Source organism: Cupressus sempervirens, chromosome 9 (assembly GCF_028749045.1).
Source record: "Cupressus sempervirens isolate cs-2001-9-10 chromosome 9, ASM2874904v1, whole genome shotgun sequence".
NCBI classification, from domain to species: domain Eukaryota; kingdom Viridiplantae; phylum Streptophyta; class Pinopsida; order Cupressales; family Cupressaceae; genus Cupressus; species Cupressus sempervirens.
In genome coordinates this window covers 599,675,862-599,820,040 of record NC_143126.1, presented here as the reverse complement: position 1 = coordinate 599,820,040, position 144,179 = coordinate 599,675,862, and the positions used below count along the sequence as shown (strand labels likewise).

At 35.5% G+C, this 144,179-nt stretch overlaps 2 protein-coding genes across 2 annotated transcripts; one reads left to right on the top strand and one right to left on the bottom strand.

Moving 5' to 3' along the window:
- Positions 1 to 44,063: 44,063 nt before the first annotated feature.
- Positions 44,064 to 106,885, bottom strand: LOC149540109 (protein translocase subunit). Its single transcript, XM_089801304.1, has 3 exons — positions 106,417 to 106,885; positions 99,867 to 99,988; positions 44,064 to 44,737 (listed from the first exon to the last, which is right to left on the bottom strand). Exons 1-3 carry the CDS (start codon positions 106,751 to 106,753, stop codon positions 44,570 to 44,572), a joined length of 627 nt encoding a protein of 208 aa, XP_089657430.1. The 5' UTR covers positions 106,754 to 106,885; the 3' UTR covers positions 44,064 to 44,569.
- Positions 85,370 to 97,180, top strand: LOC149540110 (uncharacterized). Its single transcript, XM_089800284.1, has 5 exons — positions 85,370 to 85,650; positions 94,845 to 94,989; positions 95,087 to 95,310; positions 95,421 to 95,608; positions 97,032 to 97,180. The coding sequence occupies exons 1-5, from the start codon at positions 85,370 to 85,372 to the stop codon at positions 97,178 to 97,180; spliced, it is 987 nt and encodes a 328-aa protein (XP_089656410.1).
- Positions 106,886 to 144,179: the final 37,294 nt, after the last annotated feature.

Below are 144,179 nucleotides of genomic sequence, written 5' to 3'. Positions count from 1 at the left end.
CTAAATCAAGGAGATCGACTCAAGGTCAAAACATCATAAAGAAATTCAATAAGCACATGAAATTTTTCCTTTCTCAAGGTTGGTCATGTTCTTATGATGATGAGAGTGAAGGTGACTTTTATGTTCCCTTTAGGTAGAAACATCTACAAAAATAATGGGTCCCCAATGAACTTCCTCCAATAAACATTGATTTTTGTGTTAGAGGGAGGATATATTGCATAGCACCATCCTCATTGCATGTTTTGGACCTATTTTCTATGGATGGAATAAAGGTCTCTTACAACAAGGTTGTCGAATAGATCAAGTATGTCGAACCTTGCTATGATTATAGTAGTTGGATATAGATTGTTAGATATAAAAAAAGTATGTGTAGGTATGCACTCACGAAAAATTATATACAACAAAAAGTTACTGAACAAAGTAAAACAGTAGCTTTATACATTGAAGGAAGGCCAAAAGCATCAAGGAATATTGTAGGTTTTATAAATAGTACACAACCTGTGTCAACTAAGAAGCGACCCAATTGCATATTTGAGGCACATTAGGTAAATTGTGTATTTGTATGTGCAATAAAATCAATACGTGGAGGTGAAGAGCTTCTTATTTATTTCAATTTGAATGACATAGATGAAAACAAAGCCACTATCATGGGCAAGGTGGTACATACTATACACATTCAAAATCAACTCCAATCAATAAATCCAATACACCATTAAATTTTTATTTTATTTTTGCTAACTTAGAATAATAACACATGTGTCTTAACATGTCTCAATGATTTTTTCTTAAGTATAGGGCTATAGTATGGATCAACAGCCATAGGATAGGCATGGCGATGATGCTTCTCATGAGAGTTCTTCTTCTCAAAAGGTAGAACTCATTGTTGTTGTACAAATTGGATACAAGAAATATGTTAATGACTATTTTTTATTATGCTTTATTCATCACTACTATTTTGTATTGATTTTAAATATACTGCTAGTAATATTTCTCTCACCGATGAGTGTTGATCAGGATAAGGGAATAGAAAAAGTAGTCCACAAGAAGTCGCATGATGAGCAGGATGAATTTATTATTAATTTTGTGTTAGCCATTGATCTAGTTCTTGTAGTGCAAAAGCTACTCTATTCTTTAGGAATAAATATTTCACAATTGGCATCAACTCAATCTTAGACTCTTGAAATACAATAGATGGAGGATAATTTGATGCACCTAGTTTGTACATATACAATAAGTATTAATGTAGTTTGTAATTATAACAAAAGTTCAATAATGGTTTTTATAGTATACTCTTTTATTTATGTGATTAAATAAAATACATATGCGTTATTTTTACAAAGGATTTTAAGGATGTACAAGGGAGATGCCCTAGAGGATGATACTTCAGGTGGTTCAAGTACATCACATGTTCTATCCTACACTTGTGTTTTGCTCGAACAATTGTTTTTTAATAGCTCTAACAATCTTGTTTCATTGTGCTCTAAAAATCTCATTTTTCAGCTCCTACCATTGATCCTATATTCACTACGCCACCTACTACAAGGAATAGAATTGAAGAGGCAATGTCAACTACAAATTTGGCAACACATAGTATGGTAACAGATGTGGTAGCAGCCTATTGGTAAGTAGATTCCTCTTTTTCTCTTTCATTTTTTATGTGTTTATTTCACTTGAACTATTATTTCTTAGGGGGAATTTTGTAATATTGGATTCATTTTTTGCAGAAGGTGATAAGGACATTCCTGAGTGTACCCATGTTAGATGTAAGGGGAAAATAAAGAATTGTGATCAATTGCTCATTAATAATGAAGATGGTCTTCTTTTGAGAGTAGCCCAACTTCTAGGTACTTTAAAGATAAATCCTTTCTTTTACTATACAATCTTATACTCATAATCAAATGCACAAACCTCCCTTGCAATCCCTTGCAATAACTACTAATCCTATTATTATTTTTCAAGGAGTAATCTTTTTTATGAAAAACTTAATGATGAATGTTTACAAATATTTGGGTCGACCATACACACAGGGTATCATATTTTGATTTCATTGCTTGATCATGTTTCATTTTATCAATATCTTCAAGTAAATTAAAAGGTAACTTCAATTCATTTATGAATCTAACACATTTTTTCTTTTCTTAAACTGTGAAATTTGCAAATGAAAGAGTTATAGGATAAACTGATTGATGCCATGACAACTCTTTTTGGACCCAGTGTCTTTCAAAGACTTAGGCTCCTTAAGAAAGTGGGCTAAGCTTTGAAGTATATTAGATACAACTATATGACCCAAATGAAAAATAATCCTTGTTTTGAGCAACCCCCCTATATTCCTATTATTGAGTGGGAGAATCTTAAAAAGGATGCCACTAAGAAAAAAGTGATAGATGATGGAGAAATGGTATCACCCGATGAAAGAAGGTATGGCATAATATTAAGAATGAAATTATATAATAATTACTCTTAATACTTATTTGATCTAACATATTTCAAACTTCACATAAGTTGCTTGACACATCAAAGGCAATCGAAGCTACAAAAGAGAAGCACAGGTAGCACAAGGTCAGCTCAGGTGGATATGCAAAACTTGTTGCATGAATTGTCAGTATAAATAAATGAAAATTTATATGCAAATATTTATAAATTTTAAAATATTTGGTCTTGATGAAATTTTTAACAAAAAATTCATGATACCAAGAAAAAATGTAGGCAATGGAGATTTAAAAAACAACTTTTGAAGAGGACAATAAATTAGCTTTCAGAGAATGCTATACAACCATGGTTGAATGACTTTGAGCAATGAGTATGAAAGGCTCTTCTGTTGGATCTATCGATGAGGTAAATAAGTCAATTGATTTTTATTTTAAACTGAATACTTTAGCAATTATTGTATTTGATATTAAGTTCCAAAAAATGTAAGTCCTTATATTTGTTTTAAGTAAGGAAACAATGATTATATATTTGTTTAAAACTTTAAAGTGAATATATTTATGTCTTAAAATTAATGATTAACATTTATCATAATTTTTCTTGTATTTATATGTATATATTATTGATAAATGCACTAATTATTTACATTGGATTGTAGCCTACCAATCCTGATACATCAACCAAGCACCGTGGAGGCGTCGATTCGAATGTGGATCCTAGTACTCAAGGTATATATTTTCTATTTGATTTTTTAGTTCTGAATTATTAATATAAGTAAACATTTCATATTGAATTTGGTGTAGTAATAAAACTTCAACTATAATATGTATTGGGATTAAAAAAATGTCTTGTATTGCAGCTGCATGGGATGTAGAGGTTGTTCCTAATGAGCATGTTGAGGTTCAAGCCGGTGGGCAAGATGATGTGGTTGGATAAGGTAAAGAGCACTACAATGTTCTTAAAAATCTTTTTAGTATCAATTTTTTAAAATTTAACCATTTATTTGTTATTGTAGAGGACCCATCTTTGCAAAGGAAAACAAGTGCACATCCATGGATAAGAAGAAATATCGACAATGACATGGATATGCCTCTACAACAATATAGGGAAGGACATAAAAAGAAAAAGAAAAGAAAAGAAATAAAGAAATGATTCATGTGAGCTTATGTAACTTATTTGATAATGATTGATGTTCATCTCTAGATTTTTTATTTATGTTTATTGAATGTTCTAATGAATCTTATTTTTTAATGTGAATGTGAATGTTGCATTGAAACATATGTGTTAATGAATGTTATTATGTGATAATTCATGAATGTTACATTTTATTAATAGAATGAATGAATATTAGATTTTCATTGTCAATGGGGAATTTAGATGTTAGGGTGGTGGGGGGGAGGGGCAAATGAGCTCCCACCTTCACGTGGTTGGCCCTAATTAGTAGAGAATATTAAACTATTCTTGAAACTAATTGAAGCTTAACAATAAGCTATAATTGTATGACAACTAACTGTGTGAATCTCTTGGTTTCAATAAGTGCAGAAGGACGCCATAATTCAATATGCTATCTCAATTCATATGCATATGACATTAGGTGGAGCTAGAAAAATCCAACAAGTTTGTATTTTCTTTAAAGGTCTTTAGTTAGTTATTTTAAGGTAAAATGTTCTCTAAGTTTGCTCTAAGTTAACTATACACAAAACTATACTATTCAATCCCTAGTCATTCACGATTGTTTATATTCTAACCCACCTTGGAAAAATACCAAGTATTTCTTATCAAATATCACCTACCTTTGTAAATCAAAACCCCACAAACCAAAGTTTTAAAAAAAACATAATCAGGGTATGAAATGAAATGACATAACTTTTAGATGATCATATGAAATGAAATTGGAATGTGAGTAGAAAGAAACTAAGAATACATTGTGTATAGATTAAGGTATGAAGTTAATAATTAACTAACCTCTAAATTTTTATATACTTCTAAAATGTCCCACTATCTTGAAGTCATTTTTTAAGCACTCAAAGTCTCATGGTTCGTTATTGTGAGTAAATTACAAGCATTATAATCCCACTTTCTTTCTATGTATTTTCTATTGGATTTTTTCTATTGGATTCATATAATAAATTATTTGCTTTAGAAACACTAAAGTATTCTCAGTCCATTACCTATATGTTTTTTAAATTGATATTAATATCCACATGTTTGGTCAATTATAAGGATTTTTTGAACACTTTGGTCAATTAAAAGGATTTTGAGAGTGCTTTGGAATAAGAATTACATTGAGTATTGAAAACACACCAATCCCATGAATGGACACAAATTGGACAACATGGAAAAGCTGATACCTAGGAAACATGGATTGCAACATAAACATTTTTAAAATCTCAATTTAACAGTTATTGAAAGCACCACATTATGAGGGTGAATGAAAATAATAATAATAATATGCCTTTCACTAGATATAAAAAAAATGTATGGGTGCCAACTAGAAACAATGGTGGAGGGGTCATATGAGATCATATTAATAAACAGTTCTCTCAAGCCTATGAACTATCAACTATCAAATGCGAATGTAAACTAATATGTCTCTCTGCCTTATAATAATATTGTGTGAATGGAGTTTCCATCACATTGTTACATTTCATGTTGGTACATGAATTTATTCTTTTAAGCTATAGAAGTTTGATAGCCCACATGGTCATACTTTTTTTAGACTACACAATTAGATAGCCCACATGCCATACATAATATCAAACATGGACATTTCTCTAACATCTAGTGATACACTGAAAACAATCCAAAATTTCTTCTTCCAAATGAAGGGAATGTGAGTTAAATTAAATAATAATGAGTGTATTACTAAAGTCCATGAACTATGCAATGACAGGCTCCACATACTACTGAATGTATTAGCAAATAAGATGCTTATATGAACTTGTCCTTGTCTTGTTTGGTCCAATGCTTGTTAGATGATGAGCTCAATCTTAGGTTGATAAATCAGCTCCATTTGCATGGTATGGTTGTGAAGTAGCTAATTGAATCGCATATTATTGAATAGCATTGGGTGGCAATGAAAGGGTCACTCCTATTTTATTGCCATACCCACTATCACACACTCATTTGAATCCTTTTATTCTTTTCATCTATGAAAAATTATAGTACAACTAATGGTTTTGGGTGGCAATGAAAGGGTCACTCCTATTTTATTGCCATACCCATTGTCACACACTCAGTTGAATCCTTTTATTCTTTTCATCTATGAAAAATAATAGTACAACTAATGGTTAATTATTATCCCACACTCTTAAATATCTTATCTTTACTATTAGTTAATCAACTTTGGCTATTTAATACTTTTAGCTTAAAGAGTGATATTTAAGCCATTGCATCACTATCTGAAACTAATGGGAAATTAGTATGAAGCTATATAATGGGTATAGATTAGGTGAATGATTGGATGAATTCATTCACCTGTGGTTGTAGGAGGAGTGGAAATAATCCCACCATATTGTTGTGGGAAACTTGAAATTGCATTGTGTGTTGTTGGATAATGTAGAATTGGTTGTGCATGTGGGTATCCTCTTGCATTGGCTTGATTGTATGTATATAATGGATAGATAGAAGGAATGGATATCATTCCTTTCCCTAGATACATTTGTGGGTACTAAGTTGCTCCATATGGATTGCAATAGTTTTGCATGTACATAGATCATGTGTTGTAAGCCAAAAATAATATATACATTGTGCTTAGTTTCTCATAATTGTTGTTTAAGTTTATTTTGATGATATTTTGAACAAAAACTTCATGATAAATTATGTAGTTTTGTAGAGGAAAATAAACTTGCACAACTATTATCAGAAGCTAAACACAATAATATTATGAAATGTAGAAATCATGTCTACAAGCATAAATATATGGACCAGTTTTATCATCGCTCAATTTCAACAACTCTCACAACTCCTCTATGTAGGGTTTGAGTCCCACAGTGTGTTAGGTCACATCTTGCATTCCCAAATCCAAAGAGTGTACAACATCCTCCACCACTAAATTCACAAGCTTCCCTTCATACCTATCACATCCCACAACACATGAATTCCATATTTCTTACATAGCTATGATTCATAAAAACAACAGTAATAGGAAATACAAGAAATACCCAGAGAATGTTTCTAGAGACCATCTAGATAAACAAGATACTTTATACAGCACATTTTTCTAGTCTTGAATTACTTTATTGCCAAATTATTTTTTAGAAATGGAGAGTTGAAGCTCAGGCAGGCAAAGGAAGCCTTAGTCAAATTTTTTGAAGAGTCTGACATGAGATAAAGGTATGGATTAATCATGGCTTACTAAGGGGAGTTGATTATTCATTGTTGATGTTATTATTTGGAGTAGTGTTTAGCTTAGTATCATGTGTAGGTGGTTGTTTATGTTATAACTATCATGTGTGGGTGTTAATGTTATATTTAAGTATCATGGTGGACAATGTTATAAAATTGATGATCTAATGAAAAATATTGATTTTACTCTTGATTATTTCTCTAGACATAGTTTTGCATGGGATCAGTATTGGTGGCACAATGATTAATTACCCGGCTTCCATGAATCTTCCAAGGTGCGCATATTAAAGCTTCCATGAATTGCCTTTCATTTTGCAAGAAAAACAATGTTCAATGTAACTTGTTTAACTTTGTGGATGATGATCATGGATGTCACTTTCTATGCTTGGCATATTTAAGTTAGGTAAAACATCTATATTTGGAAATACTCAGCAGCACAATTACTATATGGTTTATGATTTGGGCAAGAATAAAATCTCCTTTGCTCCTGCTGTCTATGGCAATCTGTAATGTAAAACTTTACATGTTGCCCTTTAAAATTGTAGTATGTACACTTCTAATCCAATGGATATGTAGATATGCAATAAGTTTATTTATTTATCTATGTAGAAGCTAAAAAGGACATAAAATCACTTATTTACGCAATCTTAAAATTCACAATGCTTAGCCTGATAAATTTTGAGCAATGGTCGCCCAATGTTTTTTTTAATAATTCAACAAGTCGTCACAATTGTGATGACTTATTCTGATGGACAGTGGCTTGTTTCAATAGATAGTCACCGCTCCCACCATATAGTTGTCACATACTTATTGGACTTGTGATGGACCTCTCTAACGGATAGTCATCGCTCCCGCAGTACTATTGATGCATACCTGTTGCAATTGCAATGACCCAATCTGACAAATAGTCATCAGCCCTATAACATAGCCATCCCAATTGCAATAGTAGACTAAAATCTTTATTCATCACACTTGTGATGGTTTACTATCGTAATTGGGGTAACGTGAAGATGGACTCTTATCCTTTCCTTATTCCAAGTTATGATAGCATCATTCTTCACAATTATGATGGACACCCTTGTCACCACAATTTGTGACAGCAAAAGTCTGAAGCCTATCCAATGAGAGCCAATTAGTGGTATTGTCACTTGGGCAATGGGTGGCCATTGCAATTGTGATGGCCTGCCATCATAATTAGTGCCCAAATGTACAAGTGAAAGTTCTAGGATTTCAACAACATAACAACTCCAAAATTCATCAAATTTTTTATCTTTCTAAAGGACACGAGAAACACCAAGATCATTGTAAATCCTATAGAACATGAAATTCATCTATCTTTAGCAATATCCTCCCAATTCTTAGTGTGGCATTTTCTCTCATTCTTCCAACCCTATTTATCTTTCGTAATTAACTTATCCATGCCATTTTCATCATGTTCCTACTTCTGAGTATTATACTCAAGTCTTTTATCACCTTTAGTGTAATTCTCTCTATAATCCTGCACAAGTGAAAATCGTATTGAACTCATCAATAGAAATCATTTAAAGAGTAACATTTTATAGATAATTTGCTCCACTATAAATGGCACATAGATATAAATCAAGATAACCTTGTCATTGGCAGTATCCTTCTTTAGGGCACAAGAATCACTCTTCTTATTGTCTTCATCATAAATAGAGGTGTTGCAGTCATGTTCACCATCTCTTCCACTTTGTCCAAGTTAATAGTGGCCTTAATGCACTTTCCTCCTCAGTTTCCTCTTTTTAGCTCATCTCTATAAAATTTACACAAGAATAAATTTTGAAAATATAACTTTTATTGCAGCACTATAGAAAAAGATTACAAAGGTTTGAGTATAAAGACTTCACAACTAGAGGAAAAAATAGAAAAAAATCTAGATACACATGTATCTAGACATGTTTTATTTGCTAAGGAATAAAAATAAAAATAAATAAAACTAAATCCTAAATATAAATATGCATATTTCAGAAAATTCTTTATTTGTATAAAGACTAAAAAACTAACTCAAAGTAGTACCCAAAAAAAAATTCCCAGTAGCATAAATTTTCAACATACTTCCCCTTGATGTTGAGTGGGATCACAATCTAATCATGAAGAATAAAAAAATTGATTGTTTTCAACTACCTTGGTGAATATATCTGCTAGTTGATTGTGGGTGTTTATGTGTTTCAATTCAACTTCATTTTTCTATACCAAGTCATGGATAAAATGATACTTCAAATCAAAAAAAAAAAATTCCTACTATGATGAACTAGATTTTTTGCCTATCTTAATAGCACTTACATTGTCACAATAAATTACTATAGGTTGAAGTTGCTTCTCCCCAATTTCTGCTATAACCTTTCTTAGCCAAAGAGCTTGTATTCTTGCTGAAGCAATTGCAACATACTTTGCTTCTATAGATGAGAGGGAAACAATGCTTTGTTTCTTTGAACTACATGTAATCAAACTAGACCCAAAAGAGAAACAATTTCCATATGTAGACTTACGGTCACCCACACTACCTCCCCAATTTGAATCACTAAATCCAACAAGATTGAAAGTTTTAGAAGAGTAGTAATGAATACCAAAATTTATAGTTCCTTTCACATACCTCAAAATCCTTTTGGTTTCTTTCATATGTATCTTTAATGAATTTTTTGTGTACCTTGAAATAAGAGAAACTAAATAAGCAATATCAGGTCTTATGTGGGTTAGAAAGATTAAACTCCCAAAAATACTTATGTAATCTATCTCATCAACTAATTCAATACCATCTTCTCTACACAAGACAACTCCATGAGAAAATGGAGTGGAAAGAGGTTTACAATGAGCCATGTCAAATTTGTTCAACATAGCCTTTGCATACTTTGTTTGACAAATAAATATTTCATCTTTACCTTGGTAAATCTTCATTCCAAGAAAATATTTCATGAGACCAAGATCTTTCATCTCAAATTCATCCACCATGGAAGCTTTGAATTCATCTTTCATTTTAGAACAACAACCCATATATAATAAAGCATCAACATACAAACTTATAATGATAATATCATTACCTTCTTGTTTGTAGTAAAAGGTATGTTCACTCTTACTTCTTTGGAAGTCATTCTACTGAAAAATACCCATCAATTAGAGCATTCCATGATCATGGTGCTTTCTTGAGACCATACAAAGCCTTGTTCAACTTGTCGACAATATCTTCTTTTCCTTAAACTTCAAGACCTTGTGGCTGCCCCTCATATACTTCCTCTTCCAAGTACCCATTCAAGAAGGCACTTTTCACATCCATGTGATGAATACTCCATTTCTTTCGAGCTACAAGAGATATTATCATCCTACTAGTCTCTTGTCTTGCTACTGGTGCAAAATTATCTTCATAATCAATGACATACCTTTGAATAAAACCTTTAGCAACTAATCTTTCCTTATATCTTTCAACACTCCCATCTCTATTATACTTAATCTTGTAGAACCATTTGGTGTCAATATTCTTCTTCTCATGTGGAATCTCTACAAGCTCCCAAGTCTCTCCTATGAATTGAATCCATATCTTCTTTCATTGCTTGCATCCAGACCTTATTAGAACATGCATCTTCAAAATATGATGGTTCAAAGTCATCTTGAGCAAGTAATCTTCTCACCTATTGAATCTTCTTCATGCACTTGATTTTGACTCCTTTGATAAATATCATTCATTCTTCTCATCTTCTTTGTAGGCTTTGGATTTGAGTTTGGACTTGTGCTTGGACTTGAATTTGTCCTAGTGCTTGGACTTGATAAGGGGCTACTCAGTGGACTTGAAGACCTTGAAATAGAACCATTAGTTAACTTCTCATGATCATTATTATCAATAATATCACCATTTTAAATAGATTTTGGCTTTTCAACATGGTCTTTTTTATAACCATAAACTCCCCTTCATCAAAAATCACATCTCTTGAGACAAGAATCTTATTAGTAACAAGATCATACAATCTATAAGCTTTTCTCTCCTCACTATAACCCACAAAAAGGCATGATTCACTTTTATCAGCTAGCTTTTTCCTATTTTGATCAAGTACATGAACATAAGCCAAACAACCAAATACTTTAAAATGATTTGTACATTAGGCCTTCTCTCATACCATGCTTCATATGGAGTCATCTTTTGTAGGGCACTAGTAGGACTCCTGTTGAGAATATAGAAAATTGTAGCAATTGTATCATCTGAACAAGAATTGCTCAAACCCCTGCTTTGTAACATTCTTCTTGTCATTTCTACCACAATACGATTCTTCCTATCAACCACTCTATTTTGTTGAGGTGTGTAGGCAGTTGTGTGTTATCTCTTGATCTTATTCATCTCACAAAAATTTTAAAAATCTTTGGAGAAAAACTCTCCTCCATGATCTTTTCTCAAACATCTGATTGTGTTCTTTTTTTCATTCTCTAAATGTGCTTTAAACCTCTTGAAAGTATCAAGGGCTTCATCTTTAGTATTCAAAAAATACACCCAACAGATGTGTGAGAAATCATCAATAAACTTGATAAAATATGATGACTTTCCCAAACTTTGTGTTTGCATAGGGCCACATATATGAGAATGAACAAGATGTAGTGGGTGATGGGCCCTCCATGCATTTCCTTTTGGAAATGATTCCTTTCCATGCTTTCCTTTTGCACATTCTTCAAAAATCCTAGCATTATCTTCAACCTTTAAAAACCCAATAACTAAGGCATTTGATGTTAGAAGCTTTAAACTATGGAAATTCAAATGGCCATACCTGAGATGCCACAACCAACTTTTATCCCCATAAGTCATATTGACAATTGATTGAGATTTTCACCAAACTTCAAAGGAAATGTCCTATTCTTTGTCATAGGAACTACTGTAATCACTTTACTTTCCTAATTCTTATCATAGATAGTATATTTCATATTCTCAAATACCATTCTATAATTATTTTCACATAGATGCCCAACACTTAATAAATTATGCTTCAATTTTGGAGTATAATAAATATCTTGAGCACTTTGTGTACCTTCCTTTGTTTGAACATTATGGCTCCTTTGGCTGCAACCTCCACTATATTTTTATTTCCAAGATTAATATTGGATCTAAAACATCATCAAGCTTTGAAAATATTTTCTTGTTACTAGACATGATTAGAACACCTAGAATCCAAATAGAAAACATCATTCACATAAATTTCAGCTTTATCCAGACAATCCAGACACAAAAATAAATTACTTGAGGAAGGATATTCATTTTTTTGAGCATAATTTACATTATTATTACCTAATTTTAATCTACACTCTCTTTCAAAATGGTCATACCTATTGCAATGATAGTATTAAATGTTATTTTTATCAAATCTATCTCTTCCTCTTCCTCCTTAAGCACCTCCTCTTCCTTTGGTTCCTCTTGAATAATTTTGATTTTGAACCCTTCCCAAGCCTTTTTTGATGTTATTATTTCTACTAGCACCATCATTTGAATTTTTTAATTGGGAAGAAAAAGCCTTCTCATTAATGTTGGTAGAAGTAACCCTCAATCAATCCTCATGTGACATGAGAGATCCAACAATTGATCATACTCCATGGTGGCTAAATCTTTTCTTTCTTCCATAATAATTGCTATAGTATTCCATGTTGGGGTTAGAGATCTCAATACCTTCTGTATCACAAGCTCTTGGGTCATAGGTTCACCTAAAGTTGTCATTTTATTAACCTCATCTTTGACTCTCACACAAAAGTATCCTACATTCTTTGTTTCCTTCATCTTCAAATTTTCATATTCTCATTTTAAGGTTTGTAGCTTTACAACCTTAATATGATCATTGTCATGGTAAGCATCTTTTAGAGTCTTACAAGCCTCCTTTATTAACTGGGCCTCAGTAATTCTAGGAAACAAGCTCTTTTAAAGAGCCTTTTGAATGTGAAACAAAGTCATTGCATTCTTGTTTTCAGCTTCCTTCTTTATTCTCGTATAATTTCCTTGAAGATCATTATAATCCTTAGGCTCCTCATATCCTAATTCAACAATGTCTCAAAAATCTTTTAGTATTATAAAATATGTCATCTGTATTGACCAATATTGATAATTAGCTCCATTAAATTCTCGAATTTGCAATGTGTTATTTTCCATACTGAAACCTTCTCAATCCTAGAGCTCTAATACCAAATGTAGAATTTACACATGAATAAATTTTAAAAATGTAACTTTTATTGCAGCATTACAGAAAAAGATTACAAAGGCTTGAATATAAAGAATTCATAGCCAGAGTAAAAAACAGTAAAAAACTAGATACACATGTATCTAGACATGTTTTATTTGCTAAAAAATAAAACTAAATCTTAAATATAAAATATGCATATTTTAGCACATTCTTTATTTGCATAAAAACTTTAAAACTAACTAAAAATAGTCTCCAAAAAACTTTTTTTTCAGAAGCATTAATTATCAACAGTCTCCTTTTCATAATCCTCATCATCTAAATTGTTAGTTTCTTCAATCTAATCTGGCCCAAATTCCTAATCTATATTTGACATCACTTCCTCTTCCAAATTATCCTATTCACTTTCTAATTTGTTCCTAATCCTTTAATATTTGCATTCTCTTGAGCTCAAAGAAATATTATTTTCATTGAAAGTGCTCTCTTTTCTTCCCTGATGAGAATTATTATCTTCCCATAAATCCTCATTATCCACAACAATGAAGAAGCTCTTCCTGGCCTGGTTAGTTTTTCAAAATTTAGAAGGAACAGGTTTCTTGGAGGGGGATTTTCTTTTGGGTGGAATGGTATCAAGCAAGGATTCCTCAAAAGATATCGAGGATAAGATTATCTCCTTAATTGTAGAGTAAAGGCTTTTTCTCAACTTTTTGGAAATGATTTTCTTAAGGATCTAAGGTAGGGGTTCACTATTAAGAAACTCAATATACCAAATTTGTCTTGCTTTTGGAATCCTAGGGGTAAGTAATAAACATACAAATGGAAGGGTAATTACTAAAAACATGTTGGTAAAGAACATAAAGCAATCATCAATGAAGAGAAGGGGAATCCCCTTTTCTAATGTTGTTATTAAGGGGAGAAAACCTAAAGGTGCATTTATTTTTTCACCATTGTGAATGTGACTCAAGATGGGGAAATGGTAGTGATAGTATGTAGATAACCAACCTTCTAAGGTTAAGTGTTTAACATATAAAAGGAAACAAGGTGTAAGGCAAATAAAGAGAAGACCTTTCATATAAACTCATTACCTAATGGAACCAGTGAGGGCTCCTTACCATTTTTAAATAATTTCTTCCAAAACTTCTTGTAATCTCCCTTTCTCTTCCTTTCAAGTTTCTCCTTGGTACACTCTAGGCTAGTAGCTTCAGCAATGATATATGGCATGACCAAGAAATTTACACTACTGATTGATTCATGCCCCTATTGCTAAGAATTAAAATAATTTATCAATGGCATGGTGTTTAATCCTTTCATGGCTTGAATATAATTAGTCAATACAATATTTTTGAATTCATCCCATAGCTCCCCATTTTGGGTAAGTTCTATGCAGTCATAAGATTTTTCCTTCTTTGAAAGATCCCCCATCTTTCTAGCATCCTAGAAGATACAGTGTATATCATTCTTTCTCATACTAGTAGGCCCTCCCTCTACTAAAATAGCTATCATCAATAAAGGAAAGAAATGGTTTTTATGTGGACAATCCATAAGTTTCTAAAGGGAAAACTAAAAGCCCTTTTAGAAAACTCACAATTATCTAAGCCAGAATAAATGGTGATTATGTCATGACATTTCAAAGGAGATCTTTTAGATATGAAATTACAAATACACATTTCAAACAATGCTACTTCATGTAATAATCTATTCCTTGGTCCAAATTAATAAAAAGTGGTGTAATCATTATTTTAGTGATAATCTAATTTAATAATATTATTATACCAAACTATTTCTAACATGTGTCACTTGAAGAAAAAAAAGTTATGAAGGTGATCCTATCTAAATGGGCACTAGCATACCAAGGAATTCCATAGTATCTAATTGTGGTGGAAAATATATATTTCTTTTTCCTAAAAAGCACAAAAATGAGAAAGACTTCTTCAACCTAACAATCCTACCAATTAAAGGGTAATTAGCAATTGGACCATTATTCTAGTCTCATTCAAAATTTTGAATCACTTTATGAGACATGATAACCATACTCTTATCCTATCCAAAATTAAAATTCCACATGCAAAAATAATGAAAAATAAGGCTTTATGTTGGAATAAAACTCATTATCAGCCTAAAGATCTCCTAGAAACTGGTCCTCTTCCTACGTTTTTCTTCAATCATCAAATAATGTTTCCTTCAATCCTTACAGGCTCAATTTAAAGGTCACATGCTTCCCATATTAATCATCCAAACCCCACTTAGCCATAAAATCAGCTACACAGTTCCCCTCATGTAAGGTACATTGAGGACTCTAAAAAGGAAAAGGTAAGTAACATCCTATTACAATATTCTATTAGCCTAGAGATATACCAAGAAAATATCCATTTGTTCTTAAGATGATCTCTATAATCAATTTGGAGTCTTCTTAAATGATGATGTTATCCACCTTGAGGTTTTGAGGCACTTAATACCATACCACACTGCAATAATTTTTTCATAATGTTAGTTTCTTTACCTAAGTTTTTACCAAATCCATATAAAAATTTTGTCATCCAATATTAGATGACACCCTCGTGAGAAAAGATACTCATATTACATTTTGAACAACCATCCATGTTGCATTTAATCCATCTCATAGGAGGATTCCATTTTTTAGACCTCTTTTTCCAAATACTTGTTCAGTGTATATTGATAAGATTCTAATTTATAATTTATATTCTATGTATGCTTTATTCTTATATCCTTGACAAAGGGGAACAATTTTCCTTTCTTAAAGATATCAACATTGATAGTCTCCTTAACTTGTATTATTATGACCTAAAATTAGTTAATGTCCTTCTCCTAATCCATAAAGATTTTATTATTTCTCTCCTTCCACATATCGTAGGCCAACATTGGGAGAACCCAATCCCTAAGGGTTTTAAGGATAGGATGGTTCAACGGGATAAAGCTCCAATAAATAATGAATTTCTTTTAAGCTATCGAAACTGACCCAAGTCACTTGCTGAGAAGAGTGGATAAGATGTCAAATGTCATTAATGAAAGAGCAATGCAGAAAAATGGTGTCTATAGTCTCAAAATCCCTTTTATAAAGAATACGTCTATTGACAAGGTAGAAGCCCCTTTTATTCAAGTTGTCCACTTTAAGGATTCTCCCATGAGATGCTACCTACATAAATAGTTTATTTTTGGGATTAGATTAGGAATCCAAATGTAATTCCAAATTTATTTTTTCTTATAAGCTAAATGAGTGGAGAAAGAGAGGAATCATGCCTCCAAATCCACCTATTCACCTCATCAAGTGAAAAAAGATTACATCTAGGAGAATTTAGATCGAAGACTTGATGTCATCCTTTAGTTTCAAATACCATTGGATGGGGACATTTTCCAAACTCAAGAGACTTTCAAAATCCTTCCACTTAGATTTTTCATAAATTCATTGAAGATACCTCTCCACTTTAGTTTTGAAAATATTAGAAATCCATCTCCTACTATGATAAAAGGAATTGATCTCCACCAAGGTATAATCCTTACATGAGATGTCTTCCCACATATTAGGTTTCTCCCCATTCTCAATCAACAATTTTATTCCTCTTATGAGGATGTTCTTTACATTAATAATACTCCTCCATATGTGATAACCACCACTAAGGAACTATTTGGTAATAAAGGAGTCTTCCATGCCATTTCCAAAATATTTTTCCTTCATAATATTGGTCCACTACTTTTTAGTTTCAATTAACTACCATCCAACTTTAGAAACCAAGGCTTTATTAATTTTTCAAATTATTCTTATACCTAGATAACTAATATTTTTAGGGGTGTAAACCATTTGATAAAATCCATACAAACATTTTCCTTTGTATATTTCCATAAGAATTTAGTTTGAGTACTATCAATAGAATCAACATAGAATTAGGGATTGTGAACACAAATAAGAAGAAAACAAGGTTGTTCTCCAAAAAAGATTTCAATAATTACACTTTTCCTCCAAGGCATAAAAGTTTACCTTTCCACCCCCCACCCACCCCACAAAAGTTTTATCCTATTTCAACAATCTATTCTATAAGTTTAGGATAGACGATCTAGTAGTAAGAGGGGGCCCTGAGTATGAATTAAGATAGATGGAATTTTGCACCCAATGATCCTAGAGATTATAACTAGGAGAGAGATATTAGTGTTGAATAAATGCATCTCTCTTATCATATTTGATATGTTGGCCCAAAATATTACCATAACCATCCATGATCTCCTTCCACTTCCTAGTTTTAGACACAAATGTATCCTTGAACATCGTAGTATAATCAAAAAATTCCTATGGGAAGAGGGAGGAATCTTGGAAATAACTTTTACACCCCTTAAGGCCAGAGTCTCTATTTTTTTTGATATTTCTACACAACACCTTCACCACGACAAATAGGAAATAGAGAGAGAGAGTGGATCACCTTGCCTCACCCTTTTTTATTAGAAAAGAACTAGTAGGATATCCATTCACCAAAACAAAGAGCTAGGTAGTAGAAACAAAGTTCATATTCATATTAGAAATATTATTGTTGAGGGTCATTGTTACACTATGACAATGATAGAAATTTTTTTGAATCTCTCTTCAAAAGTTGATGAATTACCAACTTGAAGGCTTTAGGAGGTTATTTTTCAATGACCTAGATAAGTTCACTGAAGATTAATGTTTTTTTAATTGTGACAATTGAATCTGTAATTCTACAAAACTTGAAAATATTTGTGGGAAAACCAATTTTTTTGTATTTTTTTGTTATTTTTATGAGTACAAATTTCTAACATGCAACTACTATGAATTCCTAATTAATCAGATTTGTAAATAAATTGAAAAAGGAGATAAGGTATAAGAATTATAAGTAAGTTGCACGAAAACAAAATCCTAATGAGACATAAGACATAGCGACAATGCATCTACAAATTAAACCTTCAAAGGGAATGGAAGAAAACTGACAAAATCTAGAGCAGCACAATCGTATCTTCACTAATGTGATTGTCAATGGAATTAATAAAGTTTGGTTTTCACAACTCAGCAAATTATGTAGCCACAAATGATGTATGCATACACGAGATGAGTTTCTATAAACGTAGAATTTTCCTTCTTTGATTCATCACTACAGAGGTGTTATGTGGTTGTTCGTGATAAACTCCAATAAATCTACTAATTGCATGAGTATTTGATGAAATAAAATAACTAGCTCCATTATTATTCATTAATTAAGCCATAAGAATGTCATTCAAGCAAGAATCGCCACATATAGAATGAGAGCACCAATTGCATATACTTTATTACATAAAATATCAGCCCATCTTACATATTACAATGTTGTATTTATAGGGAACCCTCCTCAAAGGTGTAATTTTTAAAGGTAGGGTTTTTTCCATGAAAATAGTATGAAAAAATATATAAATATGTTTAACTATATACAAAAATAAGCCCTAACATGGTGCTAAGTAGGTATGCACTTTTATATTTCATTATATTGATGTGCATGGATTTTACATGGCATGCAAACTCTAAAAGAAGAAGAAGAAGAAAAAGGAGAACCAACAAACTAGACTCAAAATGTGCTCTCCAAAGCCTCAAAAAATATAATCCTTCTTCATCTTTATGACATCATGTAGTTAACTAGAAGAAAACTCCAAAAAATGCAAAAGGCCTCACAGAAGGGCTCTATTTTAAGAACTAATAGCCAAACCATGCAAATTTGCAGTGGAGCTTTAGAATCGTAAGATGTTGATATAGAATTCAATGGATCTACATACCAATGGAGTCATAGAGATGCACAGAGAAAATTTGTAGACTTGTGCATTGTCTTCAAAATTGTGAAGCTGTGGAAATATGTGGGCTGAAATTTCAAAATTTCTTCTAAGTCAAAATTTGCAAAATTAGAGATGGGTTTTGTATCCTATTATTCTGGAATAACCCCCAAATACTAAAATGTGAAGAAACCATAAAGGGTCAAAAACTTCACATTTTGATGGTTGATTAACCTTGTACCTCAAAGGGAAGTTGAGGAGATTGATCCTTTGAAATCCAACTCTAAGGTAACTAGATCTAGGAAGATTAGTGCACACCAAATGATGAAGGAGCACTAATGAAAATGAAGATCTAATGGTGATAGGGTTGGAGAAATAATGCAAAATTCCTTAAAACCATAATATAGTAAGAAAAATGAAGTACAATTAAGTATATGTGCAATGTAAGAGGTAGATATAGGGAAATGGTGAAGGAAAGGAAACTCACTTTGCAAAATACAAACCTATAAATGGGGTGTCAAATGGTCTTCAGAACTGTTAATTCTCACATATCAGGCTACAAACTATGAGATTAAAAAAAATTAGAAATTGTTTTGTTTTCTAGAAAAGTCAATGTTTCCTTGACTAGGGTCAAATTTTCTTAGTAGAGTCAACTTGGAAGGGACATAGTGTGTCCCTTCTCTATGGTGTCTAAATGCACAATAGTTTTCCAAACTCTGAAGTTTGGCGACAAGGGTATCTGGATCTCCAACCTATTTTTGTCTTTTGAAATTTTCAACCTATAAGAAAAATGGTTTTTTTTATGGGGGCTTTGCCTTGGTCAAACTACAGTTTAGGAATTAACCTTAAATTGAAATAATTGAAATACTGGAAACGTAAAGTAAATGTATGATTTAACCTTACAATAGTATAATTTCTCAAATTGGATGTAATATTCCTACTTCACCATCTAAATATGTATAATAAGCATGAATGTAACATATCTCCTCTCCAATGGCTTGCAAAAGGATATCCCTGAGTGTAATTGAAGATGGCTTGAATTATTTTACACTTGAACGCTTGAAGACTTGAGTTCTTGAGTGCACACACTTGCTATGAATACTTGGTGGATGCTTTCTTGTGTGTGTGATATGTAAAATGAGGCAACTGAATGGGTTTATAAAGATCTCAAAATTACTCTCTCTTGCAGGTTGATTGTACTCCAAATTTTGTACCCAAAATTAACCCAGACTCAGGACCTGAAAAATAGACCAAAAATATGTCCCTAGTATGGATGCATTGTGTCATTGATTTGTTAAGTAGGGTTAAAACACCTCCCTAATTGAGTGAGGACGCACTATATCCCTACCAACCTGGCCTAGAAACCTTTGAGATTCTCAAAAAAAGTCCCAAAAAAAGTTCCAACTATCAAAAATTGAGTTTAATTTTTTAATAAAGTTAGTTTTAGTGCAAAAAGAAGATTCCAATAGATTGGATGAAGGCAAGGGAGGACCTAAATGGTTAGATCATACTTCGAGCTTTACACTATGAAAAAAAAATATAAAGGAGGATCTATTAACTCTTACCTAATTCTACCTAGGAGAAATGAGAAGAAAATGGGAGAAATGAAAATAAATGATGAATCGACATTAAATAGATGCTAAACCATCATTAAATTAAAGTTATTCCAATTTAAGATGGTACAATATCAAAGAAAGAGTTCCTGAGTGTGTAGACATGTCACTAACTATGAGGTAGTTTGCACTAGGGTTTTGGTGATAAGCATAAATATGCCTCCACGAAGGTTGGAGTTTTGTCACCTGACACTAGAGTCCTCCAAAAACAAATATAAGCATTGGAAGAATAGATTTATAGAGGGATGAATCTTGTCGTAAGAGAAGAAAGTGAAGATTAAAGAGAAAAAGAAGGAAATGTTGATTAGGAAGGAGAAGACAAAGTCCTCAACCCTAGGAAGAAAGGATTTTCAAGGGTATTTTTAGGATTGAAAAAAGACCTAAGATTAAGGTTCCAACATTTTTTTGAAATCTTAACCTTGAGGAGTTGACCAACTAGATCAATAAATTAGAAGAATATTTTGAGTATAAATATATTGAGGATCCTAATAGAGTCAAGTTTGTGAAAACCAAATTGAAGAGACATGTGAAGATTTGGTGGCAGGAAATTCAATTCGATTGAAATAGAATGGGAAAGGAGAAAATCACAATATAGGATCGCATTGTAGCTAATTTGAAGAAATAATTCATTCTTATTGATTATGAGCTTAATTTTTTGAAAAAAATGCAAGGTTGAAGGAGGGAAGATATATTCAATAATATACAAAAGAGTTATATAGTGTCCTTATCAAAATAGGCCCATGTAGAAGCTAACAAGGAGAAAGTTGATTATTATCTTATGGGTTGAGGCAAAGCATTCAAGAAGAATTGAGTCTGGTTTGAATGAATAGTATTAAAGAGATATGCCAATTTTCCCTTAGGGTAGATAAAAAGTTGAACAAGAAGTTTGAGAGTAGGGAAAGCAGAAGAGGTTGTAGTGGAATATTTGGTGGACAGTCTTATGGAGGTTGAAATGAAGATCAGAGGAAGAAGGATGAGGCTAGTAGTATCAATCAAAACCAAAGGGGAAATAATTTTAATCATTTCCATGATCAAAATAATAGAGATCGGAGACAAAGAGGAAGAGGACAAGGATCAAGAAGAGGAGGATTTCAAGGAATATGGTTTCACTGTGAAGAAGGCATAGATAATTTGAATGTCCTTAATGCAAAGGAAAGATAGGATTATTGAAGGTCAGGCAAGCATTTTACATGTGGATGAAGATATCAAATTACCATTTTCTAAAATTGTTGAAAGAGGAGAAGTCCTAGTTAATAGAAGAGTCCTTTTGAGTGGTGAAAATGAACCTTATCAAAGGAGGATCTTGTGTATCACCAAGTGAAAGTGTGGGATGAGTGTTGTGTTTTGATTATCGATGGTGGAAGCACTTACAATTTGGTGTCAGAGAAGATGGTCACAAAGTTAAAGTTCAAGAGGTAGAAACATCCACACCCATACCATATTGTATGGGTGAATATGACCACAAGGTCATGGTCAATGAACAATGCCTAGTGAAGTTCATGATTGGAAGATACCATGATGAGGTACTATGTTATCATACCCATGGATGCATGTCATATGTTGTTGGGTAGTTTGTAATAGTTTGGTAGGCATGATGTACATGATGGTCATGCAAATACCTATTCCATGAAAAAAGATGGAGTGTGACATAAGCTAAAATCATTGAAGGATATAGAAGAAAAGGTATGTAGTAATATTAGAATAAGTTTTGTTGATGGAAGAAAGTTCCTAGAGGGTATGAGGCATGAGCATATGTGTTTTTCTATAATTTCAAAAGAAGGTAAAGAAGAATTAGAAGAGGTACATGTGAAATTTTTAAATTTGTTGGATGAGTTTCTAGATATTGTATTATATAATGTGATTGATGGATTACCACTTCTGAGGAAGATCAGTCATCATATGGACTTGATTCGAATATATATTTTTTCAAGTAAATCAACACATAAAATGACACTAGCCAAAAGTGAAGAGTTGAACAGACAAGTACAGGAGTTGTTGTAGATAGGGTTAATTCAAGAGAGTCTAAGTCCATGTGTTATATCAATAGTATTATCACCAAAGAAGAATGGAGAATGGAGAATGTGTATAGATTCTTGAGCTATCAACAAAGTCACAATCAAGTATAAATTTCAATTACTAAGGATGGATGATATTATGGATTATTTGATTCAAGTTGTGTGTTTTACAAAGATGGATCAAAAGAGTGGATATCATCATATTTGGATTAGAGAAGGAGATGAATGGAAGACTATCTTCAAGATAAAGGAAGGATTACATGATTATTTAGTCATGCCTTTTGGGCTAACCAGTATATCGAGCACTTTCATCTATCTCATAAATGAGGTACTAAAAGAATTTATGGTTAAGTTTTTCATTGTTTACCTTGATGATATTTTGATCTTAAATAAGATATTGGAGGATTATATAATTCATATTGATAGGGTGTTTAAGAAGTTGAGGGAAGAGAAATTGCTAATTAATTTGAAGAAGTAAAATTTTGTGAAGGAGTTAATGTATTTGGAATTTGTAGTTTTAGAAGAAGGTCTAAAATTAGACGCTTAGAAAGTGAAGTATATCCTTGAATGGCCTACTCCAAGGAGTAATACTAAGGTAAGATACTTTCATGGTTTGGCTAGATTTTACAAAACAAATTATCAAAATTTTTAGCATACTTGTGGACCCTTGACTAAAACAATGAGAAGGGATATAAAAGATTTTAAGTGGACTATAGGAGCATATAAGAGTTTTAATTTGTTAAAATATAAAGTTACAGAACAACATATTTTAGCACTTTGTAATTTCAACAAGGTGTTTCTATTTTAAAACACGGGAATGGGAAATCTAACAAGGTTACAGATGATCCTAGCAAGAGATAATTTTTATTGATAGAGATGCAGATTGAGGTGGTTGCGTTCAAGGAACTCAAGAGTTTACATCTAAAGGATCCTAATTTTGGTGAAGTTTGGAAAGCTTGTACATAACCTGTTACACTTGATAAGACAAAGTGGTTGGGTTTCATCATCCAAGATGGAATATTTTTCAAAAGAATTCAATTGTGTAATCCAAGGAGCTTTATGAGGAAAAATATCATCAAGGAGAAGCATAGTGGAGGATTGGTTGGACATTTTGGTAGAGACAAAACCATTTCTTTGGTTATTAAAATTTATTACTAGGCATAAATGCAACAAGATGTCAAAAATTTTGTACAAAGTTGTAGAATATATTAGATGGTGAAAGAAGTGAAACAAAACATAGGGTTGTATCAATCATTACCTATACTAGTGAAGTTGTGGGAGGATGTCACCATGGACTTTGTTCTTGGTTTACTAAGGATTCAACAAGGGCATCATTCAATTTTTGTAGTGGTTGATAGGTTTTCAAAGATGGCAGATTTCATTCTTTGTAAGGAGACTCGTGATGTTGTTCATGTAGCAAAAAAAAATTTTAGAGAATTGGTGAGACTCGTGGTCTATGAAATAGCATAGTTTCAAATCAAGAGAATAAGTTTATTGGGTATTTCTGGTTCACATTGTGGAAAAATTTGTAGACAAATTTGGATTTTATCTCATCACATCATCCACGGACTTATGAACAAACAAAGGTTGTGAGTAGAAGTTTGGAAAAAAAATTGAGATGCTTGGTTGGAGATAAGATAATAGGATGGGATTTGATATTACCATGGGAGGAAATTACATATACTAATTCTATCAACAAGAGCACAACTATATCACCATTCTAGATTGTATATGAAAGTAGTCCTAGAAATGCTTCCAAATTGAGGAAGTTGGATAAAGGAGAGGTAAGTAGTGCTAAATTTGAGGATTTTGTGGAATGGTTAAAGAACATCCATGAGGTGAGAAAGAACATCACAAAGATGAATACACAGTACAAGGAAAAGGTGGATGAGGAAAAGGAGGTATAGAGAATCTTAGGTTGGGGATGAAGTCATGGTTCATTTGAGGAAAGATAGATTTCTAGTAGGTACATATAAAAAATTGAAAATAGAGAAGTTAGAACCATATAAAGTACTGAAAAAGCATGAATCAAGAAATGTTTATGAAGTAGAATTGCCCACTGAACAAAACATTTCACCAATATTTAACATTTGAAATTTGATAGAGTATCATGGAGGCATTGAAGATGAGGTCACGGAAGGGTAGTGGAGTATTTTGGAAACCACTTTAGCTACAAAGGAGATTGAGGATATACTAGACAGTCGTGTTGGAAGAAGCACAAGGAATGGAACATATAAAGAATATCTAGTCAAATGGAAAGGAAGACATCTAGATCAAGATTCATCATGGATGGCCAAGGGGAGATTAACCTTCTGGGTTTTCCTCTAAACACCTAAGAAGCCACAAGCTTACTTCTCAAATTACCTTAGGTGTCTAATGCAGGAGCATCCCAGGAGTAAGGGAAATCTTGCATCACCCCCAAAAATATTTTTTTTTTTCTTTTCAATAAGGCTTACTTTAATGGAGAGTTCAATGCAAAGTTTCTATTTGTGGAAGCTTACTATTTTTAGTAAGTTTTTGATTAAGTAAAACAAGTTTTATAGGGATCCTGAAACTCGAAATTTTTTACAACATATCTAAAATAGAAATATTAAGAAAAGTCCAACTACAGAGAAACTACTTAACAAAAGCTAACCCTAAACAACAGGCCCGCGGCTAGGAAACAAAAAACCAACAACACTAGAACAAGAAAAAAATAGCTACACAAGGAATATACGAGACAAAAAAGTAGCACTAACTATTAGTTCTCTCTATCAAGAACCTACAGGGTCTCTATAGCTTCATTGGTCTTCCTATTGTCTATATCCTCTTGGTCCTAGTTCTGAGCATTTACCTAGTCCCTGGTTTCTTTCAGATCATCCTCAACCTACCCAATGTCCAAGCTGGCCTTCTCCATCTTTTCCCTGCCAAATCTAGCACTAATCAATGATTCACCTAGATTGTTAATGTTCTCATTCAGGGCATTCAAAGTGGTGATCACCTGATTAGGCATATTTTGATGGGAGAACTCCATCTTTTGGACTCTTTGTTCAACCTTGGTGATTTTGTCCTCCTGGTCAGCCTTGTGTTCCTAGATGTTGAAGTTTCATTGGCTTTCATCCTGGCTTCTCTCCTCTTCATTGTGCCCCTAGTCACTACCAATTTTTTGGCTTCCTTCCTAGCTTCTTTTCCCCTTAAGGTATTCAATTTCATGGAATAACCATTTGATAGACCGAAAGTTGTCTATCATGTTGTTCTTAGCAATGTTCAAGAGGTTAAGCCCAATTTCCCTCACATTATCAGAGATAACGACCAAAGCAAGGTCAATGAGTTCATCATAGTGGGCTTTGCCATCAATGTCCTCCATCACTTGGATATTCAATGGCTCCCTGACAATCCCTAGTTTAGCTGTATTCGAATTAAAATTCCTCCAAGACCTCCTCCTATTTTTTGTTATCACCTCCCCACTCTCTTTTCCCTGAATATCTATAGACAAAGAGGTAGTGGAGCCAAGGCCTAAAATCTCAAGAATCTGGTCATTGGTTTCAAAAGCCTCATCTGGTTTCCTTTTCTTGGGATTCCTCGACATGTCAGCCGAATCCTCCTCCTCCAACTATTTTTAGTACGTTGGTCATGTGAGCTCAAAATGTTCTAATTTCATGCGTGGAGGTTTATCTTAGATATATCAATTTTCCTAACAAGTTTCATTGGCATGTCTTGTGTATTGATCAAGTTATTACAAAATGAACTTTTGGACATTTTGAGCTCAATTTTGAAGGCCTTAGAGGCTCAAAAAAGGGGTCAGACCTTGATTGATGGATGTGTGTGTAATTGTTCAATGTAGAATAGCAGTTTTTCATTTACAAAAAGGGGTCATAATAGCCAATCTAGTCAATGGTTTGTAAGTTATTGTCTAAGAAAGTTGGGCTGCCCGAAAATATAACTTGTAAATTTCTTGAGCCAATTCTATGTAATAAAATTATATAATTTTAGGTTGGTCAGCCTCAAGAGTTAGGGATAAGTATCTAGAACCTTCTCATGCAGTGGAAAATTCTTATATAAGGAAGGCCTACATGTTGTTTAGGAGAGCTCTTGGTGGTGGTTTGCAATGATAAATTGTTGAATATTGAAGGAAGGCATCCATGTGGCTTTGCATATTGTATTTTTTAAATTTGTAATTTCATACTTGTGGAAATAATAAGAATTTTGTATTATGTTCTTCCAAATTGTTGCTATTTTGCAATTTTTGTTATGTGTTTTTGGTATTAATGAGAGCACTCTTCATTAATAGCATCATGACAACACAATGATATAGGCAACCCTATGGTAAAATCAACAGACAATGTGTCCCACTTTCACTCTGAAATAGAATGTGGCTACAAAATTCCCATGGTAAATTGATGTTTTTTCCTCACTCTCTTGCACTCAAGACATTAAGAAGCAAGATTGGAAACATTGTGCCTCATCCCCACTCAAAAGTACAACTACCTAAGATCAAGATGCATCTTATTGATGCTGAGATGTGTAGAATATGGTGCACAATGTAGCTCTGAAAAGCTAATAAGCTAAGATTCCTTGACACTAGCACGTAAATGCATTCCAAGTTTTTCAATAGTCCATCATACTATATGGAATAACCTAAAAATTTCCCTTCAATGGTACATCTAGACTTAATCTCTGCTTTGACCTCCTCATACCAAGTATCACTAGGAAAGTTCTTCAAGATGTGCCTATGTGAATCTACTCTCATTTCCAACATTGATACCTCATGTATTCTCCTACTTAAGGCATCCACAACAACATTCTCTTTACCCTTGATGTAATGAACATCAAAATTTTACTTACACAAGAACACGATCAAATAATGATATCATGCAATTAGGTTTGGGTAGGTAAAGGAATACATTAAGCTACAGTAATCATTATGCAGCTCAAACTTGAGTCCCTAAAGAAAATGTCTAGCACACAAGTGCATGCACAACTATCACTAACTCCAAAGCATTGGTCGGGTAGTTCATTTTGTGGTCCTTGAGTTTTCTAGACTCATATGCAATTACTCAACCATTCTACATTAGCATCACCCCCATACCTTCTAATGACGTATTTGTGCACACTATGAACTCACCTTTAGGATTAGGCACTAAAAGGATAGGTGCACTATTCAATCACTCCTTAAGAGCCTTAAACATTAACTCACATTGCTCCACCCAATGATACCACTTCCCTTTACACTGAAGAGAAGTGATAATATGAGTCAACCAAGAGAAACCCTTCACGAACCAATGATAGTAAATTGCCAATCCCATGAAGCTAGGAACGTTGGGAACACCTATGGGTGTTGGCCAATCCATGATAGCTCAAATCTTAGTAGGATCCACTATAATACCATCACTTGTAATGATGTTCTCCAACTATTTCAAATCAAACAGAAAGAAGTCACACTTGCCCAAGTTTTCATACAACTTTTGGGCACTTAAGTACTATAAAACATAGCATAAATAGACCTCATGCTCCTCCATCATCGCAAAATAGATTAGTATTCATCCAAAAATACAAATACAAACTAATCAAAGTATGTGAGGAACACCTCTTTCATCAAACTCATGAACACCATTGGCACATTGGTCAACCCAAAGGGTGCAATCATGAACACTTAATGCCCATAGCATGTACGAAAAATTTTCCAATGACTATCAACCTCATGGATTTGAAGTTGATGGTATCCCAACTCAATATTAATCTTTGAGAACACTCTCTCTCTCTCTCTTTATTTGATCAAACAAGTCATCTCCTCTCAGCAAGGAATATCAGTTATTTACTATCACCTTATTCAATTGTTGGTAGTCAATAAATAAATACAATGATTCATCCTTCTTCTTTATGAATGTGATCAGTGCACCTTGCGGGGATATGAATATGGCCCTTGGCTAACAACTCGTCTAGGTGTAATCGAAACTCACTCAACTCCTAAGTAGTCAAATAGGCTATGCCCTTAGAATGAGTTCAATACAAAAATGAATGTCGTGTTGTGGTGGCATACCCAATATCTCATCAAGAAACACATCTACATACTCATGGAGGAGTGGGTGATCATCAAGTGATACATCTCGACTCTCAATCTCATAGTGGTCACTAAAAAAACTATAAACATCTAACATCCATATTGCACACTTTGCTTTAGCTACTTCATTGAGATCATCCAAAGTGAAACTGGTCTTCAAATGCCTACAAGATCAACTTTCCCACCTATGTCATTGACACATTGTACCAACTTATGTCAAAAAGTAATACTTGCTTGATGGGAAGCTAACCAATCCATTCCCAACACTTGTAAGATCCTAAGGGTAGGATACAAAAATTGACTATGGTGGTGAGGAGCTCAAGTCCAACACATAACCACTGATTAAGGAATCCACATTCACTTTGGATCTTGTGGCTAACTCAACCATTCTACTTATCCACCTTTCATGTTGTCACCAGCCCACATTGTTGAAAAAGGGATGGAGAAATTAAAAAATCTTAAGAATTAGAAATAAATAATACTGTGGTAGAGAATCCATGTAACATACCTATAGCCTCAACTAAGGTACCCTGATGCTCAGCCTAACGGTTTTCAACTAATACAAATACTCTTTGATATCTACATGCATCCCCCACGGTAGGCTCTAACATGGTTGCACCTCTACTTAGCTCCATTAATGTCTTATAAGGATATCTTGTCAACTTATGACCAAACTAACCACAAGAGGACACACCCCAGTGTTATACCCATAACCATGTCCTCCTTGAGGAGCACTGGACTTTTGGATGCACTCCTTACTAGAACTTTATTGACTACCCTGGGTTGGATGGCTCTTCTATGAATACCTCTCTCAATGATGGCCATGCCCCTTCTAACCTATGCCCCATGAACCCTGACCACTCTTCTAACTCTAGGAATAGCATTTCCTACTAAATCAAGAGTGTCCACCTCACAAAAGCATTGACTAAGTATGAATTTATTTTGAGGACTGTATTTGTGACACAATTGTAATTGACCTTGTAGGTTATACACTATGACTTTAAACACCCTCATAGAGGTCACTAATAACTACAAACATTTGACATCCACATTGCACACTATACTTCAGCTACTTAGTTGAAATCATCCAAAGCGAAACTAATCTCTCGACTCCTACAAGCTCAACTTGTCCACCTATGTCATCGACACACTAATAAAACTTACATCATAATTAATACTCATTTGATGGTAAGCTAACCAATCCATGCATAGCACAATTTTGTAAGTGTTCAAACTAGAGCCCAAAAATCCATGAAAATAACCAGACATAAAAAAGAAGAAAAACTAAAATAGAGAACACCAAAAATATCCTGGAAAAACCCTTCGAGAATGAAGGGGAAAACCCAACCATACAACACAAAAATATTTTTATTGATAACGAAATGTTCAAGTGTACAATATCCTGTACATGATGCAAATATATAACAATAGGAGAGACTCTTCACATGATAACCAAAAGGTCTCTTGAGATTCCTATAACTCCTATAATTAATAACTCTTTGAATATTCATGTTTCAATGCATGTGAATGACACATGTCATTACATTCAATATTAAAATTTAAATATAAGTGTCCTTTTCACCTAAACGTAACAATAACAGTAATAACATTCATATTTTCAGAGATAAAGATCTCTATTGCAACTACCATCTTCAACACTCCCTCTTAGCGAGAGAGAGAGAGAGAGAGAGAGAGAGAGAGAGAGAGAGAGAGAGAGAGAGAGAGAGAGAGAGAGAGAGAGAGAGAGAGAGAGAGATCTTTAGTTGAACAATCACACAAGAATGCAACCAAAATGTTAATGATTGATTCATATCCCATATATCCTATGAAAACATGAAACAATCAATCATATTCATGGAATTACTCAACATAAAAACTTGTAACAATTGATCATATTCATGAAATCACTCAACATGAAAACCCGTAACAATCAATCATATTCATGAACTCACTCGACATGAAAATCTATAACAATCAATCATATTCATGGAATCACTCAACATGAAAGATTTGTAAGACTCATAGCTAAGCCTTTGTTCACAAACTCTCTCAACGTGAACTGTCATGGAATCTCTCAACATGACATCCAACTCCCATCACGGAATCTCTCAATGTGATGACATCATGGACTCTCTCAACATGATGTTCACTATTGCATAGTGAAAGAATTATCATAGCTGATCTTACAATCTCATTTATTCGCACAAGAATAAAAAATAAAAGACTAACACTTGATTCCATTTAAGTCTCAAATTTTATAAATACCACGAACAAATGAAGGGGATTCCATAAGCACTCCCTCTTAATAGAAATAGATTTGATCATCATATTCAGTTAGATGATGTATCCTCCCTTTAAGGATGAACATCTCCCTCTAAATCATGAACTTCCTTTGAACGCAGATATAAATCATCTTGTTGCTTCCTGCAACAAAGAGATATTATAAAAACCATCATCCATTTATGTATAACTCAGAATACATAATAACTATTGCTAGAAATAATGTATGCAATAGTTACACATAGGCTCTTAGTCGATTAGTATCCAAAGGGAATACTTCCAATTAAATAATGCATACAACCTCCTTAAAATTAGAATAAGGATAAGTAAATACATAGCTTAAAGAATTGCTCAAAAGCACCTGGAGGCTTTATAGCTAAGAACTTATAACCAGAACCCCAATCATGAGCCCAAGTTTGCTCATAACAAAGTCAAACCTTTTGCGATGATGGTCCCCAAGGCTGCTGATTCGAGCAATTGATCCACCTCGATTCTCTAATCTCTTGATGCAACTCGAAGTTGTAACGCCTTTCTTGATACACGTTCATTACCCACCATAAATGCTTTCCTATGATTGCCTCTTAGTAGACACGTTGTTAAAAATACCCTTGCAACCCAACAGCAATATGCATTTTTTCTAGATTCCAATCTTCTCATTATCAAAGACTTCTTTGTCGAGAGAAGATGTTTTAGGTATTTCTAATCATTGGATATTGTCGCATACCATTGGTTGCCATTCCCAAATCAAGCTTCCTGAATGGACTCATGACGTGAATATGATCTCAGGAATTCATTTTTCTCCAAATATTGATTTATGGGCATGGGACAATAGTGTTGAATGTGATGAAGACCACGTCCAAACTCATTCTACCCTACTGCTCGAGCGTCTTCCCAGCAGTTCTTAGCTCCCAGGACTTATCCTCTGTAGATCAAGCTAACCAACGAAAGATTTGTGGTTTGAACTAGAAACCACCGGCTGAGATCGAGTCCCACACTAAACTGCTCCCGATCGACTCACCGCCAAAATAGCGACCCAAATTTGCGCTGGTGCAAACATTGGCAGTGGCCAGTGCATCTGTGTGCATGCATATTGGAATCTCTCGTTAGGCTTGATCTGAATGTTCAGTAAAGAAAACTTTATTGACCTCTCCTCCAATATTAATTAAAATGCAATCATAATTGACTTTCTTATAACTAACAAACCATAAAGATATGAATGGTCAGAGAAGAAAAGACAACTAGCACTGCCAAAAAATAAAACTGCCACAATAACTCATGAAGAGGGAGAGAAGCAATGACGATTACACAAAGTGAAATTTAACTAGACAAAGAATAATCAAAAATTTAAATGCTTAGACTCCTATGACTTTGATGAATTTTAAAAGAAAACACTATGAAAAATCATAGTAGACGAAAATCAGAGGAGATACCTCAAGAAGCCACATACCTGGCATGGTAACTCAACTCCAATAAGAGAACTCACATTTTGTTCTTGCACCAACTTTCACAGAAGACTAGCTAATGTCTAAAAACACCACCCTTGCACCAGCTTCCTTGGGATGTTTGACTATTGTCTCGATGGGTAGATCTTAAATCTTATTTTACATTTTGTTATCCCTGAGTTAATTTAGTTTTCACTTGGTAGCAACCCTTCACATTACCTTTTCAACCACTTATGGGTCAAGGTACACGAGAGAAACCACTCCATGTGTCTACCCTACATATTCATGCTCATCACACAATGAGTGTCTAGAGGCAATACAAATTTCAAACCCAACCCAAAAATAAACAATCTCTCAAGCAACATATATCTAGTAGTTCAGGTCTCAGAAGATCCTACCATATGCATGTGCTCATGTGTGAGCACAACCAACTTAATGAAAGCCAAAGATTCAAAACCAAGGGTTGGATGAGAAATGCCAATAAACATCAAGTACAAAATATACTCAACTGAGCACATTGTCAATAGTACGGACTTGGCATGAATCCCAATGCACACAATGTAAAACCATGGTTGGATTGGGAACCTAGAATGTGTTCCAAGTGCAAAACCAAAACATGTGCTAAGAAACACCTATAAAATCTAGGTGGCATTGTAATGGGCACCCCTGGATGTCCCAAAAAACTAAACCAAATTGCTAAAAGGAATTATGTCAAACAGTTTGCATTCAACTTCTTATTTCTCCGTTTAATGTTTTAAAACCCTTATAACTTTGGAAATCAAACGTTTATTTGTTTGTTGTGTTTCATGCATGGAATTGGTATCATACAAAACAAACAAGAAAGAAACTACAATGATATGCAAAGTGGAAATGAACTGTTGCTAATAAAATGTTATTTTCAGAATTCATAAAACCAAATACATGGCAGATTTATCAACTCACTAATTACTTCAGCAGCATTAACATAATACTCCAGCCCATGCTTTCGAACTTGTTGCTACAATACTTCGTCCTTCAATCAGTCCACTACCTTCATAATACCATTCCCTCAAACCGGCATAAGCGTCGGACAAGTAGTGAAGAAGATATGAGCAAAATACCAAATCTGCCTGTAGCCGGAAATGCAACTAAACTGCCTAATAATGAAGCCAATAACAAAGAATTCCAAAGGCCAAACCCCAAGGGAATGATGTCTAGAATGTTACAAGAGAGGATAGACGTCCTCAAATGCCAAGAACGGAGCTGCAACTCACACACCAATTTCTTCTCATATTCCACCTCCTAATGAAGCCACAAATGCTTCCTTTTATTCTATTTCCAAGGGTCTGCTCAACTCATATGGGCAATGTGGGATAAAAGATATGTAATATATAAAACATATATTAAAATACCCCTTATGTCTCCCTTGGGTACACATCATCATAAAATAAATATTAAAGTAACACTTTAATATTTTACAATTAAATTAGATGTTACTTTAATAAAACTTCTGGCATTAAAATGTGTTAGCAATCGGACTCCGAATAATGCGAGTGATAGCTCATCGGAAAGCTCTCACCGAGGAGTATCGAATCCAATCACCAAAATTGACCTGCATCGTGTCTTGCCAACTTACTAAAAATAGTAAGTATGCCTGAAACTGAGTAAATCAACTTCGTTTTGGCCCAAACTGGAAATGACTAGGTCAAAACACTCCAGGATCCCATTAAACCCTTCGTTAGCCCTCAGGACCATGTAGAACAAGGCTAACGCACACACTTGGTCAACTGCTAAAATGGGGACATTACAGGCATGCCAAATGAGGCAACATAAAAATCACTCAAAAATCAAAGTTCTTAGAATTTGATGAAATCAAAAACCCATTTCCCAAATGAGATCAACCACCAAAATCTTAAATAAAATTTGAGATACAAAATTGTACGCAAATTTTGGCAGCATAACATCACCAATACTTATAAATTAAACCACATAAAACACATAATTGCTTGTTCTAGTCTAGTTGGGTCAACTTAAAGCATGGAAACAAAGGGGTATGTTATTTCTCATCCTCCAAGCATTTAGCAATCAAAAATGGGAACTAAAACATAACAAAATGATGAAAACAAGAAGGCCCTACCTCACAAGTAAGAAGGCAAAACAGGAATTGCAACCACAAAATAAAAAGACCATTGAATGTGATGGCAAAGTAAGATTTCCTTGTTGTAAATCTAATGAGGCCAACCTCGTAATGATCCATCAAGTCAATCTCACCCAACGAACAAAAGAAGATTTTTCCATAAGAGGGTTTGAGTAATTTGTTGTCAAAACATAAATGGAAAAGTGAAAAGTCAGGCAATTCCAATCGCCTGGAATTCAAGTACGAAAAATTAGTTGGTAACTAAAATAAATTAAATCAATATAAAAATTTCCTTAAATAATTAAACTTGCATTAAAATAATATTTATCATGAGAACTACAGAATCCTATGTGTGCAAACACTCACAGTTCTAAACATAAAAGCATAGTGAACCCATATTTACCAAATTATTGGAGGGTTTATAATACCATTAAAATAAATACGTCACCCATACAATAATGACTTCGGCTTAGTATGAACGGCCAAATCACTAACACCATCAAGTCGTGTATGGTTATCAAACAATATCGAGTGTAGATGCATAATATATAATAGTCAATGCAACAAGTATGTGTAATTGCATAATAAAGCATCTAATTTAATTTCATTTAAATAATAAATTTAAATAACCCATTTGCATCATTGCATAATTATATTGTAAGAGCAAGATAAATATTTGTCGCACAATCACACCATCAATAAATTCCACAATATTCATAAGGTAATCATAAGAATAATCTATGCCTGAATGTAAAATAACTAGACATCATCATTAAGTATTGTGTCACATCACTAGCCTCATCATACAAGTATAGCATTTAACATCTATCAACTATGATACTAACAACCAAAATAACATAAGGTCATCGAAGCATCTCAAATGTAAATAAAGATTAAAAAATCTCTAAGTATCTATTGAATCAAAATAAGCCATGAAATATAACACAAACATGGGAGCCACTACAAACTTATTATGTTTCCACTGAAATGTCTACCACAATAACTTGAATGAGCTTCTTCAAGGGTCACAAGAATCTCAATTTTATTAAGATATCAAAGAAAGCCATTGTAACTTTGTCTATAAAGGACATTAGAAAGAGTGATAGAAGAAAGTTTTTGTATTTGAACTCTAGTTTTTCTAATAGTAGATTCAAGAAAAGTATCATCCCATAAATAGTGAAATGTATTAGAATATCAATCATCAAAATCAATATTAAACAATAAATAGCATGACTAGAGATATTAAAAACATCCAGATTAAATAGCATCCAGTAAATAATGAAAGGTATTAGAATATCAATCATCAAAATCAATATTAAACAATAATTAGCATGACTAGAGCTAAGAATGACTAGAGCTATTAAAAATATCCAAATTTAGGAGATTATGTATACCAAATTGATAATCCAAAGAATAGTCTTCTAATGTGATAAGAGATGTAGCACTTGCGATTGCTTCTACATATCTATTATCTTTTTGTGGTAAGAACTTAATGGTATAAAAAAGAAATTTATTCAACAAGGATAAAACAAGGTAACAATATTGGGATACTTTAGAATGTTTTGTTTGATAAATGTCTTTAACTTGTCTTACGATTGATTGTGAATTGTCATGGATGCATAAATGTTGCATATTGAGGGATATTATTAGTGCAAAGGAAATTAAGTTGATAGGATAGAGGAAGAGGCTTCCCTAAAGGAGGTACTAATATAACAGTAGCGTCAAAACCATTTTGATATCTAGATCCATGAAGTTGATAGGATAGAGGAAGAGGCTTCCTTAAAGGAGGTACTAATATAACACTAGCAGCAAAACCATTTTGATAACTAGATCCATCAAAATAATCTTTACGTGTTATCCACATTTATAGGAAGGACAAATATGTTAGTAAAAGAAGTTGAAATTGGAATAGAATTTGGTGAAGTATCAGACGAATGGTATGTCAAGGCTTATCTTTTAATTACTTTTGGGGAGGTAGATTTAAGGTCAAATTTTCTTAACATCATGTGAAAGTTCTATCTAAGAAAATAAAAATTTTGAAGGCTCAAATTTTATGAATAAATGAGTTTCAGCATTAAAGAGATATTCTTGTAATTTCTTAGGTACAAACACTGAAGCAAGGCATTGTAATTCAATATTAGGATAGTGTGTCTTTTAATCAAGTAAAGTATGACTTGTGTAATTTAAGTAGGCCACCATTTTCCCTCTTAATAATGTTGAGCCAACATAGTTGCAAGGGCATCAAAGGACGCAAAAGAATAGAGATGTAATGATTGATTGGGTATGGCTAGTTGTAAAATAAGAAGAATGGTGAGACGTTTCAGATCTTCAAAAAAAAAATGGCAATCCTCATTCCATTGAAAAGTGGTATCCTTCTTTGATAATGAAGCAAAAGTAATTGTCTGATCCACAAGGAATGATACAAACCTACAATTAGTTTGAATTTTTCCTTGTAACTCAAAGTTGTGAGATATTTTGGGAGATGGCATGCTAACAATATCATAAATCTTATTTGTATCAACTTTAATTATCCTATTTAAGATGATGAATCCTATAATATACCCTCTATTCACATTGAAAAAAATATTTATGAGGGATAGGTCTTTATGAGAAATATACTTATACAAAATATCATTGACGTAGTCTTCTAGGATTTTATGGATATATTCATGAAAGATAAGAGACATGGTACACTAATACATGGCACCAACATTCTTTAATCTAAAAGAAATAAAAAACCCAATGGAAATTTATTCCCCAAGGAGGTATTAAAGTTATTTTGAATTAATCTTAGGAATGGAGACTTGATTATATGTAGAAAAACCATCCATAGAGGATAATAAATTAGCATGTCCAATTGTAGAATCAAATATCATATCAATGTTTTTAAGAGGAAAGTCATCTCTTAGAGAAGCTTTATTTAGATCATAAATGTCAGTACACATTCAGATCTTATGCTCAACTTTAGCCACATCAACAATTTTTGAAATCCAAAGAGAATGATCAATAGGATGAATAAAACCAACATCAGGGGGTTTTTCAATCTTAGCTTTGACAAGTAAAGAAATTTTTCAATTCATCTTTCTAATATTTTACTTCGACACTCATTTTGTGTTAAGAACTAAGATTGCATTGTGAGTCATAATTTGAGAATCAAGTCTAGGCATAACAAAATATGTCTAGGTGAATATTTTTTAGGAATTCATATAGTAAAGAAAGATCCTTATATTCATCTCACCTAAACATCTTCCAACTTTATCACCTCTTTATTATAAGGGTCCATTTGCACATCAATGGCATCAGCAATCAAGAGATTACTTTGTTGAGAAATATCCATAGGCAAAGGAAACTCATGTATCCTTTTGACGTCATTATCTTCCCCAAGGTAATATTTCATATTTAAGTGGTAAGGAAAGCCATGATTATGATGGTAATAAGAAAGATTGCCACGAGTCCCAAGAACTCAGTTAGGGAATTGTTAACCATATTTGCCTCCCGCCAAAAATTTGAATTCAAATACTTGAGCCCACCCAACGATCACTTTCCATATTTAAGTATTCAAAATGCCATGGAAATACAAAAATAAATGAAATAAAACCTTAATGTATTTCCTTGTTTCTAAGTGACTGTGCACTTTAATGTTTCTACTTGCCCGCAATTCCCTCATCGTCAGATCTTTCGTGATCTACGGTGGGCGCTTTCCCACTTTCTCAAAATACACTACCTTTACCTAATGCGGGCAAGCCCCTTCATGACACATAGCTGATAAAAACATCATGCATCCGTTCTTCTCAAAGGTAATAAATGAATTCTCTGTCGTGGCACTTGTCAAAGCACGTGGGTTTGAAAAGGTGATACTCTATTTGTGTGGCAAGATCCACTGTCTAATGCAAACAGATCTACGGTGGGCGCTTCTCCGCATTATGAAGATGCAAGGATGTTAAGGAATGTGGGAAAGCGCCTCGCTACCGCGTGTCTTTGTGAGGACAGGTTGATTTCATAAGCCGCAGGGTGATGCCAGGTGGGGCCAGGTCATGCTGAGGTGTATGTTGAATGGTTTGTGGGCCTAGAAGTATTAAGGGCAGGCGCAGTATAATGACAATCTTTCATTATCGTTGATCTTACGGAGATCAATGATCAGCGCTTTCTCGCATTATGAAGATGCAAGGTAATTAAACAATGCGGGAAAGCGCCTGAAGGACATGTGTCCTTATGGGCCCAGCTAAGGCATTGACAGTTAAGGCTGACAGTTATGTGACATCGTGGTTAAGTTGGGAAGGTGGCTCAATTAATTGAGAAGATGTGGTCAACCGTGTGGAGACTTTACGGGGTGAAAAAATGAAATGAAGTTATTGGCCTGCGTAGCCCATTTTGGTTGCAAAATTCAATTGACTTTTTGACTTTGCTGACTGATGAGCCAGAAACGAAGGAAATTGAGTTTTCTTGCACGATTTGATCCTCATTATCAATTCCAACTACTCTCGAATGAATGTTGAACCCAATAAACAACAGGAGAACACTCCACCACCCCAGTATATCCATCTACTTGGTCAGAATGGTTTAATAGTGTTGTTTCTGTCAAGGCCCTATTTCAACAAAATATCAGATTTCATTGTATCTGAATATGTGCCCAAATCAAATTTTCTCCAGATCTCCAAAGAGACTTAATGACAGTGGTTGTGGAGTAACTTTAGTTAGAGAATATCTCAGTTATGCCTAACCTTTGTAGATTTTGTTGAGATCGACTCTTCTCTATTTTCTCTGATATTGCTCTGCAATTTCACTTTAAATCCCCTTTGCCTCTGAATTGTATGACATTCTTATCTCCTTTAGCCATTGATGTGAAGTGCAAGAACTATTTGCCTCTCATTGGTGTATTGTAGATATTTGCAATCTTGCATGACTGTATCTCTTTTGGCCTATGAATGGTATATAAGTGAATCCTCTCTTTCCTTGTGTCATTCATTTGGGTTTTTCTAATCTGCATGTGATTGTTAGATTAAAGCAAGTCTGGATGTGTATATCTTTTGGTGTCATGATGGTTCAATTGTGCATATATGGGCAGAGATTGGTTTGAACACTATTTTTGGTGGATCACCCCAATTAGGTTAGAATAGGTAGATTTGCTTCTATGCATTCCTTCTCCCTTTTCCTCTCCAAGAGTAGTTAGGTGCACCCTAATAGTAAAGGAAGTCGGCCTTCTTCGGAGACTCAACTTCACAGTTCAAGTCCCACAGCTTGGAGGTTGTTTCCATGTTTCACAAGGTTGTTCTTAGGTAAAAATTTTGGACAAGGATGCAAACTTTTGTGACAGCAGGAATCATCGATACTAAAAGTACCTAGAGGAGGTAGTGTGGATGTGGAATCGTAATGAATGAGATTTGTACAAAAAAGACAAACAAGTTTAGAAGCAAAGGTAACATTAACATTAAGGGAGGGTTTTACAAATTTCTTTGGCAGTTTAAAAGGACTATATCCAAGGCCAAAGAAATACTCATTATCATCTTTCCTAAAGGGAATTGAATTACTTGTTCATTCACTCCACATTTATTGCCACTAATGTTGGACACTCGGGGGGTGAGGTGTGAATCAATGCCCTTAGAAAACATGCAATATGAAAGATAATATGAGAAATCACAAGCACAAAGGGTCATAGCACATTTTTGTCATGAGTGGAAAACCTTAAAGAGAAGAAAAAACACACATAAAACGACTCACTAGCTTAAAGAATCTCATTGGCTTAAGAAAGTGCCTCACTGGCAGCAAAACTTGCTAGTCACAAGATGCCTCACTAGAAATGATCAATTTATCTCACTTATTTGATCATTTACACATTTCTTCGTATTATCATTTACTACAAAGGATTGCTTAGTTTCTTTAAATGTCATCTTCTTAAAGATCTCATTCACCTTGAGCCTTAAAATTGTACATAACCATAACATATATACACATAATGGTTTAGAACATTATGAGATATACACATTACGCTTACAACATAAATTCCACAAAGATGCAACAAATAAAACTTCTTCTCAACAATGGTGAAGCTTCAAGACATAAGCCTATACAAATTAACTTATTGTATTAATTCAATCTTGAATAGTACCTTCCTCTATGACTATTTACAAATTTTTCACAAAATAATACTCTTCCCATAACCAATGTCACATTTTCAAATACAAGAAACCATTCGTGAATTTTTTCCTTTTGAAAATTGAACTATTGTATTTCACATTGGCCCCATAGAATTTTTCAAAAATGAGAAACCATTTCTTTATAATGCAATACCCTCTAAAGAACAAAAACAATTGTATTAACAATGCTCCTGTGGTTTTTGTGGCCGAGGTTAGCGTTCATTCTAAGCCAGTGGTTGAGGTGGATGCTTTGGTCTCTTCCCCTGTTTCGGGTGTTCCTCCTAGGGGCCAAAAGTTGTATGATTCTCACAGGGAGTTTGTTGTAGCTTCTGCGTCCCCTGGGTTCCACGGGTCTTTGTCTTCTAAGGATTGGGTTGCTGAGGCAGCGAAGTTTGAGGATGGTTGGATTGCGGTTAAAAGGAAGAAGACTAAGTCTTATGCTCCCCCTTTAGATATGATCCTTTGGTCGCGAAAGGGAAACTTCAAATCAAAAGGAAAATCCTATGTTCCCTTATGTTGACTGATTTTTTTGTGATGGTGAACTGGATGCGTTTCTGGTTTGTTGGATACTAGTTTGGGTGGTTTTTCAAGCTGCTTTGCTCCAGTCTATTGACTATCTAGGTTCCAGTGTTTTTATGGTTGTTTTTTCTGATCACATATGTTGGTTACAAGTCCCTGTAAAACCTAGTTTAGTTGTTTAGCTGGTTTCAGGTCCTTTTAAAACCTGGTTGTGCTTAATGGTTTATCTTTCTCTTTGATGTAAAGGGTTTCGGGGCCCCTTCAAAACCTGCTTTTACCTTAATCTAAAAACAATTCTCTGTCATTGAAACATAACAACAAAGAACAAAAACAATCTATCTGTAATTGTCTTCAAATGAACCATAAATTGTCACCAAACCATATAAGGGTATATTTTGAATACTCAAAAAAGTTTAACTGAAACCACTCCTAATCGTAGAGAAGCAAATGTTTTTCATTCCCATATAGATTTACAAACCAAACATAGTGGGAAAAAATGCAACAGATAAAACCAAAAAGTTGTTACCAAGTATGTAGCAAAATGTTTTAGTAACCACCATGTCATTCCAACTACTTGCAGCTCCAAATCTGTTGTCACTCACAAAAAAGCCTCCAAAATCACTTATGTAAATAGGAAGAGCCCGACCCTAGCATCTAGGGTAAGGGTTTTTTTAAATGAAACCAACGTACTAATCCCTTCAAAGTGAAAGATCTCTTGCATAAGTGTTAACCAAAGACATTTACCCAAAGTCTTTTTACTCATGTTTGCATCAATATGTAATCAAGACTAGTATATTGTCTCATGATACCTTCTAAACCAAAGATCACAATGTTGCATATCTCTTGGAAAACAGAATCTCATCATTACCTTTAATATAATTGACATCAAAATAATCAAACAAAAATTTAGGATTTTTTCCATGGGTAGGAACCTTATCATTTCCATAATGCGACTTGCATATATAAGATCTATACAAGTACTACCATATTGTTAAGTTATTTCGTCAACTCAAATTATATACAATTTGATACATATGAACCTTGCATAGGTCTAACTTAGGTTATTGATAGCCCATCCATCTTTTATAAATTATCAATTGATAGCTTCTCATGGAAACATTGACAAGACATCAATTTCTCATCAAGATGTATAGGACGTCAATATCTTGAGGACAAACAAAAACATTTGTTAAACCTTATGACTAAAAATGCAAACTAGCTGACAACAATCAATGATAGACAATGTATCAAGAATCGTGGATAATGAAATAAGCCATATGTAAGCTGAGATGTTACCAATATCAATGTCAAAACTGATCTATATCATTTGTCTACTTGTACCCAAAACTATTATCAAAGTGTATTATTGCCAATCAGCACCTATACACATTGTAATAAAAAATAACCATAAATCAAAGCCCTACCAATCAAGATCAATCAACTACACAAGTAATTGTCCATATATCAATATCCAAGCATTCCAATTATAAAATGAATCGGCCCATACAAGGAACTTGTCCAACCAAGAGAACCTCTCTAGGCCTACCTGTTCATCATCAAACCTAATTGAGTGATAACATGACTTTACTATTTTTCATTGGTCACTATTTTCATAACAATTATTGTCCCCAATAATTGTAATAATCAATACCTTCTCTAATTGTTTGTATCAGTCATATGAACTTAGGAATGACAATCCTATAACATATTCTCTTCTGATAAGTAGGAGATAATTCTCTTCATTAACATATTCTCTTCTCTTCACACATCATGTGTCTTCCTTATTTACATTTAAATAGCCCAGATATTTATTGTATCTTAGTTTTTTCCCTTTACAGCTTGACACAAGGTTAATTCATTGGAAGCCTAACACTTATTCAAATTTGTGTGTAATGCAATGCAACCCTAAAGTGGCCTCCAACATAACCTTGACACAACCTAGGCTAGAAAATATGAAAGCCTTAACAGCCGAACATGAAAAAAAAAAAAAAAAAGAATTGTCAATCAGCAAGATAGTGTTGATATGGCATCTAAAAACACCTGCATGAAGGATGAAAAAATAAAAGCGTTTTGCTTATTTTCAACCATTCCTTGTGTTAGTTTTGAAGTTATTTGAGCTTTCGTTATAGTGATGGTTCAGGAAGCTACTTGCTAGCTCTCAATTGTCCAACTACACCCTGCAAGCATCCCTATGAGCAAAGATAGATAACAATGTTACAAACACTTACATCACATGTGATGTCACCATGCCCACTAGTTTGAAATTTGAATGTCCTTTGATGCATGGATGTAAACTAGACATAAACTTTTGCTTCGATCAGATCTTGATGATCTTGATTGATATGCTCATTTTTAGATTGCTTCATGGTTCTCTTTTGATTCATTTTGCACTTAAGGTTTTACTCATAACCTAAGTTAATTATTCTGTATTGATCTGTTTTTCTCTTATGTTTTTTTCCATAACCTAAGAGTTATTAATTACTATTAATATGCAGGAAATGTATTAGTTTTTTCCACAAGTTTGGTAGACTCAGAAACTAAACATGGAGTTACTAACAAATCCAATGTAATTCAAGTTATGCTCAACAAGTTGTCCCTCTGCATTAAGAAATTCACCTTGGACGCTACCCATAAGTTGATTTACCTCTGCACCAATCCTTCCCTTGCAATGTCATAACTCATAAACAATTTGGTCATCCCATTAATCCATCTAACTCAACCAAATTTAATGAGGTTTATGATCCAAATTGGAATATTACTAATGTCATAATCAAGCAATCAATTTCAAATTCCCTCTTGCCATTACTGTCAGTTAATATTCAGTATTGCTAATGTCAAACAACCTTTAAAAAATCCAGCATTTCTAAGGTCACAAATCTTTAAAACTTTTTGCTCATCTCATTAGTCCAATTAACTCACATAGCAGATGTTTATGATCCAAATTAGGATATTATCAATGTTGCAATCAATTTCATGTTCACTTTTGCTATTATTAACAGGTTAATATGTGTCAACGATCCTTTAAAACAAAATGGATCATGATGACAATATTCCCAATTTTTATACAAATACTGAACATTTGTCCTAGAATTTTGCAGGTGCAACTAATCAATCATGGACTTTAACAAGGCATGGCTTTTGTTTGCTAAAGTATAAAAGCAGAAACCATGCAAAAACTTTAACAGGAAAAATTTGAAGAACAAAGAAGATAATGAATCAAAATAAATACCCACATTTTAACAATGTGCAGGAAATATGCATTATTTTATAAAGCCCCTGAATAAAGGGTTTAGCTTTCTACTATCTCTGGAGATCTGAAATCGATCCTCCTATATTCAGTTGTATTTAGCTGACTAGAAACACCAAACATTTTACAAATATTTTCCAAAAAGTAAACATGTTGGATTTTAACAATATAATTGATCCCCTGTTTGACATAAAAGTATGTTTAAGGAGATTATGAGGACAACAAAAGGTGTTAATACATGAATAAATTATCCATCAAGAATACAATGAAAGGAGTCAGCAAAAGAAATCAGCTAGTGTTGACAAAACCTTTGAAATTGCCCTGATCTTAGCGAAACAATTGTAATTAAAAATTAAGTGCATACATTATATCAAGGGCAGCCTTGTCTCTTCTTCATGCATGAGGGAAGAATATTGATCTTACTTTTCAACAAAAATTCCATTTATAAAGGAACATTCCTCCAAAAAGGCATCAAGTTGTTGCCTCCTTTTCAGCATCTGCTTCGGCTTGCTTCAATTGTGCCAACCTTTCAGTCCAAGCTCTCTCTCTTGCAACTGCCGCTATCTTGCGCTCTATCTTTTTAATTGCTTTCCTCCTCCTTGCTGCTGCCAGCTGATCCTTCCGTTTTGCAGCTTCAACCTAAAAATCACAAATTGCCATTGGATTATAGATTTCTCAACAATCCCTTGAGTGTGTTGATATTAATAATATATATAACTTTGACAGTTGAATTATCATATATATGTATCTATATTGCAAACGACAATCAAGAATTTTGAAGGATGATATACCATAAAAGGGGAAATTTTGAGCATGAGACATGCAAAGCTTTTGAAGATTAAACTATATCTAGTCTATGATATTCCTTTCTTTAATCACAGGTTTTCTAAGTAGCATTTGAACAACAATGCTGAATGGATAACTGTCATTGAAAAATAAAATGGCAGGGTTTACCATCAAATACAAACCTCAAGTACAACGACAAAAAAATCGTTTGTCAATTCCAATTTAACACCAACTTTGTGGAAAAATTAATATAATTCATTACCGTCATTCACAGGCTAAAATCAATGACATGGAGACTGAATATCACTAGCAATTTTAGATATTTAAAACATTGATTCCAGACTAAGTTCCACTCTTGAGTGCCTCGTTACATTTTTCAACATCATCAATGTCATACATGTGGTTGATAATGTATCAGAACATTCTTCTGCTTTGAATGGATGAGAATCAAATTTTATTCAATGGAAAATATGCTAACATAAACAGTGCTTTACTTTACCTAAATGAAAATAATATCAGCTAATTTTCATCAGCTAAAGAGAAAAATTGCCTAAGCAGTCTGGTTTAGAAAAAAAGAAAGAATATTTCTGGAATTTTTGTCACTCTTCTGCTAATGAAATGCTTAATTGGAAGTGCACAGGTTGTAGCTGCAGATTTTCCAATCTGCATGCCCTTGGGGATCACTGTATAACCTTTCATAAGAAGGTAACGAATTCAAGGAATATAGGACATGCTTGTTGCAATTGTAGTAGTTAAATTTGTTCATTCCATTTTTTCATTTTTTTTTAATCTCTTTCTAATATACTGCAAAAGAAAAGAATAAATGGAAAAATGAAGACGAGATATTAGTTTTTTAATTCTTTGTAACCTGCCCTCTATTTGTAATTTTGTGGCCTCGTTGCAAATTGCCATAATGTCAGCACCAGTAAGAAAAAAGCCTTGTTAGACACATGCAACTCTAGGTGCTAGGAAAGAAAATTTGACTTGAATGTTTTGCAAAAACAAACTTAATAATAGTGGCATCACTTGCCTAAATTTCACATTGAGTATCTACCAAACCACAATGATTCTTAGTGCACAAATGCCCACATGAAGATGTGGAAGAGCTGCAAATACAACTAGAGCCCTTTGAGAAAAATGAAACCCTTGAAAAAAAGTGAATTAATGCATAGTGAAAATAGCAAGGAATGTAATACAACAAAGAACGATGCAATATTATAGAATGGCCAACTTCTTCATTAATGGCAATTAAGTTTACATCCAAGTGTTCAGATTTCACAAGTCACTATGACTTCATACAATCATGACGATATATTCCATACAAAGAGTACATATATAAACCCTAAGGGGGTGCAAGGTGAATTGTTGCGACCAATAACTACCTACCTCTTGGATATACGAGCAACCCAATGACATACTTAACAACATACTTGACCACATTGTAATTATTCCAACAATATCATTCCCCACAAAAAAGTTCTTTGATGATGTACAACAAAATAGAATGATGCCCAACTGACAACTATACAAGAGACCAAAACAATCCAGGTGTATGTAGGTCCGGGTGATGATGTGATTGCTGCCAAGGGAGCCTACAAATCATACACCTATTGTGTCCTAAGCTGTACATCCCAAGTAGCTACCAACATCCACTCCATAGTATGCTTCACCATCATGGTTGCTTCCACAAACTTCTCTTTTGCATCCACAGTCTCCATGGAACTCACTAAGCAGGACTCCAACATAGCTCTATCTTCTTGGGCCTTCTCCAACTGTGCCAACAAAGCGTCTCTCTCAGTGTGCATGGTTGTCTTCTCTACTGCCCATGCCTCCTGCTCTTGAGCCACATCTATCCTCAATTGAGCCATCTCTCCCTGCACTATCTCCAACTGAATAGCCAACTCCCCTCATGTTGCCTCATGAGTGGTAGAGAGGTGCTCTACGTGACAGAGAGTATAATAACCCTCTCTAAAAGCTTGTTCAATCTCCCTCATTAAAGCATTCACCCGACTCTCCCCTACTCTCTCAGAGAGTCGAATCCTCCATAGCTAGCCAGCCCTTAGACTCATATCACTCTCAAAATGCCTGGACACATCCCCCTCAAACAAAAGTCAATAGCCTAGCTAACTCTTGGATCAACCCCTCCTGGGCTTGTGAATGAGCAAAGGCTATCGCATGTCTAGCTCCTGCAGCCACCTCCTACAAATATTTCTCCAAGCTGCCATCTCCAAACTCCCTTTGTGGCTCCTGGGAAGGGACATGCTCTAAACTCCCTATAGTAGGCACAATGTCACTATTGGAGGTATGATCTTGTGCTATCTCTACCCAATGTGTGTTGGCCCTTTGCATGCATGCATGCACAAGTGTAGAGGTAGATGCCAATCCCCCTTTTTCCAATTATCCCCACCACCCCACCTCGAAGAGTTGAGAGACTTCAACGATGCATTGAGAATGAATCCGAAGTCTCTAGCCCTCGAGGATGCTCAAAATCTATTTGCTCCAAATCCATGGGCATCGGCCTAACTAGTGAACTCTTGCCATCAAGATCTACTATCTCCTAAGTAGGAGATAATGTGTGTCATGGAGAGGTAAGGGTAGTCCCAATCGGTGCCATCACTATCTTGTTGTCTCAACCTCTACTAACACACCAGTCCCCATAGACTCTGCCCTCTCTGCTTTCGTCTTGACTATCTCTATCTCTGTCTATGGCTCCACACTGCAAATCTACCCCAAGCAACACCTCACTAAGCAACTCCAACTCAGTTCGAATCTCCACTACCTCCTCTATTGGTAGAAGTCCCTCAACCAATGCCACTATTGCAACTACTATCGGTGGTATAGGTGTCATACTCATAAGAGTCTGGATCAAACAAACGGCGAGAACGGGCATTGTGGCTACCAACCCTACGAACATTGGTGATGTCAAGTGTGTCATCTTAGACAAAAGAGGACGAGCAAACAGCACAAGTGTGAGTGTGGACGCGGATGCTACTATTCCCACAACTGTAGACTCGACAATGTCGTCCTTCGCCTCTTGATTGTCACCCTCACCAGGCACTAGAGCTCTCTAAGGTGGCCTCTCCTACTATCCAAATTCTTAGACTCAAACTCAAAGACTACCTAGCATTGCCTCCTTTGCCCCATTGGCATCCTCCCAATATCCAAGTGCCTTCAATACAGTATCAACAACTCGCCATGTTCCAGGGTGCCCTTGGGCTTCACCTCGAGCTCTCCATGTGGGATCTGCACTTGTGTGGCATCCAAAAATAAACCAATGGAATAATGCGGCATGTACAATGTCCTATGTTGCAACATCATAAACAAACACATCTACTCTGCCAAGATTGTTGCCCAATTGTATACTAGGTTGTTCATGAGGCCATTTATCAAGACAATCTAAGGAAGAGCTACGTCCGATATGAGGCTCGACCCTATTAGTCGACTCTTCAACACATCTCTAAGGCCCTTATGTAACGAAGGGCATTTTCATCCCTTACCCTTTGGATGCTTTCACGACCGAGCCTATCTCTGCAGGAGTGAGAGCAGACACCATTTTGATCCAGTATTCCTTTGCCTTACTCATCATTGTCTTTGCATTCACATCAATCTTCTTATCATGTCTGCTAGGTATGCCAAAGACGCTGGTGAATTTTGTCATCATGAAGTAAACCTTGAAGTCACACCCCAAATATTGAAATGTGTTGGATCATCAAAATCTATTGAAATTGTCTATCATCACCTCAAGGGGACCCCTAGTCACGAAGGCAAAAAACAGGCATCTGAATGGCCCATTGAACTTGTGCTTTCCTCAAGCTCTACTTTATCAAATTGTCATCAATAATATTTTCCCACCATTTTCTACATTCCAATTAGTTCAATTCCTCAAATGTTGTCTATGGTTTTGCAACATCTTTCTACACAACCATTTGCACCTTCTACCTCAATTTCTTCTTGCTACTAGAGCTTGCGTCCACTTTGTATGCAACCTTTACACCTGATGACAATATCCATGCTAGAACTGCTTGATTGCGACTATTATTGTGCCTCCCAATGTTGTTTCCCCGTTGAATCCATAACTGTCTTGTTTGATGTTGTTTTGTGCCAAAAACGGGTTAGGGTTGTGACCAACAAATTGTTCAATCAAAACCAATCTTGGCAATTTTCTTGTACTCACTCCTCTATGATGGACGATATGCATAATGGCACATTTTGTAGTTGTTCTAAGCACATGCAAACTAGTATTGTCCCTTGATGGAGACATCATGCAAACATTCAACCTATCCAGGTCCAAACACTATAACTGCCTTCAATCTGCAACATTGACTATTGTCACATGCGTTGATCACCGACAAGACATGTAAAGAGCTTGTAGCGTGCATTTGGCTTGCCTTTGGTCATTTAAAAAAGTTTTACTACCAAACAACATATGAAATCGTGGCCCCCTGCCTTCATTTGGTATGGTGACTTCCCATATTGAAGCGGTCCTTTTTAATTTCTTTACAAGTGTACATTGATTGTCGTGCCTTGTTGTAGGGCCAACACCTCATACAGTGAGGCCATTCAGACTCGTTGTCTTAGTGTCATATAGTGTTTGTTGTTCTGATAGTTTTCTTGCCAGTCAAATCGTCTTAATGCGATATATAATTCCTCACTCTGTCAGCTTTGTGTTCTCTCTGCCTTCGAAGTTTTTGACTTTTGTTCCTTGTTGGTGTACAATTTGTTCTTGTTCTCCCCAAACTGTCTTGGCAGTGGTATAAAGGCATTTAGCATACTATGTTTGTGTGTGTGTTTTCCCTCCATGTCATACAGCATTATTTTCTCATGCGGCTGATGTGTATCCCTCAACATTGTATGATGTTGGCTTGTGTATCTCTTTCACCGCCGATGATCACTGTGCAAGTCTACTACCGGCGGACACCATGTAGTGACATCTATTTGGTGTGCACCCCACGGTAACACTGTATGGTTGGTCGTCCTTTGTTTTTACATTTTCTTTTTCTTTTTTTGTTCTTTTTTATTTTCGATTTTTTCAAATCTTTTTTAATAATTCCTAATCTAGTTAATCAAGTGGCACCTTCTAGCTCGAATCTCCCTCCCTTGCCTTCGTCATTCATGGTAGTGCTTTAGCTTAGACCCGTTCACTGCATCTGGAATCTTTCTTTCATCTAACGTCCAAAACTTGATGGCTTCATTTTGGCCAGCTTCCCGGACCTAGTACGACCAAGTCATCTCACCTTGAACTTTCTCCACTTGATCTCATTGCTTACATTGTATTTCAACACCAATTGCCATGAGCTAAACTAAACCCATCTAAGATACTTATCATGCCACGCCTTTCATCTTTGTTGTGCTACCTTAGTGATCAATTGCGCCATCATCTAACGCTCATTCAATTTGTTTAAATTATGCAATCTCTCCCACAAGCTTTCCATATCCCCCAACCTGATTTCAATGGTTATCTTGAGGCTTAAAACCATGAACTTTGGAGGGACAATTGTTGATTGAAAAATCATCACATTGATATTGATGATGATGTTTATGAAGTATGCTTGTCATTGTTGGCAAAGCATTAAAGAAGTAAGATAATTTGGTACAAGTATAGAGGCTAAACCAACCAGTGAACTGCCATAGACAACCAGTAAACAGATATACTTAGTGATGAACGAAAGTTGCTAAGGCAACAAGTGAATAGGTTTAAGTGTCAAATAGAAGACCAAGCGGTATAAATGTATTTGAGCGATATAGGGGCATTTGAGCGGTAAAGGCAGAAAGTGAGTGACAAACAAAGGAGTGAGCAAAATACTAGACAATGAGTGGTGACCTAGACAATGAGTGGTGAACTAGACAATAAGGAAAAAATAGGTACAAGCGGTGTACAACACCAACTGGACAAGACAACGAACATGTGAAGCTAACCAGTTTTGATTAATCAACGGAGCGATCATGAAGGATTGGATTTATTGAATTTGGACAAAAAGTAAAACATGTTACATAAATCATAGAGTTAAATAAAACAATTTATAGGGAATGGTGAACAGAGTTTTTGATGAATTCAAGGAATGTTTTGGCCAATGAAAATAAAGATATATTCTACCTTCGGAATGACAAAGGGACTTAGATCCAGTCAGCGTGGTCAAGAATCCGAGCTTTTGTGACTTAGTTGTTAAAAATTGTAAAACAAGTCTTGGAGGAGATTCAAAAGCCTAATTAGGTATTCTACTCGGAGATAAAGAAACTTTATAAAGATTTAGTTGCAATGAAGAACGAGTGATAATGAGAGTTGATATGAAAAAGGGTTGGAGACTCAAATTACAGTGACAGATTGAGTTGCAGAGAAGCTACAGAGTAGTTGAATGGACATGTACATATTTTAATGGATCTCATCAACAATTGAGAAGTGCAAAGTATAGGTTATTTTCTTGTTGTATTCCTAACAATTTCAACAAGTTGTGCAAAATCCTTTAAGAAAAGTAGTTCTTGACAAGGCTTGTATGTAAATCTCTTAACAGGGTTAACACCATAGGGATAAATCCTTTAACATGGTAGTTTGTAATAGGACTTTAAATACTTCTAACAAAGTATATGTCCCTCCTAATAGGGTGAGTTACTCATAAAATGACATTTGTAGCTCCTAATAAGGCAATCTTTTATACTACAATGGAAAGTTATGGGTGTCATCTCCACCGCAATTTTTCCCTCTAACCAAGGGTTTCTGCAAGATAAAAAAAAATTAGTGGGTTATGTGTGTGCATGAATGGCTTATGGTTCATTACATAGTTACTCTTTACATTTCAATTATTTGTTACATTAAGTGCTGAAAGCTTATTTGACTGCAAGTTTCAAGTTTGAATAGGTGAATTCTTTTAAGTATTGATTACAACCCTTCCCCCCCCCCCCAAAAAATCATTTCCAATAGTTGGTATCAGAGCAATGGCTCTCTAGAGGGAAAGTTTAACAGCTTGAGAGTAGATTTGAGGACATGGAGAGGTATAGGAATGAGAGAATTGGAAGAAGCCTTCGAGACAGCCAATGAGACAATCAAAGAACTCAAAAGTAAACTAAATATTTCATTTGCAAAAAGAAAGAAATTGTTAGAGCAGTTAAAGGAAAGTTTGATCAGTATTGATGATCTATCAGAGGGAGGTGTCAACTCTAAGGAAGCTAATGTAGCAATAGCAGATATGATGGAAAAGAACGATGTCCTAAAGTAAGAGATCACCATGATGAAAAGGGAACAGGAAAATCAAGCACTAAGGATGAGTGAAGTACTTGAAAGAATGAGAGTTGCTAAAGATGCATAAAGAACCTTGGAAACTGAAAAGAGAAATGTTGTAGAGCTTATCAAAGATAAGGATGCTATGCTACAGAGACTGCAACAGGAGTATCATGCATTGAATGAACAAATTAGTGATACTGGTGATGAGAACTTGCAATTGGTGGCTAAGAATGAAAGACTGAGATGAGAATGAACAACTAAAGAATGACTTATAGGTTGAGAAATATGCTAATGAAAAACTCAAGAGGTACAAGCAAAGCATGCAAAAAATTGATGAGTAGTTGAAGAATCAAAGGAGACCTAGAGATACTTTTGGCCTAGGATATACCGGTGACAGCAAATTTGAAAAAGGTGAATCACCCAAATCCGGTGCCAAGCAACAATAATAGATTCCTAAAGATCTTACAAGCATACAAGGTAGGAAGCCTACTAGACCAATTGTTATAATTGTGTAGACCCTGGACACACAGCAAATGTATGAAGGAGCAGACTGGTGAATGTTCCAAGAACAACTCATTTCAATGGTCATTGTTACAATTGCAATAAATATAGTCATCAAGCTTATGAGTGTAGATCTAGACCAAGTAACAGGTCATCTAGCAAAAATTTCGCTGGCTATAGTTACACGAGCAATCATTATGGACATAAGGCTAAACATTGCAGATCAAGGATGCCCAACAAACAAGTGAGCATTCTAAGAAGAGAAGATAACATTAATGTTATGTGTACTATTTGTGGAAATTATGGACACATGGTTGTAAGTTGCAGATTAAGAAATCCAAGAGGTAATGTTGGACCATGGAGATCAACAGGTATAGCTTGTTTCATGTGTCATAAGTTTAGACATTTTGCAAAAGATTACATTTACCGGTCACCTAGCAATGAAGATAAGAAAGAAAAAAGGATTGTCAATCATGAAGTTAGAAACAAGATGAAGAAGGTATGGGTGAAGAAAGAAGAAAACAATACATCAACAAGCAATCCACCGTCCTTTGGCTCAAGGGATTCATCTTCGAACTAAGCAAGTATTTGCTTAGCAACTTAAAATTAATTTTAATATCTAACTAGACCATAATATTGATGAGCGGTAACACCTATTAGCATGTTGAGATACATTGATAATAATGTTAATTGTATCACATGGAGTTGAATGTCTTAGGTCATCATTGTTTTATCATTTCGAAACGTAATGTATAGGTAGATATTTGTAAAAGAGTACACTATCATTTATAAGAAAATTATTGATAAGCTGCATTTATGACTCTTAATAAGTAGTCATTGAGAGCTTTTTGGGAAATAAATAGAAAGTTGCGCTATTCATTTCTAACATTGCATTCACAGAGTTATCACTGAGCAAAGTTTTAGCACTAAGAGTGATTGAGTGAGCAAATTGTTGAGTGTTGTGTTTACAAAGCATTGAATTTGGAAAGCCTGGTAATGAAGTTTGAGCAGAGCATTGAAGACTGAAGTCACTTCGGGATTTGAAGAAAAGAACTTGCAGAATCACTGTGGCATTGAAGGTTGATACCCTACTATCTGATGGAGCTCTATTTTGGCGAAATCAGAGCCTCCATGAGTTACCCTCTTTCACCCATATCACTATCAACTTTACCTTATGGATTTTTATATCTGATTTGTTATAATATGCTTTCCTTTTATATCCCTAGAGTATACTTTCATACAGCATTTGTCTAAAGTAAAACCAATTCTAAAAAGGGCCATCTTCTTCAAATGAAGTTTTATACAATTCCAACCCAAGCCATACTTGAACAAACTGAACACAATACCATTACACTTTTACATAGCATCTGCAAACAGACCAAGACATATATAGGCAACCTCAAAGTTGACAGTTCCTAATTCAAAAGGGGAAGTTGAATCAATGAAAACAAAATTAAGGAATGGCATTTTCTGACTATAAATCAATTGAGGATCTCACTAGGATACCACAGAATACAAATTTGGGACAGATGCTAGCACACAAAGCCAATATACACGAGGGTGATATGTTGGAATTACCAGCTACTAAGGGATTCTGTCTGATACATTAGATTATTCGGATACTCGGAGATTCAACAGAGCATCAGAGAAACCCAAAGTATTTAGGAGATAAATTTGTATGCAGGCAACAGGACCATACAGATTCAGTAAATGGAGAATCTCATTCTTTCTACTTGACTAAGACTCGTACTTCTGTTGCTCCTTATTCAGACTCACATATCTACATGACTCAACAAAGGAGTTTGGCTCTATTACCTTCTCAGTCAGAGGAGCCAAGACATTTGTATCAGAGATAGACTAACAAGAGTCTGCCATTACAATGACAACTGATACCAATTAATGCAATAAATTTCAATAACCAAATACATGTAAGTCACAATCACAGGCCTGGAACACACGGATAGAATCCAACAACAAAGCCTACCATGGATATCATCATCTATAAAACCGAATCACGGGAGTAGGAGAATTGTGTTGTTGACTAGAAGTCAGTTTGAAAATGATAAGGATTTGAATTAGAAGGCTTCCCCGGCATGGAAGGGCGAAGATGTAACAAATAAGCAGATGTCACCCACTGAATGCTCAAGAGATTCAAAGCAGGAGGAACACGTCCTGTGCAACACGATATTTGTGGAAGGCAAAGAAAAAGTTTCACGATAGTCAAAGACATTATTTTGAAGAAATATTGAACATCATTATCATCCTCAGCAAAATATAAAAGTCTCGACAACATAAGGAAGAAGGAATGATGCCGTTATGATCAAGGAATCAGTATTTGTGAAGGGATCGAACATAACAAGGCACTCCAGATAATATACGCAATTTTATGCAAAATACGTGGAATATTAAAAGAGATACAAATTGCTTGAGGAAAGAATTACGGTATTGCTTCAAGAAAAACTAATGAATATATTGAAGAGCAGTGGAGTAAAGAAATTTCTTTTACATGCACTCATAATTCTAAGAAGAATCCGATAAAGAATAAGTTCATTAATATTAACTATCGGTGATTACAAGACAAGATAAAAGTACATAAAGTTATAATCAATAGGTATTACCACAGAGTCAACACTCATCGATTAAAAGATGTGACTTTCAACTGGAAATCGAAAAGATATAAGTAGGGGATATTTTGTTCAAACAAGACAGATTCACAAGAAGAAGTATTTATATTATTTTGTATGGAGGGATAAGGAGTTTAATATGACTTTATAATGTAAATTCAATTATTTTATTTTAATAATAAAATAAAATGTTCTTTGTTTATTATTAAAGGCGTGGAGATTTAAACTACAAATCAATCGTCCTTTGTAATTATTTTTTGGAATTTTATATACAATTTAAATGTCGAAGAAGTGGACATGGTCATTTAGCATTTTAAATTTGATCATCATAGATATAGTGAAATATATAATTGTTTTTGTATCTGTGTCCAGTTTATCTCCCTACCAAAGGAGTTAAAATTCAATCTGGACTAATTTAAGATTGCATAATATTTGGTTTGTCACATCTTGATTATTAAATTGTTGATGGTTCAAGTGCATAAGAATTGTATAAAGTTGAACGTGAAAATTCACTGAAGTTGACTCTATTGCCCAGATGAGCAGAGGCAATGGTCTTTCTATTATTAAAGTCGGAAGATCTATATATTCCTTCCTACAAGCATCAAATTCATTATTAACAAACCTTATACAAAACATTCAATTATTTCAAGTACTGAGCATTCAGTTTCATTTTCATCGAGTTGAAAGATTTTGCCAATCGAAGAACTCGCAAAGCTTAAGTTCACTATAGAAAAACTCTAAACCAAGTGATCAAGTTCAAGGAGAAGGTCTACCCGCCTGGGTGTAGCGGAGCCTAAAGTGCAAGGGAATCAAGAAGTATTCCCATTGATTAGCCAGAACTGATTGAGAGATCCTATCGGAGAAGTGGCAGGCTCTTGGATTTCCAATTTGCGGTTTCGGGAACCAACACTATCAATTGAGATCATAGAAGAGCCAGAACCTGAATACAAATTGTATCCACTAAAGGTAACAAAGGTTGACAACACAGGTGCTTTATCTTTAATTTCGCCCTATGTGTAATTAGCGCAAGACATCAAAATTTTCATTAATTGCAATATAACTAAGGTGGGAAATGCACAATTTCTAGCGAAGTATCTGAAAATGTGTGAAGATGGGAAGTTGAAGGAAGATTTCAAACATTTGGCATCAAAGGGTTTAAGCCACATGGTTAACCTACTGAAGGTTTTCAAAGTGAATAGATTCACTATGTACTTAGCCAATTTCATGATCAGTTTATATTCTTGGAACACCCTATCAAAATTACACAGGAGCTGATTCGTTTGGTAATTGAATTGTCAGTGAGCAATGAATAGTGCACTATTAGAACAATATCACAAAAGTTGGTTTTAGAAGTGACAAAGTCGAGGAGAGATTACAAAGCAATGGCTATAAACAACATTGAAAACCAAGAAGTGAGGTTTGCATCGATCATCATTGGATTCAAAGTTATCAAGCCAATCGGTTGAATAGCATATCATGTGGAGCAATGCATGCTGCATATGAAGTTGTAAAAGAAGGCAAGTGGTATGGCCTAGCTGAGATGTTGAGGACTCAATTGATGGTTAATTTGAAGAGGATTCAGCCGGATAAGAAACAAGAACTGAAGTATAGTGCTTTATTGGTATGTATGTTCTTCTATGTGCAAAATTACTTTCCTGGTAAAGGAAAAGTCACATGGAAAACCGATAGGCCTGCATTATATCAGATGAATGAATACATAAGTGAGTTAGGAGAAAACTTTATCACAGTTATGTAGTGATACTCCAAAGAATTTCAAGAAAGAATGCATAGGAAGTATAGGATCCCACCTCACATAGTTGGAAAATAGAGAGATACCATATGTTTCTTAGTGGACAGTAATACATGGAAGATACGAGTGGTAGAACCTCAAACATCATGTTAATATTACAGCTTCAGTCGGATTGAATGGACCTAAAGATAATCCTTCCATGATTATTGGTTAATCATCAATTAGACAAACTCTCCTATATCTCCTATATACATATTATATCATATATAATTTCTCTATATATATACACACATATTATATTATATATATATATATATATATATATATATATATATACATGTATATATATATATATATATACATACATGTATATATATATATATATATACATGTATATATATATATATATATATATACATGTATATATATATATATATACATGTATATATATATATATATATATACATGTATATATATATATATATATATACATGTATATATATATATATATACATGTATATATATATATATATATATAGTTATGTTTATATATATTATTATTAATACTGTCTAAATGATTATTAACTTATAAATTACCATAGAGACATGTCTACTCTACTCATTTATATGCATTCCAATCTGCACTTGGAACACACAGAAATAAATGTTAGTGTTGTTATATTTGCAGAAAACGATCCTACAAAATCAACATGGCATCAGAGCCAGACTGCAAATGTTAAAAATGGACATCAGGAAAAGAAAAAGATAACATATAGGTCAGGGAACACTCTCAGAAACTACTGCGGGGAGAAATAAAAAAAGGAGATTATAGTAGAAAATAAAACATACCCCGCGGACAAAGATAGTAGCCAAGCATTGCCAAAGATGTTAGTTACGCAATAGACAAGATTCAGCATTTGGAGGCTACAGATCAGCCTAAGGATATATGAATCCAAACCAACCAAGATACAAAACAATTAAAAGAGAAATAACAGGGAAAGAGAGAGACATCTAACAATAGCAAACAAAAAGACATCCACCACAGCCAACGGAAAGAGATAATACATGCCAGTAGTCATAAATTGCAGCAATGCAAATATCGAACCATGGATATGGAATGGCAGATAGTTAAAATTAAAATCATCAAGGCCAGAATCGATCATCTTCCAGGGAGCAGTCAGTCAATCCTAATCAGCATCATCTCAACAAGACATTTATATTCTGTCCGGAAAATAAGAAGAAACTAAATGGCTTAGACTTCATCTTTCGATAAAGCCCACTAGAAGAATGAATAGATATTCTGATGACATATCATATGTGGGCAGTTAGTTCAGAGGTTGATGCCATATAGAACACTGAGCCAAAGGAAAACATAATCTGATGTTACAGATCGCTCACTCTAACCCATACAGTAGAGACATTAGACGTCTGGCAATAAGGAAGTATTCAGGTTGCAGACTTATTGATTGCAAGGAGTTGAGGATCTCTCTACCCTTTTATTCATCTTCGGAGTTACTATTGGGTTCTGCACATTTAGTTAATCACCAGTTGCAAGCACATGGAGGAGGACAACAACGGTTGTTCAATTTAGAAATAAATAGATAAATTATCTTATGTGATAGTCATACATCCATAGAACATTCGAGTGTAAGGATATATATATATGTGTGTGTGTGAGTGTAACAATTAAAGTCACTTAAGAATTATATCAGAATAAATGTTTTAAGGATTATATTCCTTGTATAATATTTTGATAAGAGGACCAATAAGGATATCAACTATTCATACAATGACAATTATCATTCCACACTACGTTGAAACACGTAATAGACTTAAATTCTCCGCAATTTATTCATAGTAATTCTGTCCAGGATTTAAGAGATTGTCTAAGGGCCATTACATCCTCCAACCAGCTGCTGTGCTAAATAGCACAGTAAAGAGTATTATAAAATGACCATCACCACCAATGTGAGTGCTTCAACCCAATGATACAAACAAGAGATACAGCATAAAATCAAATAGCTCCATGATGTTTCCTTCATAAACCTCATATTCTCTCAAAATGTGATGAATGATTGATGTCATAAAACCAAGATATGGTGACAAACACCATAAACTATATTAAGAACTCCGCCCATAAGTTGTCCGACTTACCTTCTCAGGGTTGGCAGCTGTACTAATTGGAGAGTTAGTGTCTATCATAAAAAAATCAATCCTTTTCTTGAAGAGCTCAGATCTGGGAACTTAGACAACTTGGTGTCTATCAAAAGAGACCAAGGTAAATATAAACTGAGATCATTGTGGCCCACATCATGCATATGCCATGTCTTCCATCATATATCTGAATTGAGCTTTCAAGTGGCTAACCAGCTGATGGTCTCATCAACTCCATGATGCATCTCATGAGCACGATATGGAATTTCAGCATTCTTATCTGTAAAAAACCTTCCACTACTCAAAGCTCACATCTTCCAGTGTCTGATATACAAAATCAGTGTATGAACAAAGATATTGTCATCAGGTATAACACTACATAATTGATAAATATTATATTAAGGGAAATGATCTTATTGAGATCAAATCATTGCATATATATAAATTGGAAACATCTTACAAAGATAACACTCTACACAATATTGATATATCAATATCAAGTTATAAGTACCTTTGAACTAAAGATTAGTATTATGGAGTGTTACAAGCACAGAGAAGAATTGTCAGAGGACAGGGAAACAGATTATAGTGTGTAAAGATTCAAGAAGTTTGAGGAGGATGCTTCAATTTTCAAAGTCATTGGGGAAGATTAATATGCTGGATGGTATTCTTCTTGTTATTACTCGGAACATGAGTATAGAACCAGAGCAGGAACACAAGGACCATCCCAAGAGGATTGAATAGGAATATAGTTATGGATATTCATCTACAAGTGGAAGCGATGTTCTTTTCAAAGCTATTGAACTAGACCACTTGATGGTTCAAATTGATTGATAACTCAATAAAATGAAATATGTGGGAATTTTACATTGTGAGGGGTGAATAATTACCTTAACCAACATTTCATTCCCATTGGAGGCATTTATTTTTATTTGATGCGTATGGACCTTCATTAGAGCAATTAGTATCAAGGATGTTGATGTACAAATAAGTATTTATTATTGTTAAGTATTACATTTATCTACTCATTACAGTCTCTCTCTTATCTGTATTTCTATATGTACTATATGAGCTATTTTCCTTTATCTTTTCCTTTGTATCTGAAGATGATCTTGCAGGAAAACAAGAATGGTACATTTGGTATATCATGCAAAACTCAATCTTGTGACAGTACCTCCAAATAAGTTTATCTAGGATTCAGTAGTCATCTGACGATCAAGCTAGATAAAGTCAGACTGTTGAAACAAATATCCTTAATGATTAAGATTGAGTATCCTTCGATATAAAGAGGGAGTCTAACACTTCATCAAAGGCAACCTTGTACAAGGAGGTCAGAAGGTTGATATCAGATTCAAAGGGAGTCTGACGTTCCAATCAAAAGCAACCTTGAACAGAAAAAGTCAATAGATTGAGAGGGAGAAATTCGAGGTGAAATTCCTTGTAATACATTCTTCATGAAAGAGAAGCTTGAGGTGAAAGTTCTTGTTCCACCCTTTAGGAGCAGCTATGGTGGATCCACCATCTAACTTGGTTCATGGTGGATATCATGAGAGTTACTATTTTTGCATATGTGAATTATGTCATGAAAGGTGACAATCTTTCATTGATGTATTTGTGAGGTCGCTATTGTAAGGTGACAATCTTAACAATGCTTTGACCTGTTACGATGATCGACTACATTTAGTTGTTGTTCCAGAGTGCCAAGTATCATGATAACGAATGTATCATGATAGACTACATTAAGTTGATGTCCTGGAGTGTCAGAGATCATTATACTTGTCATAATGGAGATTATGACATTTTGATTGCCTGTTATCATGATTGACTGCATTATATTGTTGTCCCGGAGTGCCAGATATCATGATAACAAAATGTATCATGGTAGACTACATTAAGTTGTTGTCCTGAAGTGATACTTGTCATGATTAAGATCATGACATTTTCATTAATTGTTATCTGATAGACTACATTTAGTTGTTGTCCCGAAGTGTGTCGAAAATCAAATAACTCATATTCTTCTAGCATATAACGTATTATTTTGGTAGGCATCATGAACATGATGCCAGTGCAAATACCTAGAGAATATAAGTATGATTGATATTTCTTGTTGAATCATACTTTGGACAATATCGAAAAATAACATCTAAGTTGATGGATATATGTTGATATCCTTAAATATGTTGTTACACGAATATCATATTAAGATGATATCTCTCTATATGCTTGAGAGCATAATGTGCTCTATAACAATCCTCCCTAGCTAAGAGGGAGTGTTAATGTTGTAGCTTTAGTCAGATTGAATGGACCTAGAGATAATCCTTCTATAGTTATTGGTTAATCATATGTATTATTATTAATATTGTCTAAATGGTTATTAACTTACAAATTACCATAGAGACATGTCTCTTCATGGGACATGCCTACTCTACTCATATTTATATGCATTCCAAACTGCACTTGAAACACACGGAAACAAATGGCGGTGTTATTACATTTGCAAAAAACGACCTTACAAAACCAACACATCATGGATACCCGCTATGGGCTATAAAACTAATGAAAGAATACTTACCGTAACATTGATTATTTGTTCAATCTACCTAAGGATAAGAATGCCAAGAGGTTTGGAACCTTTGAGAAGGCACATAGAAGGATAACTTTTGATCTCAAGAAACCTAGAATTGAGAGGAAAGCTAGAAAACTGATAGACAACTTGGAAAAGAAATAAGGAACTGGTGAAGAAAGTAGTTCCGCTACTGAGAAACCAAAAACTATTCCTGATGCCAAGAGAAAAGGCAAGAAAACTGCAAAGCAACTGAAATCCCTGCTCTAACAGCAATCTGTTAAACAGCAGTTGAAAAAAATGGATTAAGGACATGCAGTTGAGGTAAAATCAGTAAAGGTGGAAGAACCAAAGAAAACTAGGGCATATCAAAAGAGGAGAATAAGAAGTCAAACTAAGGGATCACCCGGCTGAAAGAGAAAAAAGTAAGTAGAAGCAGATGCAGAGATGAATAACTCTGAGAGAGAAATAGCAAACATTGGCAAATCAAGCAAGTATAAGGTCAATATATGCAAGACAGCCACAGAAACTGCAGAGACAATGAGAGAACATGGACTGTTAGGAAATATAAGCAACTTCCAAATCTCAAGATTATCCAATGGGGATAAAAAGATAATAGAGGATGCAGTAATCTTTCACTTGCACAAATTTAAAAGATACCCCAATGAACTAAAAGGTCACATAGCAGATAAGTTACTTGAAGCAGTAAAAGTGAGATGGAAGTCTGCATCCCAATCCGAGAAAGAGATAAGAGGAAGGACTCATGTGCACCATGCCACAAATGACAGTCGAAGAAGTTGATGAAGCAATGGAAAAGTATAAGAACAAATTTAGTGTTAGAAGTAGGACTGCAAAACTATTGGCAGATCTTGAACAAGAAGTGGAGAAAGAGTCAGTAGTCATTTTGAAAAGGATCTTTGAAATTAACCAACCACAAGAACAAGAGGTTGCAGTAACATCACATGTTGATGACATATTTACTATGAATGAGTTAGTAGGAGACATGTCAGGTCACAATCAGAAAGATGTCATCCACATTGACCTTGCAAGGGATCAAATTGATGAAGTCATTGAGAATATCACTGCTAATCCTGATTTCCCACAACAGCTAATATAGTTGAAAATGAAGACATCGCAATCACTACTTGAGGTGAATCCAATTGAAACTCAAAAGGATGTTGTTGATACAGAGGAGAATAAGGTTAGTGAGATTGAAAAGGACAAGGAAAAGGAACAGGTTATAGAAAAAATTGAACAACGAAATGTCACTGAGCAACCACAGGAGACATCAGAACAAACCACTGAATAGATAACAGATACAAATGAACAGGTGAAGGATACTGATCAAACTAAGACAAACACAAAAACAGCATGTTGAGCGGTAGCAAGAGCAAGAAGAAGTCAAAGAGGCAGAAAAGGAAAAGGAAACAGGCCATACAAATATAAGTGAACAGAGTGGAGATGTTACAAGTGCACAACAGGTCCCAGCCACTACACAAGATGAAACCATAGTCCAAATGGAACAAGGAGAAGAAAATAAGAAAGTTAAGAGTGTAGAGAAATCCGAAGACAGAGAAACCACCTAACGATGAAGAGGTAACCACAACAAAGAACTTCCCTCGCACTTCATTAGTTGTTGCAAAGGATACTAGTGCTATAAAGAAGAGGAAAATGATTGATGACGATAATAAAGATGAGGAAGAAGAAGAAGAAGAATAAGAAGAAGATGATGATCCTGAGTTTGAAATTTTAAAGAAGGATCCAAAGAAAATGAAATACAAATAAAAGATATTGTACTCTCAGAAATTAGAAGAGAAAGCTGAGAAGGACATAAGGAAAACAATTGCCTTACTTTCTGACTTGATTCCTGATGTACACATTGATGAAGAGGATTCATTGAATAATCAACTGAAGTGTCTAGTTGATGCGATCAAAGTTTCATTGTTTGAGAAGGTTAAGAAGATGGAGGACTCAGTGATGGAGGCTAGCAAGATTTTTGGAAAGAATCTATTGTTAAAAACTTTGCTGCAGAGTTAAAGGCTAAACTAGCAGAGCTTAAAGGTGAATTGGCTACACTTGTCAGTCAATTAGACCCATTGAATACATTAATGATGGAAACACACAGCAAAGATGAGAGAATTATCATTCAGAGAAAGAGAACTAAAAGCAGAGGAAGACAGGATAAGAACAAATTTGATGGAGTTACAAGGTTTTCCAACTCCACATATGGACATCATGCAAGCATATCTGAAGAAAGTTGAAGAGTTGATTGACACACCTCAAATGAGCACCATGGATAGCATGAAGAAATTTGTATCTAATCTAAATGGTTAGCACATTGCACTAAAGGCACCGAAGGAGTCATGGGAATAGCTATTAACCAGTGCGAAGGAAGAATTCAAGTTTGTATTTTACAAACTGTGAAGGGGTAAGTACTCTTGTATATAAAGTTTTGGATTACAATCTTTGGCATTGTTGCCAAAAAAGGGGGAGACATGTATAGTGTGTTGATCCAGAGGATATTTTCACCAAAAATTGAAGTATCTCAAAAACTCCAAAAATCAGCACCATGTTAAAGTTCTCGAAATTCTAAATCCAATGCAATTCAAACGGACGAAAACGGAGTCCGTATGCAAAAGTTATGGCCAGTCAAAATTTGGTCAAACTCGGTACAGAGGTCGCCAAAAGGTGAAAAAAATAATCATCTCAAAAGTGGTCAACAATGGATTTCAAATTGAAGATCTCGTCGAGAGCTTTCCAGCGGCGTTCATTTTGTCAAAATCGGAGTCTGTATGTGAAAGATATAACAATTTGAAATTCAGGTAAAAAATTTAATTTGGATGATGTTGGCATGACATCACCATTCCAAAAGGACAGCTGGGCAGTAGATGGCAAAAGTTTTTAGTGGGATTCGAACCCACAACTACCCTTTTACAAGTGGAAACTAATTGCCACTATACCATGCATTTGAATTTGAATTTTTCGAGCGCCATGTTTTATTTAAACATTAGAAAAAAAGCCTAAGCCGTTGGAAGGTTGGCCGCTGGCGGGGTTTGAACCCTTGATCGGCTGACCAACCAAAACTTTGGTCACCGTTGCGCCATTGGTACCGCTTAAAGCGGTAAGAGATGATTTTTAATTTAACTTTAAAGCAAAAAACCGTTCAACCTTATAAATTAAGGTTATTGGTTATTTTTCAACCCCTAAAATAAGATAGAGCCAAATATCCTAAATGGGTAAAAGGGTATTTACAAAATGTAATTAGTTAGAGGCCCTATTTTTATAAGATTTTTTGTATAAAAAGGGGGTTAGGAAACTCTTACCAGTCATTCAAAAAATGGAGAGAACGTCCAAGTGTTGAGAGTAAGGGAGATTTGTGAAGTGATCAATCCCATACTTTGGAACAGCGTGATGCTGTTGTACTTAAAAGGAGTGATTTTTGTAAACACTTGTACCTGATTTTGGAATTAATTGGATTGGTCCCCTATTGGAGCAGGACCCAGAGACGCAGTCCTTACCGAACGAACTCCAAGATCAAATGTGTTGTGTCCCTATCTCTCATTTCTCATTTTGTTATTTAATTTTGTGTTGTTCTTTCTTTTCAATTACGTTAATTTGATTCATTAAAAGTTTTAAATTAACTTTATGTAATTAGTTAGCATTCCTCTGTAATAGTCCTAGATCCTAATTAGATCAATTTTGGTATCAGAGCTATTGTATGACTAGTATTGCAGATTTGAATGCTAACAAGATCTAGGATTGAGAAAGGCGAAGGAAAGCTTGAGGAATACAATCCTGAGATTGGAAAACGAAGGACTAAACCATCATCACAAATGGCAGATGACGGTGGTGGACAAGGTTCGGAAGACCGAAGTATCCAGAAAACTCTTCAGAATTTGCAGACAATGGTAGAAGTTTTGGTACAAGAAAGAGAAGAAAAGATGCGAAGACGTGCAGCTCGAAAAAGGAGGCGATCGTGATCCTCTAAACACACCTGCCTCTTCTCCATCTTCTCCCTCTTCTCCTTCTTCTACCCATGCTGAGTCTTCTAATATTTTTAAGGGTGGACATAAGCCTCGAATTAAGTTGGATGTAAAGTTTGAATTGCCAAAATATTGTGGGGAGTTAAATGCTGAGAAAATAGATGACTGGATTCAACAAGTAGAAGTCTGCTATAAAGTTCAAAACCTTGTAGATGATGTTGATAGAATTCAGTTAGCCACTCTTCGGTTAGGTGGTGTAGCTCAAACTTGGTGGGAGAGGACTCGACATGAAACTTCACATGGTAAGTTCAATCTGTCTTGGTCAGAATTTGTTAGTGCTTTAAAGAAGCAATTCTACCCCCTAGGCCATATGCAGCAGTTAATGATGAACTGGCAACATTTTAGGAAAGGGAAAGGTCAAACTGTCCAGGAGTACACCCATGAGTTTCATAAAAAGGCTATTTCATTAAATGTCCCATTGTATACCCAAGACACTTTACTCAAATATATAGGTGGTCTTTGTTCTTACCTAAGGCATTCTATTCTCGTCCTGAATCTTTGTAATTTGGATGAAGTATGTGTCCAGGCAACACATTTAGAGTCAAGAGGTAAGGGTACTTTCATTGATAAGTCTGATAAAAAGCCATCTAAGTCTGAGGAAAAGTCCAAAGGCAAAAGAAAGGGTAAGAAGACAGCTACAGTGAAGAAAGAGGGTGAGAAACCCACATGCTCACATTGCAAGAAAGAAGGGCATGATGATTCTAAGTGCTAGAAGTTGCATCCTGAAAAGAGGCCGAAGCGATTTGGTGGAAATAAAGGCAAACAAAAGACTGTTGCTGTAGTTCAACAGGATCTTGGATCTGATTCCGGAGATGAAACAAGGATTGTTGCCATCGGAATCTAAGGTAAGGGAAAAGGTATATCTCTCTCATCAGCTACAATTTCTTCTAGCATAAGTGCAAGTACAAGTAAAGAATCTTCTCCTAAGAATGATAAGCAAAGAAATTAATTATTTCACATCCGAGTTGTTATCAAGCATACTAAGGTTGATACATTATTTGATACGGATTCTCAAGTTAATTTGATATCTGAGGAAGTTGTTAAAAAGCTTAATTTGACTACAACACCTCATCCAAAACCATATCCTCTTGGATGGGTTTGCGATGATGCACAATTACAGGTAACTAAGCAATGTAAGTTAAGATTTGCGATCACTACAAACTTTGTGGATGAGGTAGAAGCTAATGTAGTCCCTTTAGATATTTGTGGTCTTGTACTTGGGAGTCCCTATTTGTATGACCGACAGGCTATCTTCTATAGGGGGGAAAATAAGTATCATCTTTTTAAAGATAAGATTGAATACATTGTACAAACACATAAGGTTAAGACTAATCTGGCATTAGTCAATGCTGGTCAAATGAAAAGGTTAGTCAACTCTAGTAAGAATTTTGTGTTGATGATTGTAAAAGCCAAAGAAGATGAAATATCTGAGGCATTTAAAGGATGTGATCCAAAACATAAAGCTGAATTAGTCAAGATTATTTCCACTTATGATGACTTGTTTCAAGAACCGAAAGGGTTACCTCCTAAGATAGAGATACAACATGAGATTCAGTTGCAGCAAGATGTGCCACTTTCTAATATCGGCATGTACCGCTTATCAATCTTGCAGAATGAAGAAATCAAAAAGCAAGTTCAGGAGCTGGTTGAGAAAGGAGTTATTCGTCCAAGTACTTCTCCTTGTGGTTCTCTTATTGTGTTGGTTCCAAAGAAAGATGGGACTTGGAGAATGTGGATTGACTACAAGGCTCTGAACAAGATAACGGTAAAGAATAAGTACCCTCTTCCTAGAATTAATGATTTACTTGATCAATTGAAAAATGCAATTTATTTCACTAAGCTAGACTTACGTAGTGGATATCATCATATAAGAATTGCAGAAAATGATATTTGGAAAACCGCTTTTAAGACAAAACAAGGACTTTATGAGTGGTTGGTTATGCCATTTGGGCTTTGTAATGCACCAGCTACATTCATGAAAGTCATGAATGATGTCTTTCGTCCTTTTATTGATGATTTTATCATAGTCTATTTAGATGATATTCTTGTATTCAATAAGTCTTGGGATGATCATGTAATTCATGTAAAGAAAGTATTTGATATACTGAGAAAAGAAAAACTATATGTAAAGATGTCTAAATGCGAATTTGCTAAGACATCCTTAGTGTACTTAGGCTATGTCGTAGGAGATGGTCAATTGAAAGTAGACCCTGCGAAGGTTGAATGTATTGTAAAATGGCCTAAGCCAAGTACAGTTACAGAAGTCAGGAGCTTTTTAGGTGCAGTTCAATATTGGAGGAAGTTCGTTGCAAACTTCTCTTACATTGCATCATCATTGCATGCATTAACCAGTACAAAGGCAACATTTCAATGGGGAGGTCCGCAACAGAAGGCTTTCGACACTTTGAAGGAAAAGTTGAGCACTGCACCAATTCTAGCTCTACCTGATTTACATCAACCATTTGAGATTGAGACAAATGCGAGCGAGTTTTCCATGAGAGTTGTACTCATCCAAGGAGGTAAACCAGTCTACTACCACTCTGAAACTTTTTCAGGAGCAGTAAGTAACTATCCCACTTATGATAAAGAACTTTATGCTTTAGTTTAGAGTGTTAAAAAATGGAAGCACTACTCAATGGGAAAGGAAACTGTAATCCACACTGATCACCAGCCACTACAATATTTGCACTCACAATCTAAGTTGCAACAAAATAGGCACTTTAGGTGGATGGGTTTCCTACAACAGTTTCATTTGGTGATTAAGTACAAGAAAGGTGTCCATAACAAAGTAGCAGACATGCTCTCTAGACCTCCTATTATGAATTCTTTGATAATCCTTCAGAATAGTTCTATGGTTCATGAAAGTTTTCAGGAACAATATGCTAATGATGAGAACTTTAAGGATATCTATGCAGCTTTAATCCAGGGTAAACATGTAGAAGAGAAAGATTACTATGTGCAAGATAATTTGTTGTACCACTTGGGAAAACTATGCATTCCTAAAGATGAACAGGAAGCACATACTTCTTTGATTGCAGGACATTTCGGGGTAAATAAGACATTGGCTCAATTCCAGAAATATTGTTAATCGCCTCGTATGCAAGAAATTGTCACTAAGTATATAAAAGGATGTGTAATGTGTGCAACTAGCAAACCAAGTAATAGGAAATTGGGTTTGTACACACCATTACCTGTACCATCCCATCCATGGGAAAGCATGTCTATGGACTTTGTGGGGGGTTTACCCATGTCTAGGAAGGGTCATGATTAGTTGTATGTAGTAGTTGATCAGTTCAGCAAAATGTGTATTTTAATGCCTTGTAAAAAGCAAGTTACTGCTGAACTGATAGCTCATTTGTACTTTCACAATGTATGGGTTCATTTTGGGTTACCCACTTCTATTGTATTCGATCGAGATTCTTGATTCTTGGGGGAATTTTGGTCATCTTTGTGGGAACTCATGGATACCAAGCTAAAGAAAAGTATAGCCTTCCATCTGCAGACCGACAGACAGACAGAGGTAGTCAACAGGACAATGGTTCATCTACTTAGAGGTTACTGCAGTAAGCATCCTAAGTTGTGGGATGAAAATCTTCATTATGTGCAACATGCTTACAACCATGTGGGACACTCTTCTACAAAGAGGTCTCCTTTTGAGACTTGCTTCGATTATTTACCTAAGACACCAATGGATTTTGCTTTTGGGAAGGACGATATTATCGATGAACGCCATGATGCAGAAAGGGATTTAAAGTTCATCCATAAGGTCCAAGCAATCCATCAGGCAGTAGAAGCACAATTGGAGCAGAGCTAGGCAAAATACAAGGCTCGCCATGATAAGCATTGCATTGATCACCATTTCCAAGTTGGTGACAAAGTTTGGTTACATATCAGCAAGGAAAGAATGCAAGGTGAAGGAAGGAAGCTCAAGCCTATCAAGTATGGTCCTTTTGAGATCTTGGAAAAGATCGGTACCAATGCTTTCCGCCTTAATCTTCCTCCATACATGTAAATTTACTCAGTTGTCAATATTGAGAATCTGAAGTTGTATGAGCCTCCAATAATCTTCGATGAAGACATCAGTGTTTAGGTTCCATCAGTTGATGATCTTTCACCAAAGTATATGTCAGAATTGCCAGAAGATGTTATCCTAGACAGGAATGTCAGAACTTCACGAAGAGGACCAGTTGAATACCTCCGAGTGGGATTGAAGGGGATGCATCCAAGCAAGGCAAGATGGATGGAGATAGGTAAAGTGAGGGAACTATACCCTCACCTACTTTCCAAGTAATCCAAACTTTCAGAGGTCCAAAAGCTCCTCAGTGGAGAGGATTGATCTGGAGGATATTTTCACCAAAAATTGAAATATCTCAAAAACTCCAAAAATCAACACCATGTTAAAGTTTCGAAATTCTAAATCCAATGCAATTCAAACAGACCAAAACGGAGTCCGTATGCAAAAGTTATGGCCAGTCAAAATTTGGTCAAACTAGGTATAGAGGTCGCCAAAAGGTGAAAAAAATAATCATCTCAAAAGGGGTCAACAATGGATTTCAAATTGAAGATCTCGTCGAGAGCTTTCTAGCGGCGTTCGTTTCGTCAAAATCGGAGTTCGTATGTGAAAGATATAACAGTTTGAAATTCAAGTAAAAAATTTAATTTCGATGATATTAGCATGATATAAGAGTTTTTAGTGGGATTCGAACCCACAACTACCCTTTTACAAGTGGAAACTAATTGCCACTATACCATGCATTTGAATTTGAATTTTTCGAGCGCCATGTTTTATTTAAACATTAGAAAAAAAGCCTAAGCCGTTGGAAGGTTGGCCACCAGCAGGATTTGAACCCCTGATCGGCTGGCCAACCAAGACTTTGGTCACCACTGCGCCATTAGTGCCGCTTAAAGCGGTAAGAGATGATTTTTAATTTAACTTTGAAGCAAAAAACCGTTCAACCTTATAAATTAAGGTTATTTGGTTATTTTTCAACCCCTAAAATAAGATAAAGCCAAATCTCCTAAATAGGTAAAAGGGTATTTACAGAATGTAATTAGTTAGAGGCCCTATTTTTATACTTTATTGTTATAGCCTTATTTTGGCTAATTTTTTGTATGAAAAGGGGGTTAGGAGACTCTTACCAATCATTCGAAAATGGAGAGAACGTCCAAGTGCTGAGAGTAAGGGAGATTTGTGAAGTGATCAGTCTCGTACTTTTGGAATAGCGTGATGCTGTTGTACTTAAAAGGAGTGATTTTTGCAAACACCTGTACTTGATTTTGGAGTTAATTGGATCGGTCCCCCTATTGGAGCAGGACCCAAAAACGTAGTCCTTACCGGACGAACTCCAAGATCAAATGTGTTGTGTCCCTATCTCTCATTTCTAATTCTGTCATTTAATTTTGTGTTCTTTCTTTTCAATTACGTTAATTTGATTCATTAAAAGTTTTAAATTAACTTTATGTAATTAGTTAGCATTCCTCTGTAATAGTCCTAGATCCTAATCAGATCATGTGTTAAATCCCAAAAAGAGGGAGATGTAGTATTTGTATGATATGTAATAGAGTAATAAGAAATGGGGAGTAGATTGGACAGTAGTAGTATGAAAGGTGATATATACAGTTAAAAGAAAGAAAGTACCAATTAACTTCAAAACTTGAAAATGCAAAGTGTTTTGCACGTTTGAAATTTTAACAAAGTTTTTGCCATCAATGCCAAAGGGGGATAATGTTGATTGAAGAATCATCATATTGATACTGATGATGAAGTTTATGAAGTATGGTTGTCATTGTTGGCAAACCATTGCAGAGGTAAGTTAATTTTGTACACGAGTATAAACCAACTGGTGAACTACCATAAGCAATCGGTAAACAAATATAATTAGTGGTGAAAGGAAGTTGCTAAGACAACAGGTGAATAGATGAAGCGTCAAATAGAAAGACCAAGCAGTATAAAGGTATTTGAGCAATATAAAGGCATTCTAGCAGTAAAGGTAGAAAGCAAGAAGTAAACAAAGAAATGAGCAGGTGAACTAGATAGTGAGCGGTAAACAAGTATAAGCGGTGTATAGCACCAACTGGTCAAGACAGCGATCATGTGAAGTTAACTAGCTTTGATTAATCAACAGAGCGATCATGAAGGAGTTAGATTCATTGAATCTTATACACAAAAAGTAAAATGTGTTACATAGATCAAAGAGTCAAATGAAACGGTTTGAGTCAACAAATCGGATCGCTGATTTTTGTGGCAAAAATCGCTTGAATCGCCTAACTTGGCGAATTTTGTAAAAAATTGCCAAAAATCGGCAAAGTCCACCCTAAAAATTGTCAAGTTGGTAAAAAAAACCATTTTTTTTACATATGTGATGGATTTATTGTTTATGTTCCTTGTTTATGTATGTTAGGCTTTAGCTTCTATTTGATGATATTATAGTGTGTTTAAGTTATACTCAATAAAGGGTGCATGAAATATATTTTTAATTGTTAAAATCTTTAAATTTCAAGGATTTTTTCACTTTGTCGATTCATAGGTGATTCACGATTCAAGTAGGCCTTGCCGATTCTGATTTTTGATTGCTTGCTTCTAACAAAGTGAGTCACTCAAAAAGTGACATTTGTAGCTCCTATCAGGGCAATCTTTTCTACTGCAGTGAAAAGTTGTATGTGTTGTCCCCGCCGCAATTTTTCCCTAAGACCAAGGGTTTTTGCGAGACCAAAAATCAATGTGTTATGTGTACATGAATGGTTTATGGTTTATTACATAGTTATTTTACATTTTAGTTATTTGTTACATTAAGTGTTGAAATTTTATTTGATTGCAAGTTTAAGGTTTCAAGTTCAAATAGAGTACTAATTAACCCCCACCCCCACCCCTATCAATACCTATCATTTCCAACAACAATGCCTTCCTACCCCTACATCAATTGACATGGTGTTTGTCCCTTCATCACTTTGTAAGTTGTCTGGTATGCCTAGAGTATAGACGATAACTATTCCCAATTGACTTGCTCTACTCTATACGATTTGTATATTACCGACACCAAGATCTTGTTTGTAACTTTCGGTTGGCCAATAACTCAGGAATAATATGGACATGATAATGAATGAAAAATCTTGACCTCTATTGTGAGTAGTCGGATGACATGGTTCACAAAGTGACTTTCTCTATCACTAGTCAACTAGATGGGGATGTTGTACCTTATAATTATTTGCTCATATATGAACCTCATTGTGCTCACTGTCGAGTTATCTGGCAAAGCCCATGCCTCCACCCATTTTGTTAGGTATTTCATCGCACTACGATATACCGCCACTTCGAACCCTACTTGTCTTCAAAGGTTCGACAAAGTCCAAATCCCAATGCTCAAAAGTTATTGTGGCTGAAAAGGATTGAGCCACAAAAAATCTCACTTCAATTTTTTCCCACTCTCTGACAGGTATCACAACTTATGACCCACTCTTTGGTGTTGTTGTATAGAGTAAGCCACCACAATACAACAAGTAACACCTTTCGTGCAATTGTGTTTAATCCCATGTATCCTCTGGTTGACCCTTCATGTGCCTCTCTTAAAGCACTTTGGACTTCCTCCTCCATGACACATCTCCTCGATACTTGATTGGGACCCATTTTGTATAACAAACCATTAATCAACTGAAAGGTGCAGCTTCTAAGTACCAACTTTTGTCACTTGCCCAATGACATGTCCCTCAGAAACTACAAGGTTGACAAGGACTCCCCAATGCTCTTACACCACTCCAACAAGATTGCAATGTGAAAAAAGTGGGTGTCAAGAAAGTCATCATTAACTCCTTCCAGCGGCTTTCCAGACTTAATCTAAGAGAGCTGATCTACAATGACGTGGCTCTTCCCACACTGCACGACAATAGTGAAGGTAAATTCTTGTAACAGCAACAACCATCAACTCACCCTCCCTTGTAATTGGTTTATTCACTGGGTACATCAGTGTCTAGAGGTCCACATAGAATGTGAACAGTGTCACCAGAAAATAATGTCTGAACTTTGGTACACCATAAACAATTTTGAGTGCCTCCCACTCCGTCATGCTATAATTCTTTTCTGCCCTTAACAGCATCTTGCTAGCAAAATAAACAGTGTGGTCTAAGCTGTGATCAGCCACCTACACTAGATTTGCATCAATTGCAAAATTTGAAGCATCCATATGCACATGGAACTCCTTGTCCTAATTGGGATATGCCAAAATTGGTGCCTTGACTAGTCTTGCCAAATTTGCAAATGAGGATCTCGGCCCCAAACATAGGGTTCTCCCTTCAGTGTTAACATGTCGATAGGGTGGGAGACTTGGGTAAAGTTCTTCATAAATTGACTATAGAAGCCAATATGCCCCAAAACAAACTTAACCCTTGTGACATTTGTGGGATCCTACATCTCAATGATTATTCTAACCTTGTCCGGATCAGTCTTTAATCTAGCCTTGCAAACGATATGACGCAACAACTTCCCTTGTGGGACCATAAACATGCACTTTTTCAGGCTGATTGCCAACCTTGGTCTCCAACACCTTTCCATGCATTCTCGTAGTGTTGCCAAGTGTGTGTCTTGCCTATTAAAGATTGACTTGTCGTCAAGTAAGTCTTGGAAATTCCCTACCAATATCTTCTTGAAGAAGTGGAGGATTAATCTTTGGAACGTCACTGGTGCATTACATAGACCATAGGGCATCTGGTTGTATGCACACACTTCATCCTCTACCACAAAGGATGTTTTCAACTTGTCCTCCTTTGCAAAAGATATTTGGTTATATTTGGATAACCCATCCATAAACGAGTACATTTTGTGTTTGACAACCTCCTCCAAGATTGTATTTGTTAACAAGATGAGGACGGGATCCTTCACCAGGACTGCATTAAGGAACCTAAAGCCAATGCAAATCCTAATTTGGTTGTCCTCTTTTTTCAATGACAACACAACTGGGGACGCCCATACACTTGTTTCTACCTTCAAAATAATCCTTGCATCGAGTATACGTTCAATCTCCATTATCCCTCATTGCATTGTTTGTATTCATTTTACAAGGCCTTTTCTGCATGAGTATGGCTCTAGGTACTAGAGGAATGTGTTGTATGCACAACTCTGGCAATACACCCTTGAGGTCTTTATAAGTCCATGTGAATAAATCCATGTATTCTAGAAAGATCTTGAATGTTGCAACCTTAAGCACGGGTTTCCAATCACCCAAAACCAATATATTGTGTGAATTTTCCTCATGCTCGAGGTTGATGATCTGCAAAACAATTATTCATACTTGATTGGTCTCTTGACATCAAATTTGTGGATTGAGCTTTCATTCACATGGGCCTCCCCCTCTTTGTACTCCCCATACTCTAGAGGAAACACATCTCTCTCTGACACTTGTTCTACTTCCTCCACCTCGAGCATATAACTATGAAATAACTCGCAGTCTTCCATCTACCAGTGGAAGAGTCAATTCATCAAGCCTATTTCATCATCTGAACATTCCTCGAGCTCTAGAACACCTTTGAAGCTAGGCTCCATTCGGTTCCTTCCTTTGTCCAGTCCACCATGCTCAATATCAAACTCAAACTCCAAGGAAGTTACGATCTCTTCACTCACCGACTGGACACGAAGGTCGATGACCAACTTTTGCCCTCCGTTCTCCATTGAGAGGTAGTTCTTCCAATTGTAATCAACCCTCGTTATTACCAACCATCCCTTGCCGAGAATGGTGTGACATCCTTTCTTGTTAAGGAAAATCACCACAAAGTCCAACACGAATGGTTGCGTCCTATAGTGACCTATTGGACCATTAATGTCCCAAGGGGTTTAATTCCTTGTTGGAATGCACCCAGTAAATTGAAGGTTGGAGGCCACAGAGTTGGTTTCTCGAGTTTCTCCCATATCTCCTTCAGAAGGACATTTAACCCAAACCCATCATCCATAGTGATATCCGTCATAATAGTTCTAAGGATGCCCATCTCTACTACTGCAAGGTGTCGATCATTGCAGACCCGCCATAAACATATAAGGTAGTACGAAGATGGAACTCAACAGTGTTGTTTGCAACTAAGGAATTCTATGAAGGAGGTCATGTGCTTTGACGGATACCTTCATTTGTAACATTTGCCTTAATATGATATGCTTTGCTTCTATCCACCCAAAAGTGGTCGCCTTCTCATGTGTCTCCTTTTGTACCTTCATTGCTTTCTCAACCTCTTCTCAGGTCTCTCGTAACCTCTTCTTCTTGGTAAGGGGGTCGGGGTATGTTGCTTGTTTCGCTTGGGCACGATTGACAACTAGTACCTCTTCTTCACCCATGCTTCTCTCAATGTTGAGAAAAATTAAAGTTGGGTTTCAAGCAGTTCAAATTCTCATGGTCTTTGTGTCCACACCACCAACACGGCTTTTGTGGTGTCCTTTTGACATTCTCGGGCGAAGTGACCCCAACGGTTGCACATCTGACATTGGATCATCATTTGTTCCTTAGAATCATACTGTATCTAACATTTGCTACTATTGTCATTATTCTCTCTCCCTTTGCGACAGTTGTTTTACATCTCAAGATATGATGCATTGTTTGTTTGTTTGTTGGGAGGTGTTCTTTACCCCAAAGGTGGACAGTTGTTCCTATGTAAAGAGCACTTATTGGCTCGTCATCTTCATGTTGTATGGGTATTCCTTAGTAGAATGACCCATTGCTTGGCAGATGTTACATAATGCTTTTCTAGGACAAGAACCCTTTGTGTACTCACTTGCAGTAAGTGCACCACAGATCCCCTTCATCACTTCTACCTACACTCCCTTTCATAGCTTTAAACTCCCCCTTCATTTGTTCCATATCCTTTTGGAGACCATGTACCTTCTTATTCAACTCGTCATCATTGTTGCTCTCTGGATGAGCCATCACTCTCTGATGACGATTGCTCCTCTTCTTCTTAGAAGTCTTATAAACACTTTCAATATTCATGGCTCTATCGTCGCATCAACGTCAAACCTAGGCAACACCATCTTCATTTTCTTCCTAAGAGAATGCTTCAATCCCTCCACAAACCACCTCTTTTTTAATCCATCTACCAGTTGGTTGTACATCTTTCCAAGTACTTCCTTCAGCCTTCAATTGTAAGCTCTTATGCTTTTGTTCTTCCCTTGCTTCGTACTTTAGATTTTGACAACTATTTTATTATTGTCCTAAAGCAAGCAAAACTCAATTTGAAATTCCTTCCTCAGGTTATCCCAGGTATTGATTTTTGTTTGCCATTTCGGAGTACCAATCAATGGCAACTCTACGTAGGGTCGCTAGAAACTGTTGGCCCATTAATCTTTGTCAGTTACTCCATTCGTCGACCTAGTTGTCTCAGATGTACAATAGTGTCTAATGGGATCCTTTCCATCACTAGTAAATTTTGGTAGTTTCTATTTAGGTGTCGTCATCCTTCTACTTATATTACCTCTAGTTGGTTGCACTCCTAGACTATGTAGATTGTTCCCTAATGAGTCGTGTTGACTACCATGCCTCGGTGTCCCTCTGCAACTCCTAGCAGCACTTGTGTCCTCAATGATCTTGTCTTCGGCCTCCTCCCCTTTGTTCCTCCAGGATTCCCTTGCCTCTAAGCGTAGCGTGAGGGTTAAATTTCCAAACTAGTTCCTACTCTCTTCAATCAAGTCTTCCCTGTCGTACTCTTGACGATGTTCCTCTCTATCGTACTCTTGGCGGTGTTTTCCCTCAACTTCTTTGCCTTTCGTAATACCCATTCGGTTTTTGTCTACCAATCCTTCCGTGACAAGTCTCCTCAACCGTATTTTTCATTCCGCCTCTTGTTGTAGTGATAAAGCCCTGTGAATAGCCTCACAATTGTTCATGTATTCTTTTCTGTTTTTATCTTTGTTTAGCAAGTTTGACCTAAATTTTGTCTTTCGTGTATGAAAATGAAAACAACACGATATATAAGAACACCCAATGTAATGCCCCTCCAACCCTAACATGTCCTTGATATATGTGTAGCAAGTAAAGGAATGTTACAGGGTCTTATATGCTTGTTTTGATAAGAGTATGATCTTTCTTGAGCCAGCAGTTCAAATTTATGGTGTGGGTTGGTGGATAAAAGGCACATTTTGATGCTAATGGGTGTGGGGTTTTGGCTGTTTGTAGCAAAGTTTTTTGGAGGTTATATGGGTAGTTGATAAAATCACTAACACCGGTTACTAAATTTGCTTTGTTTTATAATCAATGAAAACATATGAATTAAAGATTAAAAATATATATCAGCTGCTCCCTTCTGCTTCCTTCCTAAGCCAACAAGGTTCATCGATCATAAAATTCGGAAAAAAATTGACATTAAATTTAACTTAAATACATTTGTTTATTTTTTTAATATAAGTAATATATCCACAAAATTGTCAAAATAGTTTTGACATTGCAAAATAATTAAACTAAATAACTCAATATTATTTTTATATAAAATATTATTATTATTAATAACAATTTTATATTAAATATCTTAAAATTCGTATGAAGTTGGGAAAGGGTAAAAATTCACTGAAATTCGAACTTCATGAATGAAATTCAGCATATCTTGTGACTTAGCTCCCTTCAATATTCCCTCTTTGTTTCAAAGTAATATTAATCAAGGAGGTCACTTAATATGTTTGAAGGTGAGCAAAGTTAAAAGTGACCACATAATAGTCTAGGAGCTCTTAAGGCAACCGCGTGATGTTAGGATACCATTTCTTACAGCATCTCTGATTTTCTTTGGTTTTTGTATTTCAACTAATCACAGTTTGTTTCTATAGCATTGAAAATACTCCTGTAATTCATGTCAGTCAACGACACAGAGAAATGCGGTTTCCTTTGTGGAAAAATTTATTAAACTATTTTTTATATCCTAGGTTCTTGCTAAATTTAGCTCGTTCTTCTAGAACCTTAGTTAATGTCATTTAGCCTTATTTCTTAGTTTTCAAATTTTGGTCTATTTTTAGACGTTTTTTTAATTTAGACAGCCTGTTTTTCAGTTAACACTATTATTAGCATCTGTAAAACTCTATTTATTTGTGCATTATTGATGCAATCTAATTCCCATTTTTTAAGTTTCAAGAGTGGGAGTTGGTCTGGGTTTGACTCCCTCGTGGGAGGGCCCAGAATCATGAAGAATTTTTTAAGGCTTTTTATTTTTGTAATCCATGTCCAGAAATTGCGAAGAAATAAAACTAAAATTCAACCTCTGGTGTCAATTTGTAATCTGATGCAGTTTGAAAGCTCGCTATTTTCTGCAGATTTGTTGGCTGTGATGGAGCTCTGTTCTGTTTTTTGTTTTTTTGTAAGAAAAATTATATGTAGGCCTTTACTAATTTTTCATCAGAAGTTATTTGGTGGGTTTTAATAATTTTTTCCTCAAAAATTATCTGATGGATTTTCGTGACTTTCTTCTTCAAAAACAATTTTGTACGGTTTTAATTATTTTTCACAAAAAAAATTCTGTGGGTTTTAATAATATTTTCTAGTAAATATTATTTATGGTTATGCAGCAGTTTTTTGGCGTAAAACCCTAAATCTGAAAATTGGATTTCAAGTTGTGGATTTTCTGGGGTTTAAAATTATTTCCCATTAAAAAAATATTTTTAGGTTTTTTATAATTTTTTCTCCTTTATCTGTAGGGTTCATTATTTTTGCCTAAAAAAATTTGTTGGGGTTTTAATATTTTTCACTATTATTAGCATCTGTAATATTACAGATAAAAATAATTATTATTATGTTTATCAAGGAGCACTTTAAGAGTTATTCCGAAGGAAAAGGGTATAAAAGAATGACCAAACAAGAAGAGACGTGGATTTTGAAAAATATAGACTTTTCAAGTAAATATTACAGCCAAAAAAGATGAAAACCCTTGAAGGAATTTAGAGACTTCAGGTCAAAAACCCTCACTTCTCCCATCAAGTTATTGGATAAAAAGTTGAAAACTCATCATTTGAGTAGATATCCAGGACAAATATTGAAGGAAAATAGCTGCAAATAGGAAGGAGATTCTGACAGAAAATGAAGATGAGTCTATTTTCAGAATTATGTTGATAAAACTGAGACTTGAGTATTATAATGAAATTCATTAATTTTATTGAGTTATGTTTCAACATAGAAATACAATTATCAAGTTTTGGTTAGAAATATTGTTCAAAAGAAAACAGAAAAAAGAAATTTTCTAAAACAGGAAATTAAAAATGGTATTAGAGAGTGGCAATCCTGCCAGCCTGCCAGGTAAAGCAAAAATGATGGATACATTCGAGTCAACCGAGACTTAAAGGTCGAATAAGGGAAGAAAATATGGACCTTCTTCAAGAGTTATTGTACAAAATTGAGGCCCCCAAAATTGTTGACAAATATCATAGTTTGTACAATCATGCAAAATTCTTGCACTTCCTTTGAACTTGGAGGCACTTGGTTACCAATATCCCAACAGAAGAGATCTATATGAATGCATAAGAAAAATGGCCACCAAGGAGGTCAATGAGAAAGATCCAAAAGAATCATTAGTTATAACAAAAGAAAAGTTAGAAACAGAATCACAAGAAATTGCTAAAACCAAAGAAAAGGGGCCAAGGTTGTGTGTAGAAGACATTTCAATAATTGCAAATGATGTCCAAGAAACATCCATCCAACTTTCAGGAATTAAAGTAGTTACTCCATGTAAAAATGATTTGCAGGGTATGGAAATGATTGGACCACGTGATGTTGATAGGCAAGATATTAGTTATGCAGTTCTGAGGAAACATTTGTCAAAAAGATTGACCTCCATGAGGAGGAAATGCAGTTTATCAAGACAAAACCACAATGATACATAACTACATGGAAATTGACCAGGGAAGCATGCAAAATCCCTTGTTCCAAGACGAATAGGCTTGTTGATGGGTTAGTTTGTAGTCATGAAAAGGAGATTTAGTTAAACCTATAGAATTGACCAGCATGGACATTGAAGCACAATGAACGAATTCACCACATTGTTATCCCATAACACTTGAAGTTAAAGTGGATAGTCACCCCAGGGAGATTGATGCTAACTTAAGTGAAGATATAACCTGCAGTGAAGGACACCTAGACTCCTTCCCTCAAATACAAAATCAACTTTGCACAAAAGAGTGGGATCCTGGTATTCACAACACTCCCATAATTCATCATGAAGGAAGATGCAATATTTTCCAATCATTTTGGATGTCAGCAATGACAATCACGAGTCTGCATTCATTGCCAGGATCTTTGGTGAAAATGAAATGAGAAATCTGAAGATCATGACAATAAATGATCTCATTCAATATGGTCAAACCAATCTTTTGTGTTGCTTTTCAAGGAGAAAATAGTATGCTATATATATGAATGAGCAGTATTTCCAAAGTACTAGCATAATGTTTCATAACTTGCACCTAGCACAACCACCTAAGAAAGCATGGTACATAAGAATGGATTAAGCAAGATATAGCTTGTGAAAGCTCTCAGCTGCTACAGGAAATGGCCACAAAACAGTATTTCCAATATTCTTATTATGGTAATCATTGGATGGAACCTTTGTATCGTTTCCCCACAAACTCACGCTCGTACATGTAAGTTCATATAGAATAGAAAAGTAAGCTTATTATACAATAGGAACACATTCCTACTGCCCATCTATGAAAGGACTCCATTGTGGAAGAAAAAAAAAATTACCTTTGGAAAAGGAGAAGAGGAATTCACATACACCACTATTCCAAGACAAATAATACCATCTATAGTGCATAAGTATAACGCTCCTACGTTTTACATTTTTTAATAAGTCAAGTGTAGATAGAAAATCACCTTGGATCTTCCTCAATCTATAGCTGATCTGAAATCCACCAATAAGGTTTCTTAGGTTAATAAAATCAAATGGAAGTTATACTTCACGCTAACCAATTTTAGGAGGCTTAAAAGGGAATTGAATTTCCTCACACAAATAAATATTCATACTGTGGACAACCCAATAGGAAAATCTCCAAGATTGTCCGAATATTGGTGAAAAAGATGGTTCTAAACTTGACACTCACAGTGATCTATTTGAAGAGCAATATTTAATATTGGAAAATACAACAAATGAGATGACTAGAACAAGCACTTACTTTTATGATAGTCACCCCACATTGGAAGGAACAGAATTTTAGGATATTTCTAGAAACTATTTGATTGGGCTAGTTACTAGTTGCAAAAACCTGAAAAGTGATCCCAAAGAATATAAAACCATTCCAAGAAAAGGCCACAGCATTTAAGGTATATATGTCTCATGCAGTAATCCTGATCTTAATATGTGGAAAGCTCATATTCCTACTTTATCTCAAAGAAATATCCATGAAACTATAGGAAGGTTTATTACGATAATAGATAAGTTTGTCTATTATTAGTTAATGGTTATCTATTGTAAATATCTAGTTAGCTTTAGTTTGCTTTCGTTTTTAAGCTTTCTCTGTTAGAAGAGAATGTTTCTATTCTTTATGATCATTTCCTAAGGAAAAATCATTTTATTCTTTTGTATAAGTTGACCTTTTGGTCTCTGTTAATAACAAGCAAGTATTTTACCAATTACTTTCATAATATGCTATCAGAGCCAATACTTCAAATTATTTCAAAAAAATTATAATTTCTTTTTGAAATTATTTGTTAAATTATTTTGAAATAATTTCAAAGTTTTCTTGATTGAACAAAAACCCGGCTAGCGTTTCTGTTCGGATCTTTGGAGAGTCATCAACAACAAATTATCGAATTTGTCTAAAGATTGCATGATCTTGAATTCATGACTGAAAACAAGCTTGCATCCCATCTGATTTTTTGTTTTTTCAAAGCAGTCAACCCTCCAAAAATCGCAATTTTTTAACAAACTCATGTTTTTTACTGCTCTTGTTTTTGCTGGCTGAGGAATTCGGCACTGCTACAAACCGCAATTTTCTCTGCTATCTCGCCTTTTGTGTTGCAGACACCGTTGTTGTGCATAATGGTTTTTGGGGAAAAATGTGTCATTTTTTGCAAACAGGTTTTTGCATTCGATTCTTCAAACTTTCAACTGCTACACCATTTCTTTGGTGTCCATTTAACACTATCCAATCATGTTCATCCATCCTTGAAGAAAACTCAGCATTTTTATCAGCAAATCTCATTATTTCTACAATTTTTTACCATTAATGGCCACTAGCTAGGGTTTTCTTTCAAACCCTAATTTTTGGGCTCGAAAAAAATTGATCAGACTCTTGGTGGTGTTTTCGAGAGCTCAACTAGGTTGTCATCATTTTTCTGGGTGCATCGATATTCGTGCCTTGATTTTTGAGCCAACGGATCCAAAAAACAACACCATATTCCTTCTAGATTTTTCGAGCTCTCTTCTAGGTCACTCTCCAATTTTTTTGGGCCTTCCGTCGTTTTGCCTCGAAGAATGTGCCTTCACAAATTTTCACAATTTTTCATTGAAAAACGTGCCATGACATCTTTGACAAACATTTTGCTCGAGCACAACTGCAAATTCAATGGTTGAAATTATGGCACTTGGAAGCAGCAAATCATAGCAATTTTTGAATATCAAAATACTAATCAACTTGTATTGGGTGTTATGAAGTGTTCGACTTCTCTGGGTCCTATTCAGGATACATGGGATTTGAATAATCGAGAGGCGGTGATGCTTCTCAAATTATCCGTGGTTGATGATCAACTTTCTCAGATTCCATCCAGCAAGATAACTGCCAAGATCTGAACACATCTCAAAGGTCTTCATGAGACTTCTGACAAAAGCAGAGCCTTCTTTCTGAAAAACACTTTGTTTTCTATTGTCATGGATGAGCGCACCTCGCTCCAGGCACACCTGAATCAGATTCAGGAAATCTGTGATCAATTACTTGCCATCAGTCGCAAGATGGAGGAAGAGGATGTTGTAGTTATCACTCTTCGGTGTTTACCATAGTCCTATGACCATTTTATCGAGACTCTCAACATCACATCTTCTGGTGTTGATTTGAAGTTCACTAATCTTTACACCCTACTGCTTCAACAAGATCGATGGAAACAACAGTTCGGTAGCAACTCCAGTTCTACCTCCACAAAGCAAGTCTTTGCTACAAAATCCTTTCAGAAGGATAAAGGCAAGTTTCAGCAGCCATCTCAATAGAAGTGTTCTGCTCCAACATCAAATGGTTCTCGAAAGAAGAACATTCAATGCAACTACCGCCACAAGTTTGCACACATGAAGGTTGAATGTTAGAAACATTTAGTTGCACAGTCTAAGCAATCAGGTTCGCAACCCAAAGCGAACAGTGCAAAGTACACTGAGCAAGCTGAATTTGCCTTTTACGCCTTCATGGCTAAAAGACCTGTAGATCGTGTAAAGTCATCTACCTAGTACATTGATTCAAGTGCCTCTCGTCATTTCAGTCACTACAGATACTGGTTTACTGACTACCAGCATTATTCAGACTTTGTTATTTTTTGTGGCGGAGAAGAGTACACAGTTGTTGACAAAGACAACATTCAAATTCAATCCGTTGGGAGGAATCTCATATTCCTTGATGTGTACTACGTTCCAGGGATGGAACTAAACCTACTCTTAGTCAGTCAGTTGCTGCGACATTCTCCACACTTGGTAGTCACCTTCAGTTCACATTAGTGCACCATCATTGATCAGGGGACTAAGTCTACCATTGCAGTGGGTCTTGAGGATCATGGTCTTGTCAGACTTACTAATTCTGATGATTCTCAAGACTTAGCTATGGCTGCTTGATGGTCTTCTATCAGCACACTTTGGCATCAACGATATGGGCACTTAAATGTGCATTATCTCTCACAGCTTGCTCGAGATGAGCTTGTTCTTAGATTCCAAAAGATTCAGACTCAACAGCTTGGAGTTTGTGATGCATGCCAGGCTGGGAAGCAACATCACACACCTTTCACCAGTGGCGATTCATGGCGAGCTTCTCAGGTACTTCAGCTTGTACATGCCGATATTTGCGGCCCTATGGCCACTCCTATTCTTGGGTCTAGGTATTTTCTGTTGTTTGTTGATGATTGCAGTAGAAAAATGTGGGTGTATTTCCTTAAAAAGAAATCAGATGCACTTCCTGTATTTCAAAAGTTTAAACCTTTAGTTGAAAAAGAGTCTGGGAAATCTATTATTACAATTAGATTGGACAATGGGAGAAATTTTGTTCTAATATTTTCTCCAGCTTCTTGGATACACATGGCATCAAACGCCAGTTAACCACACCCCACACGCCACAATAGAACAGTGTAGTTGAACATAGGAACAGGACAATCACCGAGATGACTCGATCCATGCTCAAACACAAACATGTTTTGAAGAAGTTTTGGGCAGAAGCAGTTAATACTACAATTTATCTGTTGAATCGGTCACCCACAAGGGCAGTCAAAGGTAAAACTCCGAAAGAGGTTTGGTCAGGTCATAAGCCTAGAATCAATCACCTAAAAGTTTTTGGCTCCCTTACTTTTGTTTGGATCCCTAATGCGTCACGCACCAAGTTGGCTGCCAAGAGTCAGAAACTCATGCTTGTTGTATACAGTAGTCTTCACAAAGCCTACCGCCTAATCGATGTTGAGACATCTCGTCTCATCTACAGTCGAGATGTAGTCTTTGATGAGCAGCGAGGACCATTCATGCCTATTTCTCCTGTTCCTAATCCAACAGACCAGCCTCTGATGGCTCGTGATTTGGGAGTTCAACTTGCATTAGGTCCACCTGATGGGAGGGCTCCAGTAGCTCCTACAGTTCCAGTTATACTAGTAATACCTGTACAGACACCTCCAGCTTCTCCTACAAGATCACCTCGTTTTGTAGATGCTTCACCTAAGTTTGACCCAAATTCCTTTGATGACGAACCTGTTGATCAAGCATCTCCTGATACTCATGTTGGTCATTCCCCTATCCAGCCTAAGTGGTGGGCTAAGACACTTGCTGATCTTTATGATGATGAGCTCATTGATGGGAGAACTACTCAGAAAAAGAGCAAAACTACAGATTCTGTTAACTTTGCTCTCATGGCCAACATTCACAGTGTGTTTGAACCTCAAACATATTCCGAAGCTAAAGGAATTCCAGAGTGGGAACAGGCTATGACATCTGAACACTAGAGCCTGTTGAAGAACAACACCTGAGTCCTTTCTGATCTTTCACCAGGGAAGAAAACCATTGGCTGCAAATGGGTCTACAAAATCAAATACAAATCGAATGGTACTTTGGATAAGTACAAAGCTCGTTTAGTGGCGAAGGGCTTTTCTCAGCGTCAAGGCATTGATTATGAGGAGACCTTTTTTCCTACTACAAAGACGAGCACCATCAAATTACTCCTAGCCATGGCAACACAGTTTGGCTAGAAGGTCCATCAGATGGACGTCAAGAATGCTTTCGTGAATGGTGAGCTCCATAAAGAGGTCTACATGACGCAACCTCCTGGTTTCAAGGTTGTTGGTAAAGACCATCAGGTTCTCAGATTGTTAAAAGCCCTCTATGGCTTGAAGCAAGCCCCTCAGGCATGGTACATAAAAATTGACAAGTACCTTAGTGATCAAGGCTTCAAGAGGAGTTCTTCAGACTCAAATCTGTACATCAAGACTACTGACAATGACATCATCATTCTGGTTATTTATGTGGATGATTTGATCATCACTAGCAGTTCGGCATCTTTGATTCAGGGAATCAAACAAAATTTATGCCAATCTTTTGATATGACTAACTTTGGGCTCATGCACTATTGCCTAGGTGTTGATGTTTGGCAACAGTCTTTCGGTATATTCATCTCTCAATCCAAATATGTCAGGGCCTTGTTGGACAAATTTTGTATGCACGATTGCAAGCCTTCATCTACAACTATGGAGAAAGGTCTCAAGTTATCCGCAAAGTCTAATTCTCCTTCAGTTGATGATACTACATACAGGCAACTAGTAGGCAGCCTCATCTACCTCTCTACTACTAGGCTTGATATCAATTTTGCAGTCAGCTATATTTCACGCTTTATGACAACTCCTAAGGTTGATCGTTGATGGCAGCAAAGCGTATGCTTCGTTATGTGAAGGGCACTTCCGATTATGGACTTCTATACTCTCAAAGTTCTAATCTTAAACTCAATGGTTTCACAAATTTAGATTGGGCAGGCTCTGTTGATGATAAAAAGTCAACTTTTGGATGTGTTCAATTTGGGATCCAGTGCAGTCACATGGACCAGTAAGAAGCAGCAAGCAGTTTCTCTCTCCTCTACAGAGGCCAAATATAGAGGGACTGTTAAGGCAGGATGTGAAGTTGTTTGACTTCATCGGATGCTTGGAGATATGCAAATGTCACCAGCAAGACCGATTACTCTGTTTGTTAAAAACAAAGGCATTATCAAGCTAGCACAAAATCCAGTCTTCCATGAACAAAGCAAGCATGTGGATGTTCACTGACATTACATACAACTAGTTGAAGACGGGACTATAGCTTTGCAGTATGTTCCTACCATAGATCAGACTACAAACATTCTCACCAAGCCTCTTGGTCTCGATAAGTTTGTCAAATTCAGAAGACAGCTTGGTGTTCTAAATAGATTAACCATTAAGGGAGGGTATTACAATAATAGATTAGTTTGTCTATTATTAGTTAATGGTTATCTATTGCAAATATCTAGTTAGCTTTAGTTTGCTTTCATTTTTTAGCTTTCTCTGTTAGAATAGAATGTCTCTATTCTTTAGGATCGTTTCCTAAGGAAACATCATTTTATTCTTTTGTATAAATTGACCTTTCAGCCTCTGTTCATAACAAGCAATTATTTTACCAATTACTTCCATAATAAAGTTAAGACGCCCAAGCAAATCATTGTATGTGTAGTTGATGCCACAGGGAAATTGATTTTTGGAGTGAGGCTACCTTGGGTTTCAAACTATGCTATTGGAAGATGTCTTTTTGTGTCTTCTCTCAGAGAATGAGAGAAATCTTTAGTTACAGACATTGTCAATTTCCAACTCTTGTTTCTGTTGTTACAAGTTATTGGAATATACAAGTACATGAACGAGAAGTATAGTAGAGGATGGTACCAATCTTAGGACATTGAAGAACTATATTGGCAGTCTGGTTGAGGCAAGAATAATAACAAGTGTTCTTAAGGGACATAATTGCAGCACAAAGTCAGACTTGACCAATATAATAAGAGAAGAATCACTGGGTGTAGAGTTTTCAATTATAGTTATATCCACATGTTGCAGCAGGCACTAATAACATCACAAGGATGACCACTGTGCAGGCATTACCAATCTACAAGATTGATTTGGATCCTGACAACTACAGAAGCATCCTACTTGTGATTGCTTGAGAACAAGCAATCTTGGGTTGGGTGGATTGTAATGTCCCTCTACACTGTTGGTGTTCATGCCAAGTTAGTGTTTACTGTGTTTGAGGCCTCACTGAGCTAGTGTGCTGACAAGCTTTGTACCCCTACTATGCTACTGTACTCATGGGTCTGGACTATTCGCAATGTTGTTGCGTTCATGTCAATTATCAGATCCCCCATTTGTAGCCTCGCTTATTTATACACATTATAGACATTATTAAATATAAATGATAAGATAACATTTCTAGCATTTAGCATACATATAAGCTTTCACATTTCTTAAGCTAAATTACTGGGTTCTCTGAATCAGGGTCACATTCTTGTTCACATACCCATTTGGTTGGGGCTTGAGATGTTGAAAATGGACATCATCAAACACAGTCCACAAAGGATAGAAGCAAAGGACAACATGATAAGATATGAAACTCAAAGTAGTCAAGCCCTCCAGCTTGTTGAAATATAAGCACGCAATCCTAATCAACAAGAATGACTCTGATCATAAGATTCTTATAAGTTATTTGAAAAGTGTTGTTGGTAGGGATGTAGTCTTGATTGTGTGTTATGTGTGTTCCAGCAGGTATGGCAGACACAACTGCAATCAATCCTATACCTGTGTTCAGTTCTTTTGCTCTTTTGACCACAATCTTTGTGCTTCTAAACATCTGTTGTAGATAACATGGGAGACATCAACAAAAGAGTATTGTTTCAGCAAGTACAGTCTTATAAAAAGAAAGCCATAACAGGTTTACATTCTCTTCAAAAAGGGTATCAGATCCCATGTATTGTTCTTCTTTAATGTAGCCATGTCTTTGTTCATGATAGGTAACAGGATTTTGGAATCTTTTGACAGTTTTCTAGAAGTGTTGCATGGTGGTTCATAAAAGGTTGCCAACTCTTTACAATATTATTGTCAACTTAAAATTTGTCCTTCTCTGTCACTCATCGTCCATTTTTTATTGAATTGTAACCAAGTTTAGAGGAAGGAAGAGATCAATTTATAGAATTTTTTTTTCGAATGAGAAGATGAATGGTTTTAATTTGATTATTATAGTCAAATTTGGTAGAGGAACATGCAAATGATTAATTACTTGACTAAAACGAAACATGATTCGTTTCATAAACAAATAATAAGATGTAATACCCCTTTTAAACCAACACATATTTTCCATCCTCTATTTATTCCCAGTCTTCCATCACCTCTATTTTGTTAAAACTAATCAAGAGTATGATAGTTAAAATTAAAATAAATATTTTTGGGAGGGTCTACTGTCTACAGACCTCCCCCATGCCCTTGACAATTGACAATTGACAGTCGCATAGATTGCTAGTCACATGGACAAGCAGTCCAATGAGAAACCCATATATGTAGGCTGAAAAAGGCACTGCATGGATTTAAGCATGCACCTCATGCACTCCTGGTCTCGTTTATAAATATCATGTTTTTTTACAAATTGCAGCTTTACTGAATTTGTACCCAGTTTTTTTGCAGTCTGAGTTGAAATCCATCCTGTGAAGTCAGCACCAAGTCCAACTCTTGTAACAACAGAAGAAACATGATGGTAGATGAGCAACATAAAATATATCACAGTCTTTTGAAAGATTGTGAGCATATATGACAGCAATTGCTACTTGCTCATCTTTATAATTAGTCAATGTCAATATCAAGTCAAGTTCACAAAATGTTTGAAATTTTTGAAGCTCAAGTAGAGGAACAAGAGCCTTTCAATCCAAGTAATTCAAAGCAATATTTAAGGTGTGAATTGCTTCTGAGAATAAAACAAGAGGAAACACATTAGTATGTCTAGTTCTACTTTTAACAAGGATATGGCAAGCGGTGAAGACAAACTATTTGTTCATGATGTAGTGAAAAGATCTTCCTCGACAATCAGGTAAAAACTAAAAAGTTTGACTTACATGTCATCATTAAGCCAGATACAGTTTGAAGTTGAATTTATTGGATGGATGACAGCTTACTGGACCATGAATTATAATCCCTGTAGCACAGCTTTTAAAGTTGAATTTGATGGATGAAGTGTAAATCATTGAACTGCCAGTCTCTATTTTTTATTAGATATTGTATAATACTTTTGGCTGTGAATAGGCAAAGTTCCTATGGATAACCAATTTTGAACTGTCAAAAAATACTGCAAACTATCTCAACAAAAAAAGTGCCATTGGGAAGCCAAATTTCAAACAGTGGATTTTACATGGCAAGATTATACTCAAACAGAATTGCAGTTGAATTGGAGTGAAATGTCAATGGCAGCAATGATGGCACAACAACTGACATGCCCATCACCAATAACAGAGAATAAGAACAGTTGAAAACAACAGGGAGGCTGCCGCTGTACGCTTTCTACTAGAATTGGTTAATACTTTTGGCTGTGAATAGGCAAAGTTCCTATGGATAACCAATTTTGAACTGTCAAAAAATACTGCAAACTATCTCAACAAAAAAAGTGCCATTGGGAAGCCAAATTTCAAACAGTGGATTTTACATGGCAAGATTATACTCAATCAGAATTGCAGTTGAATTGGAGTGAAATGTCAATGGCAGCAATGATGGCACAACAACTGACATGCCCATCACCAATAACAGAGAATAAGAACAGTTGAAAACAACAGGGAGGCTGCCGCTGTACGCTTTCTACTAGAATTGGTTAAATATATCTACAGGGATAAGTGTGAGTGATGTCTAGATAAATCCCGGCACATGTGAACTAGCAAAGAAAATACAACTCAGCAGGTCTATTATAAAGGCAGTCACAAAATCTCCATTCAACTGCAATGGCATATATGTGGAATAACTACAAATGTAGGATGATGAGAAATGATTCCAACTTCTGAGTGAATGCAGTAGAACCCAATGGATTCAAATTGATGTAGGACCATCCTGGGTGTAAGAGCAATCTTGCATCACCCAAAAATATTTCTATTTCCAGTTTTTTGTGTTTTTAATAAGGGTTATTTCTATGCAAAGTTGTTATTTGTAGGAGCTTGCTAATTTAGTAAGTTGGTATTATCTGCTCAGATTGTTCTAATCTCATATGTGGACATTCATCTTTGACATATCAGCCTGTCAAATGAGTTTTATTGTAATATCATATGTATTGGTGCAGTTATTGCAGATTTTCAGTATGAATTTTGGCTATCCAAACTTCAGGTCCAGCAATTAAGGCCTAAATGGCTCCAAAACAAGGTGAAATCTCAATTGATGGATGCATGCACAATTAATGTTTATCAACCATTGTAGATCGCTAACCAAGGATTCCGGAATGGGGTTATAATAGCCCATTGGGTGAACGATTTGCTAGTTATGGTCTCCAAAAGTGGACCCATCCAAAAATGTAATTTGTAAATTGTCTTGAGTTGATCTTATGTAATAAAGTGTAATGAAATGATATAATATGAGGTTGGTCGGTCTCAAGGGTTAGGGCTTAGTGTCTAGAACCTTCTCGGGTGGTAAAAAATGCCTATATAAGGAAGGCCCATAGGTCGTCCAGGGCAGTTCTGGGTGACAATTGCAACTCTGTCTTGCAGACTGCTGTAAGGAAGGCGCTCATGTGGGTTTGCATATTGTAATTCTATAATTCTACATTTGTGGCGATAATAAGAAGCTCATATTTTGTTCTCTCAATTTGTGTTGTTCTCTGTTTCTGTTGTTTTTCATGGTATTAAGGGGAGCACCCTTCATCACAAATAGGCAAAAATTTTGCCTTTAGATCCACTCACAGATCAAATGAATGTGCAGAGTTGAGGATGCCAATGATACTGTCAACCGATTCTTCTTTGCTGAGGGTATTCGACTTCATTTTTGCTTGTTCTCCTTATTACAATGAGGAATTCAACAGAGATACAAAGCAAGTTCATCTGATGTGTGCCTTCCAGCAAAACTGAATTGTGAATCGCCATCCTCAAAAAAACAAATTCAGAAAATGAAAATGAACATCACATGGGCAATAGATGTGAACTCTATCATTATGGATGGGTGCACAAATATTAACCAAGGTTTACTCATCAATGTCATCATAACATGTCAATAAAAAAGTCATTTCCTTAGGGATGTTAACAATTCTGGAAAGCTTATTTCCTTAGGGATGTTAGTTTAATTGTTCTTAGTATTTTACTGGGTAGCTTCGTACATAAGGATCTGTGGTTTTGTGAAGCTTTAGTTAGTTTTTTGTTTGCTGCTGGTAATGCGCTGGTTACCAGCTTTTTGTTTGTAAGGGCCGACCCCCTTGTTTTTGGTCGCTTTTTATATCAAAAACAATTCTAGAAAGCACAGAGGACATTGAATTTCAGTTCCAAATTTTGAAGGATGCAATGCAAGGAGGTTGGCTGTACCAATGTAGTGCAAATGATGATAAATGCGACATATAGTGTAGGTCATCAACAAAGGCCATTCAGGATACTTATAGCTAAATCCAATGGACACTGTGTTATATACTATTATACATTCAATGAAAAATATATTTTAAGACAAAGAATATTGAGAGCTTGAAAGAGAGATGCAGATATTCACATGCAACCATAGATGGAAAACTCGCCGAGTACTCGGCAAGTTTTAAAAACTCGCCGAGTTTCCTAGCTCGGCGAGTTTTTCACCAGTTAACTCGCCAATTTAAAAAATCGGCAGTCTCATAAAAACTCACCGAGTATTCAGCAAGTAATCGGCAAAAACTCAACGAGTTTTTATTAAAAACTCGCGATTTACTGGTGAAATTTTTGCCCGCGGCCTGTGACGGATTAAAGCGGTAGTGAGTGTGTTTTTTCTCATTCTTTCTTGTATTTGCATTGTTTAGAGCCTTGAGGAGTGAAGAGAAGAAGGTTTGGAGGCATTTTTGGCTGATTGCAAGTGATTCAAGGCGGATTTGAGTGGATTGTAGAGGATTCTAATCGATTTTAGAAGACAAATTTCTTTCTAGGTATGTTCATCTTATCATAGTTTGAAAACTTTTTATAGTTTTATAACAAATGTTCTTTTGTTTTTGTTGTTGTTTGTAAATGTTTTCAAATCATTTAAAATCATTTTGAACCATTTGAAACCCTAGCTTCTAAAGATATGGTTGAAGTTTGTTGTTTGCTAAGGATATGGTTGAAGTTTGAAGTTTGAATCATTTGAAACCCTAGCTTCTAAGTTCTAACTTTGTTTATTCATTTTTCTATATATTTATGTGTAGGGTAGCAGTCAACCATTAAAAAAATGACAAACCCGCAAGAAGAGTGGCCACAAACACCATGCCCATTTGGATATATAGGCACTCGGCCTAAAAATGCAAGAGATAAGGCATGGCAGTATGCCTATGAAGCTCCAAATGATATTGGGAAGGTGATATGCATTCCTTGTGAGAGAATTATTTCTGGAGGCATAAACTGCCTCAAATACCACCTTGCAAGCATAAAGAAACATGACTCAAATCCTTGTCTCAAGGTAACTCATGAAGAAAAAAAATTCATCAATGCCCTACTTGCAGCTGCTGAAGAGAAAAAATTGAATAGGGAGAGGGCAAAATTAGCTATGAGGGCAGCCATAGCTGAATCTGAAGGAGCTCCTTTTGATATGCAAGAGGAAGAAGAAACACTTGAGAACATATCAGGATCTCTTTGTGGCCCATGGATCCGCAAACAAAATTTCTCTTTTACCGGTTCCACTTCTTCTACATCTCCTACTTCTTCATCATCACCATCCAGATCCCCATCAGGGATAGGTGGTTATTTTGTGCCCAAGAACACACCTGGAGCATAGCCATCATTAGAGGGCACTGCATGGTTTAAGGAGGTGCATGAGCAAACTGATATTGCAGCAGCTGATTTTTGGTTTTTCAACAATATCTCAATGAATGCCGCTGATAGTCCCTATTGGGTCAATATGGTGAATGCAATGACAATATCAGGCAAAGGGTACAAGCCGCCTAATCGCAATGATATGAGTGGAAGTTTAGTATTTTACTATTTAGTAATTGTAAATAATTGTGATTCACTTTAGTTCATTGTTATATTTTAAATCTTAATTGTTATAACTTATTTCCTAATTTTTTACTAACACTTACACTTTATTTAATATTACACCTAAATTTTGTAGGTTGCTTGACAAAGCGGTTGGTAGGGCAACATTGTTGATAGAAGACCAAACGAAAGAGTGGAAGAAGTATGGCTGCACCATTTTATCTGATGGGTGGACAGATGGAAGAAGTAGAACCATTATTAACTTCTTGATTGCTTGCAAAGATGATGTGGTGTTTTGGAAATCTGTCGATGCCTCCAACAAAGTGAAAAATGCAGCCACATTGGCTTTAATGTTAGAGAATGTTGTCATGGAGGTGGGAATAGAGAATGTGGTGCAAATAATCACAGATAATGCAGCAACATATGTGGCAGCAGGTAGATTTAATTTTTTATATTTGAATCAATATGAATCATGAATGTAATGCTATGGTATTATTCAATTTAGATTTGATGTAATTTGTAAATACTAAATATGGAAAGTTTGTTATTGATTATTGATTTTTTGCTAATCTTTTAGGTAGAATCCTCCAAGAGAGGCATCCCACACTTTTTTGGTCACCTTGTGCAGCACATGTCCTTGACCTTCTTTTGGAGGACATAGGAAAACTTGGTTGGGTGAGTCCAATTGTGGAAGATGCTAGGCGAGTCACGAAATATATCTATAATCACCCATGGGTTCTCAATTTGATGAGAAAAGCCACTAAAGGCAAAGATTTGATGAGACCTGCTATGGCAAGGTTTGCAACGGTCTTCTTGACGTTGCAAAGTATTCTTGACCACATATTGGCTTCACCATATATTGTGTGTGCTGATTGGGTTGCTTCACCTTACTCAAAGAAGCCCGAAGGAGAGGCTGTGGCACGAATAGTCTTTGATGATAGTTTTTTTGCAAAGGCTAAGGAGATTGTGGAGGTAACTTCATTATATTTTTAGTTTATTCAAGTTTCATTATCGATTCATAACTTACTATGTTATTAACTAATTTGTATTTTTCAAATTTCAAATGTAGATGTCTCTGCCCCTGGTTCTAGTCTTGCGCACATGTGATGGGCAGCAATCCCCAATGGGAGGTCTTTATGAGGCCATGGATAGGGCGAAAGAGGCTATTAGAAGTTACTATCACGGGGACAGTCTCAAATTTGACCCCATTTGGGAAATAATTGATAGGAGGTGGAACAATATGCTCCACCAACCTATTCATGCAGCAGGCTACTTCCTCAATCCCAAATTTAGGTACTATGATAATTGATTGTCTTTGAAGTTGGGATTTTAATAAGTCTTTATTTTACTTTACTTTTTAAGGTTGTGTAGTAAGACTTGATATCATTTTCTATTTGTTTTAGGGCTGATGATTCCTACTCAGATCCTAATGGAGAGGTCATGGAAGGTCTCTCTAAATGCATTGAGAGAATGATATCAAGTGAAGAGGAGAGAGACCTTATTGTGACCGAACAACAAATCTATGTGGAATCAAGGGGTCCTTTGTTCTCTTCTATGCTTGCAAAGAGAGCAAGATCTACTCAAGCACCAGGTAAAGCGTCAAACTTTAAAACTTTTGCTAATTGATAAGTTGTGCTTCTGATTTTTTTTTTATTGCTTTATAACTTTTTTAATTTTGTTTTGCAGATGCTTGGTGGGCAAGTTGGGGTGGCAATACCCCCAATTTAAGGAAATTTGCTTTCAGAGTCCTATCCCAACCTTGTAGCTCATCCCATTGTGAGCGCAATTGGAGCTTATTTGAGTCCATCCATACAAAGAAAAGAAACAGAATGACTCAAAAATGGCTTAGTGACCTTGTTTATGTGCACTATAATCTTAAGTTGCGCATAAAAAAGGCACAGCTCTTAGAACTACCTGGTCCACTTGATCTAGATGAGATAGATCCTTATTCTGATTGGACAACACAGGAGCCAAGTCCATTGTTTACACCAGATGAGATTGCTGATTTGGAGAGGCAGGCCATGGAGGGGGAGGCTAACACTGATTTTCAGTTCACTAAGGATGACATTGAGGATGAGGACGAGGATGATGATGATTCAGGCGAGGATCAGGCATTACCATTAGGAGGAGATGCATCCTCTTTTAGGACGCCGAGCCAGTCAGTAGGGACGTCAAGCAAGGGGGCACAGCCACAGAGTTCACAATCACGCAGCTCACGCCCTATCCCAGTGCGGGGCACTTCTTCTAGGACTAGACCCCCTCGCTTTCCTGCTAATGCAAGTGGAAAGAGGAAGATGTGATTGACATTGTATTGATGTATTTAGACTTTTAGTATTTACTTCTAGTTTGACAGATTGAAACTATTTAGTAATTTACTATTTTGCTTCCTACCATGAGCATTCTGCATGAGAATGCAATTTTGTACGCATTATGCATTTATATATATCTAAACTTTGTTTCTTTCTTTTGTATTGTCTTCAATTAACTTATTAGATGCATCTTCTCATTAAATTTTGCAAAATAAATGTATTTTTAATTAAATTTCAGCGGTTTTTTAGGTTCCCGAGTTTTTCCCGAGTTTTTTTTTTAAATCGCCGAGTTTTTCCCGATTAAACTTTTGAGGGGCTTGGCGAGTTTTTGCATTTGGCGAGTTTTCCAACTATGCATGCAACCACCATACCTGATTGGCACTTTTTCAGTCCTTTTCAAAAAAAGAATTGCTCAAAGCCTCAAACTAGCTAGACCCACATTTACATCTTATTTCATATTGTTGGAGTCAATGCTTAAAATTTCAGAATATAATGTCCCTTTCTGACCACCAACACTAAGCATTTATGGCTGACATGGAATGTGTGTTGAAAGGGACCACTGACAGCAACTGAAAGCAGTCAGTCAGGCAGTTAGAGCGAATGCAGCTCAGTCAACTAGTGTTTAGATACTAAATAAGGGGGTTTCTGCAGGCACGGTAAGAGCTATGCAGTTAACTCACTGAAATATTGGGAATAATATATCAGTTAAACAAACAAAAGCTGTGGACAGGGCATTACAGGTAGATGTAGGAAACTTTTTGAAATTTAAATCTTCTTTTGCAAAGCAATGCAGCTACAGAAAATTATTTGTGTGGGCAGTTAGAGTAAATGTAGCTCAGTCGACTAGGGTTTAGATGCTAAATAAGGGGGTTGCTGCAGGCAAAGTAAGAGCTATGCAGTTAACTCCCTAAAATATTGGGAATTATCAATTAGTTGAAAAGACAAAGACTATGAGCAGGGCATTACAGGTAGATGTGGAATATACAGGATCAACTTTTTGAAATTAAAATCTTTTTTTGCAAAGCAATGTAGCTACAGGAAATTCATTGCGCCTAGTAGAAAAACCCACAGGTACAATAAGCAGTCTGGGAACAAAATACTCCAGTCCACTGGTACAGTCAGCAGTCTGCAAACAAGACACTCCAGTGTGATGGTACGGTCAGCAATCTGGGAATGGAAACCTCCAGCAGTCATCAACAAGATATGGGAAGGAAATTATAGATGCTGTTTAAATTTGATGTATATCAAGAAGAGTAAATCTACACTGATGGCTATAATCATCAGGTGATGGCCATAATCATCGGGTGGCTGCAAATCTGGATCTTCTTGCTTAGCATTCTGCTTCACTTCAGAATCATTTTTTGTATGCTAAATGTCCAGTGAGCCAAACTTCATTTTGTACACTAAATGTCCAGTGAGTAATGTTAAATGCTTAAATTACCGGATTCCTCTAAATGAGCCCGGAATCTGATTCCGGCACTGTTCTGATTCTGATTCTTCATGGATTCTGCCCAGATCTGGCAGGGTCCCTTATGGGCACTCAAGGCTGTGGGCACCAAAAAAGGGGCCCCACATGTATGATTCTATGATGCATATATAAATTTAAAATTTTAATATATCAATAGGTAAAATATAATATATTAGTATATACTTGAAAATATCTATATACATATATATATACACACACCTGTGGTACTGGAACCCCCCCAAAAAACAACTGCCAAATACAAACCTGAACCCGAACCTGAGTCTGTATCAGAACCAGGGTCGGCTACTTAGCAATAAATGCTTTTCTGTTTCTATGGACAGTCATAAGTTCTGAAAATTATAAATATATCTTCAGTCATTAAATTTTAACTGCATTAGTTCCTGCATGTTTAAGGAATAAAAGTTCATGGAAGCCTTCGCAATCAATAATAATGATACACACGGACACCAGATGGAGCAGTCCAAGACCAAAGCAAGGGAAGGGGATGAAGAATATGGCGGCCAAAGATTGTTTTGATTATTCCCTTTTTAAACCACCATCAAATATGGGGACTATAACAATCCCATCCTTGTAACAATTTGTGAGCAAGGTGAAGGCTACTTAGATTGATGACACATTCAATTTGCAATAGAAACCCTATAAGAACCATATTCAACCCATCATCCAATGGAAGTGGTAGAAGCTAAAGAACATTTATACACAGGCATATATGCAGTAAAACTCAAATATTAAATATTGCTCTTATCAATGACAGTGAAGCGTGGAAGAGCTTTAAAGTGCCTCAAAAAAATGCATGCTGTGGAGGATGTGTTACAATAACTAAGAATCAATGGACTAAATTTGCTTCTCTCCAGGGCTACAAGGTTTTGGATATGATTCACAATTGTGAAAAATGCCCAATAAATTTGTGATGGCTATGCAGGAATAATTGCTCGTAATTATATAACAATTGCCAATTTACTTCTTTCATAGATTCCCAATCATCTACCACTAAAAGGAATCAGTATGCATACAGATTTATACATTCTTTTAAGAAAACCATGCTTAGCTCAAGGAAAGAGAAGAAGCTTTTATAATTAGTGCCTTCTGTGTTTTATATCACAAGATAAATGAGTACAAGGAAAGTCCTATATTGCAGTGGTATGTTGAACCTGAGTAGCTGAGGCAAACCGAAGAGGACCAAGATGTGCAACTAAGATTAATTTAGTCCCGTTTTAAGAGCCAAATGAGTCAAATAATTCCAATGAGAAAGATATCAGAAGATTCCCGTGCTAGCTTTGTTCATGAGTATTTAATTTCCAATGCTCAATTTGCAACTTCAGACATGTAGTTGATAATGAATTTAAATCATAATCATAGTAAGGTGCATTTTCAATGACATTATTATTCATTGGTATAAGTGAAAATTATCTTGCAAGTATTTGAATTTCAAGTTCTCAGTTTTTCACCCTTCCTGTAAATGTTGGACCATGTATGATATTTTGGGCTTCTTTCAGTTTTGTTTATAATATGTATTTTCATTTTACTAAAGTTGTTTTTTTAAGTTTTGTTTAATTTTCAGCTCTGATTTTACACATTTTCGCAATTACCTCCCTGCCACACCCATGGGCCAAAATACAAGAAATATTTTGCAATCCTTAGAAACATATTCCTTCATCCTGAACTTGGAGAGAGATTGAGGTTAACTGACATAATTTTAGAAAAATGCTATTAATTACATTGAATTGCATTCCATCAAAAGAAAAATCAGTCATGGGAGAACCATGATTTAGTGGTAAGGCTACATTACCATGATGATGTATTATTTTTTTATGGTAAAGCCAACCGCTCTGCAAGTCCATGGCTTAGTAGGTAGATTAAAAACCTCTAAGGCATGGCTTCTCAAGTGGAAGGCATGTTCCCTCATGTTTGGAGACAGTGAGCTCCCTCGAGTTTAGAGATGGTGTATTATCTCATATTTAGTTGATGGCAATTTTAGTACTACAATTTAACTATTAGGAAAATCCATATCCTTTTTGAAACTGAAATTTCCTAAAAGCCAAAACATGTACCGATCTGAATGCAGCCCTCTGCTCCATGCGTTTTCGATGCTTCCTTCTGCGAACACTACCCTCATTCGGTCGACTGGGTGGTATAGGCTCTCCCTCCTTATAGATAATCCAGCGGTATGGACCTGCATTCTTCAATCCAAAGCAAACCTTAATTTTATCAATGTGCCCTAATATCATCAACAAGAGAAAATGCTCTCAGCCTATTAACAAAATCTTTCTTTCAAACCATATAAGTGCAATGAGAGTCAAAAGCATTCATTCAATGTAGAGGTTTTTTCTTTATTCACTAAATAATTTTAGGCAAATCTAATTATGATCATAGCAAAATACATTCAGTTTAAGGAATATTTTTCCCATGGCTTATTCAATAAAGCATTCTTTCAAACAACCCATAATTGAAATAAAAGAAAAAGGTAATCAATCAAGAAATTATTTTTCCTTTGGTTCATTTAACACATTTTCCTTTAAAACTATTACGATAATAAGTAACTTCTATTATTAGTTAATGGTTATCTATTTGTAATCTATTGTAAATATTAGAATGTTTCTAAGATTTAACTAGGTTGTAGATAACAGTTTGTTTTCTTTCAGCTAGAATAGAAAGTTTCTATTATTTACAATTGTTTCCTAAGGAAACATCATTTCATTCTTGTGTATATATTGATCTCTTGGTCTCTATTAATATCAAGTAACTATTTTATCCATTACTTCGTAATATGGTATCAAAGCCAATACTTAAGAAAAATTTATCATTTCTTTTCGAAATTATTTGCTCAAATTTTTCAAAATTATTTCTGACACAATCTCTACAACCCACTTAGGGTTTCTGCTTTGAGAAATTCTAAGGAAGAAAATCGCATTTTTGTGCAAAAATCCAAATACAAAAAACACGTATTTAGGTGAAAACTTCGACTACAATCGTGACTTTTAAAAAGATTCGCTTGTTTGTAGCATCTTGGTGTTCAAGTGTGGATTTCTCCTATGTTTGAGTGGAACCACAACCTAGTTTAAGGCGCTATCGCCAATTTCTAAAGTCATTTTTGTTGGTTGCGCATCTGCTAATCTCCATTTTTTGGGTGACAAATCTCTATCTTTTGGTATCAATTCTTCATCTTCTATGTCGTCTCAGCAAGAACGTCCCTCTTCTTGGATTTTTTTTTGCCTGCAATCGACAATTTTTCTGTAACTTTTTATCCATGGCCGTCAACTAGGGTTTTGTTCGAAAACCCTAATTTTTTGTCTCGAAAAAATTGTCTAATTATAGATTCTTGGTGGGGTTTTTGGGAGCTCAACTAGATTGACGTTAGATTTTTTGGGTGCCTCGATTTTTGTGCCTCAATTTTCGAGCCAGTATATCCAAAAGCTAGCAATAACTTCTTTTTAGGTTTTTCGAGCTCTCTTCTGGATACCCCTTCAATTTTTCTGGGTCTTCCATTTTTTGCCTCAAAAGTACGTGCCTTCACAGATTTTCAGGCTTTTTCATTGAAAAATATGCTATGGTATCTCACTCTAATATTTTGCTCGAGAGCAATTCAAAATTCAATGGTTGGAACTATGGTACTTGGAAGCAACAGGTGATAGCAATTTTTGAATATCAGAATACTGATCAAATTGTTTTGGATGTTACACAGCGTCTGACTGCCCCTAGTATTGATCAAGATACATGGGACCTAAATAATTGGGAGGCGGTGATGTTTCTCAAATTATCCGTAGCTAATGATCAACTCGCGCAAATTCCATCCAACAAAACAATTGCCAAGATATGGGTACGTCTCAAGAATCTTCATAAGACTTCTGACAAAAGCAGAGATTTCTTTTTAAAAAACACTTTGTTTTCTATTTTCATGGATGAGTGAACATCACTCCAGGCTCACAAAAATAGGATTCAGGAAATTTGTGATTAGTTGCTTGCCATTGGTCGCAAGATGGAGGAAGAGGACATTGTGATCATCACTCTCAGGAGTTTACCCAAGTCCTACGAGCATTTTATTGAGACTACCAACATCACTTCTTCTGGTGTTGATCTGAAATTCAAAGATCTCTATATACTTCTGCTTTAGCAAGATCGATGGAAACTGCAATTCTGTAGCAGTTCCAACTCCACCTCCATAGAGAAAGCCTTTGTTACTAAATCCTTTCAGCAAGATAAAGGCAAGTCTCAACAAAAGTCCTCTGCTCCAGCTTCAGAAGGCTCCCAAAAGAAGAACATTCAATGCAACTATTGCCATAAGTTTGGTCACGTGCAAGTTGAATATCGAAAACGCTTAGCTTCCCAATCTAAGCAATTAGGTTTGCAACCCAAAGAGAACAATGCAAAGCACATTAAGCAGATGAAATTTGTCTTATACACTTTCATGGCTAAAAGCCCCGCGGATCATGTGAAGTCGTCTACCTGATATGTTGATTCAAGTGCTTCTTGTCATTTCACCCACCACAGAGACTAGTTTACTGACTACAAGCCTTATTCATATTTTGTTATTTTTGGTGGCAAAGAAGAGTACATTGTTGTCGGCAAAGGCAACATTCAAATCTAGTTTGTTGGGAGGAATCTCTTTTTCCTCGATGTGTACTATGTTCCAGGGATGGAACTAAATCTACTCTCAGTTGGTCAGTTGTTGCGACACTCTCCATAGTTGGATGTCACCTTCAGTTCACATCAGTGCACCATCACTACTAGGGCAACTCAGTCTATTGTTGCCAGTAGGTCTTGAGGATCATGATCTTTTCAAACTTATTGATTCTAGTGATTCTCAAGAGTTAGTTATGGCTACTCGGTGGTCTTCTGTTAGCAAGCTTTGGCATCAGCAGTATGGGCACTTAAATGTGCATTATCTCTCTTAGTTGGCTTAGGAAGAGCTTGTCCTCGGTTTGCCAAAGATTCAAACATAGCAGCTTAGAGTTTGTGATGCATGCCAGGTTGGGAAGCAATATCACACACCTTTCACGAATGGCGATCCATGGCAAGCTTCTCAGGTACTTCGCTTTGTTCATGTCAACATTTACAGCTATATGGCCACTCTTTCTATTCTTGGGTCCAGGTATTTTTTGTTGTTTATTGATGATTTCAATAGAAAAATGTGGGTATATTTTCTTAAAAAGAAATGAGATGCATTTACTGCATTTCAGAAGTTTAAACCTTTAGTTGAAAAAGAGTCTAGGAAATCCATTATTACTCTCAGGTCAGCCAATGGGGAGAATATTGTTCTAATGAATTCTCTAGCTTCTTGGATACTCGTGGCATCAAACATCGGTTAACCACACACCACAACAGAATAGTGTAGATGAACGTCAAAACTAGACAATCACCGAGATGGCTCAATCCATGCTCTAACACAGACATGTTCAAGAAGTACTGGGCATAAGCAATTAACAATACAGTTTATCTTTTGAACTAGTCACCCACAATGGCAGTCAAAGGTAAGACTCCAGAAGAGGCCTGGTCAGGTCACAAGCCCAAAATCAGTCACCTAAAGGTTTTTGGCTCTCTTGGTTTTGTTTGGATCACTGATGCGTCACGCACCAAGTTGGATGCCAAGAGTCAGAAACTCATGCTTGTTGGATACAGTAGTCTTCACAAAGTCTACCGCTCTATCAACACTGAGAAATCTCATCTCTTGTACAATCATGATGTAGTCTTTAATGAGCAACAAGGATCATTCATTTTTTTCTCCTGTTCCTAATCCAACAAATCAGACTATAAAGGCTCATGATTTGGCAATTAAACTTCTATTAGGTCCACCTAATGGGAGGGCTCCAGTAGATCCTACAGCTCCAATTATACCAATGATCCCTGTACAGACACCTCCAACTTCTTCTGCAGGATCACCCAAATTTATAGATGCTTCACTTGAGTTTGATCCACATCTTTTGATGAGGAACCTAATAGAGCATCTAATGATACTAATGTTGGTCATTCTCCTCTCCGGCATAAGTGGTGGGCTAAGACACTTATTGATCTTCAAGATGATGAGCTCCTTAAAGGGAGAACTATTCAAAAAAAGAGCAAATCTATATAATCTATTAACTTTTCTCTCATGGCCAATATTCATAGTGTGTTTGAACCACAAACATATTTCAAGGCTAAAGGAATTCCAAAGTGGGAACAGGCCATGACATCTAAACACCAGAGCATGCTGAAGAATAACACCTAGGTCCTTTTTGATCTTCCAAATGGGAAGAAACCCATTGGCTACAAATAGGTTTACAAAATCAAATACAAATCTGATGGTACTTTGGACAAGTACAAAGCTCGTTTAGTTGCAAAGGGTTTTTCTTAGTGTCAAGGCATTGATTATGAGGAGACCTTTGCTCCTACTACAAAGATGAGCAAAATCAGATTAGTCCTAGCCATGGCAGCACAGTTTGGCTGAAAAGTCCATCAAATGGACGTCAAGAGTGCTTTCTTGAATGGTGATCTTCACAAAGAGGTCTACATGATGCAACCTCTTGGTTTCAAGGTTGTCAACAAAGAACATCAAGTTCTCATATTAGTGAAGGCTCTCTATGGCTTGAAGCAGGCCCCTCAGTACATGAAAATTGATAAGTACCTTTGTGATCAAGGCTTCCATAGGAGTTCTTCAAACTCAAATTTGTACATCAAGACAACTAACAGTGACATCATCCTTCTGGTTATTTATGTGGATGATTTGATCATCACTAACAGCTCGAAATCTTTGATTTGGGGAATCAAGCAAAATTTATGCCAGTCTTTTGATATGACTGACCTTGGGCTCATGCATTATTGCTTCGATGTTGAGGTTTGGCAACAATCTTTTAGAATATTCATCTCTCAATCCAAATATGTCAGGGCTCTATTAGACAAATTATGTATGCAAGATTGCAAGCCTGCATCTACGCCCATGGAGAAAGGTCTCAAGTTATCAACCAAGTCTAATTCTCCTCTTATTGATGATACTGCATATAGACAACTAGTAGGCAACCTCACCTAACTCTCTGCTACTAGGTCTAATATCAACTTCACAATCAACTATATCTCCCGCTTTATGACAACTCCCAAGGTTGATCATTGGATGGCAGGAAAGTGTGTGCTTCGTTATATGAAGGGCATTATAGATTATGGACTTATTTACTCTAGGAGTTCTAATCCTAGACTTAGTGGTTTCACAAATTCAGATTGGGTAGGCTCTGTTGACAATCAAAAGTCAACTTCTAGATATGTGTTCAGTTTGGGATCAGGTGTTGTGACATGGACCAATAACAAGCAGGAGACAGTTTCTCTCTCCTCCATAGAGTTTAATTACAAAGGAACTGTTATGGTAGGATGTGAAGTTGTTTGGTTTTGTCAGATGCTTGGGGATATGCAGATATCACCAGCAAGACTGACCACCTTATTTGTTGATAACGAAGGCATTATCAAATTAGCACAGAATTCAGTCTTCCATGAACGAACCAAGCATGTAGATGTTCACTGTCACTACATACGATAGCTAGTTGAAGACAGGACAATAGACTTGCAATATGCTCTACAATAGATTAGACTGCAGACATTCTCACCAAGCCTCTTGTCCTAATAAGCTTGTCAAATTCAAAGGACAGCTTGGTGTAGTGGATAGATTAACCATTAAGGGAGGGTATTACGATATTAAATAGCTTCTATTATTAGTTAATAGTTATGTATTTGTAATCTATAGTAAATATTAGAATGTTTCTAATATTTAGTTAGGTTGTAGATAATTGTTTGTTTTCTTTCAACCAAAATAGAAAGTTTATATTCTTTACAATTGTTTCCTATGAAAACATTGTTTCATTCTTTTTTATATATTGACCTCTTGGTCTCTACTAATATCAAGTAAGTATTTTACCAATTACTTCATAATAAAAACAACCCATAAATGCAGACAGAACATTAAGAATTGAGAATGTTACCTGCTCTCTATTAAATGAAATCTTTCAGACAAACCAGAACTGCTATAAAAGTGAAAAATATTAACTACTGGAATATTTAAATGCTCAATCTGTAGAACATAATTTTCTTCACCACAATGAGAGGAAAAAGCATTCAGCTTCTTAGTGCATGAATAAGATTTCATTTCAAGCAATCCATTATTGAAATAAGAGCAAAATAAATTGACTATTGAATAATCTTTCTCATTACTGAACAAAAATTTAGTTCTAGAAATCCAGAAGCACAAACAATGCAAAAACACATCCACTATCGGAGTATATAATCGATGCTACAGGAAAGAGGAAAATAAAATCGTACAATATTTCATAACTCTAGTGAGAGCGAAACGCATTCAGTAGTGAAGTATTTTCAAGCAACCTCAACTAGATCAGTGTAAGCTATTGAATAGAATTATCCTTCAAGGAATTTATAAGAGCATTAACTGCAAAGCGCGTTCAAGCAATCGTTTTATTATGCATTTTTGCAACCTTTCAGCAGCTACATTGCTCTGATTGTAACTTATTATCCATGATCAAACAAGAAATGTAAACTAAACATAGATGGTTGACTGGATTTAGTAATTGAATCGTGGACAAGCGTTATTGTAAACAATTTAATTTTGAACTGGTTATGTACAAAACTCACCGGGCGGTCTCAAGGCGGCTCTTTTTTTGCGGTGCTTTGCGCTGGGCATTCGCTTTGGCAATCGCTGATCTCCTAAGCTATGGAAACCCTCCTGCTTTAGATTCCATGGCGATGAATGACCAATGAACGATTGTCCCAGCGGTGAAAACACTGTTCTTCCTGCGCAAAAGCCATCAAGTGGTAAAAAGGTATTGAAGAATCGGTCTATAAGAGGCTTGTTGCAACTAGTACTGAGTGCAAAGCAGGAGGTTTGTGACGGGCTGAGGGTTTTAGGAATTGCAGAAGCATTGATCGTGTGACGTGCCAGAAGTTTAGAAAATAAGCTTCTCGCAGACATGATAAAGAGTTATACCGGAACTCTGATGAAAACTGAATCTCGCTATTACCCTAGTTAAGCCGTGCCTGCGAGCCCTGAGACTTTTTAAGAGGTGGAATTACATACAAGGAGTTAGGAAACGTCTATGAGATTGATTTAGTTCATACGATTTACACGGAGATATAGAAGGTTGCACCAATTTCTTTCTGCAACAAGGATCGTACTATGTACTGTATCTTAGTAAAGAAATTACAATCCTTATTATCTTCTTCCAACAATTTTCTTAGGCCCCGTTTGGTAACAAGAATTTGCAAACACAACTCACACACTTGGGGCTTTATCAGATAGCCCTTATTCATGTGGTCTGGCCAAGACCACTACAAGTCAAAAATGATTTAGGAAACTTGGCATATTTCCTAGGTGCTCCTGCACCAACAAAGCTCAAAGCCAATGGGTAGAAGTCAATAGTAGGAAGAAGAAGTTGTTGACTACTAGACCCTTTTTTAACATGGTTACTAAGAGAAAGTACAAACCTAATGTGGAAGGTAAGAATTAATGTTTGGGTAGGAAGAATAATAAAGAAATAAGAGAATTGGCAAGTAAAGTTGATATAGTAAATGGGGGATAGTTCACCATCTAAGAGAGTTGTAACAAAAGTTATAAAGGAATATCATATCATAGAATATTAGAGGATTGAATTCTCCTCATAAGAAGGATATTTTGCGGAATGTGGTTTGGTAACCCAATTTGAACATTTGGAGGGACCCTTATGGAGAAGGGTAGGTATTTAGTTTAATGGTTTGAATCTATTCTTGAAACAAGTCATTTGCTGAATGTTTATTACTTCTTGGAGATCTAGTTTGACTCCTCAAATCAATGGTATCAAATCTAGTAGATCTATTGAGGGGTGCAAAATTAGTTACTTGTGTTGTAGATTGTTATATTGAGAAGATGCCTCCAAAAAAAAATATAGAAGGAGATACAAGAGCTGATATAAGCTACTAAAATAATGGATAGAGAGTCGAGGAAACAAAGAGACTAAGATGCAATAAGGTAAAGAGAAATGAGACAAGTAAGCAAGTAAAATGCAACCATCTCAGAAATCTTGGAAGCTTTGGAAAGGATTCCTACGAGGGATGTGCATGAAGAACAAGAAAGTGATGCTTAAGCACTTGACAATCCTCATGGAGAGGATGGAGGGGACTTAGATCTTGAAGAAAGAAGGATGATAAGGTTGTTGAAGACATTTCAATGTGGTAGAAGAAAGACAATAATTGATTTCCATACTATCATGGCAAGATAGATAGTGAAGAGGTTTTGCGGTTGATAGATTCCCAATAGAACTATTATAATTATGGAGATATAAGTGAAGTAAAATAAGGTAAAGCTATACAAAACATAGCTAAGAGGGACAACATTGACATGGTGGAGCAGTGTAATGGAAAAGAGGTTTTGTAAGGGTGGAACAAACATGACCAAATGGTGAAGGATGTGCCTCTTCCATCAAATAATACAATCCAAAAATAGAGGATAAGGAATAACTTGAAAGAAAAGGAGATGGTTTTGATGACCTACATAGAGGAATTTCACAAGTTGAGCATAAGAGGTGGATTAGAGCACAAAGATGAAAATGTTGCAAGGTATCTTAATGGGCTCATATAAAACTTGCAAAATGGGATTACCTTGATTTTTCCTAAGATGCTTAGAGATAGTTTCCAATTGGCTATAAGTGCATAAGATATGGTCAATAGGAAGAAAGAGAGACAAGAAGGTGGTAGAGGAAATGCAAACAAAGGAAGGGGAAGAAAAACCAATAATATGGGAAGAAATGACAGTTTAGTTTCATATGAAATGGTGAACAATTTATATTTGGAATGGTCACCACACAATAGGCCGTATAGAGCATCACATGTAAGTAGTGATGATTTTCTTAAAAGATAGATGACTATGAGCATCACATGTATAGAGCATCTCCATTAAAATATGTTCGCTGGTGTAAACCTTGAGGAATAGTTGGTCCCAATTCAGTTGTGTGTCAATATTAGGAATGTGACCAATTAATGTGACAACCTCATCATATGTCACCATAGTCAAAGTATTGACAACCCATAGGAACTCAACCTTTGAACATCCCATCTATAAATGACCTTATAAAGAAAGTTCAATAAACCCGCATGAAACAGTGAAACAAAAGTTGCATACTTGTGAAGATGATCAGACTGCAGGTGATCAATATGTCTCAAATCTATATTCAGTTCTTTTACTATGCATATAAATGGTTTGTTATATAAAAGACTTATATCCACGAGATAAATAATCATTTTCTTACTATGCTATCCTTATCCTTGGCTGATCTCTGGTAGACCATTTCTTAACCATCCTCCTTCGATCTATAGGTCACTGTATTAATCTAGTTCATCTTGTCTCTACTCGAATTAATAAGAATTGGCAATCTTAGGGATTGCCAAAAGAGGAATGGGTCCAAGTGGAAGATAGGATTTAGAAGTGAGTTTAATTAAAACATAATAAATAGTGTATTACAAAAAGGAGAATGGTATGTTCTTCGCAATCTACTTCCTTATACATTCTACCAATGTTCCAAATTGAACCTAATAGAGAACATCACAACACATAACTAGCAACATAGAACATACCTCCTAGCTACCTCAAGAACATAAAATTTCAAAAACCAAAGTGCACAAGTTTAAATTCAAAGCCTCAAAGGTCAAGAGCACAACAAATAAAAATAAATAAATAAATACGAACAAAACCCACATTTGATGGAATCACAGAAAATCTGGTGGCTAGATAGTTATAAGTTGATTCAAGCTAATCCTTCATCACCATTAAGGTTGAAAATAACATACCCAATTGAAAACCAATTTACATATACAAAGTGACTAACATTACTCACAAAGAGGGAGTAGAAGCTACACACTACCTTGTGTCCAAGGTGCGCTAAAGAACATAACCAAACTCTTGGAGATCATATAATCCTAAGTTTACATAATCTGGAAGTAACACATTTCATTAACTTATGAAACATTTACCAAGTTCCATGGTTTGTCTTTCCAAAAATGACATGCTAGATACGCTTTCCAACAATATAATTAAGATCCTTTCATCACACACTGCAAGTTTCAGCATCACCTAAGATGGCATTGTAGAATGAAAACGAAATGTGATCTCCAAAAAGTGAGAGAGGTTATTATAGGTCTCTGCAACACGGTCCTGTAGGAATTGGAATCTCATCCATATCTCGCATGAGCTCTGAGATATGTCCCATCAAAGATTGCAGCGCTGTGGCATTTAGTGACCCTTAGGGACATTCTGGTTTAGCCTGCCTCAGAACGTTCGAGCACTGAAGGGGACAAGAAGAGGTTGGGGATAGATTTTACCTGGCCACACAGAGCTAATGGAGCAAACAGTTTGATCCCACAATGAAAGATGAGAGAGATTTGGCAGTTGACAACTTTGTACTGGCCAACAATGCAAGTTTCAGCATCACCCGAGATGGTGTCATAAAATGAAAACAGTGTGTGATCTCCAAAAAGTGAGAGAGGTTATTGTAGGTCTCCACAACACAGTTCTATAGGAGCTATAATCGCATCCATACTTTGCACGAGCTCCAAGATACGCCCCGTCAAAGATTGCAGCCCTATGGCATTTAGTGACCCTTAGGGACATTCTGGTTCGGCGTGTCGAATAACGTTCGAGCATTGAAGGGGATAGGACGAGGTTGGGGATAGGGTTTATCAGGCCACTCAGAGTTAATGGAGCAGACAGTTTAATCCCACGAGGAAAGATGAGAGAGATTTGGCAGTTGGCAACTTTGTACTGGCTAACACTGCAAGTTTCAGCATCACCCGAGATGGCATTGTAGAATGAAAATGGAATGTGATCTCCAAAAAGTGAGAGATGTTATTGTAGGTCTCTGCAACATGGTCCTGTAGGAATTGGAATCTCATCCATATGTCGCATGAGCTCCGAGATATGCCTCATCAAATATTGCAGCCCTGTGGCATTTAGTGACCCTTAAGGACATTCTGGTTCAGCGTGCTTGAGAACGTTCGAGCACTAAAGGGAAAAAGATGAGGTTGGGGATAGGGTTTACCCGGCTACCCGGAGCTAATGGAGTAGATAGTTTGATCCCACGACAAAAGATGAGAGAGATTTGGCAGTTGGCAACTTTGTACTGGCCAACACTGCAAGTTTCAGCATCACCCGAGATGGTGTCATAAAATGAAAATAGTGTGTGATCTCCGAAAAGTGAGAGAGTTTATTGTAGGTATCCACAACACGGTTTTGTAGGAGTTGAAATCACATCCATACTTCACACGAGCTCCAAGATGCGCCCCGTCAAAGATTGCAGCCCTATGGCATTTAGTGACCCTTAGGGACATTCTGGTTCAGTGTGCCTAAGAACGTTCGAGCACTGAAGGGGACAAGATGAGGTTTGGGATAGGGTTTACCTAACCACCCAGAGCTAATGGAGCAGACAGTTTGATCCCACGACGAAAGATGAGAGAGATTTGGCAGTTGGCAACTTTGTACTGGCCAACACTGCAAGTTTCAGCATCACTCGAGATGGTGTTGTAGAATGAAAACGAAACGCGATCTCCAAAAAGCGAGTGAGGTTATTGTAGGTCTCTACAACACGGTCCTGTAGGAACTGGAGCCTCATCCATATCTCGCACGAGCTCTGAGATATGCACTATCAAAGATATTTTAATTCACAGTGTTTAATGAGAATATAGTTGAGGCTTGCTTTACTTTTCTATATTAAGTTTGGCTTTCAATTTTGGAGGAATGAATCAACCTTGATGATAGAGGTAAATGCTAAATAATATTTATTTAATCACATTGTTTGAAAAAACTTTAATGACCTTTAAATACAATTGAAAGAAATGGAATTGATCTCCCTTACTCATGTAGATGAATAAAATTGGAATTTAAAAAAGAGAGGGACATCCACCATAAAACCATGCAATCATGCACTTCTTGATGGGAGTATCATAAGTTCATTGTTAGATGGATATGCCAAATGTGGAAGAATTAAAAGGAAAATATGTTGATTGATTGAATATAAAACCAAACATGTGGAATTTTTAAAAATATATCATGGGGCTATTAATAAAATCAAACTAATAGAATCAAACTCTACAAACATGGGTATTCAAACTATGAACAAAAAAAACATCATTATTGAGGTTTTAGCATGTTGGGCAAGATAGGGTCTTATTGAAGCTAACAAGAAGCATCATTGTATATAGTGTTTTATAGGCATAAAATTAAAGTGGCATAAAACCATTCACATGCAAAAACATCTAGAACATGTGATAAAATCATACGTTCAAACCATTCATGTAGCCATAGTCACAAATTTCAATAAAGAATTCAACCAACATAAAGGTGCTAAACTTTGTAAGCTATGGATAAAATATTTTCTTTTGTCTCCATGTCAAATAAAATATTTTGGTACCTCTGTGAATGTAGTATGACATCCTTCATTTTATAGTGTTGATCCCAAAGCTACAACACTTATTATTTATTACTAATGTATGTAAAACTGTTAAGCATCAAATTCAACACCTTTGTGTGCAAAATAATGTACTATATGTTAGAGTAATAAATTCATTTTCTTATTAATTAAATTATATTGATATAATTACTAAGTTACTTATTATATTGATATAGTTTACTTATAATTCCTTTCGATTTACAACTAATTGAAATGATTTCCCCAATTTTCCATCTAGTCACTAGGAAATTGGATTTGTTGTATCTTTCTCTTAAAGAACCGGATCTACTAGTTCCTTTGGTCTAGAAGCCTTCCATTGAGATTGGGATTTTGAAAGGTTCAAGGGTTGAGGAACTCTTTATAGAATATCTTGAAGAAGGAGAGGTCATGTATAATGGTTTTGAGGAAGGCTAGAGTTCCATCCAAATAGTGTTGCAAAATGGCCAAGCGGAGGAGGAGGTAGAAGAATAAATAGAATAAATGCACGAGAAGGAGGGTCATGAGGGCAATGGAAAATTTGGGGAGGGAAGCAATTAGGAGAATGGGTCAAATATGCTTCTCAACTAGAAGGAGAGTATTGCATTGGACACTGATACTAGTCTACCTCATAGCAAGATCACCAATGTCAGTGATGAACTTGTTAAGGAGATCACTACCAATCAGAATTTTACCTATAAGCCTACAAGACTTCATCCCTTGGTAGTGGTAATGGTGGTAATTATGGTTGGATGTGTTTGAAATAGAAAAAGAAATGAAGGGTGTTTTGCATGACACTATTCACTCATCATAGGTTGTATGGATTCAAACCCACAACCAAGCTTTTATACCATTATACAAATTACAAATTATAAGACTATGCCTTTCATGATAGTCGCATTTTCATATTGGCAAATGAAGAATGACTTTTGGAACAAACATAATAAATACTTCCAAATACAAATGAAGCCAATGTATTGTATTATAAGCTCGAATGGTAAAGACCAAGCCCAAACATTTATTAAGGTGTAGCATTTATAATTGTCAGGTTCATTTGAAGAAGTCATTGTTCATATTCTCATTGTTGTGTAATTTGATGATAAGAAGAATACAATGATATAGAGGTTGATAGTGACTTAAAACTTTACAAAATGCAATCAATGAGAATTTTACATTGAGGGGGGAGTAATAATAAATGTTTCATTCTCATTGTTTGACAAACTCTTATATAAAGAGGGAGTAGACAAATGATATGGTTTAGTCTTCTTCCGAGAATCTTAGTCATATTGGTTCAGAAGGATTCATGATACAACTACTATACTTAGCGTGACCAATTGATGCTAAAAACCTTAGTATTGATGCTACAAACCTTAGTATTGACATAATTTAACCTCTACAATTCCAGGCATAAGATGATTAGCATACAATGGTACTTGAACAAAGAACACTAATAACTATTGAGGATGTGAATTGATAATACCATTTTGCAGATGATTTTGGCATCTCACCCTTTATCACTTGTGCGTCAAATTTATTAGCCCTCTTCTTTGGTGACCTACAAATGAAGAATTAGAACAGTAAAACATCTAAGATAAGATTTAAAAAATGGGTCCTATTAAAGAATCTAATATAAATTCAAATAATGTATCTAGATTCTAAATAAATCAAAACTAAATCTCATCACTTACACATCATAACAATACAGTCCACCTTAGTCATGTGATAGTATCGGGGAAGAGGTTGTAAAATTCTATTTGGATCCAATTGATCACTTTTTCTCTCTCTCCCAATTCAATCTAATGAGCCAACTGGATCTGCTCAACATTTTAATGTCTCAAGTATTGCCTCATGGTCTGACTCGTGAACTTTCCAAAGAATCTTATTATGTGGTTTTCCACCATATTTTATCAAGTGGACATTTGATGCGACAACAAGGTTTGAATAGTGAAGAATCTTCCTCTTTGTTTGCCAATCCTCGAATAACCACAAGTTAGGATTCTTCATAGAATATCGTCTAAGCCATGTGCCTATTACAACCACCGCACTGACATGGTACTCTAAACCTTCACCATCTATAACCGAGTGATCCAATTTTTGTTTGGCTTCAACACAATGACACAAATAATAATCTCTCCCTTCTTCATTGTCTTCAGGTGCAATAACAGCAAAAACATGGCCTGCAGTGACAAATGTACAAAATGCGGTCATTAATTCAGAAAATACTCAAGTAAAAGTTATAAAGTTACATATTGAAATTACAAAGATATATATATATATATATATATATATATATATATATATATATATATATATATATATATATATATATATATATATATATATATATATATATATATATATAAATTAGGTTGCACTAGATCTGACAAGCGGTCAAAGTCAATAGATGAATCCATCTCTACCATTTCCAATGCTTGTGGGGGACGATAGGTGTCAATTGGGTCCAAAACCCGTATATCCCATTTGTCCACCCATTCAGTTGACTCACAGTCATCCCAATTTTTCTCTGCACATGATGGACAATAGCATGCCATTTTTTGTGTGTGGATACTCCATGAACCTGCATCAGAGCTTCTAAAAGAGTGTAACTCACTAGATCCTATTAGTGTGCAACAATCCTGATATGGTGCAATGTTAGTATTATCTATCAACCAAAAAAATCTATGAACTGTAGACTCGCCTTCCTTACCTGGACCCATTGTAGCGTTACACCATTAGATGATGGATTTTGCATCTATCAATATTGCTCCATCTTTGTACTTTAGTTCTTCATGAGCCAAGGCTCTTTTAATGCATACGCTTGCACCATCGTGCTCTCCCTTACCATGACCAGCCTCTGTGAAATTCCACATATATTGAATTCTACACAACCTGTGCATCCTGCTCAACCAATAGAACATCTGTGCATTCTTGAATTGAGATGCACAATTGTTTGACCAAATAATTTGTTGACGATATGTTATGCCCCTGTTAGCCAAATCTCCATAAAATAGTTGAAAACAACCATGTACAAACTCCATAGAATGTGATTGATCATCTTTGATGTAAAAATGGTACTCCCTCAAAATCTTCCTATCATCCTCTGTACTTGTAGGTAAATGCATGAATGTTATGTGAACAAATATGGAAACCTGTTGAGATGTACAATACTTTGCTTGCACCTCATTTTGTGGTTGTAGTGTGTAGTTCTCTGCAAAATCTACAACTGAAACAATGGTATCCAATGGAAACATATCCTTGCACAACTTGAATTGCAAATCCAACCATCGAGCTCTATGGGTATGCCTTGCATACTCGTAAATAATCTTTTCATGAAAAATCTTCATGAACTCATACACTGGAATCTTTTCAATAACTAGATCACATCTTTTACCATATTTCCCATCTTTAAGAGCATATGTCACTGTCTTGAATTTTCCATAATCTACTATTTCATTTCCAATTGCATGTGTACTATCCATATGTTGACAAGTTGATAAAAGTTGCAAAGAACCACAAAATAAGCACGTACCATCCAAGCATGATGTCTTGTAAAATTGTTGGCCATCCCCTATTTCACACAAAATGTTGGATATGAATTCCCTTGAAGATCTTGGTGGCTGTTTTATGTCACAATCCTGCAAAACAAATTGAGAATGCAAAACTATGCATATGTGCCTAAAAACATCAAAATGGTTAGAAAATTCAATATGTATCCTACAACAACAAGTTGTGCGTGTGTGATTTATTTTCACATAAAAAAGTTTACCCATCTGAAAAAATCTTTGACTTATTCGAATTTGAGGATACATACCAATAAATTTTGCAAAAAATTGTGTCTGAGTTGAGTCCAAAAAATGTTTCGCATGTGGCTCGTGATTTCGGCTACCAATCCTCCTTCTTACAACATCTCTTTGATTAGGAGAAACACGTGTGTTATTTTTCCAAAAATCTTCAATCAATGATTTCAAGGCTTCACTAATTTCTTTATCCTTTTGCGGTAGTCTACCGCTAAATGTCCATAACTCATTTTTTTTTGGATCTTCTAATCTCTCACGCCTTAGCATGGCTCTCCTTAAGGTACCTCTACCAATTTTTAATGTTTTGCTTGTCTCTCTCATGAGTCAAGCTTTCTTCATTTGGCTACTTACTATTGTTGATGTGAGTACTCGTCTTGTGATATTACTATCTTTGGTGCGTGATTTAGAACCCATTTTGTCATAAGCACTCATTAGATTCTTTACAATATTTCTTTCATTTGAATCATCCATCGTTCTTAGCCCAAGAATCTTCATGATAGGCCTAAATTTCAAATTCCTCATCATTTCAAAAAATAATTGGCATTGACCTGTAATATTTAATTCTTCAAAAAATAATCTCCACATATGATTAACTTTTCTTTGACAAGTACACTTGCTAATCTTGTCAGGCATTGATTTCAAAATGTTAGTATCAATATCAATCAAATATTTTAGTTTTCTAAAACGAATTCTAGAAGGTGTTCTAATCTCTTCAATTCTCTCAACATTTGGAACATCAATATAAGGTTGAGTGTATTGCGTACCTTGAACCGAAGATGATGTGCCTTGGCAATAAGATGTAATATCACCTACTTCATGTGTTGATGTTGTGCTTTCAACATTACATGATGGAGTGTGTATATCGTTAGATCTATAAATCAGTGTCTCTTCAACATGAGCGGATGATATGACTTCAACATTGGAAGATGGTGTAGCGGATGATATGACTCCAACATTTGAAGATGGTGTAGCGGATGATATGACTCCAACATTGGAGGATGATGTAGGTTCACAATTCAATTGTCTTCTTGAGCGTAACAATCTCATTCATTCTCTTTATCTTTCTAATTTTTCCTCCTTGTTTCTTTGTACTGGTGGTTCTTGATCCTCTCCGAAAGTCAATTCTTCATCATTGCTTTGCAATTTTCTTTGTTTATGTAGTAATTTCATTTTATCTCTTTTAATTGTCAAATCTCTCTCCCTATCTGCATTTGTTTGAATCCTTGGTTTCTTCCTTGGCATGATGATGATTTCTACATGTCAAATTATTCAAACATCCGAATTACTTAAAATGTGTAAATTACAAATTATTCAATTACATATAAAAATTATAATTATTTGAACGAATACACAATATATATCAAACGACTTGTCAAATTTCTAACCATTTTGAAATAACATTTCATTCAAACATACAATTTTCAATGAATTCACTATATATTACATAACATATCAAATTATAATCAAACTTGTATCTATATATTGACAAACAATATTTAAAATGGATTGCACTAACCTTTTCTATTAAAGTAATATTCAAAAAAATTTCAAATCATGTATCCAATGATTGAATTTGGTGTTTGCTAGCTTCCAAAAGTGTTGAAATAGTGTTTGCTATGTTGAAACCCGTGTTTTCTGTCGAAATAACAGAGAGCATAACAGACCAAAAGTTAAAAATGGATGAAATGGGCCCCAAGGTTGGGTTTTGACCATTTTTTGGTGATTTGAGATAGTGCGTATGCATTATAAAGCGCGTACACACTATCCCAAAACACATCACTCCCCATCCTCCCTACTCTCTCTCCCATCCCCTACCTCTCTCTCTTCCTACTCTCTCCCATCCTTTACTCTCTCTCTCTCTCCCTCTCCCACCACCTACTCTCTCTACCTCTCTCACCCCCTCTCCTCTCCCATCCCTGGCTCTTTATATCTCTCACACACACTCTTATCCCCCTTATCTCTCTCCCTCTCCCTCTCCTACCACCTAATTTCTCTCCCCCATCCCCTACTCTCTCTCTTCTCTCCCATCCCCTACTTTGTCTCTCTTACACACATTCCCATTCCCCCTCTCTCTCCCTCTCCCACTGCCTACTTTCTCTCCCCCATTGTCGTACTCTCTCTACCACCCCCTACTCTCTCTCACACTCACACTACTACTACCTACTATCTCTCGCTCTCAAGTTCTCTCTCTCCCTCTCTACTCTCTCTCTCTCTCCCATCTTGTACAAGCTCTCTCTGCCTCTCCCACTCTCTCTCCCATCGCCTACTTTCTCTCCCCCATCCCCTACTCTCTCTCTCGTCTCCCATCCCCTACTCTCTTACACTCTCCCCCATCCCCTACTCTCTCTCTCCTCTCCCATCCCCTACTCTCTCACTCTCACTCTCTCCCATCCCCTATTCTATCTCTCTTACACATACACCCTCATCCCCCCTCTCTCTTTCCCTCTCCCACCGCCTACTTTCTCTCCCCCATCATCGTACTCTCTCACTCTCTGCCACCCCCTACTCTCACACTCTCACACTCTCTCCCATCCCCTACTCTGTCTCTCTTACACACACACACTCCCATCCCCCCTCTCTCTTTTCCTCTCCAACTGCCTACTTTCTCTCCCCCATTGTTGTACTCTCTCTCTGCCACCCCCTACTTTCACACTTTCACACTCTCTCCCATCCCCTACTCTCTCACTTTCATAGATACACACACTCTTATCCCCCCACTCTTCTTCTTCTCTCCCATCCCCTACTCTCTACATCTATCACACATACTCCCATCCCCCCTATTTCTCTCCCTCTCCCTCTCCCTCTCCCTCTCTCACTCCCTCTCCTACCGCCTATTATCTATCTCTCTCAAGTTCTCTTTCTTCCTCTCTACTCTCTCTCTCTCCCCCCCCATCCCTTACTCTCACTCTCTCTCCCATCCCCTACTACTTTCTCTCAAACTCTCACACTCTCTCCCATCCTTTACTCTATCTCTCTTATAAATAAATACACATTCCCATTCCCCCCCCCCTCTCTCTCTCTCGCAGTCCTTGTCCCACTGCCTACTCTCTCCCATCCCCTACTCTATCTCTCTTAAATGCTTCCATTACACCTCTCTCTCCCTCCCACTCCCTCTCCCATCGCCTACTCTCTCTCTCTCTCTCTCTCTCTCTCTCTCTCTCTCTCTCTCTCTCTCTCTCTCTCCCTCCCTCTCTCTCCCCCATCCCTCTACCATTGCCTACTCTCTTTATCTCTCTCTCCCCTATCTCATTCTTGACTCTCTCTCTTTCACACACACACACCCCATCCACCCTCTCTCCTCTTCCATCCCCTACTTTTTCTCTCACTTTCTCTCCCTCTCCCATTGCCTACTCTCTCTCATTCTCACTCTCTCCCTCTCCACTCTCTCTCTCTCTCTGCTACCTTCTAGTCTCTCTTAAATTTTCACACTCTCTCCTATCCCCTACTCTCTCTCTCTCTCTCTCTCTCTCTCTCTCTCTCTCTCACACACACACACACACACACACACACACACACACACACACATTTATATTCCCCCCTCTCTCCCCCTCTCCCACTTCCTCTCCCACTCCCTCTCCCATTGCCTACTCTCTCTTCCATCCCCTACTCTCTCTTGAGCTACTTTGTCTTCCCCCTCTCCCATTCCATATCTCTCTCTTTCACACACATGCACTCCCATCCTCCTCTCTCTCAAGTTCTTCCTCTCCCACTCCGTCTCCCATCGCTTACTCTCTCTCTCCCCCATCCCCTACTCTTAATCTCTCTCTCCCAACTTGTACTCTCTCTCACACTTCCTTTCAAAAAACATCACTCCCCATCCTCCCTACTCTCTCTCCCATCCCCTCCCTCTCTCCCTTCCTACTCTCTCCCATCCTTTACTCTCTCTCACTCTCCCTCTCTCACCCCCTCTCCTCTCCCATCCCTGACTCTTTAGATCTCTCACACACACTCTTATCCCCCCTATCTCTCTCCCTCTCCCTCTCCTACCACCTAATTTCTCTCTCCCATCCCCTACTCTCTCTCTTCTCTCCCATCCCCTACTTTGTCTCTCTTACACACATTCCCATTCCCCCTCTCTCTCCCTCTCCCACCGCTTACTTTCTCTCCCCCATCGTCGTACTCTCTCTACCACCCCCTACTCTCTCTCACACTCACACTACTACTACCTACTATCTCTCTCTCTCTCTCAAGTTCTCTCTCTCCCTCTCCCATCTTGTACAAGCTCTCTCTGCCTCTCCCACACTCTCTCCCACTGCCTACTTTCTCTCCCCCATCCCCTACTCTCTCTCTCTCGTCTCCCATCCCCTACTCTCTCACACTCTCACACTCTCCCTCATCCCCTACTCTCTCTCTCCTCCCCCATCCCCTACTCTCTCACACTCTCACTCTCTCCCATCTCCTACTCTATCTCTCTTACACATACACCCCCCTCCCCCCTCTCTCTTTCCCTCTCCCACCGCCTACTTTCTCTCCCCCATCGTCGTACTCTCTCTCTCTGCCACCCCCTACTCTCATACTCTCTCCCATCCCCTGCTCTGTCTCTCTTACACACACACTCCCATCCCCCCTCTCTCTTTTCCTCTCCCACTGCCTACTTTCTCTCCCCCATCGTTGTACTCTCTCTCTGCCACCCCCTACTTTCACACTTTCACACTCTCTCCCATCCCCTACTCTCTCACTTTCATAGATACACACACTCTTATCCCCCCACTCTTCTTCTTCTCTCCCATCCCCTACTCTCTACATTTGTCACACACACTCCCATACCCCCTATTTCTCTCCCTCTCCCTCTCCCTCTCCCACTCCCTCTCCTACCGCCTACTATCTATCTCTCTCAAGTTCTCTCTCTCTCTCTCTCTCTCTCTCTCTCTCTCTCTCTCTCTCTCTCTCTCTCTCTCTCCCCCATCCCTTACTCTCACTCTCTCTCCCATCCCCTACTACTTTCTCTCAAACTCTCACACTCTCTCCCATCCTTTACTCTATCTCTCTTATAAATAAATACACATTCCCATTCCCCCCCTCTCTCTCTCTCTCTCTCTCGCAGTCCTTGTCCCACTACCTATTCTCTCCCATCCCCTACTTTATCTCTCTTAAATGCTTCCATTTCACCTCTCTCTCCCTCCCACTCCCTCTCCCACCGCCTACTCTCTCTCTCTCTCTCTCTCTCTCTCTCTCCCTCTCTCTCTCTCCCCCCTCCCTCTCTCTCTCCCATCCCTCTACCATTTCCTACTCTCTCTATCTCTCTCTCCCCTCTCTCATTCTTGATTCTCTCTCTTTCACACACACACACACCCATCCCCCCTCTCTCCTCTTCCATCCCCTACTTTTTCTCTCACTTTCTCTCCCTCTCCCACTGCCTACTCTCTCTCTCACTCTCACTCTCTCCCTCTCCACTCTCTCTCTCTCTCTCTCTGCTACCCTCTAGTCTCTCTTAAATTTTCACCCTCTCTCCTATCCCCTACTCTCTCTCTCTCTCTCTCTCTCTCTCTCTCTCTCTCTCTCTCTCTCTCTCTCTCTCTCTCTCTCTCTCTTTCTCTCTTACACACATTTATATTCCCCCCTCTCTCCCCCTCTCCCACTCCCTCTCCCATCGCCTACTCTCTCTTCCATCCCCTACTCTCTCTTGAGCTACTTTGTCTTCCCCCTCTCCCATTCCATACTCTCTCTCTTTCACACACATGCACTTCCATCCTCCTCTCTCTCAAGTTCTTCCTCTCCCACTCCGTCTCCCATTGCCTACTCTCTCTCTCCCCATCCCCCTACTCTTAATCTCTCTCTCCCAACCTGTACTCTCTCTCACACTTCCTCTCTCTCCCATCCCCTACTTTAAATCTCTTTCCCCCATCCCGCACTCTCTCTTTTCCACCCCTACTCTCTCTCACACTTCCTCTTTTTGCCACCCCTACTCTCTCTCTCTCTCATCCTATACTCTCTTTGCCACCCCTACTCTTTCTCACTTTCTCTCTCCCATCCTGTACTCTCTCCCCTCTCCTATCCCGTACTTTCTCTCTATCTCTTTCACGCACACACATAGCCATTCCCCTATCCCCCCCCCCCCCCCACGTAGTTCTCTTTTGCAACTTAGATCTTAATAGTGCATGCACACTATAGCATGCACACATTATTTAGAATTGAGGTTTAAATAGTGTGTGCACGCTATAGGGCGCATGCGCTATTTAAACCTTAATTAAACCCAAGCCTAAGGCTTGGTTTTGCATTGGAGATCCAACCCAAAGGTTTGGATTTGATGAACAGGCCTAAGACATTTTTTCCAACAAACATACAAAAAATGATTATTTTTTCTTCTGTGCTCCCCTTCAAGATTTCTCATGGTTGGGTATCGATAAGATCAGGTTACATAGCATTATAGGTCTCTGTGTTAGCTATCTAACCATATAATTTATTTTTAATTTGAACTATTTCAAGCCTTTCATCTATAATTTCTTTTGAATGTATGTTCATTTTTTGTCAAAAACCACCACGTACTAATTGGGCTATAGATTTTAGCTTGTTCATTGAATTTTGTAATAACTTAATTTTTTAGAAACTAGACTCCATTCTACACACTTTGAAAAAAAAAGTTTTGATTTTAGATTAGTTTTCAATTATTTCTAGGGGAAGCACATAGATATTTCACATTTTTTGGGATGTGTCTAGTTAAAAAATTCATTAAAAAAAAAAAACACATTATAAAATTATCCAAAACAATTGGGATAAACTACATAGTGTTAAGTAACTTTTGACCAGAGCGATTAAAGAATTTCAAAAAAAAAGTTAAAATTTTAGGGGGGCCACAATTTGTACTGTGTTATGTTTTTTTGGAATAAACAGTACCACTTTTTGTGGCCCCCTTTTTTGAGGACCTAAAACTAAACCATTTTGAAAAAAAATTAGTAGTTTAGAAACTATATTCAAAGGACTACGACTTTTGTTTTTGTCATATCTGAAAATTTTGAGCGTAACTATCTTCAAATTCTTGTTGAAGTTCAAAATTTGCAGATTTCAGGAAAAAGGTGTCCACTTATACCCCCCTTTTGGCACCACAACTTTGTGCATTTACCCCTATACCAAATTATTACATGGTATTAGAGCCAAAGGAGCATTCATTGTAAAGCCATTGGAGATATTTTTTCGCAGGTCAAGATTGGATCTTGTTGGTGCAAATCAGATGTTGGCATCACACTAAGAAGGTCCAAATATGCCTAAATTGACTTTTGTTTCATCAAAATCGAACATTTGAGGCAAAATCTAGAGTCATTTGATTTTTGAAGGTGTGGCAATGGCAATTTGGAAGAAAAACAACAAAAAAACAAAAAAAACAAGTAAACAAACAATTAGAAAGGTGATTTTCAATCAACGATATCTCACTCATTCAAACTCCTTTTTTCGAGCAATTTTTTTTGTTATTTGTGATCTATGTTCTTGGATTTTTCTAAAAATTGCAATATCCTAATTTTTACAAATTTACAGGCTTTGTTCAGGCTCATACAAACACATTTTCAAGTGCTATTTTTTTTTGTTAAGTACATGATTTATTGTCTACTTTCTAGATTTGGTATCAGTTTAGAGTAATATTAAATGGACATAGTACTTTCAACATTTGGTAATTTTGACCTATTTTGGCAGTTGTAATTAATTAGATCATTGGGAGATCATGTGTCTTATCTTGTTGATTTTGATATAGCTTCATATTTTCTATTGTAATAATCATAGTCAAAATTCCACTTTGGCCTAATTGAGCAAGTGACAATTATCTTCGCACTACATATAAGTTGTCAAAATAATCTATTTAGGGGGGGTTCCTTGATTCATTGCATATTAGGCAGTGCATTGATGGATGAGAATGATTTAATTACCTTGACAACACACAACTATAAGCAATAGAGTAAATTAGTTCTCACTTATCTTAGTGAGCATAATGCATCATAACATGTGAAAGGACTTTCATACAATGATGACACCATTAAAATCATTTGTCAGGCACTTTATCTACATATGGATATGGAGTTATGGATTCACTTGATGACATGAAGTCAAATGATCCTTATGATATTTGGATATATCTTTGGGAGATTTATGGAGATCCACATGTTCCTCCATTCCCAAAAAGATTTTTTACCTTTAGGTTTAGCTCCTTCCTCTCCAGTTGAGGTCACTACATCTACTATTGTTTCTAATGATTCTTGTAACCATGTATTCATGGATTCAAGTGATTTAGTACAACAAGATATTCCTTGTCTTCCAATTGCAACTCCTTGGGATGACTTATTAATAGACATTACAAGTTTGTTTGTGGAGTCCTACATTGAGGATATGGCAGACACTATTGATGATGTACATCTCTCTATTGAAGATGATCCTTCTTCAGTTGTTGTAAGGGAACACTTTGACCCTCGTGATTCTCCACTTGATCTTTCTTTCAAGTTTGACATGATTGTGGATACTTCCTTACAACATTTGCAGGATGTCTCTTTCACTTCAGAGAAGACATTTGATTTGTTGGAGATTAGTTTACATGAATCTCAACCTTCACTTGAGATGTCATATTGCATGGTTGATTATACTCATGTATTGGAGATTCCTAGTCACTTTATTGAGACATAGTACCTTTTGAGGGTTCTTCCTACTGATTTAGAAGGATTCTTTGGTATACCTATGACACCATTTCTTCCTAATGAGAGGAACATCTTTCAGTTTTCATGGTGCAACTTCTACTTTGATCTAAGATCATCTTTCATCGGTGTACATTCTACATTGAGGGGGGGCTTCTTCTCTTCCTTCCTTCTTCTTTCGAGGATACATACTTTTCTTTGGAATCTGAATCAAATTATTACATGGTGCAATTACCATTGGTTCCTTGCTTGTCACCTTCTACTGTTGGTCTTGATCTTGATTGGTTCATGGCATCTTCATTATTCAAGGACATGGTGACACGTCTTCAAACTTCAAAGACATCATACTTCATATGGATTCTCCTTCCATCTTTCTATCCATAGTGGAAAGCCTTCTTGCATTTGTATTTGGTGCATCTTATTCCTAAGAGGAGAAATATAATTTGTAGAGGTCTTTATATATATTTGTAGAAATATATAGTCGTTTCCTCACATGAAGTCTTTCTCTCTCTCATTTTCTCATATTGTACTTATCTCCCTTTTTCGAGGTGGGGTTTTCCCATGTAGTTTTCCCTCTTTCTCCACTTTATGAGAGATTGCATTGCATTTATTTTGCTCTTGTAGTTTGTACATAGGTACCTAACATGGCCTAATAGTTGGAACCCATCTTGCATTATTATCTAGCTTTTGTGAGCTTAAGTGCATTCCCCTGCGTTACACTTAAGGGGAGGTGTTGGTGTAACTAAGAATTTACTATTTACACTTTACTTAAGTTTACTTAGATCAATGCATTTTCATATTAGTTGTCTTGTAGACACCTAGGCATTTGCATATTCATATGAGTTGTCATGTAGACAACACAATAGTTTGCAATCCAATTGAGCACATGTTTTTTACTACATCTCTTACGAGATACACTTTTGTATTCTTATCCTCTCATTGTTGCACGTACATTCATGCACAATGGAGGACAATCCACTCTTGGCAGACGTGCTTAGTTGTTGCTTGTCTCTGTGCATAAGTCCTAGTAATCTTGGCTGCCTTTAAACACAAGGCACTCTTATGATGTATTTATCCCAATTATCTAATTAATCCATTCTCATTTGATTGTATCTTGTCTCTGTTATGCTATCTCTTGATTAGCTTCTAGATCTTGGCATTCATTCTTGCTTTAGAAAAATTCTTACATGGTACGAAAACTTGAAGCAGATTCTTACATGGTATCAAAGCTATATCAAATTCATCCATGGATAAAAATACATACACACATATGTATGCATCCATGCATGTGTGTGTGTGTGTGTGTGTACATACATATACATATATACATAATCTATATATGTAGGTATGTAGGTACGTAGTTAGGTATGAGTGTGTGTGTGTGTGTGTGTGTGTGTGTGTGTGTGTGTGTGTGTGTGTGTGTGTGTGTGTGCGTGCACACACATGCACTAGTAGACTTTTGGCAAATAAACAACTATGTGACTAAAAATTTAAAAGTGATCAATTTCTAGGCAATTTATAATTAAAAGTGACTAAATAAATGACTAATTTGGTAATCAGATAAAATCACAAGGCTAGATAATGATAAGTGACTAAATAAATGACTAAATAATTAGTCACTAATAATTAATCACCCAAACAAATCACTAAATGAATGATTGATGAAGTACTGCTCTGATACCATTGACGAAGGTACGCTTTGATACCACTGACAAAGGGCCACACCACCCTTACCAACTCATGACAAAGAATGCAACAAGATCTCTCAAGATCCAATCCAAACCCAAGCTAGCCTAGATCCACACTCTGGTAGAAACCTCTGAGATCTCAACTTGTGCTCGCAAGCCACCAAGCAACCTCCTTGTTTCTAAACCATAGTCACTAGCTCTTCTCACAAACTTAATCCAAGATCCAAGTGTAAACTGCCTCACATTCGGTGCTTTGTCTACATACTCACAAATCCATCACAATCCTGCTGTAGACTGCCTCACATTCGGCGCTCTGTCCACAGACTCAGGAAAACTCACTCTTCACTTCCTCCTTCTCTTTCACACCTTCCAAATTTCTCACCTTCCAACTTTCACACATTCAAGCTTTTCCTTCCAAAGCTTCTACTTCTTGAGCTTCTACTTCTCAAGCTTCTCCTTCTCAAGCTACTCCTCCTCAAGCTTCCACTTCTCAAGCTACTCCTTGAGCTTGATTAGAAATGCTCATATGCCTTGCTTACATAGGCACTTACCACCCAATACATGACTTATCCACAACCTTCTAGAATTCCTCCACAACCTTCTACAACTTCCATAACCTTCTACAATATCCACAACTTTCTACAATATTCATAACTTTCTAGAAATCTACCCACACACCTCGATAAATGACAACCATTTATTTTTTATTTTTTCTATTATGCCACCTATGCACCTTGAAAATAGAAATTTCTCCTTTTCTCCTTTTTTTCCCCTTTTTATATTTTTTATTATTTCTCCTCTAATTTTCGTTTCCCCAATTTTTGTCCCATGCAAGATGCTCCTACATCAATGATAGATTATTATTTTTATCATATTAATACATTTTATGTTACTTATTTTTTGTAATTTGCAAGTATGAATGACTATTGCTCATATATTCTTTTTCTTTTGAATTTCATCATAATACATAGAGCTTAAGCCCCCTCATAGAAACCTACCTAAGAAAGTCATTTGGCCATCTAGATTGTTTGGTGCAAAAAAGTACCTATTACACTCAAAATGACACCAACTAATGATAAATTAAAAAAGACACCAACTAACGATAAACTCAAAAAGGCACCAATTGTTGATGAACTCAAAAAGATACCAATTGATGACAAATTATCTCAAAATTTGTCTATGAGTCCCCTCAACTATTTTAAAACACAAAAAATCCTCTCCCTTAATTAAGTACATTATAAAAAAAAATTGCTTCCATAAATCTCCTCCAAGGTTTCTCAAAACATAAAATCACATGCCAATTCCCCTTGAAAGTCCAAAAATATCCTTTCTATTTTGTATTATAAAAGCTAATATCTATCAATTGATTTATAACACATCGATTGATAAATAATAGTTACAACAAGGTAATAAATATTATAATTTTATCATGTTTTATATTTATTAATAACATACAAAAATTAGTTAGTAAATGTAAATCTTAATTTATATTTACTAAGTAATTGAGTACCTTTGTCTAGTAAATATGAATCATATTATTAATATTTTAAAAATAAAAAATAGTAAAACTTCTATTTAAATCAAACCTACAAAAATACATACATAAAATGAATTTAAAATTCTTATGGATATAATTTTTTTTTTTCATTTTTAACAAGTGTCACATAGTGGCATGTACTTGACACTATAGTTTTATAGTTGATTGTTTGTGTAGTATTAAAAATTTCAATAGATTTTTACTATAGACGTTATAAAATTCATTTATTTGTATAGAACTATTATAAAATTAAAATTAAACTCTAGATATAGAATAAAACAAAAGTTTGAAAAATGAGTAGATAGATGGAAATTTTAATATAGTATACATGTTAAAAAAATAGTTCAAAATGGAACATTTTATATACTTATTACTAGAGTAAGTTGTAAGAAACTTATTATTGAGTTATTAATATAATAAATGTTATAGTTATTTTAAATAAATAAAATTTGAAGAACTTAATAAAATGAATAAATATTCTATTATTTGAATATGGCAATCTCAATAAAATTTAGAATTTGAATAAGTAAGTACTTAATAAAAAATATTTTTTTGCCTAAAATTAATAATTCAATTAAAATGCATTAAGATCCAACAATATGGAGTGATATTTTTACATTCTAAAAATGAAATCAACAATAAAAACATGCATTTTTCTATAAGTTAAAATGTTTACATAAATTACATATATGTATATCTACTTTCTTGCAATAACATTTATATGTATTTTAAAGAGCCTACAATGCAACGGTAAATTGTGAGCCTCTTCTTAGAGAGGTCTTGGGTTTGAATCTACTTGAGATTAACACATAATAATAATTAATCTTAATAATAATAATAATAATAAATAATCTAGGCTTTGGTCGATTACCTTGTGTATGTGTGTATCTTTTTTTAGGTAAAGTTGTTAAGTTAATTAATTAACAAGTTTAATTTTATTCATAAATGTATTGTTTGACTAAGATTATGTTTAATTCTTAAATAAAAAGTAGGCCCTTAACTAATTTAAGTGTATCCCAACTCCCATTTTCATTTTGTTTAAGTCACATCCCTCTCATACAATCAACTTCTAACTATGCCTTAATATTCTTTTAATTTCATGAATTAGCCATTGTCTAAGCTTCGGTACAATGGATACTTACAATTATCAAACTCACCTTTTGATCAATTTCATTTTTTAAATGAGAAATCATCACCTTGATAATCATAATTCATACTTGCATATCACAGACAACTAGAAATGAAATAGAAACAAAGCAACTATCCTAATAAGAGATGGAGTTAAAGAGCATAAGCTAATAGTGACTACTCTTTGGATAGGTTACAAGGATTGCATCTGCTTATTATCTAAAAATGTCAACTAATTGAACAAAAAGAAATGTATAAAATAAGCATAATAATGTTGCTAAGAAAGATAACATATTTTGGATTTCTAACCTTGCTAACAATTTAAATGAGTTTGAAGTTCATGACAACAGGCACGAGGAGGAAAGTTGATATTATATCATTCAAAATATGGCATTTCAGAGGACCATTGTTCTTGTCCTCCATTACTATTCTTCAATAAATATATATCCAATTTCATTTCACTAATTGTTGAAAAAGAAGAACGGTAATACTTACAAAGCTATTATAGGATCAAAATTTTATTTTAAGCTCAACTAAATTCCATGTAAACTGGGGTATGCCCCTTTTAAATATGTAAAAGTGTATAAGATGAAATTCTCGAGCAAGACTGAAGGTTTTCTTCTCCCTTCTTTCCTATCAGTGTGTTGATAAACATATTATTCCTTTATTCTACTCTTTGAATGCCCAATATTCGTGAACAATAGCTAGTTAAAACAGTTGGGAAATCATAGCTAAGTGATTGACTTCCCTCTGAATTCTTAGGTACAACTCCCTCAAATTTGTGATTTTCAATCAATCTTGTTTATTCCTAATTCTAAATGGGATTTGTTCTTGACTAGAGAATGGGAGAGGTAAACCAAGTTAGGCCTAAACAGGAACTAATTCAAGCAAAGATTTGGGTCTTAAAACTAACCAAATTTGTGAACTCACACATCTTATGAACCCACAAAATTTGACAAAATGTTAATGGATTCTACCTATGAATTATTTGTTTAACTAAAAGCTTCTAATTCTAATAAAGATGATACTAACTTAAGGAAAACACAAAATGAAATCTCATTTAACTATCAATAACACTACTATTATCTTTAGCTTGTTGTATTGAACAAGGGAACAAAACTTTGTTTATTGCTTAACTCAATTCAATTGAAAGAGATCTTAAATGATTGACACAAAATATATTCAACTTGTCTCTGCAACATGAAGTATTTCACACCAAAAATTAGCCAACCTTTTATTAATCTTTCAATTAGGTACGTTTAGGACTCTAAGATGACCGTTACAAAATGAGACTCAAATTGGTTCATCTCCTCAAAATTGACAACTGGTAAGGAGCCAATTGTCAGTTACAATCTTTACATAAAAATATGAAAGGGCGGGATAAGAATCACTTTGCCAATTGTCAGTTACAATCTTTACATCAAAATATGAAAGGGTGAGATAAGAATCTCTTCGCCTTCTTTCCTTTTTAACTTTTCCTTATAGACTTTGGTGGCAACAATGATTGGGATCAACTCCTCATGTCTATGAACATGAACATTAGTTTATCTTAAGAGCCACTTGGAATTCTCTTTGGCTAGATCTTTAATGGAATTCAACTGCTCTTGCATTTCCTCCATAGCCATGTGTACACACTAACCAAGCTTTTGGAGCTCCGACACTCTGTTCTGATGATCAGAAGATTTCTCTATTAAGCTATCCAGATAATTAGAGAAATTCTTTTGCATGACAGAAACTCCAACTATCCCTTTCCCTTGTTCACTAGCTTGGGAGTCTGTATGTAGACCTCTTAGTAATTCATAGTCTTTGTCCCACTCCTCTTGAAGTTCGATCTCTGTTTCCTTAAATCCTTCATTTGGATGACCATTTTCCATAAGGAAATGCAATACTCACTCTTGGTTTTTTTCTGCTGATAGTGTAGCTCAGTTAGTCGAGATGTTATCTTTCTTCGTTTCAAGCCTCAGTACTGCATTACCAAGTTTTTCTATGATTGAAAGTCCCTTAGACTTGAATTTTCCACTCCATTCCCTAGCAATTTGCCTAAAGTACATGTCTTCTTGTAGCTGGGAGATGATAGCCTAAATGTTTGTAGCTGTAGGGTCACTGGTAGGTGACACGCCCAAAATACTTACTAGCGGGGTGATTAGCTACCTAATGAAGTAGTTAAGTTCATGAATCTTCACCTTACTTCTAACTTTGGCCAGTTTGAGACCTTTGAGTTGTCCTTCTATCACTTCATTTGTTGATTTCCACAGACCCATTTTGGTGTTGTGTCTAACTTCTCCGAGGTCCATAAACTGCAAAGTGAAATCATGTGTAGTCAATTCTTTAATTCTCCCCTCCTTGGTGGCCTTAGCAATCTCCATAGTTAAATGTCTTGTATCAGGGTCTTATTCAAGAATTGATAGGGTCTTCTACTTCTTTACTCAATGCCAATCAAGAATGGATAGCTAGAGATTAAGTTTATTTGTTGGGAGCCCCCTTCTTCTTTCCGCTTCCTCTCTTTGTCCAAGGTATCCTTGAGCCATGACTCAGTGCCAATCACCTTAGATGTAGTCCTAAGCATGTCTACGTTGAACATTTCCTCTTGACCAGAGCTAATGTCTTTGTAGCTAAAGAGAAAGGATTCTTTGGAGCCTAGGAAATAAGTTTTGAAGTTTCAGAACCCTTCTCTATTTCTATAGTCTTCTTTGTAGCTTTATCAAACTTAGTGATGTAGAGCCACACCTTGGAAAACTCAGGAGGAATCACTCACTCAACTGAGTTGCTTCAAGGGGCATCTACAACCTTCAGGATCACACACTAAAATCAGATTCAATAAACAAAACTTTGAAAATAAAATCCCCCAAAATATCTTCTTGCTGCCTTCGGATAGACCCGCACTCAGACATGAATAACTTTCGAACCAAAAAATATTTACTCAATCTAACCGTTGATATTTGGTGTAACTAGGTTTCAAACAACATATAAAAATTTGAGAGAAATCCAACGGTTCAAACCCGAGATATTGACCCTGCATCAGAGTACATTTTTTTGCAATTGTTATTCCCTAAACTGATTGCCATGAGAAATATATGAAGCATAAAAGTAGAACCATAATCTTGAAAAAAAAAATGCAGGAGACCAAAGGAGACATAAAACTTCCCATTCCTCCCCAAGTTTGAATCCTTTTTTACATAAAAGATTGGCTTTTTTTAATAACCAAAGTCTGATTGGCCTTGCTGTCCAGTAGTAATAAAAACGTTTTCTTTTCCATCTAAGAATAGGAATCTGAAAGACGTTTTACCATCAATACCATGCAACAATCATGAATATTCTTGTAACTATTAAGAATAGGAATCTGAAAGATGTTTTACCATCAATACCATGCAGCAATCATGGATATTCTTGTAATTGCCTATTATCTGTCACCAGTATTCGATGGGATTCTCTTTAATTATTGACCACATGGCATTTCTATTACTACTTTTATCCTTTCTAAAACTGACACTAACATCATTAACCCTTTCCTCTAACTCTCTAACATATCCAACTAAAAACTATAACATTTATTTAATAAAACATCTAATTCTATCCACTAAGACATAATCCTAAATTATTAAAATTGACCATTTAAAATATATGGAGAATCTTGGACCTTTGAAATGATTTAGTAATGAGATGCGCCTGCATCACTTAGTAGATTCACTCTCACTACTTCCACCATCTCCAAGGTCCACCACTTGTATATGGGGGCTACTTGGTAGGAGTAATGCAATATTTATTGATGGAATCAAACTATTGTGGAGTGACAGAGCCACCATGACTGCATTTTCCTTCAATTCTTCTGCCTTCTTCTTCTTAGCCTCCATTTCAGTTTTGATCACTAGTACTAAACCATCCTGACAAGTTTTATCAAGAGGGATATTCTTGTCAAGAGGTTGGTCACCTCCACTAGCTAGTTGAGTAAGCCCTTGAGTGATGGGAAAGATTGTGCCTAAGGCACCACTTTGGGAAGATGAGGCTACCGCTACATTTAGGGTGGGCGTGCCTTTGCTCCTACTTCATTGCACCATGGTCCACTCGACCCATTTTCCAGTTCTCTTGTAAATTTTGGCCATCATTAAATCTAAGTCTTCTACAACATCTTCATAAGGTTCTAAACTTATGGGAGTACTCCTTAGCTTGGTCAAGTAAGTATTGCTATACATATTTTGACCATCATCTTCAACTTCTTCTACATCAATGTTAATCTTATACATCTTCACTTGGTCAACAGTCAATTTGGCAAAGGCTCAATCACAACTCTCGAACTCATCTTTAAAATCAGCCTAATAGTCCTCAATGGCAGTGATGTGCTTTATCACACTCCCTATCTACAAGACATCTCTAGCATGCCCATTCAAGTCAAACATGGGCCTTGAGACTTCATACATGTCCAGCTTATATTTCTTCTCGAACACCTTCATCATGTTTTTGGCATCAAACTGAGTGTCACAGTTGAAGGCTCCAACTTTCATGGGGAATTTGTATCCTTTCTTCTTCATACTCCTGCTCAATATATTCACTTGCAGGGCTTATTGTATGATTTTGATCAACACAATCATGTCACCTAGATACCTTGGTAGCTTTAAGGGAAAACCATCAAATACTACAAAGACACAAATAAGAAAATGATAAGAACTTAATAAAATAACATCCAAACTAACTAATAGCAGCCATGGCTTCTAGGCTGAATCTTCTTTCTGGGTATCTATGTAGCTCCCTGCAAATCCTCATGGTAAACACATCATTCACCTTAACATAATTTGCATAACTATTTTGTAATTGTAGACATGGATAAAATTCATAAGATTTAACATCATTAGGGAAATTCTCTAATCTTGGGAGGTTAGCACATAATTGCAATGAGGCCAACATGTAAATGAAGAAGGAAGACATGTAGAATGTATTATAGAACTTGGTTGTCGGTGGAGCATTGGATAGAATTTCTCTTACCTCTTGCACCCAATCAATGTATTGGGTATCTGAGAAAATTACTTGAACTAAAAAGAAATACTGCTCAGCAAAATTTAAAGCTTCTACCTTACCTTTCAACCTATGTAGGAGAACCAAAATATCAATAGTTTCTAGCTTAAGGTTGGTCCCAAACAATGTTTTAGGAACTTTATTATTATCACTACGTGGTTTCTTGAACCATGTCCTCATGATTTCTTTCCTCTAGATGATCTTCTTTGCTGAGAATTTTGAGACAACTCCACTAATGCCTAAATCAGAGAACTCCTCCTACTCTAGCACATGAAGGCAGTTCACCAATATTTGCCTATCAATTGAGATTAGCACCGTATTACCAGGTAGCACAATTTTCTTGGTTTCTAGATTGTAGTAATGAATGCATTCGTAAATCAACTCAAGGGATTGGATTGCAACTGGGAAACCAAGGACCTCAACTAAACCACATCCTCAAAGATTTTTAGTGATGAGGTGAATTCATTTAGATCTCACCCTTTTCTAGAAGTCTGCCATGTCAAAGAAGTGAAGAGAAGTATCCGTGAAGTTCTATAATTGGGAGATGATCCCAGTTAACCCGTCAAAACCAGCAAACTTGGTTGTCATGAGTTCATGAACAAGATTTTGAATCGAGAAAGTGAATGAGACAACGAATACAATAGTCACAATTTTTATAAAATCTATGCATATTGATAGAATGAAAAATCAAAGAAAAAGTGGTAACTTATTCAACTGCTTGTACATCTTTATATGAGAGCTTCAATTCATCTGTTGATCTTTAGAATTTGCACCACACGAATGAAATTTAAGGAAATACCCATTGGATAGTAAATGCAAGAGTTCAATGGAAATCTAGGGGTCTTTTCACTATTTCGTTGAATTCAACAATAACTTTCTAGATGCCCACTACTTACTTTTTCTGTTTTCCTTTAAGTTTTGAAAAGTCACCATTGGGATACCTCATTGAGGAAAATCCACTAAATGAGATTCTTGCTATACTTCTTCTTCCTTGACTATTCAATCCACTCCAATATCATTTTGACATACTCTGAATCCAGTATGGGGGCTGGATTTAATCATTAACTTGATTTTTCTTGAAAATTTGGAAAACTATCTTCATGGGTTGGAAACCTACCGAGGAGAAGACAATTTCAATTTTTTTGCCAATGCTTTCTTCTAGGTCAACTCTCCGACAATTGTATTTCTAGATGTTAGGAATATTTAGTCGAGGTGATAAGACCTATTGAGAATCATCAAACATCCTATTTTCACTTCAAGTTGTTTTTGCGGAAAACTATCTTCATGGGTTGGAAACCTTTTGAGGAGAAGATAGTTTCCATTTTTTTGCCAAGGTCAAATATTTGATTAACAATGAATCTAATCAATGCTTGGAAGTCTTATTTTAGATTTAAACATCAATTTATTGTAGAATCTTTTTCCCTTTGCATGTTTTGATCCATATATGTCTTCAAGTGGTTTTTAAGGGAAATTACCTTCATGAGGCAGAAACCCGCCAAGGAGAAGATGATTTTCAAATTTCTGCCAATGCTTGCTTATCAAGGAGTGGTATGTTGTGAGTGAATGTGGAACATGATTGATCATCAAATGAGCAAATTTAATCTCTATTGGACTAGGTACTAACTTACCCACCCAATCACAAGGTAAAATAAACACCCACCCGACTATAGGGAAAGAGACTCGATGAAAGGGGAAAGTCTGATAGAGATCACCTAGCTTTAGGAACATAGACCTAGACTCAAACATAACTGAGGACAAGACTCGCTTCATCTGCTTAACAAAACTCACTTTTGCCAAAAGATGAGTAAACAAAAGTGGGGCAACATAGTGGTCGTTTAAACGAAGATAATACAATGTAATTTTTCTTCTTTATACACACACACACACACACACACACACACACACACACACACACACACACACACACACACACACACACACACACACACACACACACACACACACACACACATATATATATATATATATATATATATATAATCAAATGGCTTTGGCCTTTTACTGATAAAAATTAAAAAATATTAATTTATTTTTAATAGTTATCAAAAAAGTAAAATATGGAAGAGCCTCCGAAAAAAGGGCTCCTATAACGCAAAACTATTTGAGCCAATAATATAATTTGTATATTATATAAAACTGATTAAAATTAACAAAAACCTTAGAAATATTTTAGTTTAAAAAAACAATGATGAATGATTGGTGGAAATTAATTCGAATCTCGAAGAAAGTGAATGTAATAGTACATTGCCTGTGACAAGTACAATAAGTTAGTTATATTCAACAAAAGCCTACAACACAACGATAAATTATGAGTCTCTTATCTAATAATTAGTCATAGCAAATACTAATAATTAATCTTGACTTTTACCTATTAAAAAATAAATTAGTTATATTTGTAACTTTGTTTGTAAGATTTGAAGTTTGTAGATTTGTATATAATTTTGTTTCAAATTACTATTTTTGGGAGCTTCTTTCTATTATATTCATGCTTCTGGGTAAGATTGTGTGTGAGTTTTTTGCATCAACATTTCACATCATACTCAATCATCCATCATCTGGATGAGAACGCTTCTTTTTAATTTGAAATAATTAATTTGTATATATTCTTTTGTAATTTTTTGTGTTCTAAAGAATGTTTAAGGGTTGGGAAATTAGGGAAATAGTTTAGGATAAATTATGGATCGTGAAAAGATTTATTTTATAAGTTCCTTCTAGATATAATTCTAGTAAATAGTTTTTAAGATTCCTATATTAATAAATTGGGATAGACTTTTGAATATATGTTAGCTTATAATTTACTTATGGCTACATCTTGATATTAATATTTAAAATTAAAAAAAAGTTATAAATAACATTCTTTTAAATTTACTATATTTGGGTGTGTTTGTAATTTGATTCTTTTGTAATTTTATTGTACTCTAAAGAATGTGTAAGGGATGAGATATTAGGGAAATAGTTTAGAAATTATTTTAGATGATGAAAATGTTTCTTTTATAAGTTCTTAATAGATATAATTTAATTTAATAATTGTTTAGATTTCTATATTAGCAAATTGGAATAGATTTATGAATATATGTTAGCTTTTAATTTACTTATAACTATGCCTTAACAATAATGTTTAAAAAGATAAAACTTTTTTAAATGTTGATTTTACAAATAAATAATTTAATATTAATTATATTTAATTATATTTAGAATTTTTTGAAAGGGAGAAATCTAATTATATATATTCTTTTATCGATAAGAGGCCAAAGTCAAGGTTAATTATTATTATTTGTTATGATTATTATTACGATTATTAGTTAATCTCGAGTAGATTCAAACCTGAGACCTCCCAGATAAGAGACTCACAATTTACCATTGTGTTGTAGGCTCTTGCCTAAATATAATTTTATATTTTACAAGCAATATTCAAGTTCCACATTACAAATATTAGCAATTGCTAGTTTATTATTAGATTTGGCCATTCATTTCGTTATCATGGTGTCATCACTTCTTGATCCAATGATGACTCTAATCCATTTCTAATGAAGTTTTTTTAAAGAATGTTTTTAGTCTTACTCATCTAGTGGGTAGTAGTCGATCATGAAGATGTAGATAAATTGTGTCTTTTTGGAATTGCCTAAGTTTTTATAAAAAGGGTTGATAGATTGGTAATTTTGTCTTGTCTTTGTCAAATATCAATTTTTTTACAAGCCCTCCCTCTATCACAAGATGATACCCCTGTATAAGTTGCACAAAAGAGATTGATCAGTGATGGGGTTTCAAATCCTCCACTTGTGTGTCTCAAAGTTGAGTTCCCCACATGCATTGTATGACTGGCAAGCCAAATCGTATTGGTATCACTTGTTTCGTCTGTCAAAACATATTATGAAACTAAAATTGATAGCCTAGCCTCTATTGTTGGCGATAATAAACATGTAGGAGTGAAGAAAGGAAGTGTTACCTAATAAGCTGCAAGCCATGATCAATCATTGGAGATCATAGAAATTAATAGGACAATAGAGTTATGTTAGGAGAGTCATGATTAAAGTTTGAACCTAGAAAAGGGTTTAGGGTATATGATATTCCTCGAGCTTTCTGGAAGAGTTTTTCTCCATCCACCATGTGCAATACTAATCAAAATGCACCCCAAACTAAGTCGGCAAGTGGCAGTAATGATTTTCATCGCCATCGGTCCCTTTAAAAGTGATCAAGTTCATGAGGGGTACCAATATTAATGGAGCTTTAGATTGGTATGTACTATGAGCTAAGCACTAAAATTATCAGTAGATGAATGTCTTGAATTCCAATGTTTTAAAAATGTTGTTGGATTTTATCAAGATTTGTATTGAGAATAATTTTTTTCATTATCTATGCTAAAATGAATTCCTTCTTCTTGTAGATAAGATTCTGGTTTAAATTTATTCTTTTGGTGAATTTAAAGCTTTCTGTATGGCTTATTTGGTTGAAAGATCTTAAAGATATTTCAAATCTACATATATGAATCTAAACACTACACAAATTACAATCAAACCTTTGTAGTTGTTTAAAATCCCATATAAGACATAGCATATGTGCGGTACATAGTAAATCAACATTATAGTGCTCTGAAATTTCTAAAATAGTCGTAATGGGCCTACACTTCTGTCAAAATGGAGAATAAAAATTTGAGATGTGTAAGATCCCTGCTCTTATGTACTTAATTAAATATGAATTTATCTATTAAATCCTTTATAGGAGATTTGAATGGATATTTGAGTACTAAAAGGCAATGGTATGGGGTAATGTTGTTGTTCTTGGTAGGAACCATGTAGCAGGCATTATGATGATTATGGCTATCTTACGTATAATGATTTGATGATTATTGCAATAATATAACATAATACATTCCTTCTTATGAATCATTTGAAACTTGAAGACCGAGATTATCAACTCTCTAGAAGTGCCCTTAAGTAGCTTAAATTTAAAATATTATAAGTACATTGCAATGTGTTAAGGTTGTTAGGGTATTGCCTACAAGAGGTTATACTTCTATATTGGGATGAGTTATTTGATTACTCGAAATTATGGTTGAAATCATAGACATTGTGTGTGTTCTATAAGATACATCCACATAACTAGGTGATAGAAAGTTATAGAATTATATGATTATGATGATGGATATGAATTCAAGTTTAATGGTTTAGGTGTCCTAATTGAAATTGAGATCAATTAATACATTAATGTTTTGATACCCTATGATTCAAGATTTAAAAACATTATTTGATTGTTTAAACATTGATCTGTACTAATGATGATATGAAGTGTTTCACCTTGTGATGATGATGTTTATTTATGGTACCTTGATGGCAAGGTTATATAAATTCAGATAATTCAGTATGCTCTATTGATGATTCAATTATGAGATTAGTGATGTTAATCTATGTGCATAAATGGGAAAAGTTTATTAAATGAAAGTTATAATATTTTGATCAATTTGATAATGTAAATTTGGTTTATGTGTGTGTGTGTGTGATTTTATAGAACTACTAATATTCACATTAAGTGTGCAGGAAATTTAACTATGGAATTAATTGGAGAAACAATACCCAACCCTATGTGCAAACTATAAGACCAGAGTTGAATCTAATAAAGTGATTCAAACCTCATTGTCAAGTGTTTAATTTGTATCATAATTTGAATGTATGTGTATCATTCTGTATTTTGTGATGTGTTGAATGTTATGTAAAAGTAAATCTGTTGATATCACTTGACACTCATTATATGCATGTGTATTGATATGTCAATTAGGGTTGGAAATATAACCTATTAACCTAAGACAGATTTAGTAGATAACCTAAATTAATTCCCATTGATTAGGGTTTAGTAGAAATGTTATATCCTTATGATTTTGGAGATCAAATATTTCAAGTCACTTGTATAGGTCATGAATTGATCCTAGAAGCCAAATTTAATGTAATTCAAGTGCCCAAGTGGTATGGGTATGGGTTAGGAACATTTTCCACCCTTCTAGAACTTCCTAGCAATATTTATTACCCCTAAAATATCTCAATTTCCCTTTTGTGCAAAAATGGATCATCTCCATGCGGTTACCCAAGTTTACACTCTTGCAAAAGGGTTGTTAGTGGGAAGACCATGGGAGGCTTAAAGTGAAGATTTGAGTTATTGTTATTTTGGGTAGATGAGTTTAGAGGCTATTTAAAGTCCCTTTGAAGAGAGGGAGGGTGTTCACCCATTCTCTATATTTAGAGAAGTCAAGTTTGGAATTGCAAGATGGAGAGGATTTAGCTCATCTCAAAACTCACTCTTGCCATGACCTTTGTGAAGGTAGGTTCTTCATTGCCATGGCTAGATTCATTTGTTCATTTCTTATATGTGTATTTTTTTGCATATTGCAGTATGTTTATGTTTTGTATCATGTGAGGGGTGGGTATTGTGGGTTTTTACTTGCTTTGTTTCATGCCTTTTTCTCTTTGTTTTGTTGGGAAAACTATGAAGGAAGTATTGACATTACTCACCCTCAGATAGGGCAAAAGTGGCCATGTATGGGAGAAGGGTTTAGTTGGACTACAAGTCAGTGTAGAGTCTCTTCTCATGTTTAGAAGATGGAGGAATCAAGGTGTTATGGGACCTTGCTTGTCAATGCAAAACTAAGTTTGTTTGGGGAAATAAGGAGAGAAAGAAATGAAAGTTTATGTGATTTGGTAGCCTTCGAAGAGGCATATGATTTATATTCTTCATTGACTTCTCCTACCTAGAAAAATCCACCTTCTCCATAGTCATAGATTCAATACAAAACCTGTTGTGCATACCTTGGATGGGAATTGTATGTTGAGTTATGTCATTGTGTTTGGATTCTGAATGTCATTCGGTCGATTACTAGTTCTCCTAGCTTGGTGGGTGACCTTTTAGGGCCTAGGATGGGAGATGAGCCCTCCATGGTAGTTCTGTATGTTTTTTCATATTTTGGGTTGGCCTTATGATGGAGTCATTGTGGAAATTAGAGCACTAAAGGTGTTCTTGATGTCATTGTATTGGAGATTTCTCCATTGTAGTACCACCTGTTGTATTGTGCATTCATGTTGAAAATGAATATGTATGGAATGGATTAAATGTTGTAACTCTAATATTGATAATAAAAATTTAGTTATTATGTGATATTAAACAAGTTAAGTGAGCAAGTTTTATTGGATTGTAAATCATAACTTATTTTTTAATATATTGCCTTGCAAAAAAAAAATCAAGTTGAATACTCTCTATTTCCTTCTTAAATCTTGGTTCAAAACAAAGGTGATCAAAAGTTCATTTTATAAGATATTGATATATGAATTATTTAATTTATAGATGCAATAATTCATCCTTAAGATCATGAGATATAACCAATGTACAATTAAGATACATTCATCCTACTTGCACCTTAAACCTTAGCTAGTGGAAACCTTGATAAATGAATGAATTATACTCTATGTTGCAATGCATATAAAATACTTAAAATCACTTCAAATTTGGATATAACATTAATGTCAACAATGTAATTACAATACACTTAATGAAATACCTAAATCAATAAACTCCTAGGAAAGAAACAACTTACTAAAACAGAAGGAACAAATAAAGAAACAAAACAACCCCATGTATTTGAGAGCCAAAAAGGCTCTCTAGAAATAGTATGAGAAAATATTTTTCAAAAATTGTAATAGAGAATATTCTTTAAAGATACTCCCTTAATTTCTTATATAGTTTAATTTCCAAAAAAAAAAAAAAAAAAACTTGCAAAATATCTGTTTGAAAACCATCCCCTACACACAAAACTTTCACCTATAAAGCTTTAAAACATAACTCCATCCTCCAATCCCCATGCATGGACTTGGGACACCCTATGGAAGACTTGGAGGTGTTGGTGTGTTCCCCCATGTCAGACCTAACATGACATGTGGGTTACGCATGTCAAGGTGATGGTTGGAATTAAATTGCAAGGGTGGGGGGGGGGAGATCTTGGAAACTTTTCAAAACTTTTGACTTTGGAACCCCCACCTACTCCTCCCACTTCTATCTCTCTCCAAGTGCCTTTCCCCAATTCTCCATACATGGTAAGTCAACAAGTACACCCCCTACCATGTGAAATTTCTTGCCACTTTGAACACTGACTTTATGGGACAAGTGGTTGTTTAACATAAGGAATATTTTTTGAGGACTTCCAAACTTTTTAGTCCTCAACTAAGTTATATGAGAATTAGATTCTCAAATTTTATGGTTTGGATAGAGATTATTTTTAAAACCTATTTGTAGAGAATAATTTTTTATTTCTTATTGGCTAAAACCAATTTTGTTGGGTTATTCTAGTTTTCCAAAATAAAAAATAGCTTAAAATAGTTGAATAGATAACTATGCATTTATTACATTGTCAGTGAACCATCCTATAATAATCAATTGTTATTTCTTTTATTAATTTGTATAAAAAATTTGTTGGTACCTTACATATATAGTAAAGTGATTGTATTATTATTAAATAAAGTTTAACATTTACATGTGTAGGTACATGAATTTTGTCTCAAGACAACTAGCCATTCTCTGCTGATCTCCTACTGATCTAGAATATTCTTGAGACAAATATCTCCATGTTGTTGAAAATTTTTTCATAGTGGGATGTAAAAACATTAAAAACTAAAACTGAAGGGTGAGTTTGTTTAAACCATTGCTCTTTCAATCTATTTATGCGTCAAATGCCAAAAACAAATTCTATTTTTTCATTCCTTAAAATTATCCATTTATTTTAGCCATATCTTATGCATTAAAAAAGGAGAAATCATCCTTCGCTAGATGTGTGCTAAGCTGGGTAGTGATTATCCCTTCTCATCAAAGTTCAAAAGATTGATGATTATAGACAATATTAAAAAAAATAACAATTGATTTAATGAAAATTTAAATATTTATATTAAAAAATTAATGTTGATGTTTCATATGGTAGTATCATAAGATTATATTATACTTGTGTGTTTTTATACAGTTCAGAATAAATACATTATCTATGCAGGTTTGTAAGATTGTAATTTATTTTATAGTCAAAGTTTCTTATTTGAAATTTAAGTTTTCATCTAATGTTGAACTTTGTGAATCTTATTTGAATGTTGAGATTTGTTTTATCTTAAATGTTTATTTATTTATTTAATGTTATTTATTTTGATTAGTTTATGTGTCCTTTAGAAATGTCGATATAATATTCTTAAGTAATGGCTTTATATTAAATATAAGTCATCATTTAAATCAATCTCAAACTATCACTAATATCTACATTGTTCAAAAAACCTACATGCTTCTTTGACCTATTAGGTTATTTTGAACACACATTTTAAAATTGTTAAGCAAGTAAATATCAATGTGAGATTGTTTTACATAAAATATAAAGAAAGTGACTAAGTTATCATTATTTTATTTTTAACTTGGACCATTCCATTTAAAGAGCTTAAATTTAGGGATTGATCTTGTAATACAATATAGGAGTAAGGTATTAATAATGTATTTGTTAATAAAGACTGAAATAAATCATTTCCAAAAAGTGTTTGATATTTTAATTGAATTAGTTAGTTAAACTATCTTATAATACAATTGATTTAAATTAGATGTTATTTTGATTATATGTCATTGTGGTTAAATGTGTATTAAATAGTTACAAAAATGTAGTTATTAATTTTTAAGTTGTGTGGGGTACCTATTTAGCTTTTGGTTTTCGAACATGATGAAGTTTTCATGAAAAAAATCCTCAACAAATACAAAAATACTTCAGTATGTCACTTTGTTCACACAAAGAGAAAAATAAATAGAGGTACCAGCTTTCCATAATTTCAGACTCTCCAAACATAATTCATTTACCCACAATGAATGCATTCCCTATCTAGCTTCTCATAATAGGCAGGGACTCCTTCTCAAACATAGCTCTTGTTTTTAAAATAAAACAACCACTTGCCTTTCCTTGCTAAAACTGTTGACTCCCCACATGCATACCACTATGTGGAATAGGCTAGATTAGGCCTTGGGCAATGCCCACACTTAGGTAAGCATGCCAAGGGTGAGGATGATGGGAAAGACAAGTGGCCAAGTGGCCATGGGGTTTAGTTTAGGTGTAGACTAAGAATTAGTTAGTTAGTTTAATAATATTTTTATATAGTTTAGTTTCCTAA

Bases quoted from the DNA above. Each gene is read 5' to 3' on its own strand.
- LOC149540109 (XM_089801304.1), bottom strand. From the start codon at position 106,753: ATGTCTGCGAGAAGCTTATTTTCTAAACTTCTGGCACGTCACACGATC. The intron at 99,989-106,416 runs GTGAGTTTTGTA...TGAAGAATGCAG, and splicing joins AGCCGCCTTGAGACCGCCCG to GTCCATACCGCTGGATTATC. The intron at 44,738-99,866 runs GTACATGTTTTG...TGTGATTTTTAG, and splicing joins AGAGGGCTGCATTCAGATCG to GTTGAAGCTGCAAAACGGAA.
- LOC149540110 (XM_089800284.1), top strand. From the start codon at position 85,370: ATGCCTATTTCTCCTGTTCCTAATCCAACAGACCAGCCTCTGATGGCT. The intron at 94,990-95,086 runs GTAACTTCATTA...TTTCAAATGTAG, and splicing joins AGGCTAAGGAGATTGTGGAG to ATGTCTCTGCCCCTGGTTCT. The intron at 95,311-95,420 runs GTACTATGATAA...TATTTGTTTTAG, and splicing joins TTCCTCAATCCCAAATTTAG to GGCTGATGATTCCTACTCAG.